Genomic DNA, 144,179 nt, shown 5'->3' with positions numbered 1-144,179 from the left:
GTACACAATAGTGAAAAAGAGATATTGAAGTATGCAGGGGGCACAGTGGGGTGTTTTTACATTCCAACGTGGGAGGTCACAGATATAGGATCCGCCTGTGTGTCAAATGTTCTAGGTACACCCCTGGACAGTGCACCTAGTATTAGTTCCATTTAGGGCTGTGTACCCCCAGAGATGAATGCTTGAAATGTATGTTTTACAGCCGGCCAGCAGTGGGGCTGGGTGGTTCACGTGTGCTTACCACCCACAGCTAAATGCTGGCACCTCATGCACCAGGACTAACTGTCCAGAGTGCATGAGGCCTTAGACAGAATTGTACACGAATGTCAAATGTAAATTCCAGGTATAGATACTTTATATGTAGCACCCCTCTGACCACAAAGGCAGAATAGCACTTCCAGAACCAGGGAAAAGTTTGCTTTTCACCCCCGGGCTGAGTCACTGCCTAAAATGGGGGGACCAAAAAACATTTTTTCAATTATTATATTGTAATATAAAATTAAATTTTTCAACTCACCATAAAGCAGAATCAGTGGGAGCCCTGAGCGTGTCACTTGCCACATCGCCTGCCACCAGATGCCATCAAGTGCCCCCAGCAGAGTCCGTCATTACATCAGGTGCCCCTAGCAGAGTCCATCGTTACATCAGGTGCCCCCGGCAGAGTCCGTCCTTACATCAGGTGCCCCAGCAGAGTCCATCGTTACATCAGGTGCCCCCGGCAGAGTCCGTCCTTACATCAGGTGCCCCAGCAGAGTCCGTCCTTACATCAGGTGCCCCCAGCAGAGGAGCACCTCCTTACATCAGGTGTCCCCAGCAGCGGAGCCCCTCCTTACATCAGGTGTCCCCAGCAGCAGAGCCCCTTCTTACATCTGGTGTCCCCAGCAGCAGAGCCCCTCCCATCAGTCAGGTGTCCCCAGCAGCAGAGCCCCTCCTTACATCAGGTGTCCCCAGGCAGCGGAGTCCCTCCTGACATGTCACTGCAGGCCCCCCCCCCCCCCCCGCTTCTCAACTTTACATGTCATTCTCGGCAGCCCCCCCCCTGCTTCTCAACTTTAAAGTGACATGTCATTATTTTGCTTAGGGCCCCAGGGAGGTCAGGATCGGCACTGTTTACATCTGTGTCCTCCGTGCAGCAGAGCCCTCCTCACATCAGCGTCCCCAGCAGCGGCGATCATCTCCTCCATGTGCAGCGGCAGCTACAGATTCCGGCTTTCACGTGTGTTCAATGGCGAGGGGAGGGCCCTCCGATCGATCTGCGCAGCCAATAGGTTCCAGTGTACAAGAGAAGCCAATTGCTGTCCCTCCCCTCTCCACTGAACACAAGGGGAAATGTACTCGCAGAGGCGGTAGCAGCCATTTTCTGGTTCCCCGCCGGCCGTTTTTTCCCTAAAACATTCCCGATTTTCCTAGGACAAAAGCAAAATCCCAGGAAACTAATCGGGACGAGCTTCGAACGGGACGAGGGTCCCAAAATCATCCTGGAAAAATCAGGACTGTTGACAAGTATGTATGGTCCATCCCAAATATGAATATACTCCCATAAACCTCCTACTGGATTGGCTGAAGAAAATATAATTATTTATAACTCAGTTTTGTTTGTGAAATCTCATACTATAACCATCTGCATGTACATTTATGTAATTTTGCCTGCTCGGGCAAGGGGGGCGGATACCAGGACTTGGGGCCTGGTGATCATGTGATTGCATAGCAATCAGCTGTGATGTATGCTGTGATTGGCCCACAGCTATCACATGGTACCTGGGTCAATCACAGCACCCTGTATTATGTGATTAGCTGTAGTGATCACAGTTAAAGTTCACGTTTAAAATAAAAAAATAAAACATGTGAATGTAGGACCCGTGGTATCTAAGTAACCAAAGAATGAGCATGCATTTCACCTTTTGACACTGTGGCCCAGATTCAAGAGGCTATTGCGCCCGCGCAACCATAGGTTGCGCGGCGCAATAGCTGTTTTGCTCCCGTGTAGCGAATGCCCCTGATTCAGGAACATCGCTACGCCGACTGCAGCCTAGGATATGACAGGCATAAGCCTCCTTATGCCTTCATATCTCAGGCTGCATTCTTGCGTTGTCCGCTAGGGGGCGCGGCCATTGTGATCGGCGTATAGTATGCAAATTGCATACTACCACCGATTCACAAAAGTTGCGCGGGCCCTGAGCACGCAAGGTACGGAGTTTCCATACGGCGACTTTAGCGCAAGGTTGCTCCTGCTAATAGCAGGGGCAGCCAATGCTAAAGTATAGCCGCCCTTCCCGCTCGTGAAATTTAAATTTCACGTCGTTTACGTAAGTGATTCGTGAATGGCGCTGGACGCCATTCACGTTCACTTAGAAGCAAATGACGTCCTTGCGACGTCATTTGCCGCAATGCACGTCGGGAAAGTTTCCCGACGGAGCATGCGCTGTTTGCTCGGCGCGGGAGCGCGCCTAATTTAAATGATTCCCGCCCCCGGCGGGATCATTTACATTAGACGCCCTTACGCCGGGCTAATTGGCATAGCGCCCGCGCAATTTACGGAGCTACTGCTCCGTGAATCGCGGGCAAATCAAAATATTTGCGTGGGCGCAGAGAAAAAATCGTTGCCCTTTGCCCACGCAAATATTGCGCGGATCTACCTGAATCTGGCCCTGTATTTTTATTGTCAAATGTGTTTGACCTGTCTTGTAATATGTGCTTTAAATAAATAAAGTCGGTTTTTCCAAATAAAAAAATAAAATAAAAAAATAACAAACATGTCATACTTACCTCCACTGTGCAGTTTGTTTTGCATAGAGTGGCCCCGATCGTCCTCTTCTGGGGTCCCACAGCGGCTCTTGCGGCTCCTCCCTGCAATAGATAACCCCCTCTGAGAAGCTCTCTCCCGAGGGGTTACCTCCCCGGCAGGCACGTCATTGGATTTGATTGACAGCAGCGGGAGCCAATGGCTGCGCTGCTATCAATCTATCCAATGAAGAGCTGAGAAGCCGTGGGGAGAATGACGTGGGATCACGCCCACGGAAGTTCGGGGCTCAGGTAAGTAAAACGGGGGCTCGGGGGGCCAGGACAGTGCAAGGCGTTTTTTCACCTTAATGCACAGGATGGATTAGGGTGAAAAAACATGAGGCTTTACAACCCCTTTACTCATTCATGACAGTTGAAAACAGTTAAAAACGTAATTGTAGCAGCAAACAAAGTGTAAAAAAATGTAATAAAAATATAAAAACATTAACAAAAATATGTATATATATATTTTAACATACTGTCACCAGTCAGTGTCCCTGATCACCGCCACATTAGGCTTATGATGATGCTGTACTGCACTGGTCACAGTATGTAAGAAAAACAAATTATTGATTGCTTCATTCTCTAAAAAATTGTGACAAAAATATTGCAACTTCAGAAAACTCGCAATGCCTCTTAATAAATGCCTCAGACTGTCTACTTTCCAAACAGGGGTCATTTGGTAGGTATTTGTGCCATTCTGCATTTTGAGGCCTCAAGAAATGAAATGCCAGTACATTAGGATTGATCAATTTTCAAATATATATCTCATAGTTTGTAGACGCTATTACTTTAATACAAACCAATTATTATGCACTTATTGTTTTTTTTTTTTTTTACCAAAAAGACATGTATATTTTATAGTTTAAATCGCAAAAAAAAAACAACGGTGACCAAAAGAAAGCTCTGTTTGTGCGGAAAAAAAAATTATAAAAATGTAATTTGTGTAAAGTATTGCATGACCACACAATTGCCAGGTAAAAAAAATGCCCTGGTCATAAAGGGAGTAAAACATTCGTGGATAACCAGTGATACCAGTGACATCTACTGGTGACAGTGAGAAATCACAAGCCAACTTAAAGTGGTTCTAATGGCAGAAGGTTTTTTTTTTATCTTAAAGCGGAGTTCCACCCAAAAGTGGAGCTTCCGCTCATCTTATTCCTCCCCGCCTCCAGTGCCACAATTGGCACCTTTCGGGGGAGGGGGGACAGGATACCTGGGAGAGGCCAATAGGAGAGAGGAGTGGGGCCTCGCGCATACGCAGTAGGGTTCCCGGCGTGAAGCTGAAAGGCTACACTGCCATGTTCCCCTACCCGCAATGGCGGCAGAGCCGTCATCACTGGACTCCAGGACAGGTAAGTGTCTACAGGTAAGTGTCCATTTATTAAAAGCCAGCAGCTGCAGTATGTGTAGCTGCTGGCTTTTAATTCTTTTTTTTTTCAAGGCCGGAACACCACTTTAATGCATTCTATGCACTAAGATGAAAAACCTTCAGTGTGCAGCAGCCCACCTAATACTTACCTAAGCCTCATCTCAATACAGCGATGTTGCACAGGAGACTCGGCTGTCCAGGACTCTCCCTCTTGATTGGCTGAGACAGACAGCTGGCGCTGCTGTCAATCAAAGTCAGTGAGCCAATGAGTAGGGGGAGGCGAGACACAGCTCGGTGTCTGAATGAACACACAGAGCAGCAGCTAGGCTCAGGTGCCCCATAACAAGCAGCTTGCTGTGGGGGCACTTGGCAAGAGGGAGGGGCCAGGAGTGCGGGCAAGGTACCCAAGAAGAGGAGGATCGGGGCTGCTCTGTGCAAAACCACTGCACAGTGCAAGCAGGTATAACATTTTTGTTATTTTTATAGAAGGAAAAAAAACAAGACATTAGTATCACCTGGTGGTGAGTTATGCTAACTTTTGATACTCCCCCACCCAGTGGATCCAGCGTTGTCCAGCTAAGAGACGCTTCTCTTCTAGCAGTGTTCTGTCCCGCACTGCCATGGTTCCTCGTGATGTCATCGCTAAGCTGGCACACTTCCCTATGGAGCATCTATCGCTGCAGGATGGGTTCGTTTTGGCAATACGAGAAGGAACCCAGTACCAACGGAGGAGCACCTTATAGGCTGCCTCTGGGGTAACTGTATTAATGGAACATTTTGCAGTATTAGACCAGGCTTTGCTCCAATCCGCTAGGTCGATGTGGGATAAGTCTCACTCCCAGTGGAGGACATAAGACAGCGAGGATGGAGTCCTGCTTGAGTTGAGGGAGGAGTATATCAAAGATATAGTACCCGGAGATCCCGGCGATTGTTGGCACGTAAGCTCAAAGGCCGTTTTCTGGAAGGGGAAAACATCATTATGTCTGAGAGAGGAGATCCAATGTCTTAATTGAAGATAGCGGAAAAATTCCACTGAGGGGGCATCATGAGCTTCTCGGATTGAAGCTCACAAGGGGAAGGTGCGAGTTCCAAGAAAATGTTGGACTTGAGAGAATCCATGGTCTGGCCACCAGGAAAAAACATGAGGTTGTTCTAGGCCAGGGGGAAATAGGGGGTTATTTAGGAGGGGAAGGAGCGGGAGGGACGGAGACATGAGCCCACCGGAGTACCGGACTGTGTTCCAAAGTTTTAAGCTATGGCCCATCAAAGAGCTGAGTGAGGGGGGACGAATTTTAGGAGGGAGCCATAAGAGAGCAAAGATAGGGACCAGTGCACAATTAGGGATCTCTAGGAGAACCCAGGAAGGAATATCGGAGGCAGCCTAGAGCATTGTAAGCTGAGAGATTTGTGCAGCTTGGTAGTATTTGGCGATGTTCGGCACTCCAAGCCCGCAATCTGTGGGCATACAGGGTAAAGCGGGAAACCCTGATACGCTTGTTGGCCCAGATAAAGGAAAGAAGCCTTTTCTGGAGGAGACGCAAGAAAAAAGAAGGGATCCGGACTGGTAGAGTACGGAAGAAGTATAAGATCTTTGGGAGGACCGTCATCTTGACGGCAGAGATACGACCAATCCAAGACAAGGTGGGGAACTTCTAGGATGCCATGAGCGCCGTGATGGTTTCGTAACAGGGGATAATAGTTCGCAGAGTAAGGCCCCATACACACGAGAGGATTTATCCGCAGATACGGTCCAGCGGACCGTTTCCACGGATAAATCCTCTCAAAGATATCCGCTGATTTCGATGGGATGGAGTGTACACACCATCCCATTGAAATCCGCGCGGAAATCCTCTGCCGATGACGTGTCGCGCCGTCGCCGCGATTATGACGCGGCGACGGGCGCGACGCTGTCATATAAGGAATTCCACGCATGCGTCAAATCATTACGACGCGTGCGGGGAATCCCTTTGGACGAATGGATCCGGTAAGTCTGTACAGACGAGCGGATCCATCCGTTGGAATGGATTCCAGCAGATGGATATGTTGTGCAGCACAACAAATATTCGATCTGCTGGAATCCATCCCAGAGGAGATTTCTCCGCGGAAACAGATCCGCTGGCGTGTACACACCATAGAATCTATCCGCAGAAACCCATTTGCTGGGATTTATCTGCGGATAGATTCTATTGTGTGTACGGGGCCTAAGAGGGGTCAACTTAATACCCAAGTATTCTAAAGTGGAGCCGGACCAGCGGTATGGGAAAGAGAAGGAGTATGGGAAAGAGGATTGGAGGTGTGCGACCAGGGGGCTCGGAAGGGAGATGTTCAGCGCCGTGGTTTTATGGGGGTTAATCTGGAGCCCTGAAATGGCAGCGAAGCGAGTCAGGAGGGATTGTAGTTTGGGTAGGGGGACAATTGGGTTCGTAAGGGTCAAAAGAACATCATCCGCAAACATATTTACCTTGTAACATTCACCTGCGTATGGGATCCTATTAATGTTTGGGTCAGCTCTAAGAGCCATGGCCAGGGGTTCAAGGGCGAGGATAAAAAGAACCGGAGACAGGGGACAACCCTGCCGTGTTCCTCTGGAGATAGGGAATGGGGGAGACAAGCAGCCCGCATAGCGCACGGTGGCCGAAGGGGAAGAGTAGAGTGCCGTCAGCCAGGTGAGAACTGAATCTCCAAAGCCCCGACATTGGAGTACGTAGTGCAAATAGTCCCATGAAAGGGGATCGAAATCTTTGTACATATCAAGCGAGAGAAGAAAACCCGGAATTTTGCGATGGTGCAGCAGAGAAATCAGGTGAACCACCTTCCGCACATTGTCCCCAGCCTGGCGACCGGGCACAAAGCCCACCTGGTCCCTATGGATCAAGGAGCGGAGGTATTTATTAATGCGTGAACACAGGATCTTGCCAAGTAGTTTCATGTACTCATTCAGCAAGGAGATGGGGCAAAAAGCTTGGAAAAGCGTTTTTTTTGGAATCATAGATCTGTGCGCTCGTAAGGAATCAGGGGACGGTAGAGCTCCCTGTTTCATGCTATTAAAGTATGCTGTCAAGTGGGGGAGCAAGAGGGAAGAACATTTCTGGTAATATAGGCCGGAGAAGCCATCTGGACCCGGGGGCCTTAGAGGGTCTAATACCTTTGATGGCATGGCTTACCTCCAGCTCAGAAATGTCTGCGTTAAGGGCGGTGTGAGCTGCAGATGAGAGAGGTGGAAGGTGTAGGTCACGGAAAAAGGCATCAGCTAAATCAAGGGGGAAAGGGGGGGGTTTCCTATACAAAGTGGTAAAAAAATCAGCAACGGCCGTTATAACTTTGGTTGGGTTAGAAATAAGGTCACCGCAGGCCGAGTAGAGGAGAACTGGTTTGTGGACATAGCACGAGGCATTGAGTTTTCTGGCCAGCATCACACCTGGTTTATTCGCACCGGAATAGAATTTATGCTTGGCCCACCGCAGGGCTTTTTCGGCTCTGTCGGTAGATAATAAATCCAATTCTGCGACAATAGCGTCGTAAGCCTTCTTGTTAGCGGGGGTAGGATTGGATTTTCATGTCTCATCAGTGGATGCCAGGCGGGCCGTGAGTTCTTGGATCTTTTTTTCCTTGTCCCGCCTGCGAGAGGAGGCAAGCTGAATGCAATGGCCCCGCATAGTAGCCTTGTGGGCTTCCCACAGGGAGATAGGCGACGCCACAGAGCCTATGTTGTCTGAAAAGAAGTGTTGGAGGCTGGAATGAAGTTCAAGAAGGGCGTCCTGGGATGTTAAAAGAGAGTCATTGAGCCACCATTGAAAAGGCGAATGAATTAGGCCAGTAAGTACAAGCGGGAATACTATGGGATCATGATCGGACCATGGAGAGGCAGGGATCGTTATCTTATGAATATTAGAAATGATTCGTAAAGGAATTAAGACATGATCGATCCTGCAGAAGCTATCATGCGGATTGGAGTAAAAAGAAAATTTGCGAGCACAGGGTGATGTTCCCGCCATGCATCCACCAAGCCATGTGATTGCAAGAGAGATCGCATTTGGGCTTCTACAGCCGGGTCATGAGAGGAGGACGCTCCACTGTTCACTGAGGAATCCAAAATCACCCATAAGAATAAGAGTCCCAGAACAGTGCTGGAAGATCACTTTAAGGAGGTGTGAGAAAAATCTGTGTTGAATGCGGTTGGGAGCATAGTAGGCTACCAAGGTTACATCATGACCATTAAGAGCACCTTGAATTAAAAGATATCTCCCTGTCGGAGATGCGATTTCCTTCGGAAAAAAAATAAATAAGAGGTTGCGCCGAAAAGCAATTAGGACTCCCCTGTGTTTCTCAGGCGCAGAAGCTACATGGAAGGTAGGGAAATGAGGAGAGGCATTTTGGGGCAGGGGAAGAGGAAAACCTGGTCTCTTGTAAGCATACCACATCAACATGGCTAGTTTTAAGATGGTGAAATACCTTTGTACGTTTCACTGGCGAGTTGAACCCATGGATATTATGCAAATAGAATTTCAACAGGGTCATAGCCATAGCGAGGAGATGAAGTTGAGCTGAACCGTGAGGATTCCATAGCGGCCTTCAGGGACTTGCGTTTTGGGCCAGAATCGGGCACCGACCTAGGGGTACAAGAGAGGGAAAAAACAGAGACAAAGAGAAAAAGGGAAAAGACCAGAAGAGGAGAAAGACAAAACAAAAACAGGACAGTAAAGGACGGAGGGTAGTACTAGGAACATCACGACAAACGTGAACCACATCTAAGCATAAGATGTGCAAGGCAGGGGGGACTCTGCATGGCTGCATTGGGCTTAAGTCGCCATTATTGTTTATATGAGAGAGAGTCTTGGCCAAGAAAAAAAAAAAAGAATAAAAAGGGGTTTATAAAAAAAATAAATAGAGAGAGGGGGGATGAATAAAAGATACAACGGGTGCCCCATGGGATCAGTGGGAACAATTAACATGCTGGGGGCCAGTAAAACAGGCCGCATCTAATAGAGAAAAAGGCAGCAAAACTAAATTTCAAGAACATTTTAACAAGCATGCAAAAGAACTTCAGCCCAAAAACACAGTAATGACGCCTCGTCATGGGTCCACGGGGAGGGAATGTGGGCGCGGAGCCCCAGATCAACTGGTTAAGGGAATACCACCGGGGAGACCCCTGGGGCCAGCCTACTCCCGCAAACCCATGAGGAAGCAGATTCCCCCTAGGGGGCACAAACAAGAGGCATGATGCCAAATATCAGACCATCTATAGGGCTCGCAGGCAGGGGCTTTACTGACAACATATTGGGGAACAGGGGAGGTCAGGGAGGGGGGACGACATATTTCTAGCGCCTACAGGTAAGTCTTAATCTAGACTTACCTGTAGGTAAAAGTGGTTGTATAACCACTTTAACTAGTTAATGTGTGTGGTTTCAAAGTGATGGGGTGCCCGAACGCACCTGTGTGTATGTGCCCTAATGCTGCCCACAGATGTTATGGAGTGCAGGTTGAAATATGCAAAGAAGCTAGCTTATTAAAAAAAAATACATTTAATTACCTGTAATAAATAAATAAATATACAACAGCTCATTATATATTAATCCCTATTGCACACCATCAGGTTAACCCACAAAATGTCCGCAATCAATTCAAGCAGGAACAGCGGTGACCTGTTCTCAGTCTCCAATTCGAGCGCCATTTTGTATGCTACTTCCCTACACAGCAGCGAGTCTCGGTCTACTTTAAAATGGAGGACGCTGTTGAATGCCGAGCTAGGAAGTGAGGACATGTTGATTTTAGAAATAAAAAGCCTAACTTAACCTTCTTATACAATGTCGCCCTAGGAAGCTGTCGGTTCCATAATAGTCGTCGTACATGCTGCATATGTAACGGCGCTGTGTGAGTAGAGTGGACTGACTGGTCGCCATGTCTACAGCGCGCCGTATAGCGCTGGGCTCCTTGTTAGTCATGGGCTGGACGGGACTGGGCTGTGTGCTCTGGGCGTTTATAGCACCGGGACATGAGCAATTGCTGGAGATGCGGAGGGTAAGGACCGTGCAGTGATGTTTATAAAGGACAGGACTGTTTGTTTTTATCAGGTTTATAGAATGAGGAGGATTATTACCCAGACAGTCTCCATAGTCCTGGGTGACAGGACAGTCACACCTCTATACAGGGCTGACTTGTATCCTTACCTCCCATCCTGAGGAGCAAACAGTGTTTGGAACAGTTGTGTATTTTTGTTTTTTTCTGCCCTAGGCAAGACTCAAATCGGGCAACGTCCCGCCCCAGTCGCGGTGTACCGTTTTCGTCTCGGGGTCTGATGAGGACGCTGCAGCCAATCACAGTGAACTTCCTCATCAGACCCTGAGACATGATTTGTCCATGTGCCACATATGTTGTCAGTGGGGTAGAGGATAGGGTCAGCAGGGCAGAGGATGAGGTGGCACTGATTGGTAATGGGCACTGTTGGGGCTGCACTGATAATCAGGACGCTGATGATAAATTCCCTGATTTATAAGGCTGCTTTCACATTGGAGCGGTCGGGCGTTAAACGCTGCTAGTTTTAGCGGCGCTATTTGGCTGCTATTGGGGCACTTTTAACCCCTGTAGCAGCCAATGAAGGGGTTAAATGTGCCCGTGTAGCACCGTTGCTGAAGCGCTTTGCAGGCGCTTTGGCAGCAGTACCCATTCATTTTAATACGCGGAAGCATTGTACACAACGCTCCAAAGATGCTGCTTGTAGGAGTTTTTTTTTTTTAACTGCAGGGGAGCCGCGTTACAGGCACTATTTTTTAGCCCAAAAGCGCCTGAAAAACACCTCAGTGTGAAAGCGGTCTAAGTGTAGGTATCCCCTTTCTCACTGGCCGGTTATCAGCTCTCTTCTCACCTCATTCTGTGACAGTGTAAGGAAAGGAAGGCCGATAACCGGCAAGTGTGTTCTCATCATGATCAGCTGTGATTGGACACAGCTGATCACGTATTAACCACTTAAGCCCCGGACAAAAAGGCAGGACCAGGCCCCTTTTTGCGATTTGGCACTGTGTCGCTTTAACTGTGACAATTGCGCGGTCATGAGACGTGGCTCCCAAACAAAATTGTCGTCCTTTTTTTCCCACAAATAGAGCTTTCTTTTGGTGGTATTTGATCACACCTTCGGTTTTTATTTTTTGCGCTATACGCAAAAATAGAGCGACAATTTTGAAAAAAATTCAATATTTTTTTACTTTTTGCTATAATAAATATTCGCCAAAAATATATAAAAAATTGTTATTTTTTTCCATAGAGCCGCTTTAATTGGCTCTTTCCCTCGAGCTGTGATCTGCTGTGTCTGAAGGACACAGCGATGACAGAGATCGGCGGGGGCGCATCCCAGCGTCAATAGACACCCTCCCTGAACTGGACGACCGCGCTGTAGCCATTTAGCTACAGTGCAGTCGTTTGGGGGGCGGCTCTGACCTCCTGAAAGATGCCACCCCAGGCAAACGCCTTGAGGTAGATACACCCCCTGACTTGGATTAGGTCCTATGGGATTCAAATTGACTCCTCCCTTCCTGCAACTAACCTAGGGTTCCCACTTTCTGAATCATCTAAAGCTGTCTATAGATTGTTGTTGTTTGTCCCCCCCCCCCCCCCCCTTTTTTTTGCAGATCGCCACCATTACTAGTAAAAAATAAAAATAAATGTCATAAATCTATCCCCTATCTTGTAGGCGCTATAACTTTTGCGCAAACCAATCAACGTTTATTGGTATTTTTTTTTTTTTTTTTTTTACCAAAAATATGTAGAAGAATACATATCGGCCTAAACTGAGAAAAAAATAGTTTTTTTAAAAAAATAATTGGGATATTTATTATAGCAAAAAGTAAAAAATATATTTTTTTATTTTTTTCAAAATTGTCCCTCTTTTTTTTGTTTATAGCGCAAAAAAAAAAAAAAACCGCAGAGGTGATCAAATGCCACCAAAAGAAAGCTCCATTTGTCATTCAAAGCGCGACAGGGCTGAAAATTGGCCTGGGCAGGATGGGGGGTGAAAATGCCTGGCATTGAAGTGGTTAAGAAAAAAAAAAAAAGATTTTCCATCCAGACATTTGAGGACATGGGTAAGCATGGGCACTTTGACCTGCCTGTGGCTATGCAGCCCCATATACACTCCGTACTGCAGAAAAGACTTGGGCAGGTGTGAAAAATGCTGTGAATTAAGAATGCTTTCAGAAATAGTTGCTGCATCTGTCCCCTGCAGGTTCTAAGGCTGACAACCGAGCGATCAAACGCCAGCGATCGCTTGGTTCTCAGAGCTTCTTGAGCAGAGAGCTGGTGACTGGGGGGGTCGGGAGGGGCAAACTCAGGTTTTCAGCGGATCGGTTGGGAGGAAGTTATGTTGCCCTCCTTGGCACCCATTTGACCCTGTAAAGCTGGATTCACACCTATGCATTCTTATTGCATTTTGCAGATTTGCACTACAGTCCATTTAACATGTTTTTCTTATTTCTTTTTCAATTCTAGCAAGAAACCAAACAGCATCCTGCTAAAATGGCTGAGATACGCCAACAAAATGAGCTGATCATGAAAGCTCTTAAGGCTGCTGCTGAAACGAATGAGAATTTGGCTGCTCGAAAATCTACATAGAGTTCAAGATGATAACCTGCGTCCAGAAATGAAGTTCCAGAGTACAGATGAGCAGCGGTCTAAAAACCTCTTTCTGTTCCAAGACTGCAAAGGACCAGCTTTAGCTTAAAGAGGAATCTCTACATGTGCCTATGGATTACGGAGAGAGGTTCCCCTTATGATATGTGATGTTCTGGTGAATGCTGGATTGACTTGTATGAACCTTGTTGGTACTGAGCTGCATTGGGCTACCAAGAATGTCATTTAAATCGCCTAATCTGGTTGACCCTTTAATGCCGCCTCCCCAGCTTTGCTTTTAATGGGCTTAATGCCGAGGAGAAAACTCTGCTTCTGTACTATGTGCCCACTCTAATTGGCTCTTACAATGCTTACATGATCGGAAACCTATCCCTCTGGCTCACGATCACAAGCCTTGACTAAAAACGGCCAGTGACAGCTTGGTCAGTGTTCTGGGAGCTTGCAAAATGGTTGGGTAGGGAAGCGGTAGTTTAACCCTAAGCTTTCTGGCTATAGCCACCTCTAACGACTATAGTGGTTCTTGCTGTGCAGTTTTTAACCCCCCCCACCCCCCCCCCCCCCCCCCCCCAAATCAGCTGAAGAGGAATAACACACAAGGCTGGATTCACACCTGTGCAGTTTTATTGCTTTTTGCATTTTGCAGATTTGCAGTACAGCCCATTTTACATGGTTTGCTATGGAACACGTTCGGTAGTGCAAATCTGCAAAATACACTAAGGCTGGGTTCACACCTATGCAGATTTGCACTACAGTCCATTTTACATGGGTTTTCTATGGAAAACGTTCGGTAGTGCAAATCTGCAAAATGGAAAAAGCACTAAAAATGCATAGGTGTGAATCCAGCCACCAAATGCATAGGTGTGAATCCAGCCTAAAGCTGGTTTTGCAGTCCAGGGTCTGGTGCGTTTGTTCACCCATTCAGGTGCAAATTTTTGCCTGAATTCACACCTGAACCAGACCCAAAAACACACAGGACCCCTTTTGAAACAGCACCGCGTGTACCCCAGATGTGTGAATCAGCTTACATTCACGTCAGGCAAATTGGATACGGTTTTGAAACACATCCAATTCACATCTATGTAAACACAGCCTAAGAGTTCAAATGAGAAGAAAAAATATTTTCCTAATTTTGGGAATTGGATGCTGAGAGCCCACTGTTATGGCATAATTTAATTGGGAACATATTCATTAAAAACTTCTTATAAAATATCTGTTTAAACTTTATTTTTTATTTAATTTTTGCATGTTTTTCTGATGTTCCAGATTTGGATGGATGCTTTTGGCCTACTCGCATACAGTTTTCTCACATCCATCTAGGTAGGGCATTTGGGCCACTATCATGCGTCAGATTCTCTTTTAATGACTGCATCAAGTGAGTAGATCAAGGAGTATAGACAGACAAAAAACTCTTCAGGTAGATAAGGCTACAGATTTACTAGTCAATCTTGAACACTTGTTAGCAAGAGAGTATATGATGAATAATGCAATGTGAACTAGTAGGTAATGTGCAGTATAGTATATGTAAGCACATACTTCGCTTGGAGGGTACACGCTCTGCCTCTCCCCATGGGTCCTGGCTCTTGATTAGATAGATTGATAACAGCACAGCCATTGCTGCTGTCAATCAAATCCAATGAAGCGGGGGGCAGGGCTGAGTCATACATTTGGCGACCATGGATGCCAAATGCTAGACCGCACCCCAGGGGGTTATCTGATGCGGGAAGGAGCCACCGGGGGACCCCAGAAGTCGGTGCAAAACTAACTGCACAGTGGAGGTAAGTATGACATGTTTGTTATTTCAAATAAATAAATAATAATAATTGACACTTTACAATCGTTTTGTAACACCTTAAAGTGATTGCAAAGTCTCGTTTTATAAAAACGGTTGGTTTTGCACAGAGCAGCCTGGATCCTTCTCTCCTTAGTCCCTCTTTGCTGCTCCTGGCCTCTCTGTCCTATCGAGTGTCCCAGCAGTCGGCAGCTTTCTCTGGGGGGCACTGGAGTTGAGTTACAGCTCTGTGTTCATTCAGACACGGAGCCTCAACCCAGCTTCACTCCCCTGATTGGCTGACTGACTTTGACAGCCATGGGAGCTAACAATGCTGCTGCAGCCTCTCGGCCAATCAGGAGGAGTGTCCCAGATGGCGTAGATGTTCCTAGACATCGCTAGGGAGAGATGGGACTAGGGTAAGTAATTAGGGGGGCTGCTACACACAAGAAGTTTCTGCATACAATGCATTCAAACAATGTGCCCCCACTTTATTCAAACTAAAAAAGGTTGGGGATTTAGATATACTTTAACCATGTCCGTCAAGTAACGAAGGGGCGGTTCGGCTCTCGTTCTGGGACGACATCATATGACACCATCCCAAAGCAGTGCCTGCGCCATGTCCTAGCAACATGGTGCTAGGACATGGCGTTTTGGGACATCGATCTATGCAAAGAGCCACGGCCCTTTAACCATGTGATCGACTGTGTCTAAACACTGAGATGCCGGTAATCAGCTTTCTTTTTTTTTTTTTTTAATTTTCCTTTTTATTTCGTTTCTTTTCCAAGAAAAAAAAGCAAGAAAGTGATACAGGAAACATAAGAAGAGGACTAAGCATAGTCCTATACATCAACATATGTATGGAAATTATATTTATTCTCTCTCTTCAACTCTATTTACTATTCATAATATCTGTATCACTACTAGTTTCAATCCATTCCTCTATAATAGACCAAATACTTTCTACTTCTAAACTAAATTTCAGACTACCCGAGTATTCCATCTCCCACTAAATATCCATTTATTCTTTATCTAAAGTACTAATTCCCTCCTTATTCCCGCAGCACTTCCTTCCTCATTTTATCCCCCCTTTCCTTCCCCCCTTATCCCTACCTCTAGACCCCCTTCTTCCCCCATTCCCCTCCTCCAGCCGTCTATCCTCAGGCCGGAGAGAAGAATTAGGAGAAGAGAAGAGAAAAAAAAAAATTCTTAATAAGACAATACAATACACCCCTCCTCCGCTGTCCTCCAACCGTGCGCAAAATGTTCTCTCTCCTATTTTCCTTCTTTCTTCCATCTACTACCCTTTATCTTATTCTCCTATTAGCTTTTTACCTTCCTCCGACTGTAAAGATAATTCCCAAGGTGCCCATATCATTTTAATTTGCTGTTTCTTATCTATTGTTTTTGGGAGGAGTTTCTCCATTATCCCTATTTTCCTTACTTTTTTCAGCCACATAGATATTGGAGGTGCCTCGGGGTCTTTCCATTTTGTTGCAATGCAACTTTTCGCCGCATTTATCAAATGACACATCATTGATCCCTTATATCTCACCGGATATATTTCAGCATGATGTAGTAGAAAAAACGATGGGTCATCTGGAATATGATATTCCGTAAATTCTTGTGTAATTCTCCGTACTGTTTCCCAGAATTGTTGTATTATTGGACATCCCCAAAATGTATGTAGCATTGTCCCTTTCTCCCCACAGCCTCTCCAACATCTATCTGACATTTCAGGAAAAAATGTGTTTAAACGCGCTGGCGTATAGTACCATCTTGTTAATATTTTATAATTTAATTCTTGTATTTTCGTGCATCTTGAAGAATTTAATGCTAAATTTATAATATTTTGGCTTTGTATTGGGGAAAAAACTTGGCCTAAATCTCTCTCCCATTTTACTAGGCTCGACATTCTAAAGTCTTCTGGTGGTGCAGTCAATAATATATACATTTTAGAGACCATATGGGCTAGTGGTTCCTTTCCTCCACAGTACTCCTCAAACTTTGTGAGTGCCCGTTTATACTTTTCTGCACCATCCAGAGTCTCCAGAAAGTGTCGTACCTGTCGCGCTTGCCATATCGGTATCTCACCGCTCCCTCCCCTTTGTGCTATTTCTCCTATTGTCATCCACCCCCTTTCACCCAGAAAGTGGGAGGCTTGAAATCTACCCTTTTCTTTTAATTTCTTGAGTATATGGGATTCCAAACCAGGCTGGAATTCTGGATTTCCTATTATTGGGTAGAGGGGGGAATTATTCGTTGAGAAATTCGGATTATGACATATTTTATTTCCAATCCATAAAGTTGGTCCTATCGTTGGGTGAGTTTTAACTGTAAGGGGTAACGCAGAATAGCACCATATTGCCCTATCTAACGGTACTGGGCACATTTGTTGCTCTATAGTGATCCACAATTTATAATCCCCATGTCTACTCCAATCTGCTATCCTTCCCAACTGGACTGCGTGATAGTACTTTAACATATCCGGTGCTGATATCCCTCCCACCTTCTTGGGTAGGATCAATAATTTCCTACCGATCCTGGGCCTTTTACTCCCCCATATAAATTTTGTAAATAATGCCCGAATTTGATTGAAGTACGACATGGGGATCTGAATTGGTAGAGCTTGAAAAAGATATAAAAACTTTGGCACGGTAATCAGCTTTCATTGCTTAACACTGAGTGTGTGGCGAGGAGAGTCGATCGGCTGCATTTTCCTCACAGGGGACATCCGGACATGTAATCAGTGCCCTGATTACAATACAGCGCCACCAGTGCCAGCAATCCGTGCAGACAAATGCCACCAATCAGAGCCCATTAGTGATGCCAGTCAGTGCTGGCTATCAGTTCCACCTATCAGTGCTTGTTATCAGTGCTGCCTATTAGTGCTCACCAGTGCCACCCATCAGTACCACCTATCAGTGTTTATAAGTGCCACCTCATCAGTGCCAATCAGTGAAGGAGAAAAATTACTTATTTACAAAATTTACTGCCAAAAAAGAATTTTGGCCTTTTTTTATTTATATATATATATATATATATATACACACCCAGCAGTGAATAAATACCACCAAAATCTCTATTTGTGTGAAGAAAATTATAAAAACTTCACATGGTTACAGTGTAGCATGACCGCACAAGTGTCATTTAAAGTGTGACAGCGCTGAAACATGGCCTGGGCAGGAAGGGGGTGAAAGTGCCCTATAGGTAAGTGGTTAAACTAAGTGCAATATTTTACTACAAAAATGATCTGTCATCTCCAGTTCCTTACAGAAGAACCACTACATCTCTAGGATACCTGCAGGTGTATTCCCTGTATGTCACCTAAGATGACTTGCTGCATTAAAGAGGTTGTAAAGGAATTTTTTTTTTTCCCTAAATAGCTTCCTTAGTGCAGTCCTCCTTCACTTACCTCATCCTTTTGCTTTTAAATGTCCTTATTTCTTCTGAGAAATCCTCACTTCCTGTTCTTCTGTCTGTAACTACACACAGTAATGCGAGGCTTTCTCCCTGGTGTGGAGAAAGCCTCTTGAGGGGGCGAGCAGGAGAGTCAGGACGCTCTCTACTTTGCAGATAGAGAAAGGAGCTGTGTGTTAGTGGGCGCCCTGACACTCCTATTTAGGGAAAACATTTTTTTCCTTTACAACCCCTTTAAGTGCAGGACAGCACATAGAACTCTTAAAATTGTACTGCAGGCTCCACCATGCAGGTGTCTGGAAATAGCAATGATCCAATCACATGAGAGGGGAGTGAGTTCTGTACACAGAGGACTGTTAGTTGACTGTACTAAATTAAACAACTAATTATTTTTCAGTTTTAGAGAATCGTAGCCTGCTTCAAGTTGATATGAGAAGGTAATCCCACATAATGAAAAATTACAGTGTAGTAGCAAGTTCGTTTTTTTTTTTTTTCTCTTATATTCTTTTTTTCTTGTAATGAAATTGAGATTCGTAGCTGTGTGAAGCTGAAATTAAACTGCACAGTAAGCTGCTTTTTCTGGTAAAGCTTGCCACCTACTGGCACTTGGTTAATATTAACATATTTTTACAAAAAATTGAATTAAAATCAAAAAGTTTTTTTTTTTTTTTTTACTATGCAATTACTTTAACCACTTAAGGACCCCTCCACGCCGATATAAGTCGGCGGAATGGCACGGCTGGGCACAATCACGTACCTTTACGTGGCCCTTTAAGCCCAGCTGTGGAGTCGTGAGTGTGCCGCCGGCGGCGCGCTCTTTTTTTTTTTTTCTTTTTAAAGTGTATTTTGTGCGTGTACTCGAGAGAGGAGCTGGACTGCAGGAGTTGGGAGTAGGCAGGCCTCCCCCAGAGGCAATCTGCCACCTTTCTCCATGCCCCGGGTGGCAATGGCGGGTGTGTGAGGGGGTCCTCCCACACAGCCCGCCCTACCTGCTCCGCTTTGAAGCCCAACGGGGCAGAGGGACTCCCTATAAGGGAGTGAGAGGATTAGCCCGCTCAACCAGTCCCATTAGTCCTTCGCCTCTCTTTAGAGACCGCGTGGTCAATGTGCGTGTGTTAACCCAATTTAGAGTGCGTGTGTAGGTGTGGTGGTTTTTGTGGGAGGGGGGTGGGCGTACTAAGCACAGGCTTACCTTGCATAGCACACCCACCGGGAGCCGGGCTGAGACCACCAAACTCAATTCACATGAAGCCGAGACCGGGATCCGAACCTCTAGCTGCAGAGGTGAATGGCTTGTCAGCGCAGTGCCAATCGCGTTGAGCCACCGCAGCTCCCGGCGGCGCGCTCTTGACCCGGTCCAAAGCTCCGTGACTGCGGACCCGATCGACGCCGGTGTCCCGCGATCGGTCACCGGAGCTGAAGAACTGGGAGAGGTGTGTGTAAACACACCTTCCCCGTTCTTCACACTGGAAATGTCTCACTGATCGTCTGTTCCCTGATATAGGGAAAGGCGATCAGTGACGTCACATGTCCAGCCCCGCCCCCCTACAGTTAGAAACACATATAAAGTCATACTTAACCCATACAGCGCCCCCTAGTGATTAACTCCTAAACTGCAATTGTCATTTTCACAGTAATTGCATTTTTATAGCATTTTTCGCTGTCCCAAATTTCAGCTTTCAGCGCTGTCACACTTTGAATGACAAATGCGCGGTCATGCAACACAGTACCCAAACATAATTTCTTCCCACAAACAGAGCTTTCTTTTGGTGGTATTTGATCAGCTCTGGGGTTTTTATTTTTTGCTAAACAAACTAAAAAAGACCCACATTGATAAAAAAAAATGTTTTTCTTAGTTTCTGTTATAAAAGTTTGTTTCCTGACGCCAAGACATGGCAGAATACATATGATATAGCTCCGCCCCTATATCCACCCACAGGACTCATTTAACTCTCTATAAAAGTCTGACTGAGAGCAACCTCCCCCATTCTCCTTTTTGTCCTCAAAAGATCAACACCTACAGACCGTTACACTCAGGATAAGCCCTTACCTGCCGACTATGTGGAAGTTCACCTGTGGTGCTTATATTGGTCCAGCAGTGCACCAACACCTTTGCAGCCATTGCGCTATATGCTGGGTGTTTGGTGTGCTCCTGTACCTTTAAGGATGGGTGGCTCCCCTTCAGTCCACCTGCCCCTATCTATCCATTAGCATGCATGTGCCTCCACTGTGGGGACCCTCACTGTTTAGTGTTAGGACCACAGATTACAGGGTGCCTTGGCGCGGCTCTGTGGCGTTTGCAAATGCGTTTGCAAATGCGTGCGGACAAAACCCCTGTTTTTAACGCATACTGTTAGATATGTTAATTTGGTTGTTCTGCAGGCTGGTCGGTAAGTAGGCTTGGTTTTTCCCTGGGCATTCTCCAGGTTTTGTTATATGTGGAAGTTCTCTCTGGGTTCAGTCTCTCCCAGTGCGAAGTCCCACATCTTAGGCGCGCTAAATGCACCAACAAGGTGGGGAACCCCTTCTGGTGGTCTTCTGGGGTTGAGGTGTTCTCTAATCAGAGACGACAATCCTCCTATGGCATGCCTGCGTTGGAGTCTGATTTAAGCAGCTGGGACTGCATGATGCCTTTTCTCCTATGGAACTCTTTCCAGGTCTGTCAATTTCTATAAAACTTTTTTTCTTTTTCTTGCTAAAGACCCCATACACACTGCAACTTTTGTTTTCTGATTTCCTTTAGATTTGCCGGGACCATGTGGTGCCTGCCTGATTGCATACAAATTACATACAAGTTGAGGCTCTTAAGGTTTAGCCTCATGTTGTGTGGTTTTGGTAAATCCGAGGGAAAAAAATCCTGCAGAGGATTGTATGGTGTGTAGCCAGTTTAAAAGTGTCCTTTTGTGTGGATGGGCGTTGGCCCTCCTAATTGTATTAGCTCTTTTTTTGATTAGAACAGAGGTGAGAGAGGGCTGAGTCTCTCTCAGGTGATCTAATTGCAGGGAACAAATGGCCAGGTAATGGATGCCTTTTTTTTATTCAAGCATCCAGAGAGGCAGCATCTCATTCTGAGGAACAGTCAATGACAGGTAAGTCTTGCTGTCCTAGTAATGGGGATAAATGCGGGAAGGAGTAAGGAGCAATGTATTACTAGGGGTTGGGGGGTTTTCCCAGATTTATTTTGTTTAAATTTGTTACTATTTGCTAAAAAAAAAAAAAAAAAAGGGATATATGTGTGTATATTTTTTTTTTTTCTCTCGCTTCCCTTATTTCTCTGTTGCCATGCAGTCCCCCTTGCACCTTTCGGTAGCTTCCATCAGCATGAGCCTACCGCCACATAATCAAGACCACTGCGCTATCGGGTAAAGGGCCAACCTTTGGTAAGTAAGAAGACGCAGGAGAAAAGAGTGCATCGAGCCCTGACGAGCATGCCTTCTTATTTATTGCAACCCTGGCCGGTAGGGTTGCCACCTCATCCCTTTAAAACAGAACACATATGAATTACACAGGTTCTGAGGCTAATTTAATTTAGATAAGGCTCCACTTGAGTTCAATTACCACCTTAATCAGCCACAGAACCTGTGTAATTCATTTGTTTTCTGTTTTAAAGGGATGAGGTGGCAACCCTACTGGCCGGTAACACCCGCTCAACGGTGTAATTTTGAACTGGTGTAGCTCCAGCCCAAATTTTTTTAAGCTTTTCTGAAAACATAGAGAAGGGTTATCACCCCTGTAACATTTGTTTTGCTGTCTGTGTGCATCTGTTCAGAAGATTGCAATTCACTTTCTGTCCCAATGACAAATGATTTTTTGAAAATGTGAAACAAGGATTGGTGATAAAGCATCAGTGGACAGGAGACACCTCTTACAGAAGAGAATTTCCCTTTCTTGGGGTATATTTCCTCTCATCCTCTCACTTCCTGTTGTCTCCTTCAGTTTGCAAGTAGGAGTCGTTCGTAAGTTGGATGTTTGAAAGTAGGGGCCTGCCGTATACACTCTGCATAAATTTGGGCCCTAGGTGTTGGTGTTGCCACAACACTGTAAGCCCTCACAGTTACTCTTGGTGGGCGCAGGAATGGGCCCTTCTGTGAAATATTAGATCAAGAATTGTAATTACATGCCCCTGTTGAAAAGGGGCAGAAAAATTGGGCCTTAGGCACTGGTGCCACAACACTGTAAGTCCTCACAGTTACTCTTGGTGGGTGCAGGAATAGGCCCTGCTGTGAAATATTAGATCAAGAATTGTAATTACATGCCCCTGTTGAAAAGGGGCAGAAAAATTGGGCCTTTCGTGGTGGTGGTGCCGCCACAACTCTGTAAGCCCTCACAGTTACTCTTGGTGGGCACAGGAATGGGCCCTGCTGTGAAATATTAGATCAAGAATTGTAATTACATGCCCCTGTTGAACAGGGGCAGAAAAATTGGGCCTTTGGTGGTGGTGCTGGTGCCACGACACTGCAACCCCTCACAGATACTCTAGTTGGAGCGCAGGAATGAGCCTGCTACAAAGTATTGCATCAAACATTTTAATTACACGCCCCTGTTAAACAGGGGCAGACAAATTGGGTCTTAACCACTGGTGGCGGTGCCCAGAACCAAAAATGTTCTTACAAGCTATTAGCATGATCATTGAGGAGGAAAAGGATAGTCACTCAGCATAACAGGATAATCAGCATAGGCAGTCTTGAAGGGATCTGACATTAAAAAAAAAAAAAATATTTAGTTACATCAGCATCAGGTGCTTGGTAGCTGGTGGTGATCCAAGCCTGATTCATTTTTATGAAGATCAGTCGATCGACCGAGTCGGTGGAGAGGCGCACCCTGTGATCGGTTACAAAGCCTCCAGCAGCACTGAATGTGCGATCTGAAAAGAACGCTGGATACAGGACAAGCCAGTAGCTCAATTGCGTACTGTGCAAGCTCCTTCTCCTCTGAACCAGTCTCTGGGAACGCGTTGCACAGACATTTCTGCAAGGCCTCCCGAATATGTTTCATCTTCTGCTCCCTCTGTGCCGGCAAGATAAGGTTTGCAACCTTACTCTTGTAACGTGGATCAAGGAGGGTTGCCAGCCAGTAATGATCCTTCTCCTTGATAGCACGAATACGAGGATCCTTCAGCAGGCTTTGCAGGATCAGGGAGGCCATACAACGTAGGTTTGCTGAGGCATTCGGTGCAGAGTCCTCTGGGTCACTGAGGACGACATGATCCGCAGCCACCTCGTCCCAGCCACGTACAAGTCCATGGGTTTCTTGGGACTGTATTTGATCTCTTGAAGACTGATGCTGAGTGCTAGGCTTCACCTCCATGCTGACACAATCCTCCTCCTCGTCCTCTTCCTGTGTGATAGGCGGGCAAGCAGGAACACAGTCTGGATAAAGGGGGCCTTGAGAGGTAAGGAAGTCCTCCTCTTCCTCCCTCTGTTCTGCCTCAAGGGCCCTGTCCATTATTCCACGCAGCGTGTGCTCCAACAGGTGAATAAGAGGGACAGTGTCACTGATGCATACACTGTCACCATCCTCGTGGCCTCCTCAAATGGTGACAGGACAGTGCATGCATCCCTGATCATGGCCCACTGGCGTGGGGAAAAAAAAACAAGCTCCCCTGATCCTGTCCTGCTGCCATATTGGCAAAGATACTCATTGATGGCCCTCTGCTGCGTGTGCAGCCGCTGCAGCATGGCCAACGTAGAGTTCCACCTGGTGGGCATGTCAGATTAGGCAGTTCTTGGGCAAGTTGTATTCCTTTTGGAGGTCTGCCAGCCGAGCACTGGCATTATATGACTGTCTGTGTGCATTTCAGACTTTCCTGGCTTGCTTCAGGACATGCTGTAACCCCGGGTACCTGCCCAAGAACTGCTGCACCACCAAATTAAGGACATGAGCAAAACAGGGCACATGGGTCAGTTGTCCCTGTCGCAGGGCGGAGAGGAGGTCGGTGCCATTGTTGCAAACCACCATTCCTGACTTAAGCTGGCGTTGCGTCAACCACCTCTGAGCCTGCCCCTGCAGAGCTGACAGAACCTCTGGCCCAGTGTGGCTCCTGTCCCCCAAGCACACCAGCTCAAGTACTGCATAGCATCTCTTTGCCTGTGTACCTGCGTAGCCCCTTGAACGCCTATGGAGCACCGCTGGTTCAGAGGACACATCAGCACAGGAGGAGGCCAAAGAGGAATAAGAAGAGGAGGGGGTGGAGGAGAGAGGTGTGTCACAACCAGTAGTAGTATTTTGGAGGCGTGGTGTCGGAACAACCTCCAACACTACTGTACCTTGTCCTGTGTCCTTTCCAGCTGCCAGCAGAGTCACCCAATGCGCCGTGAAAGATAGGTAACGCCCCTGTCCATGCCTGCTAGACCATGAGTCAGCGGTAATATGCACCTTACCACTGACCACCCTGTCCAGCGAGGCATGCAGGTACTGCACATTCCACAAACTCACGGAATGGGGGCAGAATCTACCAACTGAAAAGGCAGCAGTTGAAGTGCTAGCAATTTAGCTAAGCTAGCATTCAACCGCTGGGCATGTGGATGGCTGGGAGAGAACTTCTTTCGGCGCTGCAGCAGCTGGGGCAGGGAAATTTGCCTGGTACAATCTGTCATCGGTGTACAGATAGTAGATTGCCCGCAAGTACTAGGCTGTGACACACTTAATTCTACACCTTCGGTCCTATCAGTGCAGGCTTCAGAGAGGACTGAGGGTATAGTGGGGTTGGAGATCTCAGCTGATGAGGAGCAAGTAGAGGTCCCCTTTGTTTTTTGGTGTGGGTCTTTGAGGTACGCTTGCCAACGAACTGCATGGCAGGTCGACCTATGTCTGGGCAAGCATGTGGTGCCCAAGTGGGTGATGTTTTGGCCACGCGAGATACGCTTGAGACATACGTTGCAAATAGCAGCGGTGCAATCTGATGCACTAGTCTCAAAAAAGGCCCACACCAGAGAACTTTTGGAATAACGCTGCGAGACAGCAGCGCCCTGCACATGCGTAGCTCTGCGTTGTGATGCAGTCGGTGTGCTGCCCTTAATTGCCAGATTGCTGTCCTTCTTGGGCACCCCCTCTCTCTGGGCTCACGTTACTGCCTTCCTCTAGCTGTGTACCATCATTGGAGCCTTCAGAACGCTGCGCATTCTCCTGCAGCATGTACCCAACACTGTGGTCAAACAGTTCGGGGGACTCCTCAGGAGGACATGGTGGGGCTAGGGAAGAAGTGACTGATACCATTGAGTAGAAGGAAGAGGCCACGTTGGCAGCTGCTTTGCCAGACAAAGTACCCTGAGCCTGGGTGAGAGAAGATGAGGAGGCTTGGTCATCCACTCTACCAAGTCTTCGGCATGTTGCGGCTCAACACTGCCAGCTGCTGAAAAAAGGACGAGCGTGTCCCACGGCCATGTGCTGATGAGGATGCACCGTGTCCACAACCAGCACTGTTGCCTCTAGACGCAGAGCCTGCTTGCGCTCTTTTATCGGCTTGTGACTCTCTGCCTCTCAGACAGTACACCACGTGAAAGTAATTGCAGCAATTTACCCTGCCTGTAGTATTAATATGAGCAGATCCCTGCTTCTAGGAGTAAATATGAGTAACACCAGCTTTACGTTGGGTGCACAATGTGCAGATGACACGGACAGTACACACACTAAGTAGCTTTAGGTGCACACTGCAGAGGACACAGACAGTACACTGTCAGAATACTGCAGCTAGCACAATCACCTGCCTGCCTGTCAGTAAATTAGGAAGAGCGGATCTAGCTAAACTATACAGTGTATAAATATATATACAACACCTGGGATGCATATATATCCCCTACACACTGTAACTCTAACTGACTAGCCTGCCTGCACTATCTAACTTCAAAAAAATTACTCTCTCTGTCTCTCTCTGTCCACTCTTAACCACTGCAACACACTACACAAGGCTGACCTGCAGGCGGCCTTTTATAGTGTGGAGCGTTTACTAAACCCCCGTTTTTTGCAAGCTGTGATTGGCCTAATTTTGAGTAAGGATTAAAGCGGAGCTCCAGTCAAAAAAAAAGTAATTAAAAGTCAGCAGCTACTAAGGACACTCACCCGTCCTAGTCGCCGATCCTCGATCCTGGCAGCTCCAGGCGCAGCCATCCATAGTAAGGGAAACATGCAGTGAAGCCGTTGCGGCTTCACTGCCCGTTTCCTACTGCGCATGCTCGAGCAGCGCGGCGCTTTGTGAATGGGCCGGCTGCTTTCTGGGATACACACAGTTCCCAGAATGCAGCGCGCCCCATTCACAAGAAGAAACAGAGTGTAGGAGGAGGAAGATAATCGACCCCGGTGATGAAGAGGCAGATTCGGCACTTCCGCATAGCAACGGCTATTTAGGGTAAGTAAAATTTTGTATTTTATTTTTATTTTTTTTAGATTTTTGGTGGAAAGATTTTTTTCAGGGTGGAACTCCGCTTTAATTTAACATTTACTTCCTGGAATCTATCTGCCCTTAGCTCAACTAGCTGAGAAAACCCCTCCTCCCCTCCTCTGTAAAGGCTTGCGTTTTTTAACCTTAATGCATCCTAGGCATTAAGGTGAAAAAAATTCTGACACTGAGTAGCCCCCAAACACCGCCGTTTTACTCACCTAAGCCCATTCGTTCCCACGGCGGAGACACGCACTGCCTCTCTGCCTGGGGTTCTTGGCTCTTGATTGGATAGTTTGATAGCAGCGCAGCCATTGGCTCTCGCTGCTGTTAATCAAATCCAATGACCTGGGGGGCGGGGCCAAGTCCAGCATTCTGTGTTTATGGACACACTGCAAAATGAACTGCACAGTGGAGGTAAGTATGATATTTTTGTTATTTAAAAAAAACAACAACAAAAACAAGGGTTTACAACCCCTTTAGGACTCCTGGGATGTATGACATCATTTGCCTAGGCATGGAAAGCAGGAAATAACTGAAGAAATGTAAAAAAGTTTAATAGAAGTAAATATGATATACTACCTATTTTCTAATGCCAGCAGCATAAGGTTTAAAAAAAAAAATCTATTTTGATTGGGTGAAGTTCCACTTTAACCACTTCACCTTCGGACCATTTGACTGGCCAAAGACCAGAGCATTTTTTGCAATTCGGCACTGCGTCGCTTTAACTGACAATTGCGTGGTCATGCGACGTGGCTCCCAAACAAAATTGAGGTCCTTTTTTCCCCACAAATAGAGCTTTCTTTTGGTGGTATTTGATCAGCCCCCCCCCCCCTTAGCAACCAGCTATATACAATAAAAAAAAAAAGAAAAATGCAAATCGCTGCAAAAATGCGGTACTTTGGTACGTTTTGGATGCGGGTCCATTGAAGTCTAATACATGTAAAACGCTGCATTTTGCGGGAAAAAAGCCCCCGTCCCTTTCCAAAAACGCAGAGGAACAAAAATGCATTGACGTGAACCCATGTTAAAAAATGTCCCCCCTGCATTCCTAAAAGGATAGTTCCCCTTTAGAAAAAAAAAAACTGCCTATGCAGTTAAGGGATGTTCATATATGAAACAAACTGTGCAGCTCTGACTAAAGATGAATATACACCTTGATATAGGTGTAGGCCATTTACATACCTTATGAATAGGGATGAGCCGAACACCCCCCTGTTCGGTTCGCACCAGAACCTGCGAACACACCAAATGTTTGTGTGAACTTTAGAACCCTGTTTAAAGTCTATGGGACTCGAACATTTGAAATATAAAGTGCTAATTTTAAAGGCTAATATGCAAGTTCTTGTCCTAAAAAGTGTTTGGGGACCTGGGTCCTGCCCCAGGGGACATGTATCAATGCAAAAAAAAGTTTTCAAAACAGCCGTTTTTTTGGGAGCAGTGAATTTAATAATGCTTAGAGTGAAACAATAAAAGTGAAATATTCCTTTAAATTTCGTACCGGGGGGGGGGGGGGGGGGTGTGTGTGTGTGAGCATTTCCTTTGTGAAATGGTGGGGGTACAATGTACCCCATTACCAATTCACATGGGGGGGGGGCAGGATCTAGGGGTCCCCTTTGTTAAAGGGGTCTTCCAGATTCTGATAAGCCCCCCGCCCGCAGACCCCCACAACCACCGGCCAGGGTTGTGGGGATGAGGCCCTTGTCCTCATCAACATGGGGACATCCTCCCCATGTTGAGGGCATGTGGCCTGGTACGGTTCAGGAGAGGGGGGGCTGTACTCTGTCCCCCCCTCTTTTCTGCGGCCGGCCAGGTTAACGTGCTCGGATAAGGGGTTTGGTGTGGATTTTTGGGTGAACTCCACACCATTTTTAAAAAAAAATTGGGGTGAAGTTCCCCTTAAAATCCACACCAGACCTGAAGGGTCTGGAATGGATATTTGGGGGGAAATCCATTTGTTTTTTTAAATTGACGGCGGGGTCCCCCTTAATATCCATACCAGACCTGAAGGGCCTTGTAATTGAATTTGGGGGACCCCCCACGGTATTTTTTTTTTTTTTAATGAATTCTCTCTGAATTGCCGGGAGCCGACAATTCATTATAGCCGCGAGTCCGGTTTTAAATGACCTTTTTTCTTTCAGAAATGACACTTTGTGCAGGGACAGTTCTAAGTACGGGAAACATGCGCTATTTCACATGCTAACTTTACACCCTCCCTAGGTATGAAATTTAAAGGAATATTTCACTTTTATTGTTTCACTCTAAGCATTATTAACCACTTCCCGCCCGGCCTATGGCCGATTTACGTCCGGGAAGTGGTTATGAAATCCTGACAGGACGTTCCAGAACGTCCTGCAGGATTTCATGCCGCGCGCGCCCGTGGGGGCGCGCATCGCGGCGATCGGTGATGCGGGGTGTCAGTCTGACACCCTGCATCTCCGATCTCGGTAAAGAGCCTCCGGCGGAGACTCTTTACCACGTGATCAGCCGTGTCCAACCACGGCTGATCACGATGTAAACAGGAAGAGCCGTTGATGGCTCTTCCTCCTCGCGTCTGACAGACGCGAGTAGAGGATAGCCGATCGGCGGCTCTCCTGACAGGGGGGGTTCGCGCTGATTGGTTATCAGCGCAGCCCCCCCTCGGATCGCCACACTGGACCACCAGGGATGCCCACCCTGGACCACCAGGGTGGGCAAAAAAAAAAAAAGGAAAAAAAAAAAGTTTAAAAAAAAAAAAAAAAACCAAAAAAAAAAAAGATGCCAGTCAGTGCCCACAAATGGGCACTGACTGGCAACAATCAGTGCTGCCACCCCAGTGTCCATCAGCGCCACCCCAGTGTCCATCAGCGCCACCCCAGTGTCCATCAGCGCCACCCCACAGTGCCCATCCATGCCCAGTGCCCACCTAGCAGTGCCCATCTGTGCCACCCATGAGTGCCCATCTGTGCCGCCCATGAGTGCCCATCTGTGCCGCCCATGAGTGCCCATCAGTGCCGCCTATGTGTGCCCATCAGTGCCGCCTATGTGTGCCCATCAGTGCCGCCTATGTGTGCCCATCAGTGCCGCCTATGTGTGCCCATCAGTGCCGCCTATGTGTGCCCATCAGTGTCGCATACCAGCGCCGCCAATCAGTGCCACCTCATCTGTGCCCGTCAGTACTACCTCATCGATGTCCATCAGTGCCATCTCATCGGTGCCCATTAGTGCCGCCATATCAGTGCCCGTAATTGAAAGAGAAAACTTATTTACAAAAAAATTAACAGAAAAAAATAAAAACGTATTTTTTTTTTCCAAATTTTCAGCCTTTTTTTAGTTGTTGCGCAAAAAAAAAAAAATCACAGAGGTGATCAAATACCACCAAAAGAAAGCTCTATTTGTGGGGGAAAAAAGGACGCCAATTTTGTTTGGGTACAGTGTAGCATGACCGCGCAATTGCCATTCAAAGTGCGACAGTGCTGAAAGCTGAAAATTGGCTTGGGCGGGAAGCTGCGTAAGTACCTGGTATGGAAGTGGTTAAATTCACTGCTCCCGAAAAAACGTTAGTTTTTAAAACTTTTTTTTTGCATTGATACATGTCCCCTGGGGCAGGACCCAGGTCCCCAACACTTTTTAGGACAATAACTTGCATATTAGCCTTTAAAATTAGCACTTTAGATTTCTCCCATAAACTTTAACAGGGTGTTCCACGGCTTTTCGAATTTGCCGCGAACACCCCAAATTGTTCGCCGAACAGGCGATGTTCGAGTCGAACATGAGTTCGACTCGAACTCGAAGCTCATCCCTACTTATGAAGCCTGGGTGCAATACTCCCAGGGCATTGCTAAGTACTCCCAGGACATTGCTAAATGACCGGCGCAGTCACGTGACGTCCCCTGTGTGAGAGGGGAACGGCGGTGTGATGAGCGGCGATTGAGCCCTGGAAATGCAGAGGAAAGCTGCAAAGTCCGTTGGAGGAGTGCTGGTGCACTCAAGCACCTACCAAACGTGTGCTCTACTCGGTTATACACCCTTAGCCGCTGACCCTCCAATTCGGGTGAACTTTTGCATGATATTCTAATTTTTTCGAGTTTCACCCATAGGTAACACCATAGGCTTGTACTTTTCCGTCGATGAAGCCAACGGTTCCACACATTTGTATTTGTTTACCATGCAGTTCTATTATGCAACGGCAGATGGCGCTGTGTTGGAGTTTCGAATGTAAACGAACCGTCGTGCCCTGGCACAAGCAGCAGAGGGCGCTGTCTGCGCTGCCAGTAGGCGGGCCTTGGCTTCCCGCAGCAATAAGAAAAAGGATCGAGGTAAAGCGGCGCAGAGTGGGTGCTTGTAGCGGCCTTCTCTAGTCCGTCCTGCGGCCGATACCGCCTCATGAAGGGATATCCATGCTGACTGACCGCAGGACATGGGAGTCCTCGAAATCACTGACCAGGTGAGCCGCGCTACGTGCACAGCCGTTGAGCGCAGGTTTGCGGCCTAGTTGGTGCTGCAGGCCTCGGTGTGTGGAGACAGTTGTGCGATGTGGTGGGAGAGGGGAGGGCGAGTGTAGTCATGGTAACCGTTCCCTTGTACGGGCGTGTGTGGCGGCGGGGGAAACGGAGACCTACGTGTGTACATTGTCAGCTGCGTGATACTGCAGGGAGGGAGGCCTGGCCGGGCTCCATCGTCTGCGGGGCCCCAGGCTTGCCTGGCTCTGCCCGCTTCCTGCACTCACCTGTCACGAACAGGGGGTGGCGCTGCGCTCTGGTGACAGACTGCAACCTCATCGTCTTCCCTTCTCTATGTTTATCAGGATTTCCGGCCTCCACACTGGAGTGGCTGCAGGGCTTCTGGAGGATGAAGGGCTTTACACAGCAAGTCCAGCCCCTCCACAATTGGTTATGATTGATAGGAAGTCACTTCAGACCCTTGTTACGTTGTTACCACTTGACCTCCGCAAGGTTTTACCCCCCCCCCCCCCCTTTTATCAGAAGGACTCCCCCCCCCCCCCCCCTTTTTTTTTTTTTTTTCTTCCCGGGGGGCAGATACCTGTGTAAGACAGATATTTGCACTCACTTCCGGGAATACTCTCGTGCGTCACCCGCGCTGTCTTCTGGGAAAAACAGTACCCAGGAAAAAGCGGGGACCAGTGATGCAACGCTTCATTTGCCAATTCCCTCACTGAGGATGGTGGTGGGAACAGCCGAGGGACGAGCGATTGCGCGACCTCGGCTGCCGACACCGCGGGCTTGCTGCACAGGTAAGTGTCCATATTTTAAAAGTCAGCAGCTGCAATATTTGTAGCTGCTGGCTTCTAAAAAAAAAAAAAAAAAAAGAGCAGATACCTGTCTAATACAGGTATTTTGGTCCCACTTTTGGCCATAGATGGCCGCAGTATCCGTGGAATATCTGCGCAATGTGCAGCGTATCCTCCGCCCCCTCCCCCCCTGCTATCTTTGAGACACACGGGTCCCAGAAGACAGGGACCATTCAGATCGTGCAGCGCAACTTGTGCATGCGCAGTAGGGAACCAGGAAGTGAACCTGCAAGGCTTCACTTCCAGAGTCTTTTACCGAAGATGTCGGCAGCAGCACCTGAGAGCCTAGGGACAGATTGGCTTCGGGTGCCGAAATCATGGGTGCTTTGGACAGGTAAGAGTCCATATGTAAGTCGGCAGCTGCAGTATTTGTACCTGCCGACTTTTAAAAAATCTAATAAAAATTTTGGTGGAACTCAGTTTTAATCCACTTGACCTCTAGAAAATTTACCCCCCTCCCCTTCACGACCAGGCCATTTTTTGCAATACGGAACTGCGTTCCTTTAACTGAAACTGCGCAGTCGTGCAACGCTGTACCCCCCCCCCCCCCCCACAAATAGAGATTTCTGTTGGTTGTATTTGATCACCTCTATGGTTTTATTTTGTTTGCTCTATAAACAACAAAAGACTGACAGTTTCTGCTGTAAAACACATCCCAGTAAATTGTTATTTAACCACTTGCTTACTGGGCACATACCCCCTTCCTGCCCAGGCCGATACGTATTCTTCTACATATTTTTGGTAAAAAAAAGATTGCAATAAGCATATAGTGACTGGTTTGCGCAAACGTTTTGTAGTGCCTACAAAATAGGGGACATAATTATGTTTTTTTTTTTTATTGGGACTGCGACATTATGGGGGACACTTTTGACACCTTTTTGGCACCATTCACATTTATACAGCGATCAGTGCTATAAATATGCACTGATTACTGTATAAATGTGACTGGCAGGGAAGGGGTTAACACTAGGGTGCGAGGAAGGGGTTAAATGTGTACCCTGGGTTTGATTCTTACTGTGGGGGAAGGGGACTGACTGGGGGAGGTGACCGACCGATCTGTGTCCCTATGTACAAGGGACACAGCATCGTTCTCCTCTCCCTGACAGGATGTGGATTTCTGTGTTTGCACACAGAGATCCACGGTCCTGCTTAGTTACTGGGCAATCACGGTTGCCCGGCAGCCATCGCGGCCGCTGGGCCCGCGCTTCGTGTTCCCAGTAACGCGGCAGGTGCGCACGTGTGCCCCCTAGTGGCTGTGAAAGACGAGGACTTCCTGTCAGAACAATAGATCTATCCTGCCGCCGTATAGTATGACGGCGGCCGTAGTATAGTGGTTAAAAAATCGAATTTCTTCATAAATTTGGGCCAATATGTATTCTGCTACATATTTTTGGTAAAATCCCAATAAGCGTATATTGGTTGGTTTACGCGAACGTTGGTGTCTACAAGCTATGGTGTATAGCTGGGCTAGACGAAATCCGGGCTCCAGGTCGCAATTGCGACTAGAATTGGCGACCTGGGGAAGGAAGCATAGGCCTGCAGAAGGCCGCGCGTGTGTGCGAGACAATCTGTGCTGTAGCAGTAAAACTGCTATAGGGCTTTCGACAAGTGGTTACAGGGGTTGTAAACCCTCGTGGTTTTTCACCTTAATGCGTATTATGCATTAAGGTGAAAAACCTTCCGTAGTGCAGGAGCCCCCCTTTTACTTGCCTGAACCCGATGTTTCCATCAACTGCACAGCGCCAGCCGCTGTTTCGGGTTCTTATTGGATAGATTGATAGCATCGCAGCCATTGGCTCCCCTTGGAGTGCGGGTTTCTGAGGGGGCACTCAATGCGGGGAGGAGCCGGGAGCGCCGCTCTGTGCGAAACCCTTGCACAGACGAGGTAAGTATAACCGGTTTGTTGTTTTAAAAAGAAAACTTTTACAATCCCTTTTTAACTGGCAATTGCGCGGTCATGCAACACTGCACCCGGAATTTCTTTTACCCAAACAGCTTTTTTTTGGTGGTATTTGATCAACGCTTTTTTTCCCCCCTATTCTACACGAAAAAAGGCCAACAAAATTTGAAACAAACAAACACCGGATTGCCGCGGGAATCGGCCGCTAGCGGTGCGGTATTAACCCCTCCGCCAACGGCCGATAAAGGGTTAATACCGGGCGGTATTGCCGCGGTTTCCCATTGTTTTAAATGGGAAGGAGCGGAATACATGCCGCTCCTCTCACCGCGCCAAAGATGCTGCACAGAGATTTTTTTTTCTCCCGCCAGCGCATCGCCTCAGTGTGAAAGCCCTCGGGCTTTCACATTAAGTAGGCAGTGAGCGAGTTTTTCAGGCGGTATAGCAGCGCTATTTTTATCGCTGTACCGCCTGAAAAACTCCTCAGTGTGAAAGGGGTTTTACTTTCTGCTACAAAACATATCCAAAAAGATAAAAATGTATTCTGCTACGTGTCTTTGGTTAAAAAAAAAAAAAAGTGTACAGTATATTGATTGGTTTGTGTGAAAGTTGGTGTCTACAAACTATGGTGCATGTAACTGGAATTTTTTATTATATATTTTATTTTCATATTGGTAATGGTGACAAATGACACTGGATGGGAAGGGTGTGCGGTGTGTCTCTTTTAGCAAAGACGTGTAGCAGAATACATTTCGGACAAAATGTATAAAGACATCTAATTTTTGTTATAAAGCATATGCAATAAAGTAGTAAAATAAATAAAAGGTATACCATATATACTCGAGTATAAGCCAAGTTTTTTTTGGTGCTGAAAATGTCCCCTTCGGCTTATACCCAAATCACCTTTTTTGCGCCTGATCTCCCGGACTTTGGGGACCAGGTGCCGGCTGTAGGTCCACTGGACCCCAATCTTGGCACACATATAGCCCTTAATCTACAAGTGTACAAAGTTTGTTGTCCTGGGTCCCTACAACCTGGGAGCACCGTTTTTTTTCCAAAGCCGGGCACCCCTTCTATATACTCCCATGTTAAACGTAAGTCTAGTCATGTGCACAGTGAGGCATGCAGATGGACACCCTAGGCCAGGCATGTCCAAAGTCCGGCCCGGGGGCCAGTTGCGGCCCGCGTTCCGGTTTAATGCGGCCACACTGGTAATGTGGACATATATCTCTTTTGTAGCCCCCAACCAATCCCCGAGCATCGCACATTCATGTCAATGGTGAGGCTGCATTCATGTGGGTAACTTCTTTTTAGTGGGACTTTTTGCCCCACTTCCTCTTCTCGGCCACCTAGGCGGTCCCTCCCTGCCAGCAATCTTCTGGGACACGTCCCAGATTTCTTGGCCAATAGCAGAGTGCAGTGTGTCCCTGGCTGTGAAGCTGTCATGGCCGGGTGCCCACAGTTGCTATGAAGGCGGAGAGCAGGGAGGCTCCGGGCGGCCACATCACTGGACCGTGGGACAGGCAAGTGTCTGTTTATTAAAGAAGCAACACAAGGTGAGGGATGTGGTGGCAGCAGGTGAGTGGATGCCTGCTAACAGGCGCTGCCATGATGGACCTGAAATGACAGGTGCTCTTTAAATGTAAGGACTTATTCTTGCTAGTAGTTAGAATCTTTATGTGCAAACAAAATGAAGGTTTCCTATTTAGATTAACAAGCTGTCAGGTTAGTAAAACAGCGATTTCAGCACTGATTCAATCATACAGTTTGTAGTGTACATAGATTTGCAAAACAATGGGATAAGGAATATTCCTGAACTTTGTTTTCTCTCATGGTTACTGTGAAATTGTGTGAATGCATCAATGCAGTGCATGCTATCTCAGCTTGCAGAGATTGAATGAGTTTACCAAAAATGTAAATATTGCAGAATATCAGGGTGGATAAAAATCGAGGAGGAAGGACAAGCAGTAAAAATGAAAGTGAAACCTTCTTGGCAGCTTATAAACTTTCTTTCTGCACATAGCTTGAAGTGCTTTATTTCTCCCTTGAAGAGCAAAATGGCAGCAGGTCATAGGAGACCCAGTTTGGGACTATTTGCTAACCTGACAGCTTATTATTTTAAATTAAAGATTCTAACTACCAGCAAGAATGAGTCTTTACGTTTAAAGATCACCTGTCATTTCAGATCCATCATGGCAGTGCCTGTTAGCGGGCATCCACTCACCTGCTGCCGCCTGGAACCTCACCTTGTTGGGTCACTGCCGCATTACCAGCCGTCCCATTAAAGTGAATGGGACTGTCCGTGAGTCAACAGCGTGTCCAGAGAGGAGATGACAGTTGATCTTTAAAAATAATGATTTAAGTCCAATCCACCCTGCTAACAACCTTTCAGCTGTTTTCTTTCGTTTCATTCTAGTTGTGGCTAATGCAGAGACTGGAGTGTGTGGTGGGTGACTGTGCTCATGATGCTTGGATTTCACACTGTTTGCTGGCAAGCTTGAGACTTCTTTGGGGGAGGGGGTTGAGTGTGAAAAGCGCTGAAATTCTGTTTATCAGTCTTCTCTAGGCTGCATGAACTTGTTAAGGCTCCATTCATATGAGGAAATACACACGCAACTTCCAGCATTTTAGAATCTGGATTCCTGTGACTGGAATTGATTTGAGTGAAAAGCTGTGGTGACTGTGAGCACAACCAAGGGATTACCTGCGGTATTGTGGCTGGATGTACTTTGTCCAACTACATATGATCATCACAGATAATTCCGGGCTGCAGCAGCTATTCGCACAACTTTCAATTCCAACTACAGAAATCCACTGATTCTTACCGCTGGGAATCACACCGTTCACGTGAACGGTTCATGCCGCCTAGGGAACATTGGTAAACTGAGTTTCGGTGCTCTTTACATCCAACCCTTTTTATCTTCGCATTCAATTTTGTTTCTGCCAGTTCTTTCATATCTTTTTTTATCCTTTTACGGACTGCCATTTTTTCACAATTGCAGACTTTTTCAATTTGTACATTTTCCTGCTCGCTTTATGATTTCTCTTAATTTGCCTCTGTTGCTCTTTAACCACTTCAATACTGGGCACTTTAACCCTCCCTTCCTGCCCAGGCCAATTTTCAGTTTTTAGTGCTGTCACACGTTGAATGACAATTCTGTTTGTGGTATTTAATGACCACAGTTTTTTTTTTTTTTTTGCTAAAACTTAATTAAATACCACCAACAGAAAGCTGACTATAACCAGCAAGTCTATTTTACATGTGATCAGCTGTAATTTGACACACCGGTGCGCACACAAATTACAAACGTGTTATACATACCTGCTCTGTACAGTGGTTTTGCGCAGAGCAGCCCCGGATCCTCTTCTCTGGGTCCCCCGCCGGCATTCCTGGCCCCTCCCTCCAGTCGAGTCCCAGACGGCTGAGGCACTCATGCACATCGCTGGATTTAGAGGGGGCTCAGGTAAGTATTAGGGGGGCTGCTGTACACTGAAGGTTTTTCATCTTAAAGCGGAGTTCCACCCAAAAGTGGAACTTCCGCTTAATCCACTCCTCGCCCCCTTACATGCCACATGTAATTTTTTTTTGGGGGGGGGGGAGTGGGGCCTTCAGGAGGAGTGGGACTTCCTGTCCCACTTCCTCCTTCCGCCGAGGGGCTGCAAAGGCGAATAGTCTAATCGCCTTTTGGCAGCCCCTCCCTGTAGGCGATCGCCTGGGACATGTGACAGGTCCCAGACAATCGCCTGTCCAATCAAATGGCGCAGCGCCGCTCACACGTAGGCAGTGGGTGCCCGGCCGTGAAGCCGAAAGCTGTAACGGCCGGGTGCCCACACTTAGAATGAAGTGTATGTTTATTAAAAGCCAGCAGCTACACTTTTTGTAGCTGCTGACTTTTAATAAACATTAAAAATGAGTTGAACACCCCTTTAATGCATTAAGATAAAACCTTCAGCCTAAGAATCGCTTTAATATGTGAAGCTTATCTCATTAGCTGTCTTTATTGTTTTTAACATCTTTTTGATATTTTTCTAATTTAGTTTTTTCCTCTCCAGGTTTTTTTTGTACTTTTTAGAATTAAAATAAAAATAAAAAAATGAAGTCCACATTCTTACTTACTTTTGGGTTAGACAGCAAGTACCTGCTGGAGATTGAGGTGAGAAGCTCTCAACTAAGTAATGAGAGGCTGGTTCCACCTGCATTTTTTTTACATGTAGTTGTACATGCAGCAAGTACCTGTGGGATGGTCTCCCTCTGGGTGCAAACACTTTGCTGCCATGGGCAATTATTCCCCAGGCAATAACTGTATGTTTGATTTAAATGCCCAGGCATTGTCAGCCTCTCAAAGCAGCTGATCTCATACAGCCCACTGATTCTCCTGCAGTAACACGGTCAGCCTCTCATGGCAGCGGTTTTGCATATACACCACTGAGTCTCCTGCAGGAATTCAGTCTCTAATGCCAGGTGTGAGTGGGGCCTAAAGCATATATTGCACATATTGAGGGGAATTTACTAAAGCCCATTACACGCATACCAAAAGTAGGCTTAACCAACAGTTTCTTGGAAAACCAGCATTGATCAGTGTATTCTGATAGCTCAGCAGGAGAGCTCCCTGTATCGCACAACATTGGGGGTTATTTATGAAAGGCAAATCCACTTTGCACTACAAGTGCAGTCTGGGTAGATCTGAAATGAGGGGAAGCTCTGTGGATTTTATTATCCAATCATGTGCAAGCTAAAATCTGTATTTTCCTTTCATGTGCCCCTCGGATTTACGGCGACTGCACTTCTAAGTACAATGTCACGTGCACTTATAGTGCAAAGTGGATTTGCCTTTAGTAAATAACCCCCACTGTGTTGATGCGGTGGTCTGTCAGTTTGGGTTTGTTTTACATTCTGGAGCAGCTGTGCAAGGCTGCTTTTAGCTCTTTATTTTTTATTTTTTTTCCAAAGCTTAAAGTGGTTGTAAAGCCATTTGTTATGTCTCTACAATCCCCTCTGTTAGATAATAACATGTACACTGCTGTATGTCCTTTAATTTAAAAAGAAAAGCTGATTCTATACCTTTTTTATATCGGAACATTTCCTGGCGCTCACGTGACTGCTCAGCTCTCTCCTCGTCCCATCTGACACAACAGCAGGATGGGCCGAGAACTCTTGCTGACGTCAGCCAGGAGGAGAGAGCCATGTGAGCGCCGGAAAACACTCTGAAATAAGGTAGATATCGGCTTTGTCCTTTTTATATTAAAAAATAAATAAAATAAATGTAAACATCCCTTGTAATAGAACAAAACATGACAGGACCTCCTTAGATGTGAGATCTGGGGTCAAAAATATCTCATATTTACACTAAAATGCAATAAAAAAAAAATCCCTGTTGAGTCGCTAGATTTGTCAGAAAACCTTTCCTTTCAGAATCAACATTTTGCATGGGACACTATACTGCAAAATACTCCCACAAATGTGGGCTATTGATTGCAACCAAGATGTTTTTTAATTTTCTCACACACAGTATTTTTCCTAACAAATTCATTCAAGACCATGTTGCAAAAATTAACACACCCCAAAGCTAAATTTTAGGCAACAAAATTCTAATTACAAATTCAACTAGGGGAGTCAAATTATTCATTAACCACTTAAGCCCCGGACTATTTTGCTGGCCAAAGACCAGAGCACTTTTTTTGATTCGGCACTGCATCGCTTTAACTGACAATTGCGCGGTCGTGCGACGTAGCTCCCAAACAATATTGATTTTTTTTATTTAAATTTTTTTCCACAAATAGAGCTTTTTTTTGGTGCTATTTGATCACCTCTGTGGCTTTTATTTTTTGCACTATAAACAAAAATATAGCAACAATTTAGAAAAAAAGCAATATTTTTTACTTTTTGCTATAATAAATATCCTCAAAATATATAAAAAAAAAAAAATGTCCACAGTTTAGGCCGATACGCATTCTTCTACATATTTTTGGTAAAAAAAAAAATCTCAATAAGTGTATATTGATTGGTTTGCGTAAAAGTTGTAGCATCTACAAAATAGGGGTGGTTTTATGGCATTTTTATAAAAAAAAATTTTTACTTTTATTTTTTTTACTGATAATGGAGGTGATCTGCGATTTTTATCGTGACTACGGCGGACACTTGTGATACATTCTTGGGACCATTGTCATTTTTACAGTGATCAGTGCTATAAAAATTCACTTTTTACTGTGAAAAGGACACTGGCAGTGAAGGGGTTAACCACTAGTTGGAATTGAAGGGGTTAAACGTGTCCTAGGGAGTGGCTTCTAACTGTAGGGGGATGGGCTGTGTGTAAAACGACACTGATCACCACTTCCGATTACAGGAAGCGGTGATCATTGTCCTGTCACTAGGAAGACTGGAGAAATGCTTGTTTACATCAGCATTTCCCCGTTCTTCCTCTCCGTGAGACGATCGCAGGTATCTCCGTTGACATCGAGTCCGCAGGACCCGCGAAGCTCGCGGCGGGTGTGCGCATCCACAATGCCGATTCTTAAAGGCGACATGTGTGCAGACACTTGATTATAAAAGGGTCTTGTGTAACAACGAAAATCCATCCTATTTCTTTACCCAAGAAAGTTGAAGGCTACAAGATCAGCAAAGCTTTTAGGCTTCATGTACACGGGATGTTTTTTACAACCTCTGCTGAATGATTTAACTTGATGGATAGTAACCCACATTCAAAATGTCCGATTTGCCGTGTTTACATGCCACATTTAGCTGCGTTGTGTTTTAGAAGCATTTTTAAAATGTATATTTAAAACTTTTTTTTACAAAAATGGAACTGCAATCATCTCGCAGACATCCAGTTAGTCCACTGACGTTAATGCGGCTGGAGTGTCTTCTGATAAGGGCTGAAGAAAATTGCCATGCAAGTTCACTGCAGTTGGCTAAAGAAGTAGACAATCTGGGGTGATTTGTTTTCGGTGACACAATATGGAGTACACTGCAGAGGAATGGCATGCATTGGTGTCGACCACAAAGGAAGCCCCTCCTAAAGCCCATGCCCAAAAAAAAAAAAAAGACTGTCTAGAATTTGCCAGGGCCAATGCTGAAAAAAAGACTACTGGGACTCTGTAATCGAGTGATGAGACCACGATAAGTGGAACTGATGGCTTCAAAGGTGAGGAGTACAAAGACAAGGGCATGGTGCCTACAGTGGAACATGGTGTTGGCAGTGCCCTTCTGTGGGACTGAATGAGTGCTGCTGGTGTCAGGGAGCTGCATTTCATTGATGATATCATGAATTCACAGATGTACTGTTCTATATATTGACAGGGAACATGCTACCATCACTCTGTGCCCTTGTTCGTCGTGCACTCATCATGACATTGATCCAAAACACATCTTAAGGCTCGTGCACACGATCGGATATTCTGACAACAATTGTGTGATGGATGTGTTTTATCGGATAATCCGACCGTCTGTATGCTCCATCGGACAATTATTGTCTGACAACAAATGTGTTCCCTCGGATTATGCGATCATGTGTACACAAGTCTGTCTGACTTAAATCCAAAGTACAAACATGCATGCTCTGAACCAATTCTAACCATAAGAAAACATTAGCAGAAGTTGCCCAAAGGGTGGTGCTAAAGAGCAGAAAAAACATAGTTTCGTGAATGTTGGTTGAAAAAGTTTTGCAATGGAAGGTCGATTGTGTGTATGAGGCTTAAGGCCACAGTTTTTTTTTATTTCTGAAGAACAGGGTGAAAGTAATTCAGTGGACAAGTATGTTTCCTGATGTGAACCCAATCGAACACCTACGGGGAATTCTGAAGAGACATCACTCTCCCTCCAGCATTCAGCCTCTAAAGATTTTGTTCTTGAAGAATGGAAAAAGATGTTGCAACATATCACCAACTTGTTCATTCCATGCCTAGATTTGGTGCTGTCCTTACAAATCATGGAAGTCATACAAAATACTAGTTGTAGTAGTTTTTGTTGTGGTGTGTATTCATTTTTGCATCAACTAATTTTAGTTTACAAAATCTTCAGTTTTCCTTACCTTTCTTTCATGTAATGAGCTAAATAAATGTTCTATAAAACTTTTGTCAAAATTTGGAAAATTGTTCCTGTGTTCGTTGAGATATGGCTTACACTCTTACTTTTCAAAAGGGGTGTACTCACTTATGCTTGGCACTGTATATTTTTCTTGTTTATTTTTAACAATTTACAAAATACAATGTGAGGGAACAGAAAATCAAATCAATATTTGGTATGACTATCATTTTGGCTTCACACCAGCATCAATTTTTACACTTGCACAAAGTCAGGATTTTTTTAGGTTTAGTCGGGTGTATGATTAACCAATTAAACCAAGCAGGGACTAAAGATCATCAATTTCCTATGTGGGTCAGTCATTAACTGAAACAAACAGCTAGGTAGGCGGCTTAAAACTGGGTAAGGAATTGCCAAGCTTTGCTACTAAGGCGAGGTTGTGGAAAACCATTTCGTGTCACAGGTCATACACCATAGCAAGGCTGAGCACACAAGGTAGAGACCTGAAGTTGTTAAATCTCAAAGCACTGGAAGTTCAACAGCAGGAAGAAGACAGGACTGCCCTCCAGTAAAGACCTGAAGATTTTTACGGAATCCATCAGCCTGTACCTTGTGGGGCATACAGTTCTATGCAAAAGTTTTAGACAGTTGTGAAGACATGCTGTAAAGGAAGAATACTTTTTACCACTTGCTGTACATATACTGCGGCAGGTCAGCTCTATTGTGCGAAACGACATACCTGTACGTCATTTCGCGCAATAATCAGCGGGGGCGCACAAGCCAATTTAACCAGAGGGGGAGCCAATTAGTGGGTCCGGCAGACGTGATGTCTGCCGGCCATCTGCAATCGCTCCCCAGAGAGAACAAGTGTTCCTGCTAATCAGGAACATGGATCTCTGTGTTCATGAGTCCATCCTTCACACAGAAAAGATCCCCTAGAGCGGGGATATGCAATTAGCGGACCTCCAGCTGTTGCAGAACTACAATTCCCATGAGGCATAGCAAGACTCTGACAGCCACAAGCATGACACCAGAGGCATGATGGGACTTGTAGTTTTGCAACAGCTGGAGGTCCGCTAATTGCATATCCCTGCGCCTAGTGCAGTGGTCATCAACCCTGTCCTCAGGGCCCACTGACAGGCCAGGTTTGCAAGATAACTTCAATACATCATTGGAGATATCATTTGCTGCTCAGTGATTGCAATATTTTAGTCTGCATCTCCCTAAGGCAGGGATATTCAATTAGCGGACCTCCAGCTGTTGCAAAACTACAAGTCCCATCATGCCTCTGCCTCTGGGTGTCATGCTTGTGGCTGTCAGAGTCTTGCTATGCCTCATGGGAGTTGTAGTTCTGCAACAGCTGGAGGTCCGCTAACTGCATATCCCTGCCCTAAGATAATACATAAAAACTGGCCTGTTAGTGGGCCCCGAGGACAAGGTTGATGACCACTGCCCTAGAGACCAACTCCCTGCCAGTGTCATTAGTAACAGTTCATATTTTTAGCGCTGGTTCCTAAAAAAGTGTCAGGCATCCGATTTGAATGTCGCAGTCCCATTAAATATCGCTGATTGCCGCCATTACTAGTAAAACAAATATGCCATAAATCTATCCCCTAGTTTGAAGATGCTATAACTTTTGTGGAAAGCAATCAATATACGCTTATTGTGATTTCCTTTTTTTTTTGGGTAAAAAAAAAAATTAAAAATATAGCAGAATACAGAATTTGCCTAAATTGATGAAGAGACATTTTAGAATTGTTTTTATTTTTTATTGTCCTTTTTTGCGCTAGAATAAAAAATAAAAACTACAGAGGTGATCAAATACCGCCAAAAGGAAAAAAGCTACGGTATATTTTTTTGTGGGGGAAAAGGGACATCCGCTTTATTCGGGTACAGTGTCGCATTACCGCGCAATTGTCAGTTAAAGTAAAGCAGTGCCATATCTCAAGAAATAGCCTGGTCATTAGGGGGTAAAACCTTCCGGGGCTGAAGTGGTTAAACATATACGCTGATTTATTTTGGTTAATCAATTGCGAACAGAAGAAAAATCTAAATTAAATCAATTTTTCGTGTGACCACCCTTTGGCTTCTCAAACGGAATCAAGTCTTCTAGGTACACTTGCGCACATCTTTTGAAGAAGCTTGACAGGTTGTTTCAAACATCTTGGGCAACTAACCACATATCTTCTGTGGATGTATGTAGGTTGCCTCAAATCTCTGTCTCTTCATGCAATCACAGACAGACTCTGACTTTGAGATCAGGACTCTCTGGGGGCCAAACCATTGCTTCCAGGACTCCTTGTTCTTTACACTGAAGATAATTTTTAATGACCTTGGCTGTATGTTTGGGGCGGTCTATGTTATGAATTGTTGTTCCACATTATTGGCATGTTTTTATATTTATCTGCAATAAATTCTATTATATAATGGTTGTGCCTCAAAAATTCCATCCTTCACATTACAATACAGAACCTTACTTTGCATTTTATTAATAGATACAAAAATAAACTATTAACACTTCTGTTTCTGAAAGCATTTTTTTCCACACCAGTCTAAAACTTTTACATGGTACTATACTTCATTACAGGTGAGTATTGTAATAAAGCTGTAGTGAGAGAAAAAAATGTGTGTATGGTGGGGTGCTTAAAGTAATGAAATATATATACATTTAAGCTAAACTTCTGCTTTCTAGTGAATCTAAAGTCTTAATTAAAAAAAATCTGAGAGCAGACTGTTGCAGAAGAGACATGCTATGCTGCAATAAAATAAACGTACCTGTCTGTTTACAGTCATCTGTAAAATGTGTACTCTAAGCTTCACATGCACACCTCAGTTTACATTCTGGTACAGTTCCTGTGTTCCCGGGTGACTGTACTCCTGTGCACAATCCAGAATGGCCGAAGTTTGGTACGCAGAAGAAGTCAAGGGGATTCAAGATTCAGACTTGCATTGTATTGCAGACTTTAGTCTGCTCCTTCAATAAAAAAAATGAATAGCAATAATTTGCCCTCTGATTTAGACGCCATTTCGATCAAACTGAGTCGATACAATCGGCCAGGGCGTGATACTATTGGATTATTTTCATCGGCAGTACTGAGATGCTCTGTTCATGAATACAATTTATCTTTCGATCAATATAAATTACGAAGTGGTGAAACAGAACCGATTGTTGAGTTACAATTGTATCCTAACCACTTCAATACCGGCCACTTTTATGCCCCTTCCTACCCAGGCCAATTTTCAGCTTTCAAAACTGTTGCACTTTGAAAATTTCACGGTCATGCAGCACTGTACTCAAACTAAATTCTTATTTTGTTCACTCAAATAGAGCTTTCTTTTTGATAGTATTTAATCACCACTGGGTTTCGTTCTAAAATTTTGCAAATAATATTTCATTGGTGAAAAGACAGTCCAAGGTATTTAGTAGGAGGCATGGTAAGGTGTGTGTGTGTGTGTTTTCTTCTTCTTTTTTTTTTTTTCTTTTCTTTTTTTCAATACTGTCACCAGTGCAGTACAGCATCGTCGCATAACGAGTGGGGCAGTGGACACTGGTGACAGTACCAGGGTTTTGTGTTTTTATTTTTTCTCCACATTGGGTTTGCATATAGCAGTGTATAACATTGCTATATGCATGCATTTTACTGAATGAAATCGATTTTATTTTGTTGTGATTAGTCAGAGCTCATCACATGGTACAGATGGGCTGTGATTGGCCCAGTCTGTACCATGTGATCACATTGACTAATCGCAGCTAGCAACACAATTGTATGCAATGGATGATTTAAAAGGAAACTATTCATTGTATACAACTGTCATATGACCTGCTGTCAATGTGGCTTCCAGCAGTCACATGGTGCTGGTACAGTTATCAGTCATTGGCTGTGTCCGGCGGACAGAGCCACTGACAGATCGCGCTGCCCTGCGATCCGGAAAGACGTCATATGACGGTTCCCAGTTCGATGAGAGGTTCCCCCGGCATCATCATGCCATTCGTCGGGCGGAAAGTGGTTAACTATTCACTTCCTGTGTGTGGCTTATAGGCTTTCAATTGAAGATCACTTATTCCTATTGGAAGAGCTTCAACTAAAATAAATTTGATTATTTATCAAAGCTAGTATGGCCATCATTGTCTGCTTGCTCTTCAATCTTTGTAAGGGTTCTGGGACTTCAAGTTATTACATACACAGGGTAGAAACATTTTGTTCCATGTCATAATTTTTTTTTTTTTTTAATGAATGTTCTATTTGCTTTCCTCCCATAGCATCCACTGGTCCAAGCAATATTTAATCGCAACGTAGAAGAAGTACAACTACTTTTGAGCCAGAAGGAAAATGTCAACGTTTTGGTGAGCTTTTTGCTTTTTCAGATCATGTTGCCTCTGTTTGTAGTTGTTTTCAGGCTCCATGAACACTGGGCTTAAAAAAAGTCTGTTCTTTTTGGAGTAAAACACTTTCATATAGAGCATTTTTTGTACAAAGTTTAGGAGAGTTTTTTACATTTTTTTTTTTTTTTTTTTTTTTTTTCTGCCAGTGAGCTCCAATCAAAAACGCAAATGAGTTTTTTTTTCTTGCCTCTAAACGTTTTTCTAAAAAATATGCCTGTAAACGTTCTAATGTGTGTGGACACAAAGGATAACATTGAGCTGCTTCTACAGGCAACGTTTTTTATTCCAGTGTGCATGGAGCCTAAAAGGGGGGGAAAAAAGTATGCATGCTTTCTTTATCAGACTTGATTTTAAAGTGGTTGTAAACTATAATATATATATATATATATATATACACACCCACTCACTGGAGTGATTAGCCTCAGGTGATGCATCGAGATGAAACAAATCTTTGCACATATGTTGTACCTGTTTTATTTTCAGCCATCTTTCCTCTACAGCCTCCTAAGGCACATATTTTACACAGCACTTCTCAGCATCAGAAGTCATGGGGCAAGGATCTGATGTCACACAAAGCACAGCATAGAGCAGGGAGTGTAATCTCAGACCTAAATGGAGGGAATAGACGCACATCACCATAGATGGTCTCATAGGGGAACATGCACCACTGAGACTGTCAATCGCCTGCTGTGTGCTGGAGGGGGGGGGCCCTTTGAATCAAGGCAAGTTGGCACTATCGAATGATATGCTTTGTTCTTGTTTTAATATTAGAGGTTTACAACCTCAGCGTTATGGGCTCACTGACTGGACACTGATCCTTGCTCCTGATTAGCAGGAACAATAGATCAGCGTGTCAATGCCTGACAGCACGGTGGTTTGCTTGTTTGCATCGGCAGACTGCTGTTCTGTCCCTGCGGGGGGAGTGATCGTGGGTGGCCAGAGGACATTGCGTCTGCTGATTGGTTCCCCCTGTGGCCAATTGGCGTGCGATTGCGGCACATGTGCACCCTCTAGTGGCCATTGACAATCTCATGTACAAGGATAAGTTCACCTATGGGAACATATTACATACTCCACCCTTTTTTTAGGGTGTAACATGTTCCCAATGCTGCAGCTGCTGCCCACTACCGTCTCTCCCTGTGGCAGCATTATGGGAAGAGCTTTGCTGTACTAGCTGTCACTCTTTAAATCAGCACGACCGCTTGAGGCTCCGCCCATGTGGCCACGTCATGCCTTCACACAGCTCTATGTGTGAATGAACTACAAGCCCTGTCATCCTTTGCGGTGGTCAGCTTGCACATCTCAATGAACTACCCACGGCACTGTGGAGCGCCGTGGTAGTTCATTGATTTATTCCTGTCAGATTGCATCTGCCTGCCCATGCGGGATGTATGACACACTGATATACTGTCAGATCTGAAGGATGCCTGCATGGCACCAGCGATTTGATCACTGGTGCAATACTTTACAAGCTCCAAAAGAAAACATAAATGCACATATATTTTTTTATTTTTATTTTTGTTCCTGCAAAAAAAATGTAATTTATTTATCTTTTTTTTTTTTTCTAAAAGGTGAACTTTTAAGTTTTATTGTACAAAGTTGGTACAGTTGTGTGCTCATAAGTCTACATAAACTGGCAGAATTTATGATTTCTTGGCCATTTTTCAGAGACACAAAAACTTTTCTTTCACTCATGGTTGGTGTTTGGCTAAAGCCAATTATTCTTGAGCAACTGCGTTTACTCTTATTAAATCATAATGACAACAAACTACCCAAATTACCCTGATCAAAAGTTTACATACCCTAGTGATTTTGGCCTGATAACATGCACACAAGTTGACACAAAGGGGTTTGAATGGCTAACCATACTCACCTGTGATCTGTTTATAATTTGTGTGTGTGTGTATAAAAGTTTCTGGACTCCTGACAGACCCTTGCATCTTTCATCCAGTGCTGCACTGACGTTTCTGGATTCTGAGTCATAGGGAAAGCAAAAGAATTGTCAGGATCTGTGGGAAAAGGTAGTTGAACTGTATAAAACAGGAAAGTTTTAAAATTTCATACACAACTGCCAGGAAAATAGTTGCAAAGAAAAACCCACAAATAACTTCAGGTGAAATGCAGGACTCTGAAAATATGCGGTGTGGCTGTTTCCAGATGCACAATAAGGAGGCACTTGAAGAAAGATGGGCTGCGTGGCTGAGTTGCCAGAAGAAAGCCATTGCTATGCAATTGCCATAAATTATCCCATTTACACTACTCCAAACAGCACAGAGACGAGCCTCAAACCTTCTGGCACAAAGTCATTTGAAGTGATGAGACCAAAATGTAGCTTTTTGGCCACAACCATAGTCAACAAGGCCTATGATCAAAGGTGCACCATTCCTACTGTGAAACACAGAGGTGGATCACTGATGTTTTGGGTATCTGTGAGCTAGAAAGGCACAGGAAATTTGGTCAAAATTGATGGCAAGATGTTCTCAAAAAATACTGGAGGAACTTTTGCATTCATCAGCCAGGAAGCTGCGCATAGGACGTACTTGGACATTCCAACATGACAATCATCCAAAACACAAGGCCAAGTCGACGTTTCATTGGCTACAGCAGAATAAAGCGAAGGTTCTGGAGTCTCCATCTCAGTCTCCTGACCTCAATATCATTGATCCACTCTGGGGAGATCTCAAATGTGCAGTTTGTGCAGGACAGCCCAAGAATGCACAGGGACTGGAGGCTTTTTGGCAAGAGGAATGGGTAGCTTTACCACCTGAGAAGATAAAGAGCCTCATCCACAAATACCACAAAAGACTTCAAGCTGACATTGATGTTAAAGGGGGCAATACATGGTATTAAGACCTGGGTATGTAAACTTTTGATCAGGGTCATTTGTGTAGTTTTTGCTGCCGTTATGATTTTAAAACAAGTAAACACAGTTGATTGATAATAAATAAATTACTTCACCCAAACACTAACCATGAGCAAAAAAAGTTTTTTTTTTTTTTTGTGTTAATTATATTCTCAGAAAAATTAATTCTACCAGGGTATGTAAACTTATGAGCACAATCGTATGGTGATTCTAATATGTGTAACTCTGCCCTCAAGGATATAAGGAATAACCTAGAATGAGAAACGTTTTAAAGTAGTTGCAAAACCCTCACATGTACCCAGTGAAAAGACTAGCATTAAGTGATACACACAGATGAAAACAAATTCTCCATCTTTTGCAACCAATTTCGTTGAAGCCCATTGGTCTAGTGAACAGTTTGACGTGACTGGAAAACAGGTTTCTTATCCAAATGTAACTTTGTAACACTGAAAGTGTTTTTTAAAGCAGTAGTAAACCCGCACAAAAAAAAAAAAACCCTGCAAGGCAAAGGCATAATGAGAATAGTATACAGCGCATACTAGCTCATTATGAAATACTTACCTCAGAACGAAGCCCCCGTATCTCAGCCTGGTCCACGCCAAGGGAGCCAACGTCTTGACCTCGTTGTGTCTTACGGGTTCGTGGCTCCGGCACTGTGAGTGGCCGAAAACCGCGATGCCGTCACTCCCACGCCTGAACGTGGGAGTTTTCTTGCCGGCAAGGTCAGGCAAAGCTGCCGGACCTTAAGCTGGGGGAATTCGGAGCGCATGCACCTCTGACGTCAGAGGCTGCATGCATAGGGAATATCTCCTAAACCATACAGGTTTAGGAGATATTCATTTTACCTACAGGTAAGCCTTATTATAGGCTTACCTGTAGCTAAACGTGTAAAATTTGGGTATACAACCGCTTTAAAGAGCAGATAAAAAGTCTTGGTTCCTCCCTGTAGCACCTATTTACAGTTAGTGGCTGATCTGCTGTAAACACCTCCAATTACTGTTGGTAGGCACTGTGCTGCCTAAAACAACCATGACCCCATGGCAGACCTGCTTAATATAGCAGGAGGCTAGGTAAAAACTCTTGTAACTAAAACTTGATTAGGCGTTACTGGGAGGTAATCAGGAAAATGGTTTATTCAGCATCTTATAAAACTGAGAATTTTTTATATATATATATATATATATATATATATATATATATATATATATATATATATATATATATAATGTTAAAGCAGAACTTAACTGTATCCTAATGCCACAGACTGAAAATGTGTTTTAATTGAATTCATTTTTCTCTTATTGTCCATGGACGGACACAGCCTTCTCAAGTCTTGACAAGTGGGTTTACAGGAGAGGACTAGGCAGAACATGTTAGATAATTAAATACATGTTACTTTAACAGAGTTAAACAGCCCCGCCCAGGGGGCGGTCCCTTCCTGCAGCATGCAGCCTGTTTTTTTCTGCCTAGCAAAGAAGGACGTATGGCTCCCTTTTGGGCCCAGCACCTTGAGATTTTTCGTTTTATTTTATTTTCTTTATTTGAGAATCTTCTATCAACTGCTGGCTTAGTGACAGGCTGGATATATAAATCCTTGTAGTCTTCTCAGTCCAGCCAACGAGCGTGAGCACACCATTGCTAAGATCTGGGTCTGCCACGACATACCCCATGACTCCTGGAGTGGCTGGTGGGCTTTTTTGCTCCAGGGTCCACACATGACTGGGCTGTGGTGCTGTTCGACTCGCAGTGGACCGGGCCGACAGCTACTCCAATGCGGTTGTATGCCTGTCAGGAATGCGCCAGTGGGTCCTCGCTTGGACGGGTAAGTACAGTCCTTCCTGCCTCGGCAGGTTGGTTTGGCTGGGTATTCCTGGGGTCAAGGGTCCTCCTATCCTCCCTTCCCTATTCTGTCATATTGCCCTCTGCTGCTCTACTGCTGCTACCGGGTTGGACCTGTGTGGGGGCTCCTTTTCCCACCGGTGGACTGTCTGGGTCCATATTTTTCTGTAGGGGTGTGCTTGCCTCATGGAGGCCCTATTGGGCCTTCTCATCCACATTGCGGTGTTTCACCGCCATTTTCTTGTAGTCTGCTGTTTGAATTGGAATTTCCCATTGGCGTCCATTTTGTTGTGGTCACGCTATGGCGCAACTTGCTATTGAGGTCGACCATTTTACTGTGGCCGTGCCCTGTCATCTCTGTGGCATCCGGCAGCCATTTTGTGAGTGGTTTTGGACTCTAGTGCTGGCTTCTACACAGCGCGCAGGACATATCTTCTCACAGATTTTTACCTCACAGCTTTTTCCTCACAGCACATGTGGTGTACAGAGGGCGGGCAGCGGCGCCTCTTGCTGGGTTGGTGAGTCCCCTGGGTAACCCCCCCGGTCAGCGTAGCAAGGAGGGTGGACCTTTTCAGGTCTTGAATAGGTCCCTGAGAACTGTCTGTGTTATGGAGTCAGTATCTGGTTCTCCTTCCCCCAAAGATGCCAGAGGTGGCAGCTGGTGCTCCTGCACCTGCGGTTTCCATGGACACTTTGTCAGCAGTCCTGGAATCATTTGTTGCCAGGGTGGAGGCAGCTTGCGGGCGTAAGGGGGGTAAAAAGCACCCCCCCCACCACCATCTCCTGGGGAATGCTCTGACTCAGACCTGGGCCTGGCTGCGGCACAAGACTCCGGTTCTGTGTTATCAAAGGATGTGGACCAGGACCTTCCTTGTGAGGAAGACTCCTCGCTTGGGTCAGTACAGGACATGGCACTCAGTGTGCTTATCAGTGCTGTAAGGGACTCCCTTCAGCTGGATAGTGCAGCTGAGGCATCCACTGAGGGCTCAGTGTTTTTTGGGGTCCCACAAGTCGGACCGCTCTGTGAAGGTTTTTCCTTATGTGTCCTTTTTTTGACAAGTTCATTGATATGGAATGGGAAAAGCCGTAGAAGTCCTTTTGTAGTTACTCAGCGCGAAGTGGTCCGTTACCCTTTTTGAGGACAGCCGTTTGAAAAAATGGGCTTCTTTTCTGGTAGTTGACCCCCTGGTTGCCCAGTTAAACAAGGTGACCACTCTCCCTATAGAAGGGACCCCTGCCTTCAAGGACCATACCGATAGGAGGTCCGAGGCGCTGACCCGCTCCACGTTTACAATGCTGGGGTCTGCATTGCGGCCTATTGTCCCTGCAGCCTTGGTGTCTCAGACGCTCACTGAATGGGCAAAGGTTTTGCACCAGGCTGTGGAGGAGCACCAACTCCCTCCCGAATTTATTAAACTGGCTGACCAGTTGGTCCAGGGCCTTGTATATGTCTGTGATGCTACACTGGATGCAGCCCCCTTGATATCCAGAGCTTCTGTTTTGGCGGTGATTTTGCGCCGCCTGATTTGGCTAAAATGCTGGTCGGCTGCCCAAGCATCCAAAAAGGCCCTGGCAGATTTACCCTTCAAGGGTGGGAGGCTTTTTGGTACCTCGCTGGACGACATTATTAAGGATGTCACTGGGGGTAAGAGCACTCTCCTCCCTCAGTCCACCAAGGGGAAGAAGCCGCTCCGTAAGCCGGGTCCTTCGTTTCCCACTCAGAAGCGGTATTTTCGTCAGTCAGGGTCCGCGGGTAAACCCTCCCAGGCCGACACAGGCTCAGCTGGGGGACAGAAACGTCCCTGGGTGCGTAAGCCGAACAAGCCAGCATCCAAACCCGCCACTGCATGAAGTCTTGCCCCCGCCCGACTCTGGGCTGGGGGGGCGGCTTTGCAGGTTCACAGCTCAGTGGACCTCCCTGCTCTCCGACCAGTGGGTCTCTTCGGGGTACAAGATAGTTTCTTTTCTATCCACCAAACGGATTCTTCCCCTCAAGTCTCCCTCTCCTTCCGGCTCATCGGTCTGCCCTACTAGGGGCAGTGCAGGACTTGCTGAGTTGCGGGGTAATTTTACCCGTTCCGTAGGACGAGAGGTTTCAGGGATTTTATTCTAATCTGTTTGTGGTCCCGAAGAAGGACGGGGTCCATCCAATTTTTGACCTCAACGTCCTAAATGCCTTCGTGAGAGTGAGGAAGTTCCGCATGGAATCCATTCGCTCGGTGGTGGCTGCGCTCCATCCGGGGGACTTTCTGGCGTCCTTGGACATTAAGGACGCTTACTTGCATGTCCCAATTTGCGCATGTAACCAGAGGTTTCTGCGCTTTGCGATAGGGGAGGACCACTATCAGTTTGTGGCCCTTCCTTTTGGACTAGCGTCGGAGTCTTTCTCCCCCCCTGGAAAAATTGCAGGCTCTTTAGTCTGCAGTGAAGCTGTTGGCATCTCTCCGTTTTTGCATGCGAGTCCTGGGTCTGATGGTAGTCTCCTTCGAGGCAGTACTGTATGCCCAGTTCCACACTCGTGTGTTGCAGAGGGAGATCCTGTCCAAATGGAACAAATCTCCATTGTCTCTGGATCGTCGGATTCAGGTAAGCCACCTAGTGAGGGTCTCTCTGAATTGGTGGCTGAGATCCCCGGCTCTTCGGTCCAGGAAGTTGTTTCTTCCCTTCCAGTGGATGGCGATTACGGGTTGGGGGTGGGGAGGGGCGTCTGGGGGTTCCAGTCGGCCCTGGGTCGCTAGACTGTAGAAGAATCCAGTCTGCCGATCAATGTCCTGGAACTTCGGGCGATCAGGCTATGCCTCTTCTCGTGGTCGAAAAGGTTGCAAGGTCGCCCAATCAGGATTCAGTCGGACAACGCCACGGCGGTGGCTTATGTCAACCATCAGGGGGGAACACTTAGCTCGGCTGCTGCATCCAAGGTCGCTCACATCCTAAGGTGGGCAGAAAGAAGCGTGTCGGCCGTCTACATTCCGGGCGTAGAAAACTGGCAGGCAGACTACCTAAATCGCCAGATGCTGGACCAGGGGGAATGGTCATTGCATCCGGAGTTGTTTCAACTCCTTTGCAGTAGGTGGGGCACACCGGACGTGGATCTTCTGGCCTCTCGCCTCAACCTTGGGCAGACGCGTTGGTGGCCCCGTGGGGTCAGTATCGGCTAATTTATGCCTTTTCCCCCATTGAAGTTGCTTCCTCGGCTACTCTGCAGAGTGGAGGCCGAAGGGATCCCGATGATTCTAATCACTCCGGATTGGCCCCGGCGTCCTTGGTACGCCGATCTTGTGCGCCTGGTGGCGGATGCACCCTGGCGGCTGCCAATGCAGGAGGACTTTGTCTCAAGGTCCCATACTTCATCCTGCTTTAGTTGCTGGCTTTAACGGCATGGCTATTGAAGCCAGGTTTTAAGGGACCGGGGTCTTTCCGACTCGGTCATCTCAACCATGCTGAGGACACGGAAGTCTTCTTCCAGGAAGATCTACCATTGCACCTGGAAGGCCTACATCTCTTTGTGCGAAGAGATGGGGTGGCGTCCACGGACGTATTCGGTTTCCAGGGTCCTGCTGTTTTTACATCAGAATCAGAAACTTGCCTTAAGCACCATTAAGGAACAGATTTCAGCCTTGGCTGTGTTCTTTCAGTGGCTTTTGGCGACCCATTCTCTGGTGGGTACCTTTGTGCTTCCCCTTCTTAAACCACTTCTTCCTCCATGGGATTTGAATCTGGTGCTCTCGGTTCTTCAGGAACCTCCCTTTGAAAACATCAGAGAGATTCCTCTCTTGACGCTATCTCAGAAGGTGGCCTTTTTGGTGGCCATTACTTCTGTCAGAAGGGTTTCTGAGTTGGCAGCCTTGTCTTGCAAGTTGCAATACTTGATGCTCCATAAGGATAATGCAGTGTTGCGCCCGCAACCTTCCTTTCTTCCGAAGGTGGTTTCGGCTTTTCACCTTAACGAGGACGTTGTACTTCCATCCTTGTATCCTCGGCCGGCGCATCCTAAGGAGGTTGCGCTTCATACTTTGGACGTGGTACGCGCCCTTTGCGGGTGTAGCTGTCTGCTACGGCTCCGTTTCAGAGATCTGACTCACTTTTTTTGTGTCGGTGTCTGGTCCACAAGAGGGCCTGGCCGTCTCGTCAGCCACCATTTCTCGGTGGATCAGGCAGACCGTCATACAGGCCTATGCTCTTAAGGGGTGGGCGCCCCCCTTTCTGGTCACGGCACATTCGACCAGGGCAATTGGTGCTTCCTGGGCTTTCCGACATCAAGCGTCTGTCTCACAGGTGTGTAAGGCGGCGACTTGCTTGTCCGTTCATACTTTTTCCAAGTTTTACAAGGTTGATGTGAGTGCATCTTCGGATGCTTCTTTCGGCTGCAAGGTTTTGCAGGCGACTGTTTAAAGTTGCACCTCCTCCGTTGAGGAGCTCTGCTTGTTTGGGGTAAAGTTGTTTGTTTTTACTGATACTGTTCCCACCCCTCGTTTTTTTTTTTACACTGCTTGGGGACGTCCCACTTGTCAAGACTTGAGAAGGCTGTGTCCGTTCATGGACGATAAGAGAAAATTTGGATTTTTTGTACTCACCGTAAAATCCTTTTCTCTGTCGACCATGGACGGACACAGCACCCACCTCTCCCTTTTTAGGTTTGTACTGCTTGTTACGAACTGAGGCTGCATGCTGCAGGGAGGAGGGTTATGTCCGGGGGGACTGCCCCCTGGACGGCGCTGTTCAACTCTGTTAAAGTAACATGTATTTAATTATCTAACATGTTCCGCCTAGTCCTCTCCTGTGAACAGGAACATAACCCACTTGTCAAGACTTGAGAAGGCTGTGTCTGTCCATGGACGACAGAGAAAAGGATTTTATGGTGAGTACAAAAAATCCTATTTTTTGCACGCAAACTCCGCCATCTATTCAAACACTACAGAAAGCAACTGAAGAAAGAAGGAACAAAAATGTTTAAAACCAATATAATATACCTTCCTATCTATTTACTAATGCTAGCAGCGTAAGTATTAAAAATGGTTAATGTTAATTGAGTATAAAGTTCTGATTTAATTTTATTGACTGGCAGAGAATCTTTTTAGTATGGGAATCATGGAAACTTTGTTTTCATGTGTGCATATGATCAGGGCAGTCTAAAATAAGTTTTCCTGACCTCCAAAGAGGTCTAGCCCTATGCTTGTAGCTGTGAAACAAGAATATTTATACAGTGTATAATATTGCCTGTAGTTTTTTGGTGGGGTGTGTGTGTGTGTGTTTGTTTTTATTTAAAGCGGAGCGCCACCCTAAAGTGGAACTCCCGCTGATTGGAACCCTCCCCCCCTCCGGTGTCACATTTGACACCTTTCAGGGGGGAGGGGGTGCAGATACCTGCACCCCCCTCCGTTGTGTTCTGGGAACACTCGGCTCCCAGAGCACAGCGGGAGCCAATCAGCAGGGGCAGCGCAACTCGCGCATGCGTTGTAGGGAACTGGGCAGTGAAGCCCCGGACCGCTTCACTTCCTGGGTCCCTCACTGAGGATGGCGGGGGGGGGGGGGCAGCAGAGTGACGAGCAATCGCTCGTCCTCTGCTGCGGACGGCGCTGGACTCCAGGACAGGTAAGTGTGCCGATTATTAAAAGTCAGCAGCTGCAGTATTTGTAGCTGCTGACTTTTTAAATATTTTTTTTTCAGCGGACATCCGCTTTAATTGATTTTTATTTAATTTTTTGTTTTGGTTTACAGGACCAAGAGAGGCGCACTCCTCTGCATGCTGCTGCCTACTTAGGAGACACCCCAGTGATGGAACTATTAATACAGTCAGGTAAATTGTGGTCTTGTTAGTTTGGAAAGACTTGTCACATAATAGAAACCTATCATCTATTAGGACTAGTGCAAATCTGACCTAAAATGTATTTTGTTTTTCTTTCTATATTTTCTAGGTGCTAATGTTAATGCAAAGGATTCCATTTGGCTAACTCCCCTGCACCGAGCTGCAGCAGCACGAAATGAGGCAAGTTTTATTTATAACAAGACCTTCTCGTAATTAATGTCCCTAAACCTGTTATTGGTAGGAAGTATTGCTCTACCTCCTTTTTGAGCATGTTTACATTTGCTTAACATGAACCCAGTGTAACTGTGAATGTAGACACCCTCCAGTGCTCACTCCCAACATATAGACTACAGATATAAGCATCCAGCACTGACATTCAAAAACGCACGCTTTTACATGAACACATACTGTATGTAGATTTATTTTGTAGGACAGACTGGATTGAACAAATTTGCATGGCAGTGCATGCACAGTAGACTGGTGGCGCATTGGTTTCTGGTGTTTGAAATGTAATTATTGTAGTGCACATTACCACAAGGAACATGCACTGGTCCTTTTTACAGAGCTCTAGGTAAGGGGAGGGACACGGTTGGTGCACAGGTAGATCTGGTTACATTGTAAAATGGTGTCTCCAAACTTTTCACTTCAAGGGCCACATTCTATATTTTTACACAGTTGTGGGTCGAAAGCAGCGGAATAGTTGACATTCACCAGCCTGCCAGCAGAGGGGGCTGGATGGTGCACTTGTAACCTCTGTCAATGCAGCGGGTTAAGCTTCCAGTGTGCATTGGGGCCTTAACATCTGTGTCCCCATGAGAGCCCTCTGCACATTTTTATACTTTTTCAGAGATTCTCCCCCACGCAAATTTGAGTCTCCTTCAGAGGCCTGGGGAGGGATGATCTCTATTTTGACGTTTTTCACCACAACGTACGTCGCTCTCAGAGCCATCACCCCCCCACACACATACATACATACATACATACATACACACACTTGTGTCTGACCATTGGGGGAGAGCACACTGAGTTCCCAGCATATGACGGGCACTGTATCATATCTGCAGTCTCTGACCATCTCCTGTACTATGTCTGCTAGAGGTGCACCAAATGAAATGTTGCTAATGTTGCTAATACTATTAGCAGTGTGTTTAAGTTTTGGCAAGAGGATTGCAGACATTATACAAGAGATGGTCAGAGACTGCAGACTGCATTTTTCTTGACCTTTCTTGCACTAAAGGTGTCAAAAAAGGCCAACAATATATTCATATTAATTTAAATTGATGATATTGATAAAAAAGTTGAATATAATACAAATATATAAAATATATATATATATATATATATATATATATATATATTTTTTTTTAAACTGTCATTTTCAGTATCGGTTTTGGTTTTTGGCCTACTGCGAAATGCTGTAAATTTTAAGAATGCTTTAGGATAATAATTTTATTTTGAAATCTTTGTCTGGTAGAGACCTTTCTGATGCAGTATACCTAACTTGTGTCTTGTTGCTGTGCTGTGTCTTGGATGGTGTATGACCTGTGATATGAGACTGTCTGTCTTCCAAAACCTCACCTTTTTAGTAGCAGAGTTTGGCTGTTCCTCATCCAGTTTTAAGCCTCCTACACAGCTGTTTGTTTCAGTTAATGACTGAACCATATATGAAACTGATGACCATTGGCACCTGCTTTGTTTAATTGGTTAATCATACACGTGACTCTAAGGCTGCTTTAACACTGAGCAGCACTGGGCGTTGGTGGTAAAGTGCTGCTATTTTTAGCGGCGCTTTACCGTCTTTTTTGCAGCGTTATCGGCAGGGGCGCTTTTAGGAGCGGTGTATAACACCGCTCATACAGTGCTGCAAAGATGTGGCTAGCAGGACTTTTTTTAGCGCCCTGCCAGCGCATGCTCCTGTGTTAAAGCCCTCGGGCTTTCACATTGGAGTGAGAGGAGATGCGTTTTACAGGTGCTATGCAGGCACTATTTTTAGTGCTATTTTTAGCACGATAGCACCTCAGTGTGAAAGCAGCCTAATTCTACAAAATCCCTGACTTTGGATTCAAACCAGCATCAATTCTTACACTTGCACAAATGGTAGTCACACCAAATATTTATTTGATTTAGATTAGTCTGCTCCTTCACTTTTGTTTTTTGTAAATTATTAAAAATACATTAAAACACTTCTGAAAGTCTTTCTTCCTTCTTCTTCCTAATACTATATATCAATTATTTTACCTTTTGACAGGAAAGCCAAGTATTGTTTAAAATGTTTTTGTTCTACTATTTAAGTTGTTGTTTTTTTTTTTTTTCCTCTTACAGAGGGCTATCTCTTTGCTCGTAAAGCATTCTGCTGATGTCAATGCGCGAGACAAGAACTGGCAAACTCCACTACATGCTGCTGCTGCGAACAGAGCAACTAAATGTGCAGAGACCTTAATGGCTCTGGTTAAAAATGTTAACATAGCAGATCGCACAGGGCGTACTGTACTTCATCATGCTGTACTTGGTGGCAGTGTAGAGGTGTGTATTTTATTACTCAAGCTTGTCAATGATATTAACTTATTACATTGTACAAGCAGTGCAGAAAAATCACAGTACTACGTTTTTGTAATTTTGGACTTTTGCAGATCGTCTTGATGTTGTTGAACAGAAGGGCACACCACAGCATATGTGACAAAAAGGAGCGGCACCCCATAATGTATGCATCTTACCTGGGTAAGTGTAAAATCGTACATTCTAAAATTGTGCCAGCAGAAGTTGGGCAATTTTATATAGATTATACCATATATAATATATATTTATTCTAAGACCACTCCAGCAGTATTTGCAATTAATAAATCCTCCCCACAAAGGGAAAAATAAATTTTCCAGCTGACCATACACTTCACACTTGGATGGTAGATCCAGAGAAGATTGTACTTTTTTTTAACTATGTTGATACAAATGTAATCGGTTGTGTTGATGTGCCTGTATGTTAGTTACATGGTTTTGGTAAAGCTAGATGCCATTGTACAATCCAGATTTTGTGTGTGTGTGTGTGTGTGTCCCTGCACTTTAAAGCTCCTGTCGTGACTTGAAAGTTTTTATTTCCCTGAAACATATGTACTATCTTGCTCTGCCATTGTCAGATCTTCCATTTCACATATGTAGTGCATTTCATGTATCCAATCTTGAACCGTAGGTGCAGTACCCTGTTACCAGCATGATCATATGTGCTGCATTCAATAGTATGTTCAATAGTTATATTATGTAAAAAAAAAGAGCAACACTATAAACTGTGATGATCACAAATACATAAATCAAAAAAATAAAATATGGTGTTACAGTAACATAAATGCCATTATAATCAATTGTGCAACACCTGTATATAACAAAATCCAAGTGCAAATACACTAACCTAGTGAAAAAGTACTCAAAGTTCATGAAAATTTGAGACCATCCTCTTAAGTGTTCATATGAGAATAGTGAACACCCAAGTCTCCAAATCATGACACCACGACCTTCGTAAAGATGCAGTGGACCATCTAGTCAGAGAGGTCAGATGAACATATGGCCAAACACCCTAGTTGGGGTATTTGCAAAACTCTCCCACAAAACCCACTCAGAGGTAAGGATATGGGCTGCACTTCTCATTACAATGGCATCCAAGTGAGGCTGCAATTCACAAGGAGAAGCTCCACATACAGGTTGTGTAAAACCTTTCTTTACATTGTCCTGCTGGATATAGTGCTGACGGCAATATGGAAGAGCGGAGATCGGCATTTGTCTTCGCCCTGAAAGAGCCACTGTTTCTCGGGTCCCCTGTTCCTTTGCCCCCATGCTTCTGCAAATGGCACCATGCACTCTGACACACCTGAGCGTTTCCTGGCTGAGGAGAATTTGGTAAGTCTGCATCTTTACGAAGATGTGGTCATGACGTGGAGACTTAAATGGTGATTGAATGTTCACTATTCTCTTCTGAAGAGGTTTGTCTCAAATTTTAATGAACTTTTTCAGTACATATTTGACATATTAGGACTTGGTCTGTGGAAAATATCTTGCAGCAGAGCTGCTGCTTCTCATTGTTTGTACTATTTTTACAATTTTTTACTGTGTGTGTGTGTGTACACAATTTATTATTAATTTTTTTTTCGAAGCACAGTTTTTGAGTTGGTACAGTATATATTTTTGAGATGCGGGCCCATATATGCTGGATCATGGGGAACTGGGTTTCCACTGATGTCTGTTTAACAGTGGCAGTCTAATAATAGTGGTATTTTTAGGACAAGCCAAAATGTGTAAAGATAAAGATTGTTTTAGTTCAGTTGTCTGAAACCATATCATATACAAATGTCTGCTCAATTGTGGTACAAATATAGTTTTTCACAAACTTGGCTACCATTCTGTTTGAATTTGTTTGTTTGTAGGCTAACTTCATCCAAATATGTTTGTTTTAGGTAGAAGCTTTCAATCCAAATCATATATTCTGGATTCATGAATGTCTTAGTAACTGGTCTGCACCATTGGATGCCATTTACAAATCTCCACTTTCAGTATGTTTTCTGAAGAAGGGGTGAACTTTGAGGCACTGATGATATCTGCTGGGTGGAGTGTTTTGCATGCATACTCTCTACTCTTGACTGCCATTTACTGTAGATGAAGCACCCTTGTTCTGCTGCTGCTCCAGACTGCTAGTGACACATGAACTTATTCTTGGTTTGTCTCTGCTGCCCACCTACAGGGACCTGGACACCTTCCTCTGTCACTGACAACCTGGAATATTAGCCCTCAGCTTGAGTTATGCCATCTTTTGGAGTCGTCTTTGGCACCGTTGGGTGTGGCTCCCTCAGCTTTATTAGGAATGATTTTATGGACCAAATTGCAGCATTAATTTCTGACTGCAAAGGTCATCGGTGTGTTTCTGCAACTTCCCCTGCAGAATCCTTTACCTGATCTGTCTGCAGCATTAGTGGCCCCGAGTCTTAAGCATTCCACGACTCTATCAGATCTTTTAAGTTCTTTTTGGATGGTGCTACTCCTGAGGAGTTGTAGGCTTACAGTGACTTGGGTTCCACCACTTTATTGGAAAATAGGCCTGCATTTTTCCAGCATTGGCTCGTTCAAGCTCCCCAATACCTTTTTGGTTTTGTTTTTCGAGTCTCTGTAAAAAACACAAAAACAAGATAATCATCCCTTTCAATTGACTATCTGTCCTGTACCAGTTTGAACAAGACTTGTTAAAAAAAAAAAAGAGTTGCCTCTGCTGTGAATCTGGCAATTTTCCATCTTAACAGAGCTAACCATCCCTGTGAAAGGTGAGCTTGTTTTCTAAGGATCCCATTTGAAAAGCAACAACTTTTTTTCTCTGGTATTGGTTCTGCCTTGCAACTTTAGTCTGTCAAACTCTAGCTGATTGGGCCAACGCCATCATAAGTGATCTGATTGCTAGTCAAAGCTGATCCTTCTCTCATTTCCTATATAAGCCTCCTGCTTTGAGCAGAATTTTACATTCCAGCCTTGTCTGTTTTTCGCAACACAGTGTGAACAGTATATAGGCATACTACAGCTGGCACAGTCTGGCCCCAGACAAATGGTCGCTAACGCTTAAAGGTGTTCTAGGACCTGTCTTGGGTGGGGGCACCATATTTGGCCCCCAGGTCCAACAGCAAACTGGACAGGTTTAACCTTCAGATTTAAAGATCCTCTGGTGGATGCTTTGGTGGCTTTGTGGGATTAGGATCCTCTAAACCCCCTCCATGTCTGCTCCACAGGATCAGGATGGAGGGCATTTAGGTGATCCTTGAAGCTCTGCAATGGTTCAAGCTTATGTGGTACTTTTGGACTTTCAGACTCCTGGCAGATGCGATGTGGGCTCTTAAGATTGGATCCTCTGTCTCATGGACTGGTTTACTATCCTGCTTCACGTTCTCTAGCTTTAACTCCATGGATTGGGGGGTGTGGGGGGGAGACTCGTCCCAAAGTATTCTCTGTGGGATATATCTTGGCCTTTCTGGCTGCTATTGGGCCTAGGTCATCATTTGGCCTCGAGTATCAAGGGGCCGATTCCAACACGTGCGATTTTGTTCCTAGAAAAAAAAAAGTTTATACTTGCTGCGTGAAACGGTATTGCTCTGCGGCCCCTTGCCTCCTCTTCTGTATTTCTCCAACAGCGCTCTAGCCCACTCCTGCGTGTGCCCCCATAGCAAGCTGTCTGCCATGGGGGAAGATGTACGAGCATGCTCCTAAGTCAAACTGTGTGCATCTATAGATACACAGCATGACTTGGTGCCCCCTGCTTCCTCCTCACAGGATTTGACTGAGAGCAGCATGAGACAATGGCTCCCGCTACTGCCTGAGGCTCCTGTGAGACTAGAAGGAGGGGAGAGAAGAGATGCACCCGAGTACAGCACTGAGTTGAACAGGAAATGCATCAAGATAAAAACCTGTTTTGACTTCAGAACGTCTTTAAGACCTTTTTGTACAGTTTTATCTCTCAGGCCCCGTACACACGTCCGAGGACCTCGACGTGCCAAACACATCGAGTTCCTCGTCGAGTTCAGTGTGGAAGCCGCCGAGATCTCGGCGGGCCGACTTTCCTCATTGAACAACGAGGAAATAGAGAACATGGCTTCCTCGGTGAAAACTGTACACACGACCGAGTTTCTCGGCAGAATCCAGCTCCGACCGAGTTTCTGGCTGAATTCTGCCGAGAAACTCGGTCGTGTGTATGGGGCCTCAGGCGACTCACCATGTGCACTCTCTTGTGACTCCGTGGGATGTGAATTTTTGAATCCTCAAACCCAGTAGGATATTCAACTTTCCACGCTCAATAACAAGATTGCTGTACTTTTTGGTGGGTGTCTGAGCTGGCAGTTTTGTCCTGTGGAAAAAGCTTTCTGGTTTTTACACAGGGATAAGGTGGCGCTTCGTCCTTTTACCAAATACTTGTTCTCCAACATTTATCGGTAGCACAGACAGATCTTCGTTCAAGCTTATGGTCTGTAAATCTACTAGATCTGCGAGTGCTTTTTGACCTGAAGCTAATATTTCACAGAATTTCAAGGTTGCCATCTGTTTTTTTTTTTACCAGGTGGATGTTCGGGCCTCTTGATGTTTACTTTTGGGTGTAAAGTCCTTTTTGAAGGCCCTTTTGAATTGTTGGCAGTCACTAATTCAGTGTCTTGTAGGCCTGTTGGTTATGTTGGCCATCCCTCAGTTAGGCTGGTTTTGGACATCCCAACATGCATGTGTCCATCAATGATTGAAAAAGAAAGTGTGTGTGTTTGTACCTGCCAAAATTTTTTTTTCTTGGGCTTCATTGAGGTTGCACCCCTCTGTCAATGATCATATTTTCTTCTTCTTCTTCTTCTTCTTTTTCTTTTTCTTTTTCTTTTTCTTTTTCTTTTTCTTTTTCTTTTTCTTTTTCTTTTTCTTTTTCTTCTTCTTTTTCTTCTTCAAAATTGGTAAGAGGGAATTATAACATGCTTGTCACCTTTTTTCTTTTTCTTTCTATATATTTTTATTTTTTTTATGTTATTATTTTGAGAACTGCTTCAGGAAGGATAGTGCCAAGTAAATTCAGACCACTTAAGAAGGGGCAATTCATGGAGGATGCTTCTGCTTAGTCTCTTCAAAGACTGCACCTATTCTCTGTTGCCCTTTGATTATTGGCTATTTATCAGATGCAATTTCTTTACAGGACACCTGGAGATTACAAAGCTGCTGATTTCTCGGGGAGCTGATGCTATGTCAAAGGATAAAAACGGTTACACACCCCTCCACACAGCTGCTTCAACTGGGAGGATTGACATTGTGAAGTATTTACTGAAATTAGGTGTTGAGGTAAGTTGATAGATTTTGTACATTTTTGCTTCTGTTAATAGCGTTTTAGATCTTGGGTTGGGGGGGGGGGGGGGGGGGGATTTTTTGTTTATTTGTCATTTTAAAGGATAAGTTCACCTTTTGGGAAAAATAAATGCACAAATTTTGCAGGAGGAAAAAAATTTGCATTTATTAATTGTTTCCCATAAGGAGCCTGGAAGGCATTGCACCCAAGACCAGTGGGTCAGGGGCAGGGCTGTGGAGTCGGTAGATAAATGTTCCGACTCCTCAGTTTTCTGTACCTCCGACTCCGACTCCTCTGTATTAATATGCGAATGTATTTTATACATTCCTTGAGGGAAAGAAACGCAACCTACCACAGGACTACTGGATGGGAAGCCAACAGTCTACTGTATTGCACAGTTTAAGCAAAAGACAATATAGTGAAGCACATGAAAAGCATGCTTCTTCTTGGTCACTTAACGTGTTCGTTTTCCGGTTACGTGAGGCACTGCATGCATTGGTCTTTATTCTTACAGTAGAGAAGTCATTAATTATAACTTTTTGTGAATTGGGACATTTAAACTTGCTTTTTTTTTTTTTAATTCCAATCTAAATTTAGTAGGAGTAGGAGTCGGAGTCGGTGCATTGTTTGCCGACTCCGACTCCAGGTACCCAAAATTTCCCCCGACTCCTCGACTCCGACTCCACAGCCCTGGTCAGGGGTGCAATTTCAAATTCGGACTCCTGCAGACAAGCCGTGCAGCTTTCAACCCGTACCTTCATATGGGCTGATTGTTTACAAGCTACAGGGCTTGTGAATCAACTATGAGACCGCTCATCCGCGACCTCGAAGTTCATGCAGATCTACAAACTATCGGCTGCATTGTCTGACAGATGCTGTAGTTCGTGCATTCACAAGAGTCTGCAATTTAATGATGCTGCAATGTGGGTGGAGTCTTGCACAGCCACACTGCTTTTGACTTGTGACAGTCGGCGCTGTCAGGGATGAAGGCATCATTTTGTAGTATTGATACACCCCAGCACTTTAATACATTTTGGTGCTGCCAGGGTGATCAAGGGAACTGGCTGTCACAGCTGGAACGTGTTACATGTTCCACCCTAAATGCTGGTGGGACATGTAATGTGTTCCAGAAGGTGAACTTAAGACTGACATTTACAAACCAATCCAATAAAGTGAGATTAAAGCCATTTTGTTATGCGTTGCATATAGTATGACTTGCATGTTCTTGCTCTCTTTAAAAAGGTCTCTTCTCGCACTGCTATCTGGGCTCCATTCCCAAGAGGCAACACTGTTGTGGGAACTGCTGACCGTCACTGCTGAGGAGGAAAGGTTTAGTTTTTGGCTCCGTGTCCTTTTCGCTCTGCCTGTGTGTGTGCAGTGCTGAAAACAGCTGCACAAAAGATTATAGCTCTAAACAGGAGTGCATACAAACTTGAGACTTCAGTGGAACTCCATAGGTCCCATCAAGCACAGGGAGAATATGCATAACTAAAGTTGACCAGTGCAGCCAGGACATTTTTAGTGGAGCAAGAAAAGAGAGGATACTTCCTTTTTAAAAAAAAAAAATTGAGCGTGCTAGTAATACTTTAAGCATCTCATAAGCAATAAAAAAAAAAACTGGCTTCATTGTCTCTTTTTAAGTGCACTGATATTTGAGATGAAAATCATCTTAAAGAATAACCGGTAATATGTTTAATAATTAGCACACTTTACCTGAAAGTTTGGAAAACCTAGCACGTAAAGCTTGTACTTTGCAATTGCCTATAGATTTACATACCACTTTAGGCAGAGCTTTAAACTAAATTCAATGCTGCGGTTTAGGTAGGATTTTTTTTTTGCATAGTTGAATTGCTCCAGCTTGGACCTATGTACGTATGCATATCTAATACATGATTGAGCCCTGTGTAAGCTGCAAGTCACCAGTAATTGCTGCTACTACATTCATAGCGGTTTTCTGGGTCCAGTGCTGTGTGGCTGCCCTTCTGCATACTGTAATAGCCACAAGGGGTTGCTCACTCTGTAATGCCACCATTCAGAGATGGCCAGAGGAGGACATGAAATGTAACTTCCCTCTTAAGGTGAAGTTTCACTTTAAGCCTGTGTTGGTCTAGCTCAGTGGTTCTCAACCTTTTAGTGCTGTGACCCCTTGATACAATTTCCCAAGTTGTGGGGACCCCCAAAAGTAAAATTTTCGTAGAGTGCGTTGTCCGAAGCAAGAAAAGTAATTTGCACCCCTGACCCACCGAAATTTTGCACTCCCTGAGTCCCCTCTACTCGTACAGTATTTAAACCTCATATGGTACATTTTAGGATGTACCACGCTTTCTCTTTGTTCTGCTTTCTTTACCTTTTATCTCTCGCCATTCTAATTTCTTGCTTTTTTCCCCCATCCCTCTCTCTAGCTGTCTTTCTTGTTTTTTCTCTTATTCTTTCTCTCCCTTTTTTTTCTTCCACCCCCTCTTTTCCTCTCCCTTACATGTACTCTCTGTTTTTATTCCTTCTCTTACTCCTTGGTGGGGGGGGGGGGGTTGATGGAATGAGGGGTTGTGCTTGGGGGGGGGGGGGGGAGTTCTGATCAGCCAACTTAGGTGCTCTTGATTAAGGTCATCTGCTGATCTGAGAACTGTAGTGGGGACTTTTAATGGCAACCATAATCACTTTGTGGTGTCTCGTAGCAGTGACACCTATGCTGAAATCAGGAGATAGGGTCTCCTCCAGTTCCACCCACCTGACAATCCTCACCAGTCAGCGGACCTCTAGTCATTGCCCCCCAGCCATGCCGTGAACTGAATGGGCGGCTGGGAAAAGGCTGAGTGGGCGGCTGTGGGCTCCAGGAACAGCCCAGCTGGGTGGCCACAGGCTCCAGAGACAGCCCTGCTGGGCAGCTGCAGAAAGGCTGGGAGAGTGGTGCGCGCTTCAGGAACAGCCCAGGATTTGGTGACCCCTGGCAAATCATCATTTGACCCCCGAGGGGGTCCCGACCCCCAGGTTGAGAACCACTGGTCTAGCTGATCATTATACCTGGTCATAGCTGTGAGCCATTTGGGCTCCTCTGGAAGCTTGGCTGAAAAAACTCCCAGTTGACAATACCCACATCCTATCTTGTTAGAATGTAAAAACAGTTGGTTTCTTACTCCTTGTGAACCTACAAAACTTTTCGGGTAGGCTACCAGGGAAGCCCAAATAGCCTACAGGTATGACGATAACATTGATGAACGTTTTACATAGCTGTACATTTTAAAACAAACTGGAGTTTCTTGACTGCATAGGCTATTTTCTAGAAAAGGTGAAAACATTTAAAAAAGTGGTGAAATACTGAATAAGCAAGATTTTTATTAATGTATTTATTTTACAATAACCACCTTTTTTTTTTTCTTCAGATTGATGAGCCCAATTGCCACGGGAACACTGCCCTACACATTGCCTGTTACATGGGTCAGGATGCTGTGGCCAATGAACTAGTCAACTATGGCTCCAATGTCAACCAGCCCAATGAGAAAGGTTTTACCCCTTTGCATTTTGCTGCTGTTTCCACGAATGGGGCGCTGTGTCTGGAGCTGTTAGTAAACAATGGAGCTGATGTCAATTATCAGGTTGGTTTTGCTTACCCCCCACCCCATAGATTATTGCTTTTACCCATCTGAGGATCAGTTTTAGTTTATACTGTACAAAGAATGTTCCACGTATTTGTGTTGGCATCCATCATTAGATTTTCACAATAAAACTGACCTAGCTTTCAATATATCTTCTTCTAGCCTAGGCCATCTTTATGTAGAACAACAATCTTTTTTTTTTTTTCCCAGATCCTTGTAACAGTTGAGTCACATGACACCAGCAAGGGAAAATGGCTAATTGGGCCCAATTTGGACATTTTCATTTAGGGGTATACTCACTTTTGTTGCCAGCAGTTTAGACATTAATGGCGGTGTGTTGAGTTATTTTGAGGGGACAGCAAATTTACACTGTTATACAAGCTGTAAACTAACTACTTTACATTGAAGCAAAGTGTAATTTCTTCAATGTTGCCACATGAAAAGATGTATAATAAAATATTTACAAAAATTTGAGGTTTTTTTATTCTTGCCTAGGTGGATGCTGCATCGGCCCCCCGCTGCCTCTAAGGGCAAGAACTGAGTGATCCAACACCACTGATCACTCAGTTCTCCCCTCTGCGCACACACTCACTGGAGCGATGGGCTGAAGAGGGGGCGGGAACGGCTGGCCCATGCTCTCAGCGACTTGCAGAGAGGCTGAGCCAGGTGGCGGTCAAGGCTCCTGGGTGGATCCTGACCATATGGTCGGGATCCTTCCCCAGCCCGGACCGCTGTCGAGTGGAAACGAGTCACAGTAGTGCAGGATGAGAAAGCCACTGGTGTGTGAGGTTACTGGTGTGTGATTCATTTGAACTGTTTTATTCAATTACAAACTACCATTAAGGCCCTGTTCACATTGGGCTGTCTGTTTTGACGGACTCCGCTTGCTCAGCAGGGATCGCTCCACTGAGCTGGCAGATGAAAGCCCCATCTCTGCTCGCTGTGCAGGAACAGCGGACCTGTCAGAGCTCCACTCTCCTCTATGGGGGATCGGATGAAAATTGACCCCTTGCTGACATCCGTCGCTCCATAGACCTGCATGGAGCATCCGTTCAGGTCTGCTTAAAAAAACGATAGACGGACCTCAATGTGAAGGGGGCCTAAGTGATGGTTTTGCTGTCTTGGTTTTCTTAGAAAACCTAGTATAAACTATAATTTTACCTTTTTAACTTTATCCCTTGTGTTTGCAGAGTAAAGAAGGAAAGAGCCCTTTGCACATGGCTGCCATACATGGAAGGTTTACACGTTCCCAGATTCTAATTCAGAATGGTACGTTTCTTTTCCTTTACCCAGCCATCTGTTCTAATGTGACCATGCTTTTTTTTTTTTTAACAACGTTCTTACATGTTCTCTGCAGGTGGTGAAATTGACTGTGCTGATAAATATGGCAATACTCCTCTGCATGTTGCTGCTAGATATGGGCATGAGCTGCTAATTAGTACTTTGATGACAAATGGTGCTGACACTGCAAGGTGAGGTTTCACAAAGTATACAGACCATTTACTTTTTACAGTTGCAGGGTTGAGACAAACCATTTAACACTGAATGGGGGTGCTTAAAATGATCTGCTTCCGATTTTATGTAAAAATTGCAAAAGGAAAAAACGGATGTAGCTGTTTATAAAGTGTCAGCTGGGTTTCAACTTCAATGTGTTGGTGTATATGTAAATTTGCTAGTACATCTAACACCCCCTCCCCCCAGACTGACAATGCTGCTATCCAAAGGTATCCCTGTGCTCCTTTAGCCAGAGTGGGTGCACTTCAATACAGGAGGTGTGTTACTGGCTGGATTCACCAGGTGAAAACCGAGGTGGAAAAGCCTAAAACGAATGCAGCTGCCACATCTGATTGGCAAGCTGAAATATATTACATTTTGGGATTAATATCGCTGTAATATCAGCTTTCTAATCTGGCGTTGTTATTTTCTGAGGTGGACATTGATTACCTAAAAAGTCATCTGTCCACCTTCATGTGCACATTTTCTGTGTTTACCAAAGTGGGAATTTTTTTTTCTCTTTTAACGATGAATTGCACAACTTTTTTTTTTTTTTTTTACATTTTAACTGCTTGTTAAGAATATGTAAATAGTTGACTGTCCATAGCCTCGTCATAGTGGTATTTTTAAGAGTCTGGGTAGCTGCCGTCTGAGCAACATGTCACGTTAGCAGTTTGTAAAAAGGAATCTTTAGAAGAAAACAAACTGAACAGAGCTGGACATGTAATCAGGGTGCCTAATGAGATGGTCTTTTTTTTTTAACCAGATATTCACTATGTGGGGAGCCATGGTGCAAATAATATTCTGTCATTTATTCATTGGAGGGCACAGCATTCTCTTTTGGCTGTATGCCAAAAGGCTATAGGTAGTGGGGCAGTAATAAAAGTTGTCACTCGGAAGCTGTGCTAATTTTCTAGGCATTGTCTTGGTTTTCTGCATAGTGTCTGTAGGACGCTATTTTGGATAGCTTGCTTTTTTAAGTTTATTTTGTTTTTCTATGGTAATTTGTCATGTCTTATGGTCCGAACAGTGTTGTAGATAAAGGCAACACGTACTGAGGGAGTACAGAGGCACCCATTGTTCTCTCCTCGTGAAAAATGTTTTTTTCTGGCTTCATGATCTTGGAATGTGACCTTTTTTTGAATACTGGGTTCTACAATATGATGCTTTCCACACATTTGTGTATTGTTGGTTGTGGAGCACTTTCCAGGTCCAGAACTGTGGCACAGCCCCAGGTGTGACCCTGCCTCTGAAGACTTGGAGACCAAAGCTAGTCAGACTGAAATTCTCTGCCACTGCTTGTTTTCAATGCAATAAGTGTTAAGGCTGGAGGACCTAAGATGAATTGCATCCACTGGGTAGAGTGCCACCCTTTTCCATCATTCAGCTTGGAGAGGGCACCATCCTGCTGCGGTTCCTGCTTGTGAAACTGCATATGGATCTTTGGTCAGTTTCCATTACCCATGAACAGGGGTCTAGTCTTCTCCAACTGCTCGGGTTTGTGACTACTTGAGGCCTTGCTTAACATTGGGCCTTGTGTTCCCAGCTGAGCAGATGCAACATGTCTTCACTAGGACAACACAGAGAAGTCTCACTGCCCAAGGTGATCTAATCCCATACTCCCCTAGTGGATTATATGGGCTTTAACTTGGCATCTCTAGAAGAAACTGACACCTATAATCTTAACCCTGGGACATCTGTTATAGGGTTGTCATTGTTTTCCCTACCTCTGTGGAGTGAGGAATAAGGTCTTGCTCATTTACGTGTGTGTGTGTGTGTGTGTGTGTGTGTGTGTGAGCCGCCAGCCTTGATTGAGATCAGGCTCAGATAAGTGTAAGTGGGGCTGACAGGGGGATCTGCACACAGATATATATTTTTATCTTATAGGGGTTGAAAAACTCCCATTTTACTTACCTGAGCCCTTTCATCTCCTCCGCAGGGATGAGCTGTCTCTCCACGGGGTCCCGGCTCTTGACTGGCTATATTGATAGCAGCGCAGCCTTTGGCTCCTGTTGCTGTCAATCAAATCCAATGACACGGGGGGAGTCTGGCATTCCTGCCTGTGAACGCAAATGCTGGACTCCGGAGCGCGCCCCTGAAAGGTAACACTCTCGGGAGAGCGCTTCTCCTAGGGGGGTTATCTGAAGTGGGGAGGAGCCGCGAGAGCCGTCGAGGGACCCTAGAACAGGTGGATTGGGGCCACTCTGTGCAAAACGAGCTGCACTGTGGAGGTTAGTATGACATTTTTGTTATTACAAAAAAAAAGGTTCTTTACAATCACTTTAATGCATTCTCTGCATAAGGGTGAAAAAAACCTTCTGCCTTTTAACACCCAAGGGGGGGTGGCCTTTCCCTCCAATTACACTCTGCAGAGATCTGTGAGGAAAGCTAACTTCAGCTCCCTGCCCCCTGCATTTTGAATGGATGTATAAAAGAGAGGATTGCAGATAAAGACACTTATGTAGGTGCATTTGTTTTATCTCAGTGTATCGCCTGAGGCCAATCACTTCACTGGGTTTAGGTTATTTGAATATTAATTAAAGGTTAAACACTTGTTAGCCCTGCCAATATATATATATACGTGTGTGTGTGTGTATGTATGTGTAATATATAATATAAATCATAGTGTTGCATGCATCCTGTTCAAGTAGTCATTTTTAGGCTTTCTGACTTTTACAGACGTGGAGTTCATGGCATGTTCCCCCTGCACTTAGCTGTTCTTTATGGGTTCTCAGACTGTTGCCGTAAGCTACTTTCCTCAGGTAAGTGACTGTAAAGAAAAAAAAATGCAGTTTGTCACTGTTATGATTGATTTTTGCTTTTCTGAAATTAGTGTTGTCTTTTTAAACATGTAACCCTTTCTATGTGCCTATGTAGGGAAATGCAAAGGTTCCACTAATGCCCTCCTTCTGCACAGCATTTACTTAACTTTTATTGCTCTCACACAGCTTCTTTCAACCAGTACTATTAAGGAAGGCCTTCTGTGAGCTCTTAATGAAGCTCACACAGAGCGAGAAAGTTATGGATTCCTATTTTGCTTCTGTGTGAGCGTGCTTGGCTAATAACTAGGGGTGGTTGTTTGTGTTTTTTCTTCTTTCTTCTTCGACTAGCCATAATTTAAGTATTTATGGAGTGTTTTTTTTTTACATTCTATAACAGTTACACTTCCTTTTTTCAGGTCAGTTGTACAGTATAGTGGCCTCACTGAGCAATGAACATGTGCTTTCTGCCGGCTTTGATATCAACACACCTGACAACCTCGGGAGGACTTGTCTCCATGCTGCTGCTTCAGGAGGGTGAGCCACTCTTGGAATGTTACCCCAGCAACTTTATTAACTTTTATTGATATATGATATATTATGAATTCCTTAGTAATTGTTTACATAAACAGTACAGTTCTGTATGCCAGTGTTTCCCACACTTTTTAAATTATCTTAAAGGCACCATATTCTAAAATGTAAAAAAACAAAACGAATAGTGTTGCATAGTGCAGGCTCCACACGTAAAATTAATTTAAGTGTATTTTTTCTTGAAAATGTGGTTCTTGATAAGCTGCTGCGCAAATATTGTGCAATAAAAAAATTGCAACAGCCATTTTATGAACTTTTTATATTTTTCTAATAAAAAAAAGTTTTTGAGATTTTAAGTGATTTTGTAGCAAAAAATGAAAATTTTTCACATACATGAGAGAAATATCAGATTTTTTTGTGCAATTTTTGCACTACATCGATGGGAATGCTGATATATGCTGACTTATATAGGACTTCTTGTCCGTTAGCGGCCTGCTTGATCTGTGTCTCCCACTCTTCATTGAGCATTGCTTTGGGATGTCCCACCATGTAATAAGAAGGGGGGGACCTCTGTGTCCCGTGGTGTACGATAAGGAAAATAGGATTTTTTAATAACGGCTTACGTGTAAAAACCTTTTCTTGGAGTACACCATGGGACACAGAGGTCCCCCCCTTCTTATGGGAACCTTACTGCTTTTCTACAAAACTGCTACTGCTACTTCCCTTAGGGGAGGGGTTATATGGAGGGGAACTTGTCTTCATTGGTTGTACCAGTGTCCAATCACCTCTGGTGACCATACAACCCACTATGTAATGAATAGAGACTCTGTGTCCTGTGGTGTACTCCAAGAAAAGGATTTTACAGGTATTTTTTTTATCTTTTTTTTTTCTTTCTGACATTTTGGTGTTCTATCTTTCACTTGGATGGTATAGTTTGCAGCTGGAAAAAAAACGAAAGTTGTGTCTGTTTTCATTTCAGGCTGCAAAGCAACAAAAGGGGATATTTTTTATTTTAGTTCTTTGTTTTAAAAGGGAGTTATTCTTTTTTTTATACTTACTGTATCGACCTTCCTGTATTGAGGAGTTTATGTGCATAACATCACAGCTATACTTATTTTTTTTATCACCATCTCTTTTTTTCAGAAACGTTGAATGTCTTAATTTGTTGACTAGCAGTGGCGCAGATCTAACGAGACAAGATAAATTTGGAAGGTGAGCTTAATTTAACACATGGTTCTCATAAGTTAATGTAGATTTTCTTTATTATTAGGTAAACATTTTACGGTCCAACCAAACTGTTTGTAATTGCAGTTTTAAGGAAGCTACTGTTGTTGCTGGCCTCTTCTGAAATGGGGGGATAGTTAAAATATGTCATGATGGGAAAGTCAATATGTTGGTCCTGAATAAACACTGATTTGAGGGAAGATCTTCCATTGAAGGCACCTGTTCTAGTAACAGCTGTTTATGGGAAGATTTCTGTCAAACCCTCATTCTTTGGGTGAGGAATGGAAATTCCCCAATTGCACCTCTTCTGGCCCTTCTCAGAACTCTAGGCATCCGGGTCACAGTTTATCTATAAAAAACCTGGTTCTGGAGGACTCCTCTCTCTCCTTTCCAGCTCTCGGCAAACATCCCCAAGATAATTCAGATGCTCCAGGTGATTGGTTGGGCTATCAACTTCTAAAAAAATGTGTTTCTCTTTCGTTCATAGACGGACACAGCCTTCATTGACCTTAGGGTTATGCTTCTTCCTACCAGGAGATTTAGGCAGAATTCTACAGCACTTAAGGTGTTAAAAACTTTCCTTCATGCCGCTCCTCCCAGGGGGCGTGGCTCCCCCAGGCATAACCCACACCCTGCTTTAGCAGCCTCAGTTTGTTTTCTGCCTAACGGCAGGAGGTCAGGCTCTCTCTGGAGTTCCTGTACTCTGGAGTTTTTTTCTTGCGATTTTTTTTTCTCGCTTTTATTATTTTGTTCCTGCATTTTTGAATCCTGCGATTCTTCTATCAACAGCCGACTGGGTGACAGGCTGGGTCCTCGACCCTTGTAGTCCCCCCATGTTCGGCCTTCGAGCGTGTGCCGGCCCTCAGCTCAGCTTTGGGACGTCCACGACAGGCCCTGTTGCTCCAGGGGCGGCCGGGGAACTTCGGTTCTAGGGCACACATATGACCGGTCTCTATGGCTGTGTCACAGCGTGTCTGGCCGACAGCCATGCCGTTTACGGACGTTGGTTCTGTCTGGGATACCTCCAGCCAGGTAGTCGCAGGACGGGTAAGTAGTGGCCCCTTACTCAGGTAAGTGGTCTGGCTGGTGTTTTCCCTGGGGAGGTCGACTGAGGGTCCGCCCTGCTTTCCTCTCTCCCCTTCCTCTCCCTCCTTCCTTCCCCTGACTGGGTAGTGGCTGTGAAGGGGGGCCTCCTGGGTTTTATTTATTACCACCGGGGCCCGTGTGTTGTTGGGGGACTGTGTTGTTACTCTGGGGGGTGCTGCTGTGTGCTGCTGTGTTCTATGAGTTGTTTTTTACCTCAGATGGTGGCCATCTTGGAAATCTCCTTGGTAACGCTGTGATTCTTCCCTGAGGTAACAAAGCACAGCCAGTGCTGCTGTGTTCTATGAGGTAATTTTTACCTCAGACAGTGGCCATCTTGGAGATCTCCTTGGTAACGCTGTGATTCTTCCCTGAGGTAACAAAGCACAGCCAGTGCTGCTGTGTTCTATGAGGTAATTTTTACCTCAGACAGTGGCCATCTTGGAGATCTCCTTGGTAACGCTGACAGACACAGCACAGCCTCTGGTATCTTGTACAGTTTTAGTGCTGTAACAGTTTTTAGTGCTGTGAAACGCTGTGAATCTTCTTTGAGGATGACACAAATCACAGCCAGCACATCAGAGCACACCTCAGGTTTTCAGCTCCCTCTGCAGCTGGGTGGGGTGGTGAATACCAGGGGCCCCCATGCTCTGCAATAGCAGCAAGGAGGTGACCAGTGGTTTTTTTTTGTCCTGCCTTGCAGGGTGGGTGACTCAGCGCTGACACTATGGAACCTGAGCCAGGTCTCCCTCTCAAGCTTTGCCTGAGTTAACCCTTAATGCCCCTTCCCCTGCCACATCTGTTATGTTGGCTGTCCTGGGTTTCTTGCCAGGTTTGAAGCAGCTGGTGCCCGGATGGGGGGTAAAAAAGCGCCCCCTCCTCGAGCCTGCTTCTGGGGATGACACAGAATCGCTGTTTTTTTCTGGTTCTGTTATGTCAGAGGCTGCGGGTTTAACCCTTATGGATAGTGAGGATGACTCTGCTGCAGTCAGTTGCTGGCAAGAATTTGTTGGAGCTCTTGTTTCTGCGGTGCGTGAGACTCTAAAAATTGAGGATGTGGCGGAGACACCTCCGTGTCAGTACCAGCAGACTACCACGCACCGCTGAAGTGTTTCCTTGTGTTCCTTATTTGGACAATATGTTATACAAGGAATGGGATGCACCGCAAAAAGTTTGTCAAAAAACTTTGCAACCTGTTACCCCCTTGAGGGGGGCTTTAAAAATAAATAAATAAATAAATAAATAAAGTAAGTCTCTCCTCCGCCAGTGGATCCCCCCTGTGTCCAGACTGCGCATGGCCACCACGTTGCCTGTGGAAGGGGCTCCTGCATTTCAGGATCCCGCTGATAGGAGAGTGGAGGCCGTGGCCCGCTCCCTATACACGGTGGTGGGTTCGGCGGTGAGGCCGGCTCTGGCCGGGGCCCTGGTCAGGCCCCGACTTAAAGGCGAAGCTCCTGCTGCAGGAGCTGGAAGAAGGACCTCTAAGGTGGCCTTGGTGATGGCCGTTAAGGGTGAACGGTCCTTTTGGGTCTTCCCTGACTGGCATCATTGAGGATGCCACGGGTGGTAAGCGCATGCTGTTTGCCACAGTCTGGGAAGGGCTAGGGACCTCGCCCTGTACAAGGACCCTCCTTGCCTACCTCCGAGCGTTTTTTCGCTCGCCCTGTGCGGTGGGGGTAGGTCTACATGGTGCTTGAATCCCCGCTGCGGGGTAGCAGCGCGCCTGATACCGCATGCCTAACAAGTCTGCGGACATACCTGCTTCCGCCTGAAGGTCTGCTCCCGCCCGTGTCTCGGGTGGGAGACTGGCTTCGCATTGCGAAGTGTTTTCCTTGGGGTACAAGATTGAGTTTCTCTCTTGTCTGCCAAACAGGTTTTTTCCCTCCGGCTTCTGGCCTCCTCCGGTTCGCCGGTTGACTCCGTCAGGGGCTGTCCAGGATCTTCTGGTCAGGGGAGTGATTGTGCCAGTTCCCTCGTTGGAACGGTCTCTGGGTTTTACTCCATTCTGTTTGTGTCCCCACGGAGGATGGGGCCCGGTCGATCCTGGGCCTCAAGTCCCTCGTTTTGTTTTGTCAAGGTGGTGTCGATTCGCTTGGTAATAGCGGCACTTCATCAGGGGGATTTTCTGGCATCCTTGGATGTCATGAACATGTACCTGCATATCCTCAAACCACCGGAGATTCTGTGCTTTGCGGTTGGGGGGGGGCCATTTTCAATGGTGTCCTTCCCATTCAGCGGGTTTTCGCCAAGGTGCTCGTCCCGATACTGGCCCGGCTGTGACAGCGGGGGTTTGTTATCATGGGATGTCTGGACGACATTCTCCTACGAGCTTCTTCGAGCTCTGCATTGGTGGAGCCGTGTCTATCACGTGTCAGGCTCTCCGAGTGTTCGGCTGGTTTCTGGATTGTCCTGAAATCGGGGTTGATTCCGTCTCAGGGACTGGAATACCTGGGACTAGTCCTGGATTCCGCCGGGGCGGGAGTGTTTTTCTCCTAGCGGAAAAACTTCAGACTCTGATATTTGCTGTGCAGTAGTTGCAGACCCAGCAGCGGTCATCTCTGCGATTCTGCAGGAAGGTTCTGGGTCAGTTGGTAGCCTCTTTCGAGGCGGTTCCGTATGCCCAATTCCACGCCAGGGTACTACGGAGGGAACTGCTGTCACGATGGGACTAGCTTCCGTCATCTCTGGATTACCAGATTCAGTTGAGTCATCTGATCATGTCTCCCCTGGTGTGGTGGCTGGCGTTTCCGGTGCTTCGGGCCGGAAAGTCATTTTTCTGCAGGCCACTAGACAGTGGTCACGACGGATGCCAGCCTCTCCGGTTGGGGAGGGGCGCTTGGGGCACCCAGTCAGCCCAGGGGCACTGGACTCAGGTGGAGTCCTGCCTACTGATCAACGTTCTGGAGCTCCGAGCAATCAAGCTTTGCCTGGACAGGTGGTCCCTGGATCTTCAGGGCCGACCGGTCAGGATCCTGTCCGATAACACCACGTCCGTGGCGTAGGTTGATCATCAGGGAGGCACACGGAGTTCTGTTGCAGCGACGGGGGTCGCGAGCATCCTTTCGGTGGGCCGAAGGGTCCGTTCCGGCTCTATCGGCTGGGTACATTCCGGGAATACGGAATTGGCTAGCCGACTACCTAAGTCGCACTGCACTGGGCCAAGGAGAGTGGTCTCTCCACCCGCAGGTGTTTTTCGGGGTCTGTGCCGAAAGTGGGGCACTCCGGACGTGGACCTTCTAGCGTCCCGTCTCTATCGGTAGGTGCCACGGTTCGTGGCCAGGTTTAAGGACCCGTGGGCGGACGCGTCAGGCGCGTTGGTGGCTCCTTGGGGTCGCTGTCGCCTACTTTACACCTTCCCTCCTCGGAAGCTTCTTCCTCGCCTGCTGCGCAGAGTAGAAGCTGTAGGGATTTTATCGGTCCTGATTGCCCCAGATTGGCCGCGTCGCTTCTGGTACACGGACCAGGTGCGTCTGCTGGCAGACGCCCCCTAGCGTCTTCCCCTGGGAATTGATTTTCTGTTACAGGGTCCGATCTTCCACCCTGTTAAAAGCCAGGGGCTTAAGGACCAAGGCCTATTGGGCTTGGTGGTCTCTACCGTGCTGCCTGCACGGAAGGCTACCTCACGTAGGTTTTTTCCTCATACATGGAAGGCCTACTTCTCTGTGTGTGGGGAGATGAACTGGCACTCTCGTACATGCGTTGTGTACAGGATTCTGCTGTCTTTGCAGCAGGGAGTGGTTCAGGCTCTCGCCTTACGTACGGTTAGGAGCCAGATTTCTGCTCTGGCTGTTTTTACTTGCAGCGACCCTTGGCATCGCACTCCTGGGTGCGTGCGTTGGGTCAGGGGGTCTGGTCTGGCAGGTGGCCCCTCCGGTGCGCCCTCCATTACCCCCATGGGACTTGAATTTAGTCCTTTCAGTGCTTCGGGATGCTCCCTTTGAGGACATTCGGGAGGTTTTTTGTTTATTGTCACAAAAGGTGATTTTATTTCTGGTAGCAATTACCTCGATCAGACGGGTGTCTGTCTGTTCTGGCGGCCTTGTCTTGCAAGGCTCCCTGCTTGGTCATCCGTAAGGATGAGGTGGTGCTGCGGCCGCAGCCGTTTTTTCTCCCTAAGGTCGTTTCGGCTTTTCACTTGGATGTGGACATTGTTCTTCCATCCTTATGTCCTCAGCCGAAGAACCCGAAGGAGGCCACTTTACTTTTTTTGGATGTGGTTCGGGCCCTTAGAGTTTACTTGTCGGCGACAGCTCCGTTCCGAAAATCGGACTCGCTGTTCGTGTCTGTGTCCGGTCCCAGTAAGGGCCTGGCAGTCTCGTCGGCCACCATTTCCAGGTGGATCCGACAGGTTGTGCTTCAGGCCTATGCCCTGAAGGGCGGGCGCCCCCCTTTCGGGTCATGGCGCATTCGACCAGGGCGATCGGGGCCTCTTGGGCTTTCCGACACCAAGCCTCTGTGTTACAGGTGTGTAAGGCTGCGACCTGGTCGTCGGTCCACGCTTTTTCAAAGTTTTACATGGTGGATGTGAGTGCATCTTCTGATGCCTCCTTCGGCCGCAGGGTGTTGCAGGCGGCAGTTTACGGTTGGAGTTCCTCCGTTGAGTAACTCCAGTTTTTGTTTGGGGTGTAACCTGTTTTTGCTGTGTTATTTTTCCCACCCCTCGAATTTTTTGACACTGCTTGGGGACGTCCCTAAGGTCAATGAAGGCTGTGTCCGTCTATGAACGAAAGAGAAAAAAGGATTTTTGTACTCACCGTAAAATCCATTTCTCTGAGTTCATAGACGGACACAGCACCCACCCCTCCTTTGTTTGTACTGCTTGTTACGAACTGAGGCTGCTAAAGCAGGGTGTGGGTTATGCCTGGGGGAAGCCACGCCCCCTGGGAGGAGCGGCATGAAGGAAAGTTTTTAACACCTTAAGTGCTGTAGAATTCTGCCTAAATCTCCTGGTAGGAAGAAGCATAACCCTAAGGTCAATGAAGGCTGTGTCCGTCTATGAACTCAGAGAAATGGATTTTACGGTGAGTACAAAAATCCTTTTTTTACAACTTTCTCATTATCTGGGCCTGATTCTTGATAACAGCGCAAGCAAAAAGTCTTCCTACCAGTGAACAAACTACTTTCTCCGAATTCACGCAGCGTGGTGATCGGTGGTGTGTCAATCTGGAGGAGGATGCTCACCCAGGACCAACAAGTATACCAATCAATTACCAATAGGGATGACACTCGGTGCCTCCTGATCAGTGCCACCTATCAGTGCCCATCAGTGAAGGAGAAAACTTCCTTATTTACAAAGTTTTTGAACAGAAACAAATAAACTTTTTTTTTTTTTTTCAAAAAATGTTGGCATTTTTATTTATTTTTAGTTGTAGCGCAAAAAATAAAATCCCAGTGGCGATCAAATGCCCCCAAAGGAAAGCTCTATTTGAAAATTGGTCTGGGCAGGAAAATGCCCATTATTGAAGTAGTTAGTTTAAGGTGAAGGAATTTTGACTCTTCTAATCCTGTGTTACTCTGCATTTTTAGTGGAATATATGCTGATCTGGTTGTTGGTTCTACCTGTCTTACTAAATTGATTTCTATAACATAATGGGCTAAAGTTGGAGGTACTTTGGAGAACCTGGCTGTTTTTAAGGCCTAGTACACACTGGGTTTGCCCAGCTATCCTGAACCTAGCTTTGATAGGTTCCCACTCCGTTTGGATCGAGCAGAAGTTGCAAGCCCCTCCACCACCCCCTTTGCCTGAGCGTTCTGAGACAGATTACAGGTCCCAATAGGCTGGGTGACCATTCACAGGGCACAGTGTGGCTCACTCATGTTCATTGGGAGACCAGCTGTCATGTCGCAAGGAGCCAGGCAGCTTCCCACAGTAAACCTACTGGTGACGGAAAACCTGAAGACTAGCAAAGAATCTGCCTGGGTTAGGACTGTGCTGGATCCCTGGACAAGAAAGTGTGCTTTTTGTTAAGTCAGTCGTTACAGTATTTGTATTTCTGGGGAGCTGCATCATCATTTATTGCACAAAGTTTGTGTTTTTTTTTTTTTTTTTTTTGTCTTGTGCTCGATCTCCCTGATCATCAGGAGCTGCAGGGCCAATTACATTTCTTATCCTCATTTCACCTCTGGATTTATTTGGGGACTTGATGAACTTACCTATTGATACATTGATCACCTGTTTGGCTTGGCACACAAAGTACTGTGCGTTGCTTTTGTTATAGTGTGTTTCTTCACACTGCACCCTATAATGTAGTAGTACTGGAGTGTCAGGTACTCATCATCTTTGTTGGTAGCGATGAATAGAGAATTGAGAAATATTTTCCAATTCTCTCAATCTATTTTTTTGACCTTCTAGTGCCAACATTGCCTGCACCATCATTCCCTCAGTTTAGAACCAGAATAGGTTTATATTATGTTGCTATTTTGTAGGGTCACTTTTTTTTATATACCTGTTCAATTTGTGTTTAAAGCGGTAGTTCACCCTCACTGACATGATTTTACCATCGAGACAGGCATTGTAGCGCGAGCTACAGTATGCCTGTCCCGATTTTTTTAACCCCGGACTCACAGTGTAATCGTACATTATAGATTTCGGCTCCCGCGGGGAATGGGCGTGCCTATGGAGAGGGAGGATGATTGACGGCCGGCCCTGGCACGTCACTCTCCCCGAAGACAGCCGGAGTAGGTCTCGGCTCTTCACGGCGCCTGCGCGCAGGCGCCGTGAAGAGCCAAGCCTATTTCGGCTATTTCCGGAGAAGCGTGACGCGCCAGAGCCGGCCGTCAATCATCCTCTGTCTCCATAGGCACGCCCATTCCCCGAGGGGAGTCGGTATCTTCGATGTACGAGTAAACGGTGAGTACGGGGAAAAAAAAATCGGGACAGGCATACTGTAGCTCGCGCTACAATGCCTGATTTTATGGTAGAACAAAACATTTTTTTTTTTTTTGGGTGTATAGGGTGAACCCCCGCTTTAAGCACTGTTAAAGCTGAACTAAAGTCTCCATTCTTGCCTGTCCAGTGGACTGGTACCAGCATTTTCTGAGTGTTGTCTGCAGGCCTCTTCATTGGCCGGCATGACATCATTCCTGCACATGTGCAGAAGGCTGTCATCCTGGTATTTGGAGCCTGGCACTATAAGTTGAGATACGCATGTGCAGCTTAGTTTACAGTGCCTGAGGAGACGACAAACAGGCAATTTGGAGGCATTTTATTGCAGAAGAGACCAGTCTCCTCTGCAATAACAGCCTACCCAATGGCGTGTTTTTTTTTGTTTTTTTTTTAACAGCAATTAATATTTACTGTAGCGATTTGCTTTTTTGTACTATAAAGGACTAATTTTAGTTTTTTCGTTTTTTTTAACCCCATTATGTTACTGGCCGATTAATCGATTATGAAAATTGTAATCGATTAATTTCATAATCGATTAGTTGTCGATTAATCAATTAGTTATTACTGCCCTACTTTAAATACATACAAAAATGAAAACCAAATATATTCCTGCAGGAATAACATTTGGCTGGCTCTAAAACATTATCCCTTCATAGGGCATTTGTGGGCAGGGCATCCACTCCACGTACTCAAATTATCCCAGAGAAGTATCTGTCCTGTATCCAAATCTCTATACAGTACACTACCAAGACAGTCAAATTGGACTCTTTGGTAGGTTTGTAGTTCTGGTCCTTGTCATTAATAATCAACCATGCTTTGTGGCGGTGTGTGTATATACCACCTCTGTTTTACTGTGGGGGTGTGGGAAATGTTGATGGTAGGGATGCTCCAGGTGGCGGAGGGACGTATAATTCTGGCAGGGGCCATGAACGCTGTGCCATCACCTGAAATAGATGGGTACCGGACGGCAACCAGAGGCATCTCCCCATTGGAGACCTGTGTGAAACCATATCATTTAGTGGAAGCATGGAGGTGGAAAAACAAATACCAAGGCATACTCCTGTTGTTCTGCCACATTTAACACCCTTTCTAGATTAGATATGTGCTTTGATTCCAAGGGTTTTTGGTATCCAATACATTCCGCTGGCTATCTCGGACCACGCCCCCCTGCTTCTCACCATTGATATGGAGAAATCGGAGGGGTTTGTTTTATGGCGGCTGAGCCCCCTGTGGCACTAGGAGTGTTTCGAGAGGTCCACGGCTGCCTCCATAAATAATTTTTGGCTGGAACATAGAGGTGAATCTCTGATAGGGGTTACTTGGGATGCCACACTCAAAAGCTCTATATCTGGAGTTATTAAACAGTTCCAAAGAAAAAGATCCGCTGCTCCAGGTGTATGATAACCTGAGGTGGAATGTCTCGTAGAGTGCCAGCCCCGGCCCGCCTCGGTGGGAAACTTGTAAGAAAAGAAATGGCTGCACATCCAAGAATTCCGATTTGCCCTTTATTGTTCAAAGTGATAACACCAAAGACACCAACACGAGGTCACAGTTCCACTCATACAGGAAATGGAAGGTCCAGGAGTTGGAACAAATTGTCACGGAAGCTGAAGTTGAATACATTAAAAACCCTAATTCAGGGGCGTGGCCTGACGCAGCATGGAGTAGGACGTGTGGTCTCTAAGCTCCATCCAGTGCTCCTGTAAACAATCCTGTGCTGAATATTCTGCAAATCAAGAAGACTACCTATATAGGGTCCCCCTGCATACCCTACCTAATCTTCCTAGCTACTCAGAAAAGCGGCGGCCCGAGCGGAGCCGCGATTCACCTCCGCGGCGGCCGCATCTAGGAAATTTTGCAGCTTCGGCCTGCACACGGAGGTCCGCGGCCATCTTGGTCCCCCCGATCCTGGAGCCTGCGCTGGGCCCTGTTCTTCCCTCGGGACCGAAGTCCTGCCTCACACCTTGCCTGATCTCCTCAGACTCCCAGCTCCGGATCCAGTGCTGGGCTCCGTCCTTGTATCGGGCCTGGAGTCCTTCCTCACGCCCTGCCTGGCTTCCTTGGACATCCGGCTATCCAGAGCGGCGACCCTCTGCAACGGCAGCGACACACGGCCTTTCTGGTGCTCCTGATCCCCGAACCAGCCTGAAGACCCTCTTCCCGCCCTGTCTAACCCACTCTGGTTGGCTCCGACTTCTGCTCCTCACACCCGCTACCATGCCCCCCCCCCCCCCCCAAAAAGAGTCAAAAATCCACTGCGGCGAAGCTCGCACAGTACCGCCGGAATGATGGCGAGGAGGCTAAAGACGATGGCGGCGGTGAGAAATCGGGAGGAGAACGCGGGCAGGGGACACAGACAAACTGTTGGGGCACTCGGCAGGGGGTACCCACTGTCTTCCCTGTTATTTGCCCTCGCTATAGAACCTGAGGGCAGATAAGGACGTCAAGGGATGCAGGATCAATGCACTGGAGGAAAAAACATCCCTCTGCTAGATAAAAGGGGCATTTCATTAGCATAGAAGCAGAGGGGTCCCTGATTATTGCTCTAAGTAGGATCTCTAGGTTGAGGGGGTATTCAGGATTTTAAGTGAACTGGGATAAATCCATTTTCCCCTTTAGCTCAGAGTATACTCATAGGATGCACCCGGATGTCACCACTGCAGGATGGACTGATGTCCCACTATCGCTTTTGGTATTTGGGGGTTGAGATTCAGATACCACTGACCACCTTACATATCTAATGATCTGTCTCCCTTGCTGTTGCGCCTAAGGGAGAGTTTACAGACATGGAATAAGCTGTCTCTCAGCCTCCTGGGATTAATTAACATGTTTAAATTGATTCATCTCCCAAGATTTCTCTACCTGTTTTGGCATGACCCAATTTATTATCCCTAAGAAAATGTTCACAGAAATGAATAAGATACTCCTCTTCTTTGGGCCCTAAACCAGCAAGCGTGTTCTTGGATACATTTAGCCAGATTCAGATAGAGCCGCCTATCTTTAGGTCGGAGTAGCGCATCCCATTTACACTACTCCGACGTAAGATAGTGAGGCAAGTACTGTATTCACAAAGCACTTGCCTCCTAAGTTACGTCGGCGTAGCGCAAATGGCCCGGCGTAACCCCGCCTAATTCAAAATAGGCAGGTAGGGGGCGTGTTGTATGGTAATGAATTCACAATTCATTACCATACATGTCAATGAAGCGCCGATCGTACGGCGCATGCTCAGTATCACGTCGCAAATACTCCTTGCTTTCGATGTGAACGTAACCTACGCCCAGCCCTATTCTGAATCTGCTTACGTTAACGACGTGAAATTCGACGGCTGTCCTGACGTCCATACTTAACATTGGCTGTGCCATCTTTTTGGTGGTTTATCTTAACGCCTGAAAACGCCTTATGTAAACGGCGTATCTTACTGCGACGGGCGTGCGTACGTTCGTGAATAGACGTGGCGTATATTGCTCATTTGCATATTCTCACCGTACATGCCCCTAGCGGCCAGCGTAAATATGAAGCTAAGATACGACGGCGTAGGAGACTTACGCCGGTCGTATCTTAGCAACAGGGAAGCGTATCTCAATTTGAGCATACGCTTAAAGATACGATGGCAGGGATTCGGACTTACGACGGCGTATCTACTGATACGCCGTCGGAAGTCTTTGTGAATCTAGCTAATTGTTTTTACCGGTACGAGTGCGTGGTCTGGCATTACCAAACGTGCAATGTTATTTAGCGTCCCAGTTAACGCATGTCCATTGGTGGGGTTTTCCAAATTGGACATGGCTCGGTAGCCACTCGGCAGCCCAGGTCCACTCATATGAGGCTCTGATTAATGTATTATATAGAAATGGTCCATATCCTGATCAAGGAGCAGGCATCTTGAAACTTTCCTATAGAATATTCCGTATGTGTAACGCTAGAGTAGGGGGCACCAGTCTAACAACCTCCCCGAATGCCCCTTTATGGCACAACCCTCAGCTCAGCGAAATCTACAAGATCCCAGATGGAGCTTGTTGGGCAAACTATGGAGTCAAATATGCCCATAAACTGTTTAGGGACAGGCCCTTTAGATCTTTCACAGACTTAAAGCGGTTGTATACCCGCGATAATTTTTTATTTTTTTTTCCCACCTGAAAGGCAAAAGCCATAATGAGCTATTATGCACCGCATATTAGCTCATTATGAAATATTTACCTCGGAACGAGGTGAAGAGCACTTACCTGGTCCACGCCGAGCGAGATGTCATCTTACTTCGGCGTGTCTTCCGGGTATCGCTGCTCCATCGCTGTGATTGGCTGAAGAGGCGATGTCGTCACTCCCGCGCATGCGCGCAGAAGACTTCAATCCAGCAAGGTCCGGCGGCTGCCGGCCCTTTAGCCGAGGATCCCTGATGCGCATGCGCCGCTGCAATCAGCAGCGCATTGCGAGCGGAATATCTCCTAAACCGTACAGGTTTAGGAGATATTCTTTATACCTACAGGTAAGCCTTATTATAGGCTTACCTGTAGGTAAAAGTTTAAAAAACGCCCATACAACCACTTTAATGACCGAATAAAAGATCCCAAATGCGTTCTTCTACCAATACCTTCATGCAGCAACTGCACAGTTTGGTAGGGGGGAGGTGGCGCTGCTAGAGGATGCCCTAAGAAGTTTGAGAAAGTTTGGGTGGGTTGGATAAAATATGTATCAAGAGACAGAGGTGTAATAGCAGACGAATAGTTCTAGCGGGAATGAGATGGCTATGCACATACCGCAGATGAGACTTCGCAGACATACGTTTTGATGTTTCATTGAACATATGGTGTGACACGTAAGGAACACAAACTACAGGGTTATGACTGATTGTTGTTAATGTTCCATGTGAATAAGCACTGAGTAATGTAATTGTACACCATTTTGTGAAAATCTGAATAAAAGTTACTCTTTAAAAAAAAAAAAAGTGTTCTCATGCAAGAAAGACCCTTTACACTTTATACCTTATATTCTAGGACTCCGCTGCACTATGCCGCTGCTAATGGCAGCTACCAGTGCACAATGACTCTGGTGAATGCTGGCGCTAGTATTAATGTGGCAGACTATAGAGGCTGCACTCCCCTACATTATGCTGCTGCTTCAGATACCTACAGGAGGTGAGTACCTGTTTTCTATAACTTGTTTAATAGCTTGTTTACCTGAATGGTTAAAGTGTGTCTCAGACTGTTGGGACCTTTACTTTGTATTTTGCTGGGCACCACACTTTTGCATGATTGCTGCACAGCTGGTCTTTTTGAAAAAAAGTGTCTGTCTCTGCTCATACCTATGAAAAGACAAGCCACTATTCATCTGCTGCTTAAGAATTCTTAGTAACAACGTAGTAGAAGGGCATGTCTGAACAGCCCGTTTAGGTTTGTATTGATTCAGGCAGACCCTCACACTTCGCCTAGGCGGCGACTCCTCTCTCACTAGACGGCCTCTCCCTGCCAGCGATCGTCGCTTTATTAGAAGTTAGCAGCTATGCTTTTTGTAGCTGCTGACTTTTAAATAACCTAAAAAACGGGTGGAACTCTTCTTTTAATACTAGTGACAGACTAGGTCTGCAGCAACTGATATGTGCGCCCACGCATGCTTCAGGTCACACCCTCGATCTCATCTTCAAACAGGAGATGGATATCAACATAACGGAGAATAGGCCCTTACCTTGGACAGATCATCATGCAATCGAATTCAAAATAACTACTAACATCATCTTAAAAAAAAACGCCAAACCCGTTAACAACACACTGGACAAGATCCCAGAAGAAACTCCATTCGGAACTCTTCAAAACTACACTATTAAACAAAATAAAATCAATAGAACAACATCAAACAGCAGTAGAAAGACTTAAAGGGGTTGTAAAGGAAAACATTTTTCATAATAAGCATCCTTTACCTGCAGACATTTCTCTTTTCACTTCCTCATTGTTCGTTTTTGCTCAGAAGTTGCTCTATTTCTTCTCTGTTCTGTTCACTTCCTGCTTGTCTGATTTTACTGACCACTGTGATGGGAGGCGTTACTGTGGTGGTCAGTAACGTGCTCGCCCCCTCCTGGGAACTAAATCTGTGCGGCAGGACGCTCTCTACGTGTTAGAGACTTCAAGGAGGTGTGAATTACTGGGCGTGCCGCAATTCATACTGGGAAATGTAGTTCTTACAAACCAGGAAGTAAATGAGAGAACAGAAACTAGAACGCCGGAGGTGATATAGATGAAGGAATTTAATAGGTAATTACTAGTTTTTTAACAGAATCATTACACTATTCTGTCTGTCTACCTTGCAGACATTAATTTTAGGCAAATTTTTTTTTCCTTTAGTGACCCTTTAATTCCATCAACAAAGCACTACTGCAATAAACAAATCGTGAAAAAAGGAAATTATATGCACCCTTCTTCCACCCACTGCGCCAATCTATATGAAAACCCCCAAAAAAGCAGCTACTTAAAAAATGTGAATAGTATGTAAAAAATTCTGAATGATCAATTTAGTAGCGCTATGTGCAAAAATTATTTTGAACAATCCTAAATAAATGTGAAAATAAATCTGTGGCAAAATATACACATACTAAACCATAATAGTATATGTGAGAAGTGAAAAATAACAGCATATAAATAATAAAATGTTCCAAGGAAAAAAACGTTCAGTGAAAAAAAGGATGAATTAACAAGCCAAGTCCATAAGTGATTAAATTCCAAAGTGATTAAACTTAGTGTCCAAAAAAAAAATCTTCTTAAACAATCAAGCAACACTGCTCTGCAAAATCCCCAACTGCAGTGCGGACATGACCAGGAGGGGGAGACAGGACAGCAGGATCAACCGTTTTTGTTTTTTTTCAGAATACAGAAAACCAGTCCAGTAGTGACTGAGTATGAACCGCATGTAATACAGAATTTACTGAGCGTTTTTTTATTGATTTTTGTTTAACCACTTAAGGACCCCTTCACGCCGATATACATTGGCAGAATGGCACGGCTGGGCACATGAACGTATATGTACGTTGTCCTTTAAGCCCGGTCACGAGCGCACGCCCGCGACCCGGTCCGAAGCTCCGTGATCGCGGGACTCGCGGACCCGATCGCCGATGGAGTCCCGCGATCGTTCCCCGGAGCTGAAGAACGGGGAGAGCCGTGTGTAAACACGGCTTCCCCGTTCTTTACTGTTGCGGCGTCATCGGTCGTGTGATCCCTTTTATAGGGGGTCACAATCGATGACTTTACACCTACAGCCACACCCCCCTACAGTTGTAAACACACTTGAGGTCACGCATAACCCCACCAGCGCCCCCTTGTGGTTAACTCCCAAACTGCAATTGTCATTTTCACAATAAACAATGCATTTTTTGCTGTGAAAATGACAGTGGTCCCAAAAATGTGTCAAAATTGTCCGAAGTGTCTGCCATAATGGCGCAGTGATGAAAAAAATCGCTGATCGCAGCCATTAGTAGTAAAAAAACAAAAAAATTATTAAAATGCAATAAAACTATCCCCTATTTTGTAAACGCTATAAATTTTGCGCAAACCAACCGATAAACGCTTATTGCGATTTTTTTTTTTTAACAAAAATAGGTAGAATATGTTTCGGCCTAAACTGAGGAAAAAAAATGTTTTTTATATATTTTTGGGGGATATTTATTATAGCAAAAAGAAAAAAAATATTGCATTTTTTTCAAAATTGTCGCTCTATTTTTGTTTATAGCGCAAAAAATAAAAACCGCAGAGGTGATCAAATACCACCAAAAGAAAGCTCTATTTGTGGGAAAAAAAGAACACCAGTTTTGTTTGGGAGCCACGACGCACGACCGCGCAATTGTCAGTTAAAGCGACACACTGCCGAATCGCAAAAAGGGCCAAGGTCCTTTAGCTGCATTTTGGTCCGGGTCTTAAGTGGTTAATGACACTAGCAGTGTTTATTTTTCTGAGTCCCCTGTTAACCATTTACCTAGTGATCTGGCCAGTAAGTCTATTTTTCAGACCAAGCTGTCCAGCAATTGTGACAGTTAAACCACCATTTTCACATGCTCTGTTTTACTTCATCTTTGTAAAACCTTTATCCCAAAAAGAAAAAAATATTGCTGTAATGGCTTAACCACTTGACAACTGCCCCATGGTAAAAATACCTTTATTTGCCTGACATTAAATCCCAGGGTTATGGCCGCATTTAAAGGTAAATTAAAAACTTGGAGTCTTTTTGACCCTAGATCTCTCAATAAAGAGGACCTGTCATCCTCCTTTCTATTACAAGGGATGTTTCCTTGTAATTGGAATACAAGTGATCAAAAAATAAAATTAAGAAAAAAAAAAGTAAAGCGCCCCATCCCTCCGTGGTTGCGCAGAGAGCATAAACACAGGCATATGTAAGCTCTGTTCAAACCACACAACTGAAGTATTGCCACGAGCGTTGGAGCAAGAGCAATAATTCTAGCACCAGACCTCTGAAACTAAAGAACTAACCAGTAGAAAAAAGTGCCGCCTATGGAGATTTTTAAAGCGGAGCTCCACCCAAAAGTGGAACTTCCGCTTAATCCACTTCTTGCCCCCTTACATGCCATGTAATTTTGGGGGGGGCTTCAGGAGGAGTGGGACATCCTGTCCCACTTCCTCCTTCAGCCCAGGGGCCGCTAAGGCGATACGTTCATATCGCCTTTTGGCGGCCCCTCCCTGTAGGCGATCGCCTGGGACACGTGACAGGTCCCAGGCGATCGCCTGTCCAATCGGAATAGTGCATAGCCACTCGCGCATGCGCAGTGAGTGTCCGGCCGTTTAGCCGAAAGCTGTCACGGCCGGGTGCCCACAGTAACGATCAGGACGCCGGCTGGAGGGGGGGGGGAGGGGAGAGGAGCGGGGGTTCCGGCCGGCTCGTCGCTGAACCGTGGAGCAGGTGAGTGCATGTTTATTAAAAGCCAGCAGCTACACTTTTTGTAGCTGCTGACTTTTAATAAACATTAAAAGTGCCTGGAACTCCCCTTTTTAAGTACCGTAGTTTGTCACCATTCCACAAGCTTGTGCAACTTTAAAGCATGACATCATGATGGGTATCTATTTACTCGGCGTTACATTATCTTTCACAATTATACAAAAAAATTGGTTAAATATTGTGTTTTTTGTTTTAAATTAATTTAAAGTGTGTTTTTTCGAGAAAAATTGCATTTGAAAGACCGCTGCACAAATACTGTGTGACATACAATATTGCAACAATTGCCATTTTATTTTCTATGGTCTTTGCTAAAAAAAATCAATCTATAATATTTGGGGGTTCATTTTTCTATCAAATACGGATTTAAACTTTTAAACGAAAAGTTCCAGAAAAGGCCTGGTTTTGAAGTGGTTAATAAAGGTTAGTTGCAGTGGCTTCAGGTTATGTTGCCTGTTAGATTTAGATGGACTTTACCCAGGTGGCTAACACTACTCTGTCCACTGATTGACATTGCTGCTGTCCAATGGTGGCTACGTTGCTTCTCCACAAATACAGTGGAGTGAATGTAGCCACCCTAATACAAGACGTGCGTTATTGGCCAGTTACCAAATGAAAATAAAGAAATTAAAGGTTTCCTCATTGCTGAAAAGCTTTTTCCTACCCTGTATTTTTTTTTGGTGTTTACTGTGTGTGTGTGTGTGTGTGTTTGTTTTTCATCTTGGAACTCTCTAGCTTGTCACTTTTTTGTTTTTGTAGGGTTTCCAATACGGGTTCTAAGGCTTCAACCCAGACAGAACAGTCCAGGTAACATTTATCTCTTTTACACTATATTTAGCATTACATTGTTTAGAGGGGCGAGTCCAGGAGAGTGGAGAATATTTGTGTGCTGTATCATTTATGGTCTGAAGCACTTGTGTTCTCTAGCAAACTCTAATGCCTAGGCATCACAGGTCATTCTTGAATCGGCAACATCCCTTGCAAAAGATTAGGGTTGTCTATACCCTTGCCCATTCACTCTCTGCTCAACCCCATCTTTTCCCTTCTATTTTCCACTTAGGGCCCTTTCACACGGGCGGATCAGTAATGAGCTGACAGGGCGGTCCCCGCACACTGTGCAGGGACCGCCCTGTCTTTCCTCCGCTCTCCCCTATGGGGGATTGGATGAACACGGACCGTATGTCCGTGTTCATCCGATCCGATCTGGCAGACGGAAGAAAAATAGGATTTTCTTCCGTCCGCAAATGCTGATCTTTGCGGAGGCAGACAATTACGGGTGTCAGCGGATGGTCATCCGCTGACACCTGTAATCACATAGGGACCAATGTATGTCCCATTTTCATCCGCAACGGACGGATGAAAATACGGACATACGGTCCGCACGTGTTAAAGGGCCCTTACAGTATTGTTCTTCTTGCACATTGCTGCCTGAAAATGCTCCATTTTCAGGAACACTGATCTAAATGGTGCCCATTGTTTTTTTGCAATCAGTCTGTACAAGCAAACGTGTAAACAAGTGCTGCATAATGATAAGTCAAAAACCCCAACAAAAAACAGAAATCCGAGGTGCCATCTTCTGCTGCCTCCACATATAGGGCGGGAAGGCATTCCTTTCTATCTAGATTGGCCATGCAGGGCTTGGTTCACTGATCAAGTTCAGCTGGTCGCAGACACAACTTGACATCTTCCAATCTGCCTGGATCCTATATCTTTATATTTTCCACTCTGCTTAGTCATTTGCTTTAATCGGTTCCCAACCGTCTCACATCTATTTACGTGGGCAGAATGGCTCCCCTGCGCGATACCCCGTACAAGGTTTCCTTTAAGAGCCGCCAGAGGGCGCACGAACGTCGGCATGGGGATTTGTGTGTGTAAATACACAAATCCCTGTGCTGTCAAAGGAGAGGAAACATGACATTTTTTCCTAGTAAGTAGGAACAGCCATATGTCGTCTCTCCTACTCAGTCCAATCCCCATACAGTTGGAACACACATTTAACCCCTTGATCACCCCCTAGTGCAGGGATATGCAATTAGCGGACCTCCAGCTGTTGCTATGCCTCATGGGACTTGTAGTTATGCAAGACTCTGACAGCCACAAGCATGACACCCAAAGGTAGAGGCATGATGGGAATTGTAGTTTAGCAACATCTGGAGGTCCGCTAATTGCATATCCATGCCCTAGTGTTAACCCCTGCCCTACCAGTGACATTAACATAGTAAGCAGTGCATTTTTATAGCACTGATCGCTGTATAAATGTCAATGGTCCCAAAAATGTGTCAAGTGTCTGATCTGTTCGTCGCAATACTGCTAAAAATCGCAGATCACCGCCATTACTAGTAAAAAAAATAAAAATGCCATAAATCTTTCCCATTTATAGATGCTATAACTTTTGCACAAACCAATCAATCGCTTATTGCGTTTTTATTTATTTTTTATACAAAAAATATGTAGAATATATATTGGCCTAAACTGATGAAATTTCGTTTTTTTTTTTAATAACATTTTTGGGGATATTTATTTTATTATAGTAAAAGTTAAAAAAAAAAAAAATTCCCCCAAAAATGTACGCTTTTTTTGTTTTATAGCCCAAAAAATAAAAACCACAGAGGTGATAAATTGGCACCAAAAGAAAGCTCTATTTGTGGGGGGGATGCAAATTTAGTTTGGGTACAGCATTGCATGACCACGCAATTACCAGTTAAAGCGACACAGTGCCAAATTGTAAAAAGTGCTTTGGTCAGGAAGGGGTTAAAACCTTCCAGGGCTGAAGTGGTCAATAAGTTGACTGAGAGCCATAGTGCTGAAGGGCTAGGCCTTGCCTTGTTCACAGCTGTTATTTTAATGCTTACTGTGTGTGTGTACTTTGCTTATTGTAAGTCTCTTGGGGTTCCTCCCCACAAGTTTTCACTTGCCCACAATCTGGCCTTCCTTCAAAGGAGCATGGATCGTCGACTGGCCCTTAGTATGGTTAAGGGCTGGGTCTCTGGCATGGCCCATCTTTTTCAGCATCCTTTGGGCTCCCTTTGGCATTGTCCGGTATACCTCTTTCGACTTTAGTGCAGGTGGCCCCTTTTTGGTAAATATCTCTATAGTCCGTTGAGTGTCTGGGCTTGTGGCTCTTTCCTGTAGCCAACCCTTCTGGTATAGTATTAGGACAAATGTGGTTCTTCATCCTGGGCTGTATTTTTGCCAACATAGTGTTGGCCTTTAATCTCAATAATGATATATTGTCTTACCTTCTTTTTGTCCACATCCCCCCTCAGCCAAGTGCTGTGACTCTCCATTTCTCTCATGGTCAGAGCCGTTGGTTACTCTATCAGCCAACTGCATTATTCAAGGGGTCTCAATCGATGTTCATCGGAGAGTCTGCCTTGTCTTCTACTATTTCCTGTTGGATTTCTGGAATGGTGATCCAGACCTACGCTCTTTCGAGCCACTGGCTTGGTTCCCAATTACTGCACATTCTACTGCAATTACTGCACATTCCTCCAGAGCGCCTAGTATATCCCGGGCTATTCATCATTCTGCTTTTGTTCAGGTTTGCCAGGCAGCTGCTTGATCACCAGTCCACACCTGTCTCAGATTGTTTTTAAAGTGAACGTAGCTGCCTCAGCAGATGGCAGCTTTGGCTAAAAGGTTTTGAAGGCAGCAGCTTGTGTTCCGCCTGGGGTAGGTAACCCCTTTGTAGGTAACCCCTTTGTTCCTGTCTTTCTGTAACTGCTTTGGAATGTACTGCAGAAGGTGGGTTTTGTCACCACCAGAGCATCGCCCCTTAGGCGTGCTTTTAGTTTTAAGTTGCACCTAGCATGCTGATTTTAGAAGGCGGCAGCATCAAACCCATCCACCAACTCATTAGGCCTCATGCACACTGGATGTTATTAAAAGCTGTATGAGGTTTTTTTCAGCGCTTTTACAGTAGCATTTTTTAGGTTTTGTTTTTTGTAAATTCTTTATTTAAGAAGGAAGAACATGCGGAAATACAGAGACTCCTCTGAAGTACATTACAGTGATTTAGGCGTTCCCCACAATTCCATACATATATCACGCTGCATATAATAGAAATCTGCTAACCAGGGGGACTCGCCGTGCTTTTCCAGGGAGCAGGAATCCTCCGCATCCCTCGTGGCCATTTTTGCGGCCTACAACCCTTGCATTCTTTCTGAGTTTTGGTAGGCCCTCTATTCCTGTATTATGATCAGGCCTCATAAGGCTACCTGTTTTATGAGCTGAAAGGCTCCTCTGCTCTCGTTTCTTCCTCCAAAGGGTAAGTTCACCTTTTACAAAAAAATCTGGAGGTGAACTCACACAAGACCCCCCCTCCATTTCGCTGACTTGGAGCACAGCAATCTTCCGTTCTGAGCCCTGCTATACCCGTGTCATGGGTCTGGGGCTCATAAAATCCCTGCAGCTAAATCTCCAAAGAGTACCCCGTCAGTTGCGTTTAGGAGCATTCTAACTGAACGGCACCGTCAAATGGCCCTCGCTGACCAATCGAAACCCACATACTGCGTCTTGTCAGCGGGGAAGAAGTGTGAAAGCTGAGGGGGATTTCTAAGCCCTGGACTGGATGACACGATTATAGCAGGGCTCAGAACGGGAGATCGCCGCACTCCAGGTCAGCAGGACTGGGGGCGGGGGAGTTGGGTGTCCTGTGTAAGTTCACTGTACAGATTCTGTAAAGGTGAACTTACACTTTTTAAACTGGCCTTGACATTGGGCGACATCTTTTACTCGCCTACTACTGGAAAAAGATTGTTTTGCCCCAGTTTCTAGTTGTAGCCCCTCTTAATGTGTTTCCCTTTCACATGCTGTCTGTAGGTACTTGCCTGCCCATCTTGCAATACATTTTTATTTTAATTATATGACTACTCTACTGACTCGCCCAGAAAATTTCAACATATCTTAATTCTCTGATATTCACCAGTTGGGCATTTTCCAGCCTCTGGGTTGGTTTCCCCTTTTCTCATGGAATACAAAGATCACTCCTCCATCAATCCTTCATAAAAGGAGGTAGTTCTCACCTAGTGTGGTGATGGGGGAACTCCATCCTAGAACTTGTTCTCATTTCTCATGCTGCAACTGCTTCTGTTTGGGATCGCAAAACACTCAACCCTGGTAACCCGGTAGCTCTTGGTTAAGCCGTGTATCTTTTGAAAACCTTGGCTTTGTACTACTTGTGCAATCCATTTTGCAAGAAGTTGCACTTATTGTGATTTGCAATTTTCTGTGCCTTCTCAGGTGCCCATGCCCACACAGAGCCCTCCTTTGTGTTCAAAGAGGTTATTGCCCCAAAAGGAACCTTCTTGTCTGTTATCACTAACACCCATAGGTCTGCCTTGGCTTCCCCTGTATTTTCTGGTTTACTCCTCCTTTTCTTATGCTTCATGGTGATAAAGCATCCGGAAGCCAAACATTGCTTCCCTGGGGCTCTTTATCATCTTCTGAAAATTGGGTTCTTGGGTTCCTTACGGCATCTTGCATCAGTTCTTCTTCTGCCTATTTTTCTGTTCATGTTTTCTAAATAGTTTTTTAATAGTTGGCTTTGCTGATCCGTGCTGCTGTTAACTGTTTAATTGGGTCTGTTGATGCTTCTTGTTCTTCTTGCGGACCTGGTTCTGCATTTTTGTTTGGCTGTTTTTGTTTCCCATCCCTCGATTTGTTGTTTTAAAGACATCCAACGGTCTAAGCATTAGTTCTTGCATCCTGTACGATTAGACCCCTTTCACACTGGGTTGCTTTGCAGGCGCTGCAAAGCGACCTGAAACAGCTGCTGCTGTCTCTCCAGTGTGAAAGTCCAGAGGGCTTTCACACTGAAGCGGTGCACTAGCAGGACGGTAAAAAAAATAGGCACCGCGGCTATCAGGGCTGTGGAGTCGGAGTCGAGGAGTCGGGGGAAATTTTGGGTACCTGGAGTCTGGGTCGGCAAACAATGCACCGACTCCGACTCCTACTAAATTTAGATTGGAATAAAAAAAAAAAAAGGCAAGTTTAAATGTCCCAATTCACAAAAAGTTATAATTAATGACTTCTCTACTGTAAGATTAAAGACCAATGCATGCAGTGCCTCACGTAACCGCAAAACGAACACGTTAAGTGACCGTGAAGAAGCATGCTTTTCATGTGCTTCACTATATGGCACGCAACGCACAATTAGGAGCTGCAATACTTTTACTTTCCATAGTGTTGTGTTCTGCTTTTACAGGGAACGCAGCGTCCATGTGTAACCTAGCCTCTCACTGATAAGGGATTAAATAAATATGTTTTTTGCAGGACTAGAGAGTGAGACACTTGTATAAGTGAAGGGAATGGAGGGACAATAGTTCAAGACTGAAGCTGTAAACCATTGGAAAAACTGCTGTCATTTAGCTAAGGCTATAAAAACTTGTAAACTCCGATTGTTAGCTTAAACTTTAAACATGACTATGGGATTCTCCTAGGAAAATCATGTTTTAGAATAAAAAAAACTTTGTTTTCATTGTGTTTGTCTTTTGCTTAAACTGTGCAATACAGTAGACTATTGGCTTCCCAGCCAGTAGTCCTGTGGTAGGTTGCGTTTCTTTCCCTCAAGGAATGTATAAAATACATTCGCATATTAATACAGAGGAGTCGGAGTCGGGGAGTCTGAGTCGGAAGTACATAAAACCGAGGAGTCGGAATCGGAACATTTATCTACCGACTCCACAGCCCTGGCGGCTATACTGTCGGCAAAGCGCCTCTGCAGAGGCGCTTTGCAGAGGCGCTTTGCAGTGGTTTTGACTCTTTCTCGGCCGCTAGCGGGGGGTAAAAGCGATCCGCTAGCGGCCAAATAGAGCAGCGAAATTTATCGCAAAGCGCTGCTAAAAAGAGCGGCGCTTTACTGCCTCCCCCGCCCCAGTGTGAAAGGGGCCTTTAAGATGACAGGAATTTTAATGTACCTGTAAATTTCATACTTTGGTATACAGATGTCTCCCCCTCTTCCTCTGATATCCTCTTTACTGCTGGGTGGCAGACGGTTACCTGCAAAACTTTTGCTAGCGTCCAGTCACCTGGTAACTCATGGTTACGTTAAAATTTCATTTTAACTGGCGTGACAAAACATTTTAACTGGCGTGTGTTGTGGATCTTTTGCGTAAGCTTGGATTTCTGCATTACTGGATGAGGTTGGAAATATCATATCTACTCGAATTAGGAATTGATTGTGTATCTGGAATGAACAAAAGTATAAGCCATGTGTTATGTTCTGAACGATTTGTGCTTTTTTTTTTTTCCTCCTTCAGATCAATGGAATCTAAGTCTGTCACAAGAAAGGAGTCGGAGGAAGAAGATGAAAAAGCTTCACTGGAAAAGGAGGCTTTCATGTAGGTGTTTGCTTAATTAAAGTGGTTCTAAATTGTAAACATTTTGTTTAGGTACCAGTATGCCCCCCTCCCCCCCCCCCCCATTCTTATATTTAGCTCTCTCTTGATACAGCATTGTGCGCCCGTCTGTAGTGGCTCTTTCTTCTCCCTGTTCTTACAGGCTTGGCTGAGAGCAGTGGGAGGCATTAGCAGAGGGGCTGAGCTGCACTTTCTGTAGGTGCAGGAGCCAGCATGGTTTGGGATCAAGCTTGTAGGTGTGTGTGTCACTATAGGAAGCCACTCTATGGTGGCACACCGAGAAGAGTAGGAGCATCAGCGGGGGACCCGATTTTATACATGCCTGCTCTGTGAAATGGAATTGTACAGAGCAGCCCCGATATACTCTTGTTTATTAAAATATAGAGTTTGCGATCCCTTTAACTCCTTCCCGTCTGCTCTATAGCCGAATGAAGGCTAAAGCGTTGACCTACATTGCCAGGAGGCCGTCATATGACATCCTCGCATGCCCCCTGTGTGGCGCGCGGTGCGCTTTGTGTGATTAGAGTCGATGAGACTCGGGTGATCGGAGAAAGGGGACGATCCTGGCACCTAACCACGTGATCAGCTGTCAGCCAATGTCAGCTGGTCACGTGATTTAAACCGAAGATCGGTAATCGTTTGTTTTCTTCTCGCGCTGACCTCGTGAGGAGAAAAAAAAGCCCATCACCGGCTTCTGTGAAAGGCACTTTGGTCCCGAAGAGGAAGGTGTCACCTGCCAGTGCCCTTCAGTGCCACCTGTCAGTGCAGCCTATTGGTGCCCATCAATGCAGCCTCATTAGCATACATCAAAGAAGGAAAAAAATTACCTGTTTGCAAAATGTTATAACAAAATATAAAAGATTTTTTTTTTTTTTAAGTTCTGCCAGGAGTGTAAATAACAGATGAAAGGATATATAGATAATTTGATACATGAACCAAGTATCTAATAGACAAACTGTACACGATCTAGAAGTGTGATCAGGTATTGACTCTAGATGAAGGGGGAAGGGTAGTGGAGGTGGATAGGGTTGGTGACAATACAAGGAATTTGAGGAGTACCAGCGTAACAATCAATCGTATAAATAAGTTTGGTCAGCAGTACTAACAGAGAAGGGGGGGGGGGGGGAAGCACATCATATTGGCACTGTACATTTTGGATGCGTTAACCAAGTTGATCACCTAGACGTTTTTTTATACATGCATTTTTTTTTTTCTAGCTACCAATCTCTCCATCTTGCACTAAAGATTAAGGTCTGCTATTGTGCTGAAGATGAAGGGGGTGCTGATGTTTTCCATAGTCTAGTGATAATTTTGCTGTAAGCAGGTGTATTGTTGTGGGGACTTGTGTAATTGCAGAGCTCAAGTAGAATATTTGTCTCCATAGTGGATGCACAATGGTACCTACCTACACTTCCACAATTTGTCCAACAAGTAGTGGAGTTCCCCAGATAGATTTTTGAGAGGCGGTAGGGTGTTGGGTACTACTGTGTAGGGTTTTTAGGTGAGATTCCCAATGGTTGGAGCAGTGTGAAGCTACATAAGTAAGTCTAAAGGCGCTTTTCCACATTTCAGGAGTGACAATAATATTTAGTTCTTCTACCCATTTCTTGAAGGAAGTCACTTGGGAGTAAGGAAGATTATCACTTAGAGCTGTATATATTGTGGAAATGCCATGCTTGGGGTAGTTGGGATGAGTGTAGAATTGATGTAGCGGTTCAGGGATTGTAACCACTGAGGAAAGTTTAGCAGCTTTAATGAAGTGGGTGATCCTCAAATATGTGTAGGTATCTGATTCTGGAAGGCAAAATTTGTCTTAAAGATCTTTTGAAGGTTTTCAAAGATTGGTTGGAAGTGAGGTCTAATAGGGTATGGATCCCGTGTGTCTTCCAGTGTTGGATTCTACGGTTTGTCAATAGACCAGATGGCGCTTTAAGAGGGATCAGGAGAGTATGGGGAGGGTGGACTAATGATGTATCATAAGTAACCCTTTTCCAGGCTAGTAGTGATATCTTAATAGATGGTGAGGTAGTCATCATAGGAAGGGGGGAGCCAGCAGAGGTGAGCAAGAGAGTATCTATGAGGTTGATATGTAGGTAGGATGAGAACTCCATAGCTGGCCAAATGTTTTTAGGGGTTGGGTGCCACCAGTAGTAAATCTGGTCCAAGATCGAGGCATAATACTAAGTGCGAATGTGGTTCAGAAATATTTTAACATATGTGTACTTGTTTATGGTTGGTAAGTGTTCTGAAGCCACATTATTGGTTGTAATGGTATTGACCATAACCTTTTTCCTGATAAGCTCTCTAGCTAGCTAAATCCTGGTTGAACACAATTGACTATAGTAATTACTGTTTGATAGTATTTCTGTAATGAATTTTCAATTTCTTCCAGTGCCTTAGAATACCTGCTGGACAACAATGCCGACCCTTCGCTTCGTGATAAACAGGGATATGCTGCTGTTCATTATGCAGCTGCTTTTGGCAACAGACAAAACTTGGAACTAGTGAGTGTCTACTATTTCTGTTGATCGCCCAATGCTAGTCATCCTTGTATTTATGGTATACAACTCCACTTTGTATTCCTAATGGAAAATGTCTGTCTGTGTACTTTAGCTCCTAGAGATGTCATTTAACTGCCTGGATGATGTGGAAAGCACTGTACCAGTTAGCCCTTTGCACTTAGCTGTAAGTATGATATTTCTCTTTTGACTATTATTACCCGTTGACGGTTCCTAATAATACTGATCAGCTGAGTTACATTTTTAGGGCATGCAGTGTATTTTGCACAGTAGCTCATGTAAAATAGTTCATTGCTAAAGAATGGCTTGTGTTTTTATTTTTTATTTATTTTTAATACTGCTATGCTCTGATGGTAAGGAATGGTATTATTTATTTTTTCTAAACAAGTGTTTTTGTGTGCTGAAGTGTAATGAGTTCTATAAAGAGCTGCACCTATATATCACCCAAATACCATTTGCATTTCTGGTTACTAGGCAAGAAATGAAATGCTGAAAATGTATCAATATACAATCAGACAGTGAATTGAATAGTCTATAAGGTTCACTATGGAAATAATTCCATGTGCCAATAGCAATAAAAATGCATATTGAAATAAAGGTGCTGTCATTGGGGAGTGGAATTGGGCTGCAGCATTGGGAACACCCCTAAAAATGTGTGGAATATGTTCCCAAAGGTGAACATCTCCATAAAAAAAAAAAAATAACTTTTGAGTACAACAGCACATGCCGGCGTAGGTACGCTCACTTTTGCGGTGCACAAAATTGCTGCCATTGTCACACTTGATTCTCCTTCGTCTCAATTAAAACTTTTTTTTTTAACCTTAGATTGATGCTCATTTTGTCAAGGGGAATCGGGTAGTTTTTTTAAAAACGAAGCAGTACTTAACGTTTTAGAGAGCGATCTTCTCCGCAGCTTCCGGGTATGGTCTTCGGGACTGGCCGTTCCTATTTGATTGACAGTCTTCCGACAGTCGCATACATCGCGTCACGAGTAGCCAAAAGAAGCCGAACGTTGGTGCGGCTCTATACGGCGCCTGCGCACCGACGTTCGGCTACTTTCGGAAAATCGTGACGTGATAGATGCGACCTGTCGGAAGACTGTCAATCAAGTAGGAACGCCCAGTCCCGCAGCCCATACCAGGAAGCGGCGGAGAAGATCGCTCTCTAAAACGGTAAGTACTGCTTCGTTTTTAAAAAAACTACCCGATTCCCCTTGACAAAATGAGCATGAATCTAATGTTAAAAATTTACATTTCCGGGTGAACCTCCACTTTAAGTTTTTTTGGGTACTAAGAGGCCAGCTAAAAGACATTTCCCATTCGCAAATCAGTTGGGTCAACCCTAAAAAGATTTTTGCCAAGCTCTATCCAATGGGAAACAGTTTTTTTTTAAAAAGTGATCTGTTCGGTAGTAAACTCTGCCATCTCAGTCTTAAACCTTTTACTGTACCCATTGAAGATGGTAATTCATTCAACCATTCATTTAAAGATTCTGCTGACAGTTATACTGACAGGATACTCTTAGGCCCTGTACACATGATCAGTCCAAACTGATGAAAACGGACTGAAGTTGTTTCATCAGTCCAAATCTACCGTGTGTATGGCCCATCAGACTTTTGTCCTTCAGACCAAAGTTTTCAAACTTGCTTTAAAATCGGATTGATGACCGATCGGTCAAAACCGATGGTTAGTACGCAAAAGCATCGGTTCAAAACCTGCGCATGCTCAGAATCAAGTCGACACATGCTTGGAAGCATTGAACGTTTTTTTTAGCACGTCGTTGTGTTTTATGTCATTGCGTTGGACTCGATCGGATTTTGAACTGATGGTGTGTAGGCACATCAGACTTCAGCCTTCAGTCAGTTTTCATCAGTTTGGACTGATCGTGTGTACAAGGCCTTAAAGGCTCTGTTTACTGTCACAGGCTCAGCTATTTCACACTCAAGCCTTCGTGGTTCTAAAGGCTGAAGGTTTTTTTAACCTTCATGCATTCTATGCTTTGAGGTAAAAAAAAAACACACCTGTGTGCAGATCCCCTTCTCCCAACCCCACTAATACTTGCCTAAACCCAATCTCTATCCAGCGATGTGCAGCAGCTGCTCTCCCGACTCTTTCCCTCCTCATTGGCTCTGACACCGCAGCGGGAGCCATTGACAAAAAACGCCCTTTTTCATGGACCATGGCATCTCCCTTGTATGATTTCTTCTTCCGCTGATGGCTAGCGTGTCAGTTAGACATGTCTCTTGAGATGGTGACTCTTATAAGGAAGCCGTGCCTTGTTTGTCACAAGGACAATGTAGTTGCATCCAAGACCCTCCTTTCTTCCTAAGGTGGTTTCAGACTTCCACATCAACAGAAACTGTTGGCCCTACGACTAACCATTTTGAAATTATTTCAGAGAGACATTGAGAAGTGTTCTCTGGCTACCATATGTAATGGGTACCTTGAGCTCTTTACTTTATAGGCAGGACTGTTTGAATTGTTTTGTTTTGACAATATTACATTTTTTTTTTTTGTTTTGTAGTATAATTTTAAAGTGTCTGTAAACCTAGTTATACCACTTTTACCTACAGGTAAGCCTATAATAAGGCTTACTTGTAGGTACCGGGAATATCTCTTAAACTTGCACAGTTTAGGAGCTATCACATAGGTTAAAAAAAGTCCATCTAGTTCAACCAAGAAAAAAAAACAAAAGAAAATACAATCCCATGTACACAATCCTTCACCCACAGTTGATCTAGAAGAAGGCGAAAATGTTCACTGAAAATTATCGCTGTATACGCTTGCACCAATGTCATCTGTGCATGCGCACTGAAGAAACGGCCCGCTCAAGCCGTTTCTTCAGGGCCTGTGCCATCATTGCGGCTCCAGCAAATAACTCCTGGAGACATGTCGCCAGTCACAGCAGTGTACCCGCGACAGCCTCAATCTAAGGTAAGTAGCTTATTATGCCTTTCTCTTGCAGTTTGTTTTTTTTTTTTGTTCACAACCACATTATTTCTTCCATGTATTCATGTTAACTATTACACTTTGACTTATGCAGTTGTTGCACTTGAAATCTTTTTAACTTCATTAATTTCATATCTACAGGCCTACTATGGTCACTATGATGCCCTGAAAACTCTAGCAGAAACGCTGGTGAACCTGGATGTACGTGACCACAAAGGCCGCACTGCTCTTTACCTCGCCACAGAAAGGGGATTCACAGAGTGTGTGGAGGTTCTGATGAGCCATGGGGCCTCTCCACTCATCAAGGACCGCAAAAAAAAGTGGACACCATTGCATGTAGCAGGTTAGGGCCTCAAATTGTTTTATATCCTGTAATGTAAAAATGAAAGTAGTGATTATCTTCCTTAGTCTGGAAGTCAGAACATGTTCAAGTTTATTGGTAAATTTATATTTTCTTTTCCCCCCTGAATGATTAGCTGCCTCTGGAAACACTGATGTTCTGCACCTGCTGATTGATAGCAGTGAGAGACTGGACATTACTGATGTAACAGATGCACATGGCCAGTAAGTTTTTTTTTCTCTAGTAGACTGCCTGGTCTGGCCACAGAAGGGGGGTGGGGAAGCTCTTGGCTAATGATTCTGATTAAAAAATGTCACCCATTACCATTTGCTGTAAACCAGTACATCTGCAACCTGGTCCTCTGTTAGATGGCCCTTAGTGACCTTCGTGGCCCTTTGGTTTATCCCACTAGTTTACATTTTTGGAAGGGCAGATTTTGACTTCCAAGCATTAGCTGATGTAAACTATGATAGGCGATCTGAGGAGAAGTTTGAGCTGGTACCTATCAAAACTAGGTACCACCCCCCCATTAAAAAATTGAGAGAGCGAGAGAGACCTTTTTTTTTTTTTCTGGGGACAATCAATCAGTGATTTGGATCTACGTTTATATGTAAGAAGCCATTCTGCTCTATTTTTTTTAAACATTAACAAACTTTTGAAAGTTTATTTATGCATCTGAGCCCTTGATTCAATATTTGTGGAAATAATTTTATGCAGAAGGCATTTCAGGTAGAGGTTGTATTTTTTGTTTGGACTAGGGAGATCTTTGGGGTATGTGTTGGATGTTGTGGGGATGCAGGAAAGCTATATACCCTACATGTTGTCCAAAAAATAAATAACTTCTCTCATTTTGGAAGGTGGTAAATACACTTCACCTTTAATGTAGTTGTGTGTTAGTGGTATGTTGACCATTCCAATTTGACTGATCTTTACTTTTTATTAGATCTTTGCTTTGTTTTCCTCGGATTAGAATAGTGTATATTCTGCTTAATTTTCTTGTACAATCGATTTTATTTTTTTAACATAGAGCTGATGTTTTATTCCCCCAACTGTCCTAATTTTAGACCTTCAGGGCCACAAGGTTTTTGTTAAATCAAGTTTTAGATTTGCCTGATGGTGGGAAAATTGACGTTTGAAAAGATGGAAAAGGAGTTGTGTAATTGTTTGTGATTGCAAGCTTTTGGCTAGAATGGGGGTCTACTTATGACCGCAAACAATAGGAACATAATATACAGGTAAATCTCGAAAAATTTGAATATCGTTCAAAAGTTCATTTATTTCACTAATGCAACTTAAAAGGTGAAACTAATAAATGAGATCGACTCATTACGTGCAAAGCAAGGATAGTTCAAGCTGTGATTTGTCATTATTGTGCTGATTATGGCTTACAGCTCATGAAAACCCCAAATCCACAATCTCATAAAATTTGAATATTGTGAAAAGGTGTATTATTCTAGGCTCAAAGTGTCCCACTCTAATCAGTTAATTAAGCCATAACACTTGCAAAGGGTTCCTGAGCCTTTAAATGGTCTCTCAGTCTGGTTCAGTATGAATCACAATCATGGGAAAGACTGACCTGACACTTGTGCAGAAAACCATCATTGACACCCTCCATAAGGAGTGAACGCCTCAAATGGTAATTGCAAAAGAAGTTGGATGTTCCTAAAGTGCTGTATCAGGTGCACAAGCCGCAGAGATGACTGCAGCCTGGAGAGGATTGTCAGGAAAAGGCCATTCAAAAGTGTTGGGGACTTTCACAAGGAGTGGACTGAGGCTGGAGTCAGTGTATCAAGAGCCACCACTCACAGACGGATCCTATACACAGGCTTCAAATGTCGTATTCCTCTTGTCAAGCCACTCCTGACCAACAAACATTGTCAGAAGCGTCTTACCTGGGCTAAAGAAAAACAGACCTGGTCTGTTGCTCGGTGGTCCAAAGTCCTCTTTTCTGATGAGAGGACATTTTGCATCTCCTTTTGGAAACCAAGGACCCAGAGTATTGAGGAAGAATGGGGAGGCACGTGTGCAAGATGCTTGAAGTCCAGTGTGAAGTTTCCACAGTCTGTGTTGATTTGGGGAGCCATGTCATCTGCTGGTGTTGGTCCACTGTGCTTCATTAAGTCCAGGTTCACCGCAGCCGTCTACCAGGAGATTTTGGAGCACTTCATGCTTCCTTCCGCAGATGAGCTCTATGGGGATGCTGACTTCATTTTCCAGCAGGACTTGGCACCTGCCCACACTGCCAAAAGCACCAAAACCTGGTTCAATGATTGTGGGATTACTGTGCTTGATTGGCCAGCAAAATCGCCTGACCTGAACCCCATAGAGAATCCATGGGGCATTGACAAGAGAAAGATGAGAGACATGAGACCGAACAATGCAGAAGAGCTGAAGGCCGCTATTGAAGCATCCTGGTCTTCCATAACACCTCAGCAGTGCCACAGGCTGATAGCTTCCATGCCACACCGCATTGAGGCAGTAATTGCTGCAAAAGGGGTCCAAACCAAGTACTGAGTACATATGCATGCTTCTACTTTTCAGAGGTCTGATATTGTTCTATGTACAATCCTTGTTTTCTCGCTTGCATGTAATATTCTAATTTATGGAGATTGTGGATTCTGGGTTTTCATGAGCTGTAAGCCATAATCAGCACAAGTATGACAAATCACGGCTTTAACTATCTTGCTTTGCATGTAATGAGTCTATCTTGTATATTCGTTTCGCCTTTTAAGTTGGATTAGTGAAATAAATTAACTTTTTGCACGATATTCAAATTTTTCGAGTTTTACCTGTAATTGCCACCCACAGTGATTTTTCAGTGTTGGTGTGTCTAAGAACAAAAATGCAATGTATTGCAGCTTACCAATCTATAGATGTGTGGTGGCTGCATTAGTGTTTACACTTCTTTTTCTTTTTTATCTAAAGGAAAACTTCCTTTTCTAGGGTGACAATACTCACTTGCTGTACACTATTAAGGAGCAGGGTTGTCACTTAGGAAATGCCTTCTGTTCCCACATAACATAGCCTGGAGTTCTAAAATGTATTTAACTGTGAACATTGTAACTGACAGAGAGGAAGGTAAGAGCTCTCAAGGTTCCGATGAAATCAACAAGTATTTTTGCACAGATATACCAAAGTACGTTTAATTGTATAATTTAAAAGACCAAAGGGTAACGGCAGCAACCTAACTTTCATTCTCATTTTTCTTCTTAAGTGTTAAAAGATACTGAGTGTATTTCTGATTCTACTTACTATTCTTTTAAGAACTCCCTTAATGCTTGCTGTGATGAATGGACATGTTGACTGTGTTCACCTGCTGCTGGAGAAAGGAGCCACTGTAGATGCTGGAGATAAAAGAGGAAGAACCACACTTCACAGAGCAGTAAGCAGCATTTATAAACTCAAAGAGGAAACTTCTTTTATTTTTATAACCGCCTTTGATTTTGGGTACTAACATGGTGTGTTTTGCCTCTTTTGTAGTCTGTAACCGGTTGTGAAGACTGTGTGGGTGCTCTGCTGGACCATGATGCCTTTGTGCTGTGTCGGGACTACAAGGGACGCACTCCTATTCACTTTGCTGCAGCTTGTGGCCATGCAACACTGGTGCATGTGTACTTGCAGGCTGCACTCTCTACAGACCCACTGGATGCAGTGGTGGATTACAACGGATACACTCCCATGCACTGGGCTGCTTACAATGGTATAGTATACCCTGTTCTCTTATTCAGCCTTGCACATAATGGTAATCTTAATCATTTTAAGGGTAGCATTTTGGTGTAGCTTAACAATTTCAGGTATTGTGTGTTGAAAGTGGCATTCTCATCAGGATCATCAGCAATGCCTTAACATTTTTCTCCCCAGTACCCTATAGAAGAGGCATCATGTAAGAAATGGGTCTCTGGCTGTTGATCCAGCTTTTTCTTAAAGCATTTGTAAAAGCTCAGGTTTAAAAAAAATAAAAATAATAATAAATATTTTATACTTACCTGCTCTGTGCAGTGGTATTGCAGAGTGACTTAAAACCATATTTCTTGGGGTTCTCGTCACTTCAGAGGGGGGACAGTGCTGGATCGGGATAGGACACAGGTTCTAAAAGGGAGGGAATGATGAGGGGGCAATACTTCCACTGGGGGTAAAGCATTAAAGAGGTTGTAAAGGTTCATGTTTTTTCACCTTAATGCATTCTATGCATTAAGGTGAAAAAACATCTGACAGTTAACGCCCCCCGTTTTACTTACTTGAGCCCGTTCACCTGCTGCGCTCGCCCTCGACGTCCTCTTCTCCGCTCATTCTGGCCATTGATTGGCTAGAATGGATGGATTGATGACAGTGCATTCATTGGCTCGCACCGCTGTCAATCACATCCAATGACGCGGGGGGCCGGGCCAAGTGATATCACGGGAGCGCGCCTGCAAGAACTAACCCCCATGGGAGAGAGCTCCCATGAAGGGCATTAGCTCTTGCGGGGAGGAGCAGAGGCAGCTGCCAAGGGACCCCAGAAGACCAGGTTTGGGGCCACTCAAAACGAGCTGCACGGTGGAGGCAAGTAAAACATGTTTGTTGTTAAAAAAAAAACAAAAAAAAAATTATCCTTTACAACCTCTTTATGGTAAAAAAAAATCTGCCTTTACAACCACTTTAAATAAGACCCCGGTAGTCCTAGTTGATGAGATCCTTGTTCTTTAACCATTTAAGACCTGGACCATTATGCAGGTTAAGATGAGCCTTCGTCCAGTGGCAGCCGCTCATGCAGTGCGCAGGGGCCTCACCCCCTAATCTATGCGCCTGGCCCCTATTCTATATACAGGGTGCCGGATGCATGAATTCCAATGTTTTTTTTTTTTGTAGCACATGATTAGAGCCTGAGGCTCTAATTTACTTAAAAAGGGTGGGCTTGGGGCGCAGAGTACAGCGCCCTGTGCCCACCCAGGCGGGAGTGTCGGTCGAGTGGGTGGTGGCTGCGGGCATGTCTCTGTACATTGCTGCATTTATCTTTTCCTCAATCCCAACTAGTCTCCCAGTTCCTGCCGCTGGAAAATATTCCCCATCGCATGATGCTTCACTGTAGGGATGGTATTGGCCAGGTGATGAGTGGTGCCTGGTTTCCTCCAGACATGACGCTTGCTATTCAGGCCAAAGAGTTCAAACCTTGTTTCATCAGAACATTTTGTTTCCCATGGTGTGAGTCCTTCAGGAGCTTTTTGGCAAACTCCAGGTGGGCTGCCATGTGCCTTTTTACTGGGGAGTGGCTTCTGTCTTCCGCTCTACCATACAGGCCTGATTGGTTAAGTGCTACAGAGATGGTTGTTTTTCTGAAAGGTTCTCCTCTTTCCTCAAAAAAAAAAAAGCTGAAGCTCTGTCAGAGTTTTTGGTCACCTCCCTGACTAAGGCCCTTCTCCCCCGATCGCTCAGTTTGGCTGGGGGGACCGCTCTGGTAAGAGTCTTGGTGGTTTCAAACTTCTTCCATTTACTGATGATGGAGGCCACTGTGCTCATTGGGATCTTCAATGCTGCAGATTTTTTTCTGTACTCTTCCCCAGATCTGTGCCTCAATACAATCCTGTCTCGGAAGTCTACAGACCATTCCTTAGACTTCCCAGTTAAGGCCTATTGAACCAAGAGTGTCAGTGCTTATTTAGCAGCTCCTGCTGTTCAGTTTGTATGGTTGCTGCTTGGTCGACTTTTAACCAGAGGTTGATGCCTCTGTGGACACCAGTTTTGGGTGAAAGGTCAAGCAGGCAGAAGTCCCCCCAGAAGTCCCTTTATAGGAAGTCTATTGTTAGATTGACTTCACAAGAACAGGAACTGCCATAGATAGATCAAAATTTGGCTTTTCGGTGCTTGCTTAACTCTGACAAAAGGAACAAGGCCAGAAAGTATGAACGAGTTGTTTCGGCAGAGACAACTTGAGGGGCTCTTATGTAGTCTTTCCACCAATTATCTGAAACTAGAATAAAGGTTTCTGTTGTCTACACAGCTTTTTGTCTGTATTCTACAGAAGACATGTTTGGAAGGGGGAAAAAAAAGCACACATTCTCTTAATGCATTTACAGATATCTGACGAGTCCTCCCTGCTAGCACTGGAAAATCTTGTTGGCAGCCTTGCCAATTTCTCCCTCTACATTATAGAGGGAGAAATTACTGGAGGTTTGTTTATTAGCAATTCTTCTGTGGCCAGGAAGTAAAATCTACTTGCATGTCTTCGGGATATCTAATTCTTTGGAAAGAAGATGCCATCACTTCATACATTACATAAAGTAGAATGGGTTGGATTGTGTATGTGGAAGAATGGATTCATTTATGTACACTGTTTAAATACTTTAATGTTAGACTTTAACAATTTCATTGTCACACCATTTAATCTCTCCCACGTTACTTTTGCTTGAATGTAAAAACATCCAGCATATGGACTAGATTCATGCTCGTTCAGTGTTTGTGTACATTAGCTTTGCTTTATGGCAAGGATTCTTTTTCTTGAGGGTTAAAAAACTAATATTAGTCTTGTGTTCATCAGGGCACGAAGATTGTTTGGAATTGTTACTTGAACACAACCCATTTGCTTACCTCGAAGGAAACCCTTTCACCCCTTTGCACTGTGCAGTGTAAGTACTCAGCAATTGAAATTCATTTTTTTTTTACTTTTTGAAACATGAAAGATCAGTTTATACTTTTAATTTGTATTTTTCTTACAGAATAAACAGCCAAGACGGTACGGCTGAGATACTTATAGAAGCTATGGGTGCCAAGATTGTTAATAGCAGAGATGCCAAAGGGAGGTTTGTATAAATCTTGTGATGAACTTGGTTGAATAATTATAGTAGGTATAAAATAGATGCAAATTGTTGTTCTTAATTGAACCTTTGTTTCACTCATATAGGGGCAAATTAACTGGTTCACTTTAATTCCTTGTTCCCCCCCCAACACCACATATTGTCTTATTTATTCCTTGTCTATTTGTTGGGAACAGGGCAAGCCACCCAAAGTAAGCAATGATTGCTCACGTCATAGCCAACTAAGGACTATTTCCATACCCATTGCGTTGCTTTGGTATGAGCATAGAATTTCAACAATTAACTTGGTTTGTGATAGAAATTGGATGGATCTAAGAGTCTAATAAAATGGGGTTGATGCAAACCTAAATTGAATACAGTTGCGAATGGGTTTAGGAGGCTAAGCGCTGTCCCCTTCTTTATGGCTTAAAGAAGCCCTTTTCTACTGCAGAAAGGGTTCAATTGAAACTCAAAGTGCCTTTGTTAAATGTGCTGTCGGGTAGCTTTTTTATGAGCGTGGGGCTGCGTATGTCTCTTCTGTCCATAGATGTTTTCTCCTTGCCTGTGAGCACTTTTTTTTTTAAGTCTTCACTGAGCCTCATAAGCACAGCTCAATGTGCCTTTGCACAATTCTGTGCTGGACGACACAGCTTATATGTGCATGCCTGTATTTTAAGCACCTAACTGATGAGTGGTTTAAATCCCTTTCTAGTACTGTTCTCTGTGTTGAGTCCTGCTCTCCACCAGACCTTGACTGTGACTTAACTTTTTTAAACAATGCCTGGCCAAAATCCCTCAAAGGATATCTAACTACTAATGCAGTTGATCCCTTGCCTATTGAACAGAGCAGATTGCTGTAGCTCTACTTTTTCCTTTGTGACAGTCTTTACCTTTTTGTACAAGAAGCGTTTGATTAGCATGGCCAAAAGCTCTTCAGACAGGCTCTTGATATCCAGAATGCTATCTGTGCTAAGAGCATCCAAGGTGCCCTTGCTCCAATTTTTGTGGCAGAACGTTTTCAGGTGTTTTCACTCCAATCAAAAGAAAAGCCAGCTCTTCCCAAACTGCAAGAATAGCAACTACTCTATAACCCTATTCACATTCGAATATGGCCTCAGTAAAACCTTTCTTCTCATTGGATTATTCTCTAAATATTGCAGTAGTCTTTCACTCTCTGCTACAGTACCAGAGCACAGATGTGTATTTGAATAGAAATAACATAACTTCAAGGTGTAGTCCCAAAACAACTGTCCTCTTAATGTATATGCGCTATGTGACACCAAAAACATAACTGATTTGCATCCAGTTGAATAAATGCCCCGAAGTAGCTCACATACAACAGTCCTCTCAATCCTATAAGATTTATTTATTATAGTGGGAAGAGAGGGTACGACAGTTTGGGAAGCACTTTTCTTTTGGTTTTTGCGTGAAAGTAATCTTTGGGATAGTGCATGCGCTGGCTGCATCCCTTAGGGAGCGAGTTATCCAACCATTTTACTGTTCATAAACCCAAAAATGGCATCCATCCCATCTTGGATCTAAAACCGTTGAATATCTTTGACTCCAAAAATTTGAATTTACCAAATTGGTAATTGCCTCCCTTTACCAGGAGACTTTGGGATACTTGGATTACTTCCTGTTGAGTGAATAGCTGCAGCTAGGACTGGGCCAGCATTTTGGCTCTTAGCACTACCAAGGACCTGGTTTCCGCACTTTCTATTCGATTTCAGAGACTGTTGGACTTTTACTCCTTGAAAATAGTTTTTGTACAGGGAGTCTCTATGTAGCTTCGCCTTTGACTTTGTGGGATCTGAATCTGGTTCTCTCTGCGCCTAAGAAATCTCCATTTGAACCTATTGGGGGGATTCCTCTTTCTACACTCGCCCATCACCTCTGCAAATGAAGTATCTAAACTGTTGGCTTTATCCTGCAATGAACCCCTTCTGGTTTTGAATAAGGGCACTAGCAAAATATGAAACCCATAGTCAAAAGTGGGTGTACACAGGCCAAATGTTGGGAGACATTGCAGTAAAAAAAAAAAAACAACCCACGTTTGACCCATGTGTATGTCGATCGGACATGCATGCTGGAAAACCATCAGCCATCTGCCTCCCGGTCAGCGCTCTCACCCAATGGCAGACAGCGATGATTGGAGTGTTCTGGAGAGGGGGCCATCCCTCAGCTCAGAGAGGGAGATTGCTGTACCAATGTTGCATGGTTATACAGCGATCGGAGCTGACAGGGTTTTTTTTTTTTTTCCATTCAACCTGCTGGGTTGTACACAAAATAAATAAATTGTAGTGTGTACCCGGCTTAAGAATCCGTTCCTGTGGAATTTGCAGGTATGTCAAAACTTAGTTATTGTACTCACTGTAAAATAATATTTTTTCGGAGTCCTTTGAGAGACATATACTATTCCACCCCTTTGTGTTTTAATCATACATTCCGTACTGCTTTGCTGCAAAATCCAAGTATCGGAGGTGGTATTCTGGGCTAGCATACAGTTTGCATCGGTCCTCCTGTAGGCGGCAGTATAACCTGAACATGAAGACTTTTGTGTTCCTCAATGGGCACAAAGTAAAAAAAAGTCAATTTTTTTTTGCTCCTGGGTATTTGAATTTGCATATAATGGCAGTTATAATTTACCAGTGCGTTTAATTTCTAGGATTCCTCTTCATGCTGCAGCTTTTGCTGACAACGTCAATGGTTTACAGCTGCTGCTGCGACACCAGGCTGAAGCTAATGCCGCTGACCAGTCGGGTCGAACACCTCTGATGATGGCAGCAGAAAATGGAAGAACTGCAGCAGTGGGTAAGGTGCCTTTTATTAGACATGCAACAAAGTGTTTTGTTTTTTTTGAGAAAGACAAGGGTTTACAAACTGCATTCACAGACGTCGTAGCAAGAATAAGGCAGCTCAAACGCAGCTGAGGATTCACAGTACAACAAAATTTCAGCAAAAAGCCTCCGAATGTCAAGGGCCCACAGTAATAGTTACATATTTAAAATTCATAGAGACTTCTGAATAACGTTAAAGACACTCCTTACAGCCAAGGGTGTGATTCCCGCACTTGCTGCCTGCCAGAGACATGTGTCGTATGCCTTTTGGCAACGTTTTTATATGATAAACAGGAGAGGATGAACAAAAAAGTAAAGCGGGAGAAATTTAAAAAAGGGGAGGGGGGTAAGGGGTGATGGGAGAGAGGGATGGGATGGGGATTGAAGGGAAAGGGGAGGGGGCGTATGCCAGGAAACCCAGGTCAGTGTAAATTATTTGGATCAGTAGATGTTGGCCGTGCTATAGCGCTCTTGGCCAAGTACAGTATTTATTATTGTTGATTGTTCATTATCTTTTATTTTGCAGAGTTCCTGCTGTTTCACATGAAGGCTGATTTAACTGTGATGGATATAAACAAGAACACTGCTCTTCACCTAGCCTGCAGCAAGGTATTTTCTACAACATTGTATTCCACATTCTCCATTTCAAGCTCTGAATCTACATACAATGAATGTGTTTGACTAGATAAAGAAATAAACGTCAAGAATTCAAAATGTCATCATCTAGTTTAGCTTATTATGTAACATTGTAAATATGAGTAGTTATTTCTAACTTTAACCACTTCCAAACCGCTGTACGACTTTATACGGCCTAACTTTAAAGATGGATATCTCGGTAACGGCAGCAGCTGCTGCCACAACCGAGGTATCCATCTTTAGTGTCAGCGGTTCTGTTAACGATAACGGTGGTCTCCGTGGCGGATTCGCTGCGAGATCGCAGTTATCGGCAGCGGGAGAGGGGCCGCTCTCCCGCACCCTCCGCCGCTTACCGGAGCCGTCGGTAGCGGCGGAGGCGATCGGGACTGTTCGGCTGTTCACTGGGGTTGCGAGTGAAGGAAAAATCTCCTTCACTCGTCCCCATAGCTCTGCTGGGCGGAAGTGACGTCAAAACGTCAGTCCCGCCCAGCGTCTTAAAGAAACTTTTTTTTTTTTTTTTGTCATTTAAACAAATGACAGTTTCATTTTTTTTTTTTTTTTTTTTTTTGCATTTTAGTCTAAATATGAGATCTGAGGTCTTTTTGACCCCAGATCTCATATTTAAGAGGACCTGTCATGCTTTTTTCTATTACAAGGGATGTTTACATTCCTTGTAATAGGAATAAAAGTGATCATTTTTTTTTCCCCCAGTGTAAAAAATAAGAAAAAATAAATAAGAAAAAAAAATAAAAAATTTAAAGCGCCCCATCCCGACGAGCTTGTGCGCAGAAGCAATCGCATACGCGAGTAGCGCCCGCATATGAAAACGGTGTTCAAACCACACAAGTGAGGTATCGCCGCGATCGTTAGAGCAAGAGCAATAATTATAGCCCTAGACCTACTTTGTAATTAAAAAAATGCAACCTATAGAATTTTTTAAACGTCGCCTATCGAGATTTTTAAGGGTAAAAGTTTGACGCCATGCCACGAGCGGGCGCAATTTGTAAGCGTGACATGTTGGGTACCATTTTACTCGGCGTAACATTATCTTTCACAATATATAAAAAAATTGGGCCAAATTTATTGCTTTTAATTCAAAAAAGTGATTTTTTTCCCAAAAAAAGTGCGCTTGTAGGACCGCTGCGCAAATACACTGTGACAAAAAGTATTGCAATGATCGCCATTTTATTCTCTAGGGTATTAGAAAAAATAAATATATAATGTTTGTGGGTTTTAAGTAATTTTCTAGCAAAAAAAAACTGTTTTAGTCTTGTAAACACCAAATCTGAAAAACACCCAAAGTAGAGAAGTGGTTAAGGCTACATTCACACTGGTGGTTTTAGGCTGGTGCAAATTGTAAAGGCTGAGGTGCGGCTGCCGACCCTGTTCACTATGACGGGTCGCTGGCAGCTTGCATGTGTTTGCGGCTTTGCAGAGAACTGCATATAGCTGCTGCCACTGGTGACCTGTCAATATAGGAACTAGGCCAGTGGCCGCATCTATCAGCTCAGAGCCACAACATGGAACAGATTCCTGCTGCTTCAATTTTCACTGATCTGAATGTAGCTTAATATTTTAGTCTGTGTGTATGGAGCAGTTCTTGATAGGAGTTTAAGATATGTATAGTTGTAAAGGTGTAATATTTCTCTTTCGTTCATTATGGACACATCACTTTAAATCTTGACCTTAGGGTTCTATCGCCACCTTCAGGAGAGGACTAGACAGAAACTGCACAGTACCGCCCAGGGGGCGGCCCTACTGGCTATAACCCCTCACACTACATCCTGCAGCTTAGTTTTTTGTCTTTTTGATTCCTGTGATCTACTATCAACAGCCGGGCTGGGTGACAGGCTGGATAATATAGATCCTGGTAGTCTCCCCAGCCCGGCCATCGAGCGTTAGCAGGCCCTAGCTACGCACTGGGTCTGCCACGACATGCCCCTTTGATCCTGGGGTGGCCGACGAGCTAATGCTCCGGGGCACACATATGACCGGGCTACTGCTGTCACAGTGTGCCGTGGTCGACAGCCACCCAGTACCGCTCGAGTGATGGGTCTGTCCGGAATGCGTCCATCAGTCCCTACAGGAGGGGTAAGTATGGTTCCACCTGTCTCGGCAGGATGGAGCAGCCGGGCATTCCCTGAGAGGTCGAATAGGGGGTTTTTCACTCTCCCCTTCTTCTCTCCCTGTCTTTTCCCTTCCTGTCTTTTCCCTTCTACCCATGCTTGGGTCCGCTGTTTGACTGTCCGGGGTCCTCCGAGTCCGGACAGGGGGCTGTGCTGTGTATGGGGTCCGCTTGTTTCTTCCCTATTTTTGGGGTGTTTGAGGTACATTTTGAGGGAGACCGCCACAGGGCCGTGGCCATTTTTTTTGTAGCCTCAGGCTGGGTTCACACTACTACACTACTTTCATCCTACTTTGCTCTGCTACATTGGTCCTACATTTATCCTACATTGGTCCTACATCCATCCTACTTTCATGAACAGGATACTACTTTGGTCCGACTTCAATGATATTCAATGGGCCTGAAGTAGGATCAATGTAGGACCAAAAGTAGTAAAGGGAGCATTTTCAAAGTCGGACCGACTTGTGTAGGACGCTACAAGACGCTCTCATAGGGAAACATTGAACACAGAGCAAAGTAGGATGAAAGTAGTGTAGTAGTGTGAACCCAGCCTCAGTCAGGGAAGTCTGGTGGCCATTTTGCCGGAGCCCTCATGTGTGCTGAGGCGGCCATTTTCTAGTAGTCTTGTTTTTGCCTCTAGCGCTGGGGGATTTTCTTCCGGAACGGCGCGAATCACACAGAGCACCTCGTGAGGGAGAGCGGACGGCAGTACAGCGCAGTACCTGGGTGGTGAGTCCTACGGGGGGCCCCTCAGTCTGTGGCAGCCTAGGAGGGTGGACTTTTTAGTGTGGCTTGCCTTCGGTCCCTAACGGGTGTCAGGCAAGTGTCAGTCAGCATGGCGTCAGAAGCTGACGCTTCTTCTCCAGACATACCTGTGGTGGCAACCGGTTCCCCTGCACTTGCGCTGCCTATGGCTGCTTTGTCGGCGGTCCTGGAGTCTTTTGTTGCCGGGGTGGAAGCGGCATGCAGGCACAAGGGGGGTAAAAAATGCCCCTCGTCCCAACGTCTTCTGGGGAAAACTCAGATTCAGACTCCGGCCTTGCTGTGGCTTCCGGCCCCTGTTCTAAAGTTTCAGGATGCGGACCAGGACTGTTTGAACAGTGAGGATGATTCCGGATCAGCGCAGGAAAGGGCACTTGTAGGAGTGCTTATCACAGCAGTGCGTCATACCCTAAAAATGGAGTATACGGCGGGGGCATCTACTTGGAAAATTTCATGAAAAATTGACATCTCCCCCCAATTGTGGACCCCCCGGTATCCAGGTTAAATAAGGTAACCACGATTCCGGTGAAGGGGAACCCTGCCTTTAAAGACCCTGCCGAGGCGGTTGCCCGGTCCATGTTTACGGTGGTGGGGTCAGCATTGCAGCCAGTGTTGGCTACAGCCCTGGTGTCCCAGACGCTTACTGAATGGGCAAAATTGTTGCACCGTGAGTTGGAAAAGCAATAGGCATCGCCGGTTTGTGTAAAACTGGCCTTAAGTATGTCTGCGATGTGGCCTTAGATACGGCTCTCTTGCTTTCTAGAGCCTCAGTATCTGCTGTGGTGCTACGTCACCTGATTTGGCTAAAATGCTGGTCTGCAGACCAGGCATCTAAGAAGTCTCTGGCGAATTTGCCTTTCCAGGTAGAGAGGCTTTTTGGAGCCTCGCTGGATGACGATATTCAAAATGTTACTGGGGGTAAGACTACGTTGCTCCCACAATCCAGGTAAGGAGCCATGGCGTAGGCCAAGGGCCCTCCTTTTACGCTCGGAAGTGTTTTTCGCCCGCCTGGGTCGGCAGGTAAGCGCTCCCAGACCGACGTGGTGTCCGCTGAGGGACAGAATCGTCTCTGGTTTCCCAAGCCAAACAAGCCTGCGAACAAATCCACGACAGCATGAAGGTTTGCCCCATCCCAACTCTTGGGTGGGGTGTCGCCTTTGCAGCTCGGTGGTCCTCCCTGCTTTCAGACCAGTGGGTCTGCAAAGTGGTTTCATCAGGATACAAGATGGCTTCTTTCTTGTCCACCAAACCGTTTTTTTTTTCCCCCTCCAACCTTTATCATCTTCCGGCTCTAGTCGGGAAGCCTTGTTTGGGGCAGTGTAGGACCTGCTGCTGCGCGGAGTGATAGTACCGGTCCCATCACAGGAACAGTTTCAGGGCTTCTTCTCCAGTTTGTTTGTAGTCCCAAAGAAGGAAGGGGTCCGTCCGATCCTGGACCTCAAGGCCCTCAACAGCTTTGTGAAGGTGCAAAGGTTCCAGAGGTGATTCAGTTTTCATGTGTTGCGCTATATAAGTTTCTCACTCACTCAGGATGGAATCAGTTTGGTCTGTGGTAGCTGCACTCCATCCGGGGGGTTTATCAAGGATGCATACCTTTTTTTTTTTAACAGGGAAAAAAGGACGCATACTTACATATCCCCATATGCGTCGGGCATCTGCGGTTTGCGGTCGGGGATGAGCTCTACCAATTTGTAGCTCTCCCTTTTGGCCTGCCCTGGCATCGGCACCAAGGTGCTCGCCCCGATTCTAGCCTTGCTGAGACAGCAAGGAATCGCAATCGCGGGCTACCTGGACGACCTTCTGAGAGCAGCTTCCGCCTCAGAATTAGACGAGGATGTGGCGATCAGCAGTTAGACTCTTCGGGCGTTTGGTTGGGTTCTGAACCTCCAGAAGTCGGTGTTGGTACCGACTCAACGCCTGGAGTACCTGGGCATGATTCTGAACTCCCTTCGGACAAACGGCAGACTCTTCAGCCTGCGGTGAAGCCGTTTTGCGTCCTGCAAGTGGTTCATTGCTGCGTTTCTGCATGCGAGTCCTGGGTCTCATGGTAGCCACTTTCGAGGCTGTACCGTATGCTCAATTCCACACTCGAAGTCTTGCAAAAGGAAATCCTGTCCAAATGGGACAAATCTCTGTTGTCTCTGGATTGTCAAATTCTGGTGAGCCAGCTAGTCAGGGATTCCCTGGTCTGCTGGCGGAGGTCTCCGGCCCTTCCTTTTTATTGGACGGTAGTCACGATGGATGCCAGCCTGACCAGTTGGGGGGTAGTTTGAAGCGTACAGTCGGCACAGGAAGAATCCCGCCTGCCGATCAATGGCGCTGGAACTTCGGGCGATCAGGTGGTGCCTCTCCACATGGTCGCGGAGGATTCAGGGATGCCCAGTCAGGCTCCAGTCAGACAGCGCCATGATGGTGGCGTATGTCAACCATCAAGGAGCTCGGCTGCAGCATTGGAGGTCGCTCATATTCTGAGGTGGGCAGTCGTCAGATGCTGGACCAAGGGCAATGGTCGCTACATCCGGAGGTTTTTCCACTCCTTTGCCTGAGATGGGGCACGCCGGATGTGGATCTCTTGGCTTCTCTACTCAATCGGAGGGTATCTAGGTTTGTGGCCAGGTCCAAAGATCCCTGGGCGGACGCGTTGGTGGCTCCATGGGAGCATTATCGGCTTATTTATGCCTTGCCCCCGATAAAACTTCTCCCTCTGCTGCTTTGCAGAGTGGAGACCAAGGGGATTCCAGTGATTCTGATTGCCCCAGATTGGCCTCGGCGCCCCTGGTACGCCGACATAGTACGAATGGTGGCGGATGTTCCTTGGCGACTGCCAATGCAAGAGGACCTTCTGTCGCAAGGCCTTATACTTCATCCTTCTTTACAGTCGCTGGCTTTAACGGCGTGGCTGTTGAAAGTCAGGTACTAAGGGACTGAGGTCTGTCAGAGTCGGTAATATCCACTATGATGAGGGCGAGGAAGTCATCTTCTCGGAAGATTTATCATCTCACATGGAAGGCCTACATCTCTACGTGTGAGGAGATGGGGTGGCATCCGCATACGTATTTGGTTTCCAGGGTTCTGCTGTTTTTGCAGCGGGGAGTGGATCAGAAACTTGCCCTAAGCACTATTAAGGGGCAGATATCGGCCTTGGCTGTCTTTTTTATTTTATTTTTTTTTCAGCGTCCCTTGGCGGCTCATTCATTGGTGAGTACGTTTGTGCAGGGGGTTCTCTCTCGGTACTTCAGAAACCGCTGTTTAAAAACATTAGGGAGATCCCCCTATTGTGTGTCTCTCTGAAAAAGTAGCCTTTCTGGTGGCTATTGCATCTGCCATCCTTGTGTCCTCGGCCGTCGCATCCAAAAGAGGTTACTTTGCATTCCTTGGACGTGGTCCGGCTCTGCGGGTGTATCTGTTGGCTACGGCTCAGTTTCGGAGGTCGGCTTCACTATTTGTGTTGGTAACTGGTCCAAAGAAGGGCCTGGCGGTCTCGTTGGCCACCGTTTCTCGGTGGATTAGACAGATCGTGATTCAGGCTTATGCCTTAAATTGGCGGGCGCCTCCCTTTCCTGTCGCGGTACATTCGACCAGGGCAATTAGTGCCTCCTGGACTTTCCGACATCAAGTGTCCATTTCTCCGGTGTGTAAGGCGGCGACCTGGTTGTCCGTTCACACTTTCATTAAATTTTACAAGGTTGATGTGAGTGCATCTGCGGATGCTTTCTTTCGGCCGCAAGGTTTTTCAAGCGGCTGTTTAACCACTTAAGCCCCGGACCAATATGCAGCCTAAAGACCCAAGGTGTTTTTACAGTTCGGGACTGCGTCGCTTTAACAGACAATTGCGCGGTCGTGCGACGTGGCTCCCAAACAAAATTGGCGTCCTTTTTTCCCCACAAATAGAGCTTTCTTTTGGTGGTATTTGATCACATCTGCGGTTTTTAGTTTTTGCGCTATAAACAAAAATAGAGCGACAATTTTGAAAAAAAAGCAATATTTTTTACTTTTTGCTGTAATAAATATCCCCCAAAAACATATATAAAAACATTTTTTTTCCTCAGTTTAGGCCGATACGTATTCTTCTACCTATTTTTAGTAAAAAAAATCGCAATAAGCGTTTATCGATTGGTTTGCGCAAAATTTATAGTGTTTACAAAATAGGGGATAGTTTTATTGCATTTTTATTTTTTATTTTTTTTTTACTACTAATGGCGGCGATCAGCAATTTTTTTCGTGACTGCGACATTATGGCGGACACTTCGGACAATTTTGACACATTTTTGGGACCATTGTCATTTTCACAGCAAAAAATGCATTTAAATTGCATTCTTTATTGTGAAAATGACAGTTGCAGTTTGGGAGTTAACCACAGGTGGCGCTGTAGGAGTTAGGGTGCACCTAGTATGTGTTTACAACTGTTTGGGGGTGTGGCTGTAGGAATGACGTCATCGATCGTGTCTTCCCTATAAAGGGAATGACGCGATCGATGCGCCGCCATAGTGAAGGACGGGGAAGCCGTGTTTACACACGGCTCTCCTCGTTCTTCAGCTCCGGGGAGCGATCGCGACGGAGCGGCTATAAACAAATAGCCGCGCCGTGGTCCCGGATCGCTCCCCGAGCGGACCCGACCTCCGCATGTAGCGGGGGGGGGTCCCGATCGGACCCCCCACCCGCTAATAGGCGAGGACGTACCTATACGCCCATGTGCCTGTACGTGCCATATTGTGGACGTATATGTACATGGGGTGGTCCTTAAGTGGTTAAGGTTGCAACTCGTTTGTTGAGGAGCTCTGGTTGTTTGGTTGGAGTTTTTTTTGCTTGTTCCCACCCCTCTTTTTTTGACACTGCTTGGGGACGTCCCTAAGGTCAAGATTTAAAGTGCTGTGTCTGTCAATGAACAAAAGAGAAAATAGGATTTTTTGTACTGGCCGTAAAATCCCTTTCTCTGAAGTTCATTGACGGACACAGCACCCACCCCTCTTCTGTTTTGTACTGCTTTTTGACAAACTGAGCTGCTGGATGCAGTGTGAGGGGTTATAGCCAGTAGGACTGCCCCCTTGGCGGTACTGTGCAGTTTCGCTGTTTTCGCTGTTTTCACATGTTCTGCCTAGTCCTCTCCTGGAGGTGGGGATATAACCCTAAGGTCAAGATTTAAAGTGCTGTATCCGTCAATGAACCTCAGAGAAAAATATTTTACGGTGAGTAAATGTACATGTGAATTGTTAAATCTGGTGGTGTTTTTTTCCAGGGTCATGAAAAGTGTGCCTTGCTGCTTCTAGGGGAGACTAGGGACCTTGGCCTTATCAATGCAACAAACAGCATGCTGCAAATGTAAGTGATGTTGGCTGTGCAGTTATACAACTCATCTTTTCTGTAGTTTTACTATACTTTATTTACTTTACTGTAGTTGGTCAATAAATCCTACACATTTAGCATAATTTCACAATTGCCTAACCCGCATAATTTGTAGATCATTAATGATGCCAATGTGTGTTTACATAAAACAGAGCTGAGCTTTAACCACTTGACATCCATGGACGTCCTCGGCTTTTTGCGTTGATATCTGAATGATGCCTGCAGCTGTTAAGAAAGTCGTTGGCCAATTAATTTTAAACAAAACATCAAGCACGTAAACATAGACTTATATCGTATGTTTCTCTAAACTGTATCTGTAATTTCCTGTTAGGCCGCTCCACATTGCTGCTCGAAATGGACTTGCATCTGTTGTCCAAGCTTTGCTTACAAGAGGAGCTACTGTTTTGGCTGTGGATGAGGAAGGTGAGGATTGCACCGATGTAGCTCTTGAACAAATACTATTAGGTATTTACAACATGTTTGTGCAGTGTTCGTATTTATTTTTTTTTTCTTTTCTCTAAGCTGTCCAAGTATAGATTTTTATTTTATTGTTGCTCCCAATTTCATGTGAAAAGGCCACATTAACAACTTTGTTCATCTTAAACATGTACAGCTGGCATTATGTCAAACAAATTTGAAAAAAACACAAAATGCAGCGCTCTGAAAGAATGATCAAATAAATTGCAACGTAGTACTGTATGCATAAACAATACTATTAATTCCATTAAGTAAAAAAAATGGTTGAACAGTCAAAGTTTAAAATAAATGGTAGTGAACGTTACCAGTGACCTCAGATTGGATAAGGGGGAAACCATCATCCAGGAGGCTTGCCTAAAGATGGTTTGAACATCAATCACCATGCAAGGAAATGGATTGGAGAAAATTCAGTTCCCAGAGGGGAAGCATAGTGGATGACTTGGACAAAACACATGTGTGCGAAACATGTAAGTCATGGCAACAGAACAGTGGATGCGTACACAACCATCTTCAGGACACCTTTCCCCCCTCTATGCCAAGCAGCAATGTCACAGAAGGCGCATAGGTGCGCTAAGAATAGCGACCCTGCTCGGCTTGGTTGTCTTTATATCCATCCCGATGACCACCATCTAGCTGTGGCATCCACCTGGAGCTGGCAGGTACGCTCCCCTCTGGGAACTGAATTTTCTCCCCTCCATTTCCTTGGATGGTGATTGATGTTCAAACCATCTCCAGGCCAGCCTCCCGGATGATTGTGTCCTCCTTTATTCACTCTGAGGTCACTGGTAACGTTCACTACCATTTATTTTAAACCTTGACTGTTCAACCATATTTTAACTTTATGGAATACATATCATGGTTTATGCATACAGTACTACGTTGGAATTTATTTGATCATTCTTTCAGAGCGCTGCATTTTTTCTTTTCTTTGACTGTCACATCTTTCCATGCCGTGCTGGCTGCACTGGGTCTGATCCACTTATCTGATTTCTCCTCATCAGAGCACTCTATTTGGGCCCCTAGTCTCGAAGCACTCCAGGTGTTCTGTGTGTTTAAACAAATTTGAGATTCCTGGTCACCATGAAAAAGGAGAGGGTGGATACAGCAGTAAAATCTGTCTGTCCATACGAGAGGGGGGGGGGGGGGTACAAACTAGTGATGCACTTTAACATCCTGGCACAGCAGTGTTTCCACTCTTTGCTATGGAGTTTATAAATAGGATATTTTCTTGCTTCATGGTGAGAGAATGCATTTAAAATATTAAGACGGCAGCCTAGGCAATCCGTGCAAAATAGGAAAGGAAACCTGTCAAAACCAGGTACCCCCCTTCAAAAAAAAAAAAAATATCCAAAACTTCTGATGAAGCTGTCAAACATATTTTTAAGGCAAACCTTTACTAAGAGAAATATAGTGCTGCTGTTGTTCAAGTATAAGGCCCCATACACACGATAGAATTTATCCGCAGATACGGTTCAGCGGACCGTATCCGCGGATAAATCCTCTCTAAGATTTCAGAGGATTTCAATGCGATGGCGTGTACACACCATCGCATTGAAATCCGCGCTGAAATCCTCTGCCGATGACGTGTCGCGCCGTCGCCGCTATTATGACGCGGCGACGGGCGCGACGCTGTCATATAAGGAATTCCACGCATGCGTCTATTCATTACGGCGCGTGCGGGGAATCCCTTTGGACGGATGGATCCGGTAAGTCTGTACAGACGAGCGGATCCATCCGTTGGAATGGATTCCAGCAGATAGATATTCTGTGCATGTCGACAAATATTTATCTGCTGGAAATCCATTCCAGGGGAGATTTATCTGCGGATAGATATCCGACGGAGTGTACACACCATAGGATCTATCCGCAGAAACCCATTTGATGGGATTTATCTGCGGATAGATTCTATGGTGTGTATGGGGCCTTAGAGTTATATCTGTTGGGCTGTTTCTGGCTTTGGGTCACTGTCTCAGAACAAGCTTGCAGATTAAAGTTTGTGCTCTTGCTCTACATACTTCTTTCAGGTTTGTCCCTTGGAAAGTATTGACTCGGCATGAGCGCTAGGAAAATAACATTTCCTGTCTCTGTATGCTTTTCCTTTTGTCAGATGTGTACAAAATGGGGTAAGTTGACCTTTAAGAGTTCTAAGCTGGGAGGGGGCATTCGGGTCATGTGAACGCCAATCACATGATCAGAAAGCTCGCAATTGCAAGTATGCATCAGGAGCTTACTGATCCTGCCGCCTACTGTGTAGCAAGCTCTTTCAACAGGGCCGTATATATGCGGCAGCTGGGCGTTAAGGCCCACTCGCATATATGCGTGCAACTGGTGCCAAGAGGTTAAAGGAAAAACCCAGCCCCTAGAAAATCCTGATTGCTGACCATTCCTTCTGAAAATGCTAGTTACCTGCCTATCATACACTTTTTGAGACACTCGCCTGTAAAATGTATAGAAATTAGGGATTCTGTGTCACTTTTTTTGGCACTCGTTTTTAGCATTCGTATTTCAGCAACAAGCATATTCGAGGAGCCCAGTGTTTAAGTCAGGATCACTTTAAATGAAACCTCTTCAGGCTGGAAATAACAAAGCTGTCATTTTTGCCTTGGCTTGAAGGTACATATTATATTGCAATGTTTTTCATTGTTATGCCATTTAGTGGTACAGGCAATTAACTTGTCCATGTAGTGAAGAAAAGATGAGAATATCCCAGGAGCATGTGCATTTAAACACGTTATTTGAAACTGTGTAAGCTGGGAGTGAACTTTAGTATGGTAAATACTTGTGATGGAAGAAAACATTGACTATGGAGTGGTTTTTTATCATTAAGAGCCTGTAATTTTTGCATGACGTTTCTTTCTTTCATTTTTGACAGCAGGTCACACCCCGGCCTTGGCCTGTGCTCCCAACAAAGACGTAGCGGATTGCTTGGCACTTATCCTATCCACCATGAAGCCTTTCCCACCAAAAGATGCCATCCTCCCCTTCAGCTTCAACCTCCTGAAGAACTGCGGCATCGCTGCCAAGACTGCCATCCCCAATGGTGGCAGTTGCCCCTACACAAAGGATCGGCACAGTTCCATTGCCATGGATGGCTGCTACACTGAGTAGCTCTCCCCGCCCTGCGGGTTACCCAAAACCTTACTTTTATTTATTTAGGATAAAGTATAGGGCACTTTTAAAGGAGAACAAGACACAGCATGTATGAAGTGAGCTGTGCCTGGGTCTTTTTTATTTTTAGTTGCTCTTTTGAGCTGTCCTGGCCTGCACTGAAGCTTACGTAGTATTGTACCTTCCTGTATTTAGGAGGGAGGCCCAGGTTGGGTGGAACAGAGTTTTACTGCTGGGTACTTTTTATTCTGTGGTTCTTGAATCAGTTGCCGAAGATTTCACAATCTTGTGTTGTTGAAGGTGATAGAGGCCTCCATTGCTGTATTTTGGAGGTTTCCCCTGTGCAATTCATGTCTTTGCTGCTGTAAGATCATGAAAGCCATTATACTGTTAAAGGGTCACCAGGCCTTAATATTTATTTCAGGGGCAGCTCAATAATTCTGTTTAGGGTTACGGGACTACATGGGCAAGCGGCACCTTAACTTCATTCTAAATCTATTGTTCTTTCTTTCCACTTTTTACAATCCTTTAGAAGCTGTTCCTTAACAGTCCTTCTGTCTCATGCCTAATATAAATACTAGGCACTGCAAAATCTCATGCTTTTCTCTTTATGCAAATGTGGTGCTGCGTTTTAGCCAATTGATGGATCCCTGGTTGACATTCCCACTATGCACTGCTGCAAAATCCCCCTGCCAGCTAGGCACTTTAGTGATTCTAGTGCTTTATTCTTTCTCTGGTCTTCCCATCATCTGTCACCATTAGTTGTGATGTCTGCCATGCCATCAGTATTTGAAATATTTCTAGTACTACATCAATCCTCTGGGGAACCATAACTTCCATGGCTTAGACAGGTACAAATCATCTGTCTCTCTCACCTATCCTCACTAGGATGCTAATAGCTGCAGTCTCCTTTTCAGAGCATAATTTGCACTTAGTCCTAATAGGTGTGCGAGTATGTGTGTAATGTTTTAGTATTAGATGTTTACTTGCGTTTATGTGATGTGACATGTTTTGCATATGGGTATTCTCAGAATGTAAGAATGGTGCTTTTTTTTTTTTCTCCCCCCAATGAAATTGTACTGTTGATTTAAGCAAGTAGTAAAATTCATGAATCCAAACCATTGTTCTGTACAACGCAATAAGACGCAGCAGATTGGGCAACTTTAGTTAACGTTTCCGTGACTGTTACAAAGTTTTATGGAATCTTTGGCATTAGTTCATCCACAGTGGGTTATCAAAGTGTCCTCCAAATCTATTCATTTATGACTTGGTATGGATTTTTGTTCCTTTTAACTACCAAAAAGACTTTAGTCAGTTGCTAAAAGATATAGATGGCTAAAGGGATCAATTGTTTTAAATAAGAAAGATGATGGTGCTATACACTTTTAGTTTTAAAGTCCTTTATTCCCCTGCCCATTTCAAACCATTTCCACTTTTAACTTAGTGTAATGTTTTAATAGGTTAAATCTTCTATGTGTCCTACTGCATTTCACCAGCAAAATGATCAAGCGAAACTATTCCACTTTTCACTTTATACATCCTATATTTTAGCTGATATTCAAGTTCAAAGTCCAGGATGAGCTTAAAATACTCCATATTCAAAAACAGTTTTAAGTAGTCTTCAGTTAAACCCAATTGTTTACGGTCTATTTTTCAAAATAAAAGGCTGATGAGAAGGTGTCGGATTGTGTTTCTGTCCTTCCTTGGGTACATTGTTTTTAGTGTGCCAGTAATCAGCCAAAAAAAAAAAAGTGAAAAGGCTGTCATTTGTGTAATGTCTAAAAATCAGTGTCTCTTGATTCTCTTATCACAGAAAATATTTGACACTTGAGGTGGTGCCTTGTAACTGCTTCAGGAAAATCCAAAAGATTGTTTTAATAAATTAAGCAACATGCTTCAGATGTCTTTACCTGAAGCTCACATTCCATTCGCCAAAATTCCAATTTTGGTTAATTGTAAACGCATAAAAGAGAAAATGACATGGACAACCAGCCTTGCTGTTACCATAAACCAAGCCAAGGGGAAGTGCCCTAGCTACTGTAGTCGGGTAAACATCAGACCTAGGGCAAATTGTCCTTGATCTACTTCAGCAGAGTGCAGAGAGACATTATCTCCCTGATTATCCCCTTAAAGAGAACCAAACACTGGCATTATGCTATCACATTGAGAATATTCTCAGACCCCTTGTTTTAGCAATACAATTTGGTAAAAATGGTTTAAATCTAATTTAAATACAATAAAAGCCAACCCCAAAAAAATGCAAAAAGGCCCCCTTCCCTCACATACATGATACGCAAATGTAAATGCAGACATGTACATAAACGCTTGTGCAGCACACATTTGGATTCACGGTGCACACTAGAGAGGGATAGTTCAAGGACCATCATTTACAGTTAATTTAAATGGCTTTAAAAAATGATGCTTGACATATTTGGTGTCTCTTTACTCAACAATGTCATGTTTTATATTTAAGAGGACACTTCCGTATATAGGGCCAGATTCACAGTACAAGTACGCCGGCGTATCTACTGATACACCGGCGTACTTTCAAATTTGCCGCGTCATATCTTTAGTTTGAATCCTCAAACCAAGATACGACGGCTTTTGGCTTCGATCCGACAGGCGTACAGCTTCGTACGCCTTCGGATCGTAGGTGCAATACTTCGGCGCCCGCTGGGTGGAGTTTGCGTTGTTTTCCGCGTCGGGTATGCTAATTAGACGTCATTTCGCGCAAAACACGGCGGGAAATTTCAAAACGGAGCATGCGCAGTACGTTCAGCGCGGGAACGCGCCTAATTTAAATGATCCACGCCCCCTACCCGGATCATTTAAATTAGGCGGGCTTGCGCCAGAGGGATTTACGATACGCCGCCGCAACTTTACAGGCAAGTGCTTTGTGAATCAAGCACTTGCCCGTGCAACTTGCGGCGGCGTAACGTAAATGCGATACGTTACGCCGCCGCAGATGTACCTGAATCTGGCCCATAGTGTTTTGTGCACACTAAAATTTATTTTTAATGTGTGTTTCACCGAAAATACCTATTTAATAAACAGTACTGCAAGTATCATGCAACAAAAAAAGCAGCTACTGTCATTTTATTCTACGGACCCTCTTCTTTTTAGAAACATGTATTTTGGGGGAAGAGGGACTAAGTGCGTTTTTCGTGTAAATGAAAGCACATTTTAGTAAGTGATGCAAACCTTTTGTATCGGCACCAAAAGGGAGGCTACACTTGTCCAGAAAATTTAAGTCCAACTGAAGGCCCTCTCTAGAATTAACTAGCTTTTGTCTGTAGGTCAGACATCAAGCTTGGTGGGACAGGACAAGAACTGCTTTTTATAAATCTTTGGTTTTCTCAAAATTTTACTGACTAAACTTAGATGTTCTTTTTTTGGATATTAAATGTGCACTTTTAGAATTAAAGGTACACAATCTAGCTGCTCTCTTTGCCAGGGTATATGTCATTTATTCCACTGTGTAAAACCTGTGTTTATCTGACTCTCATGTAGAAATCTTGTTCTTTTACCTGAGTGTGTCAGGGACTTGCAGAGGCAAGAGTGTTCCCAGCAGGCTTTGCCTCAACCTTTTTTCTCCCAAAAGCTAAATGTGAAAATTACAGGTTCTTAGTCTTTTTTAACATGAATTGAATTGACACCTTTGTGTCCAGAACTGCCCAGCATAGACAGATTTTGTCTAACTATTACTTTTTTATTTTTTTTCATGATGTGGTCTTTTAGTGGCATTAACCATAATAATTGCACTTTAACTGTATTTCCCCTTCTATTTCTTCAATGTGATGTGTTCATTCTAGACCCTTACATTGGACCCCTTGTTACATAGGGATAGTTATCCCTATTCCATAACTAAATGATCAGTTTTCCCCTGAATATTTTTATATTGGTGTTTTTTACAGTCAGTTCTATGGATTGAGAAAACTTGACCATATGCTACAGTTTTTTTAAATGAAGTGAAAAACTGGATTACAATTTTTAGATTTAATATAACTCTAAACTTTTAAATATGAGATAAAATGAATTGGATTTTGCAAAATAGCAGCTTACATTGAGGCAGAACTCCTATCAAATATAAAAGTCCTGTGAGAGGACCTCACCAGTGAGCTAGTGATTCAGTGCAGTGAGATACCTGATTGGTCAAAATTGCAAATATGGCAAGCAAAGGGGTTCAAAAAATGGGTTGGGAGCGTAGTTTGCTGGTGTTTCAACATATGTAGTTATGTTTGACATTACAGCATTAAGTGTATATGATGGAAGAGAACAGTATTTTCTGTTGATTTTCCAGTCATCACCACTTAAAAAAAAAAATGAATGCAGGTAAAAAAAATATATATTGGGCAGAGGAATTGCACTGTTTAGGACTATAATAGTCCTTTAAAAGTATGCATCCCCTGTAAGAAGTATATTCCCTCTTCACTGTTAGAAATAACAAGTTTAAATAGCCTTGTAATCTGTGCAGCAGACCCAAAACTTGTGTACGGAATATTTATCACTGAAAAGGAGTTCTGTCTTTCACAAACCATTTAATTGTAAAAAAGAAAAAAAACAAAAAAACGCTGTAGTAATCTTTTCACGCACCCCATTATTTATTAATTGTTAAAGTGTTACTTTTTTTTTTAGTCAACACAAATTACCTCAGTTTACTGTTGGTGGTAAAACTTGAATGGCTTACCCTACTCAGTACTGACTGCGGGGTAGAGTCACGCAGGCCAGTTTCATTATGTGTTTGCATTTAGTAATCTGCACTATTTTTTCTTGCATATAATTTCTATTGTGTGCCTTCTTAAAATGTAGCATAAATCGGTAGATTTTTTTTTTTTCTCTTCTTCTTTTGTGCAGAGTGAAAGGACTAGGAATGTATGTCTGTAAAGGGAATTAAAAGTGTTTTTTTTTCTCTCTCACTGTGGAGAGCAGGAGACAGTATTATAGGACTGCCTCTGGCAATATCATATCATACATTTCAAGCTTTCGTCTCTGGTAAAATGGGTCCAAAGATGCAAAGTGATCATGTTAAGGGCTACATTGTTGGTTTTGTGCAGTTTTTGTTTGAGGATACTAGTTTGAATTCTTGCCCCTCATAAGGTTTTTTTTGCCGTACTTAAAATGGTGGACTAGCTCTCTAGGTTGTTGACCACTGCCCCATATTGTGGGAGTGATATTATTCATTTTATAGTTTTGCACAAGATGATGGGAGATAAGACCTATATTGTCTCTCTCTGTTCTCTTGCACTCTGATCCTGCCTTTTTATAGAACCTGCTAGTCACATGTTTGAGAGGAGCCAACCTTTCTAACTGCTGTATTCAATCATTTCACCTCTGTTCTCCTTGCCATTCCTTTTTGTGGCTGCTTTGATGAATGGCGTGTTAAATTTTTATGTTTTTTTTTTCCCCCTCCCCTGAAAATTTGTTATTTATTTTTTCCTTTCTTGCCTTCATTCTGCATGTTGAGAAATGACAATCAAAGTTCTGTAAAAGGGCTTTTAGCAGATTATTTTCTCTGGCCTGGTTGTGCTAATTTCTCTCTTGCCCCTTTTCTGGTGGGGGCATGTTGCAGCAGTCTCGCCCTTCCTCATTATTCTCTTCCACCTTGGAAACAGTTCTACCTGGTCTTGTTCTCCTTTAATAACATATAAAATGTGCATTGGCAGCACAGCTTGACAATTCTAAGTAATAATTTTTGAGTGTGTTTTTTTCTCTTTTTTTTTTTTTTGGGGGTGCCGGGCATGGGTTAAGCAAAGGAATATGCATTATTTTGCTATCAGAGATGTCATGTCTGGTTACCTGAGTGCATTGTTTACAGGGCTGTCGTGAAACTTCCATTCCAAATTTCCCTGGTCCCATCCTACCTCCCAAGCTGCAGCCATTTTCCTTGGATACTCTTTGTGTGGAAATGGTTACTAAAGTATGTTTATGCTTTTGGAATATTGAATTTCACACAACAATTTACTATGCCAAAGTACTTTAATTTCCCTGTTCTTACTGGCCTGGTGTGTTTCTTCTTTGCTTAACTGGAGGTTGGTGACATTAGGATCCAGTGTTGGGTCTTCCCAGTTGTGCCACTCTCACAATGGAAGTTTCTTTCAGCTCCTAATGCAAAGCACTTGCTTCATTATTAAGCACTTTCTCATGACTCTTTTGCTGCTGCTGGTACCTTTTTAGTGCATTGTTGCTGCTTTGCCGCTAAGGTCCATGCAGCAGTGTTGAGTTAAGGTAATGGTAAGGGTCTGATTTCCCTTGGGAACACAAGTAAAGGCTGACGGGAAGGAATGAAGGCATAAATGAGATCAATTCTCTACTGCTGTGCTCCATCATAAGGGGAGAAGTCAATGTTATTTGAAAGAAAAGTTTGAAATGTATTAAAGCTATTGAGAAGGAAAATGAAAAGGAAAAAAAAAAACAGCACAAATGCATTTCACAAACAGGTTTACTTGCACTGCCACTGTATAAACGAAGGAGCTACATCCATTTGGATAGCTGTTGTGAGCCATATTACTGAATGTATCCTCTGACATGCTCTACAAAGATATACAATTTAAACTTAAATATGGTTGCCACTAGTTTTTTTTTTTCCTTTTTTTTTTTTTTTTTTTTTTTTCCTTTTTTTTTTTTTTTTTTTTAAATACATTTTTATTTCACCTTGTTCTCCATGGTAGTCTAGAAATATCTTGATGCACAGACACCTGCGTTCGCAACTTTGGAAGCAAATTGTTATTTGTAAAGGTACTGTGTTCATTTTCCTGACTTCTCTTGTACAGCAGCCTATTAAGCTTTACAATGTACTGTACACCTATCGAGAAGCCAAAACCTTGATGTACAGGGATGAGGCTGCAGATGTTTCCCCCACATTGCATTATACTGGACCAAAGCAAAACTACTATGGTTTTCTCAAATTCAAAAAAGTTACTTGTCTAAAATCTCTAAGATAGGACTAAGTTAATGTCTGAGATTGGTTTAGAAGTCTGCAAAGATTGATGGTAGTTATTGTGAAATAGGCTACATGCATTTGAATAGTGGGGTCACATACATAATTGCGCTGCTGGGTATATATTGTCTAAAATTAATTCAAATGTCTTGTAGCCCAGTGAGTGATGTAAATCTAACCTGCCCTAGCAATATTTCTAATTAGCCAAGAAATGAATATGTTAAGGCAAAGCTTGTTCTTTTTGTTGTGCATGTAATTGCAATAAGACTTTGCATATAATTTTTTTTTTTTAAACTAACCAAAATTAAAGACTGGATTAGTGGTGTTCTCATCCCCTTTTGCCATTTGTTTGACATAACTTATTCCCAAACTGTTAGCCAAAATCAGGAACTAAACTTAGACCAGATAAAGCTTATTCCTTTTATGATCTGTACTTACCACAGTGTGGAGAGATCTGGTGTCAACCACTACATTTGTGCTTTAGAATTTCCACAATTTACACATATATACATCCCAAAGCACAAATGGCCACCAGACCTCAGCAGTTATCTTAAAGTCCAAAGTTGACAGTATTGGGTGTATTATGCACCAGTATGATAAATTCAACTGCTGTTTAAGCCTTTTCATTTCTTTTGTAACATTTTTGTCTTGCAACAACTTGTAACTTGTTGATGCCATACAAAATTAACTTGTAGAGTTGCAGTGCAGCTAATTCTATCTCCAAATACTTTGCTTAACTTCCCAAATGTGGTATGTTTCCTCTATATTACTAAGTAAATGCATGGCTCACCCAGAAATTGAACAGGGATGCCTTTTTTTGTAGATACCAAAGCAAAACACTGAGCTGTTCTATAATGCATAGAGTGAATGTCACCTACATATTTATCCATGAGCTGCTGGAAGGGCCAGTGATGATATTGTTTTTTTTTTCTTGTGTGTCATTGTGTTTTTAACTACTTTATCACTAGTACCCCACTGTGGCTTTGGTGTGAATGATCAATTTGGTGGTGGTCAAGTGCTTTTAATTGTTTTAAAAACTAAAACTAGAAGCCTCAAAGAATAGTTTTTATTTAATGAGTACTATATTTGGAAGCACAAAAACTTGGCCTGTTTGGATGTTTTATTCAGAAAACTCTTTAAAAACAAGACCTATTTGTCTCTTGTCTCCAGCAGTAAGACGTTCCTAGCCTCCGCACTACCTCCATGTTCCCATTGCCACTTTTTCTTACTTTGCACATGCACTCTGGTGACACGTCCAGAGTCTGGAACTCTATGCGGCAATAAAGTCATGAATAAAGCTGCATTGCAATCATGATATATTTCTCTTTTCAGCTGAGATTATCTAAGGAAGCCTACAGGGAGGAATCCTGCCTTTCTTAACTGTGTGTGTGTGTGTGTGTGTGTGTATATATCATTACCCTGTTTGTAAATGCTGCACCCCCTATAAGAGTTTAAACTCCACCTCAAGCCCCCCTAGTCGGGCCTGAGATTAATGTAACGGACCTCGTTCTTACAAGTCAGGTAAACACTGAACTCGTCCTATGAGTCTTGATGGAGACTATTCCTTTTTACATCTGATAGGATATGTGCACAACATATGAACACTAACTGGAGTCTAGTGCTTCCAACATTTCCCATAGTGTATGGTGGTGGTGACTCTGCCATAAACCCCAGTTTACCAAGTTGTCTTTGCAGTTTAACATTTTTTTTATTTTTACTGCCTCAGCGTGCTACTGGTCTTGAAACATGTACACTTGTGTTTTTCTCATTAACCTCTTCCAATACACAAGGAAACAAAGCCTTATTTTATACCAGTTCTACTTCAACTGTTAAAAGTGAACCAGTGTTGATGAGGAAAAATAGAGGGCCACTTAACAATGTATTGCTGCTTTATGTATATATTCTTTATTGCAAAGACAGTTTGTGCTTTATGTCGATTACATTTTGTGTCCCACATCAGCTTTAGGACTGGAAAAAAAAATCCCCTTACACAAAAAGAATTAGAAATCTAGTTGCACAGATCTTAATCAGGAGAGTGCTTCCTCTTTGATCAGTTTTCTGTTATTTTTCCATTAGTTTCCAGTTTTGGAGGGTGGGAAAGACAGCTTAGTGTAAATTTTCTTGTGTATTATCCCTGTGTCTGAATAGTGCCATAGATGAACAACTCAGGGACATGTAATGGCAAAGCATATATTTGTAAATTCCTAACCTATTATTCAGAACTGTGATCAGATGTCCTGTGATCCTAGAAAACCGAGTCTAGTGCTCAATCTGGAAAGAAAATGTCCTACTTTTTTTTGCTACTAAATGTGGGAGTGCCCTTGAGCTATGCATCATATTTTAAAGCTAAAACAGAGGTGTTAACTGAATCTTGCTTACAGTAGCTCATTCTTGATGACATGTTAAGTTGTGTAGACTGGTGGTTGCCAAACCTTGCTCAACTGTGAACTAACATTATGGCGTTTGGGGTGTCTACCTGCCACCTGTACAATTTCATGCAATCGCCAACTAAATTCAGTCATTACATTTGTCTTCTCCAAAGTTCCTATCAGAACACATAGAAGCTCTTACAGATTTTCACTTGCAGACTAAACTTGAAGTTTAGCTTAAGATTATTTTAAGCCCTTAAACTTTAATGACCTAGCTTGCCTCTTATGAAGTTTGTCCTACCTTGTGTCGGCAATTGAATCCAGGAGAAATCTTCATTGCAAGAATGCCCCTGAACTTCTGCCACACAGGGTTAATAGTGTTGGGTCTCCAACCCTAATTCAAGTGGTGGTGAATTTCTCCAAGAACATGTGGTGTTACAGATAAGTTGGGTCAATGCAGCTGTAGGGCTAAAATGAATTGTTTAGCTAAACTTCAGCTTTAAGGTTGTGTGTTTTCTCTACAAGACCGTTTTACACAAAAATCCAGAGCCTTTTGTATCGTCGGTGGCACATATTCTTCAGTTTGGGGAGGCATGGGTCCTAGACGCACCTGAATCTGAAAAACACTTTTGTGGTTGAAATTAAGTTAATTCTGTGGCTTTTGTGTAGTACAGCTCAACTCTGACATCTTTTGAATTCCGATGTTGATCTCAGTTACCTTCATAGACCATGGCCACAAAGGCAGAACAAGGTAAAAACCAAAGCAAGTCTGGACACAATAAAACCTAGTTCACTCTTCCCCTGCCTTTCCCTCATGTGGCTATGTTAAGTTTCTATGGGGGTTTGTTACCTTTCACTTTTTTCTTATGCCTGACTTGCTAAGAAGCCTGTGAGCACAGCCTGTTAAAAAGCATATTTTAGAGTATAGTTTGGATTGATTCGATTACAAAAATATTCAGTGGCAATTTAAGTGATGAATGAGAACCAGTTTAATATATTCATACAAAAAAAACCTGCTCTTCTGTTAGAGAAGGCCCTGAAATGTGTGAAGCCATAAGTAGATACCTCTGAATCCTATTCCTCCTGTCCAGGAAGATGACACAGTATAATATGCTTGTCATATACCATAATAATTAGCATTTTGATTTTCAGTAACGGTGTCTTTTGATAATACAATAGTTTGTTGTGGGTCAACACTAATGAGAAAAATATTCAGATCCAACAAAGGTGGTTTAGAGTGGGTCACAGTTTGCCCAGAATGCTGGAACAATTCTGTTGGTTGTCATCTCACTGCTCATACTTTGTGTGTGAAAGAAAATCACATTGGAAGTGTGAAATCTGACCAGGCAAAACATTTCAGTAACATCCATGTTATTCTCTAACTTGATTAGGCAAAAATAGTGTTGAATTTATTGTATTTAACAAATACCAATTACCATTCATTTTGTCTGGATTCTGTTTTTACTGAACATCCTACCCCCAAGTGAATGTATTCACCTTTTCTTTGCACCCAGTTGCTTAACCGAGCAGCGGAATGGCAAGGAGAAAGCCCAGTACTTCTAGGTATGTGGAGAATTGGGACTTTTTCCCCCTTCTCCAACAAGACAACATTATTGATTGCCCACTTCTGACTTGGCACTTAAAGCTAAACCGCAAGCAAATCGTTAAATGGATGAAATACAGGAGCTCTTTAGGATTACTATTTGTTCATTGTTGAGAGTTGCACGTTCCTGTCGCACAATACAGCCAACCTGGAGACCTGGCTTTGGGTACTACACTGGCCTTGTCCCTGCCCGCAATCAGTTATTGGACAGTGAAGGAGAAGCATTAGACTGATGAGCTTATCTGCTATTCTGCTTCCCACTCCAGTAAGCTTATTCCTGGTTAGCACCTGGGCACCACAGCACAACTAAATAGTTTATTGTCCTTTTACCAGTTGGAGTGCCCCTGTGCAGAGAATTGCTTAATACTAGGTTCAATGCAGGTACTTACACCAGTTGCTTTAGAAACTTTTTTTTTTCTACACACACATTGTTTTTTGCCTGGAGTGCAGCTTTAAACATATCTTTTCTGCTTCCAGTGGTCAAACAGAACAGTGGGGGGTGTGAAATGAAGACGTTTGTACAGCAAAAGAGTGGGTAGAATTTAAGTGAACCTGTTGCTTTGTCCTACTTGAGCAAAGCACTGGTTTACTTTTCAGCGTGAGCTGTTATTGGTAAAGGCAAACTTTTACTTGCCAACCACAGCATCCAGCCCAGCTCTTGCCCTTAGTTCTCCCAACTCCTCCTTTTAGATTCTGTTTACTGCTGTGAAGCAATATAAAAAAAAGTATATGATTGGTCCCAGTCAGGAAGCATAACACTTCAGACATTTTGATTGATAGAGCCCTGAGTTTGTACCTCTTCATTTTCCCATGTGAATGATAATTGTGCATTCTTCCAGTACTGTTGTTAAGGGGTTTTATTTAATTTCTATTTGATATTTAAGAGAATTTAGTCTTGAATGCCCAATTCTGTTTTTATCTTTCAAGATATTGCAGCCATTGTTGACCAAGTAGCATCCCTTAGTAACTCATGCTTCACCTTGAACTGTGGCATTTTCAAACTCAACACCAGCATGGCATTACTTTAAATATGCCAGCCTCGTTTAGTAGACCCCAGTGCATGTTTGTGGGACAGTTGTTGGAGTTGTATAATTACACCCCTCGAGCTGGTGTTATGAATGTTGCTGTCTTTACTCATGCATTGTGGTGGCACCGATTGTGTTTTCCATAGTTTTGTAGCAGAAATGTTTACCCAGCACAATTGCTGTTTAACTTTTTGTACTGATTATCATTTATTAATAATGTGGTGGGGATTACTTGGTTTTTCAAGATTGGCAATAGCACTAACATTTTTCAAAAGAAAATAATCAAATAACCACATTGGCTCCAATTTCCTCATAAGCTTGAGAAACGGGCAGCTATTACTGTCACATCTTGACAAAGTCCATAAAAAGAGGGAACCATAATTTCTAGCATGGGAGCCTGGGAACAGTTAACATTTTGGATTTTTTTTTTTGTAAAATTCATTATTTCAAGGTTAGAAATAACAGATTATACTGGACCATGCAGATCAAGAACGGAGATTCTTTGCACAACACCTAGACCTCTTCAGACCTTTACATTTTATGTGTGTGCGTGTGTATTAGGTTTTTTGGGGGCATTAGTGGCTGTAAGTATTCAACATGTATGTGTTGATGTCTACTGAGTGGGAATAATTGTATTCCTCACTAAAGTGGCAGGATGGGTTTTATTGCACTTTCATGGCAGAAAACAGGATTCTGCTGGATGTAAAGCTTTCTTTCTAATGTGTTTTTTTTTTTTTTTTTTGTTACTCATGATGGTGAGATCTTATTCCACTTGTGTGAGTTATAATGTTTGTAGACCTTTCTCTAGTGTACGGCATTTATAGTATTCTGGCAATTTTCTGCCTAGCTTGCATCAGTCAACATATTGTGAATAGTCTTTATTGTTCAGAAGTGCATATATCAGTTTTTTTGTGGGGTCATTTTCTGACTTAAGTCAAAATCACAGTATCGTGTTAAGTGCCTAGGAGGGGAGTCTGTTGTGCAGCTGTCAAAGTTTAAAGTGGACCTGACTTGTCCCTCTACACAATGGAAACAGCCATTTGGGCAGTACCAATACAGCTTATCAATAGGGTGATCACAACCAAACCAAATAATGTTGGATATCTGTGAATTATTGGTACATTAAATTAACCTGTGCATTAGGAAAAGCAGATTAAGGCCACTTTCACACTGGGGCGTTTTTCGGGTGTTATTCAAGCGTTTTTTTCAGTTGAAGCCTTATCTGCAATCCCAATGTGAAAGCCTGAGTGCTTTCAGAGCCCTTTCACACTGCCAGCGCCCGAAAAACTCTGGTAAAGCACCGCTAAGACCCTAATGTTTTAGGGCGTTTTTGCAGTGCCTCAGTGTGAAAGGGCAAGGTGTTTTTACAGCGCTTTCAATTAATTTCAATGGAGAGAGGCGTTTTTTTCAGCGCCCAAAAGCTGCTGCTTAGAGGGCTTTTCTCAACACCCCGCCAGTGCAACGCCTCAGTGTGAAAGGGCAAGGCGTTTTTACACGCTTTCAATTAATTTCAATGGAGAGGGGCGTTTTTGGAGCATTTTTTTCAACGCCCAAAAGCTGCTCCAAAGATGCTGCTTATAGGACGCGGTGTGAAAGGGTCCATTGAGATGCATGGAGAGCATTTTAATAGCGCTATATTTAACGCTAAAACGCTGTAAAAACGCTTCAGTGTGAAAGGGGTCTTAAGGTTTTGGTGCCAGCATATACGGTCCATACATTGTTGAAAAGGTTGCTCTTTCTGCCAGGGAATGATTATCAAAAACATTCAGTCTGTGACCGATTCCCAAATAGAATGTTAAATATTTTTGTGGTCTACCTTTCCTAATATTGGATTCATCCTGAAATAACCGTTGGGTACAGTCATAGGTGCGTAACAAAGTTTGCCTATTCCCACAATTTGATATAATTAACTTTTTAATTTTACCTATGCTCTTTTTCCTTTTTATATCACCTTATGGCTGGGTTCACATAGAGCGGCTCACAGCAGGGGGTCCGGTGCGTCTCCATTCACCGGTTCAGGTATAATTTCAGCCCAAATTTTTGGCTAATTAGGGACCTGAATTGGACCAAAAGATGCACCGGACTCCTGTGCAATTCGCTCCAGAGATTTGTGAACCGGCTCCATAGAGAGATTGTCAAAATCTCCTGCTATGATTATTTTCTGCATCCAATTTGCAATAGTGTGAACTGAATGCTGTATGTGTAAGTTATTAGAAGTACAAGCTTACAAGTTCCTATTGCATTGATTCAACAACATTCTCTAAATTATTGATCCAGCCCACAAAATAGCTGTTTCCTTGGTATATGTGGGCCACAGCTCCACTTAAACTTTGCAAAGCTGACTTTCATCATGGCAGTAAAACAGCAGATGTTAACTTTTTAGTCTTGAAAAGAAACCAGTTGTGGAAAAAATGTGCACACTGTCATGCTGACCTTTTGAAAATGCTAGGTGCCTGACTATGTCTAGCCTAATAATTTATTTCTACCTAACTCATGCAGCACACGTTTCTACTGTAGGTCAGTGGCTAAAAGTTATGAAGCCTGAGATGGCCTCTCAACTAACCTTTTCAGAGGGTCAGCTGTGGCAGCCTACATTTTTATCTCGCCACAGCGTTCCTCTCATTAAACCTCTTCATGGGTTTTGTCAGCTGTCTTTGTCAGTAGGAACAATTTTCAAGAATTAATTTCTTCCCTTATCAAGCAGTGTTTGGTTATGAAGGCGTTTCTGATATGTTCACCTACAAAGACTTTAAAATATTAGATTACGAATGCACTAATTTCTGAAGTGATAATTTCACTTCACAAATCAATCAAAGCAATCTGATGTAAATAACCATGTCATTATATCGAAGGTTGATGTCCAGATGACTTAACCATTATGTAACAATTCCCATCCCTTGTAGACATTGTCCAGATAAACCTGTATTATACGGCAACAATATTTTATCTTTATTATGGGCTAAATTAGGAATCTTGTTTGACACTTCAAATGGGATTTCATAATAACCATTTAGAAGTCCCTTTTATGTAACGGTAGATTTTCCTTATTTTGGGTTGTAGAGAATGAGCCTTCTATTTTGCCTCAAGCAGAACGTTGTAATATTTGTCTTAGTAATATTGTACAGTATTAGTAGTAGTTGTTAGTACTGTTGAAGCCACCCCAAAATACTCTCTAGCTACAATACAAGACATTGCCAGACACCTTTTTGCCTTTTGACTCCCACAAACAGGATAACCCTGGACCTGGGATTGCAAAACATGTTTTTTTTTTATTATTATTATTATGTTTCCTACCCCCTCCCCCACCCCCTCCTTTTTTTTTTTTTTTTTTAGGTTGGTTCTTGGTGATTTCCTTGCTAATAGTTGCTTTTTAAGAGGGGTTTTATAATACCTCTTTGGTTTTTGTCTTATTCCCCTGTATTGCAAATAAGAGTCCTCTCTAACCCTACAGGTTATTTGTGTTTTGTTACAGCTGGGTAATGTTGCTGTGATGGCTGTTCACTGCCTCATAGTTATGATATATCATAGTAACGCAACTACTGAGTGCCTATGTGGCCTCCCTTGCTGTGGCTGTGCCTTTTCTACCCCACTTGCAAATGTTCAGTCTTCTAACAATGTTACTCTGACAGGGCCAGGGTGGGGGGAACAAGGGAGAATGTGTGCAAATTATTTTTGTGTTTTAAGTTGTGGGAGTTCAAACTTGGGGATCATTTAATAGGAGAGTTCATTAACACTTGATCTCTTTTCTATAAAAGTTCCCTGCAACCAAGTCCTGCTGCTCATATTGTGGCTTTGAATCAATTCTGTTTATTAAAAAGCTTTAGCATCTAATATGTGTCATGTGGTGTTTTTGTTTTTCTTGTTTATGTTCGCATATCTCAAATGGCCAGCTCAGCTCCATGGAAGAACAGAAAAGTCAAGGATGAGATGATTGGTCACTCAGATGTCATGTATTATAGCACATGTCAGCTTAGAATGTTTCCTGTATGTAAAATTGTTTCACATAATGCAGCCAGTGCATGGGGTTATTTAGGAAGTTCAAAGTACTTGCTCCACCTCTTAGTCTTACTATAATGCTTATGGTAGGGGAAAGAAAATTAAGTTGTAAAGTGCAATTCCAGCCCGCAATGCAACAGGTTTTTGCCATTGGTTTCTCTTATGGAAAGATTTCTTACTTCCCAGCCTGAAAGTAAAGGGAAAACACCCTAATGGGGGCACATACAATTTGTAGTAGACTGGGAAAAGGGTTAGAATAATGTTTTGATTGAAGTTGGTGCCTTCCTTTCCTGGTCACAGTTGCACCTCACCTCCCCCTCTTCATTCTGGACAAATCGGCAGCCATGACCAGGTACTGGGTAGGAAGAGAAGCAAGTGAGATTGTGGGGGTTATTTATGAAAGGCAAATCCACTTTGCACTACAAGTGCAAAGTGCACTTGGAAGTGCAGTCGCTGTAGATCTGAGGGGGACATGCAAGGAAAATAAACAGCATTTTAGCTTGCACATGATTGGATAATAAAATCAGTAGAGCTTCCCCTCATTTCAGATCTACCTCTCAGATTTACAGCGACTGCACTTCCAAGTGCACTTTTTCAGTGCAGTTTTCATACATAACCCCCAATGAGACTCCATATAGCCAGGTATGTTTTTGGACAATTTCTATTCATATGGGTTAGTGTGTTACTAAACACAACAACAGTAAAATCAGTCTATATGCAGTAAATTATGCTTGTTTTACTCACTGTGGAACCTGAGGGGTTATCTTCCGCCTTGTGTAAAAAGGCGGTTTGATTCAGTCTTCCCTGATCCTCCCCTTTCACTGTTCCCAGTCCATCTGGGGAAAAAAAGCCATTGGAGGCACTGCACATTCTCAGTTTGGTGTCTATTGCTAGAGTCGTTTAATGTATTTTTTCTTGAAAGGGTGCATGTGATCGGCAGAGTGTCAGGAGTCCTGCACAACTATATGACAGTTGGAGTAGAATGATAGAAATCATAACACTGTTATATACCGCTGATGAGAAAAGGTATTTAGCAGTTTATATTTACTAAAATGTTTGCATTTCCATGATCTCTGGACTATGGGAGACTAGATATAGTAAATTCAGGTTCCTAAGTTTAGTGACACTTTAACTTATACGTAGGTAAAGCAGCATTAACAGACATTTTCACCTCAGCCAAATCTTAATATGATCAACAAAAATGAGGCAGGTTGCTACCTGATAAGTCCAAAACATATTGTGAGGTGTAATTTTATTCTATGTAGAAACTTTAATCTGGATACATGTTTTTTTTCATACGTCATGGGACTAATATTCTCTACCTGCTGGATGATACTTCATCACTGGTAGATCAAAGATCTTTAGACATGAAGTGCCCCTCCCTATTGAACAGTAAAAAAAAAAATGACGAAACGCGTCGGATTTACACGGCAGACCTAGCTGCCCATACCACACTTTTTTTTTTTGTCATATTCAGATTTTTAATACTTATTCAGGTTAACTTTTAAGATTTTTAATAAAACTCCAACTTTTTGGATTTACACAATGTGGAGGATTTCCTTTTCTTTTTTTTTTATACATCATGCCTGGTGAAATCCTGGCTTGGATATTTGATCTTATCACATTGGGTCCCTGCTTTGGAGTTGCTGATCCAGTAAGAAGTGCTGCCAGTGGAGAGAGGGAGGTCTTTCATAGATCCAGTTCCCTCGAGTACTTGCTGTGAACATAAGCGCAAGTGATCCAACACCGTACGGGGAGCTGGGTCCATATTGGAGGGTAAGAGTATTAATTTCTCTCCCCTGCCCAAAGGTGAAGCACTCCCGGGTGATATTTCCAACAGCATACTACTTATGTCTACACAGACTATTTGAAGTTATTTATCATAGTGTGTTGACCTGGGACGTTTTTTCCCAATTTGAACGTCCATTGATGAACTCTATAGTGACAGTTGTCACAGAAACTTGGGGTTCACTTCTAATCCAGCGATTATTTGATCACGTCTTCAATCTTATCCACTGCAGTGTGAATTTCCATATCCCATTTCTTGCATACATTTTTTGGTCACATATATATATATATATATATATATATATATATATGTGATGTTTATATTCATAAGATATAAACTTATTACTCCAAGCACTACATCACCTAGTGCATCAAAGAGTAATTGTAGAGGTTCTGATACTCGAAAGGGGCACAGGGTTTTACTCAAACCAGTTTACGGTTCAGAAACCAAACTGGGACACCAGGCCCACTTTGGACCTGCG

General features: G+C 44.3%; 1 protein-coding gene and 1 long non-coding RNA gene across 5 annotated transcripts; both read left to right on the top strand.

Moving 5' to 3' along the window:
• The first annotated feature begins 9,887 nt into the window (after positions 1–9,887).
• LOC120929547 lies at positions 9,888–12,676 on the top strand. The gene is made up of 2 exons (XR_005747405.1): positions 9,888–10,171; positions 12,632–12,676. It is a non-coding gene; the product is annotated as an uncharacterized LOC120929547 (long non-coding RNA).
• Positions 12,677–30,555: 17,879 nt separating this feature from the next.
• Positions 30,556–127,730, top strand: ANKRD52 (ankyrin repeat domain 52). 4 transcript variants are annotated; one of them, XM_040341123.1, is made up of 29 exons: positions 30,556–30,760; positions 45,803–45,886; positions 56,346–56,424; positions 56,543–56,613; positions 58,756–58,956; positions 59,064–59,151; positions 64,115–64,257; positions 67,642–67,854; positions 69,045–69,123; positions 69,212–69,326; positions 72,028–72,110; positions 72,527–72,644; positions 73,782–73,850; positions 86,823–86,963; positions 91,516–91,563; positions 98,016–98,096; positions 100,507–100,618; positions 100,728–100,799; positions 103,723–103,924; positions 104,058–104,145; positions 107,186–107,303; positions 107,402–107,621; positions 110,436–110,523; positions 110,614–110,697; positions 113,357–113,502; positions 114,055–114,137; positions 122,288–122,370; positions 122,726–122,817; positions 125,747–127,730. In XM_040341123.1, the coding sequence occupies exons 1-29, from the start codon at positions 30,734–30,736 to the stop codon at positions 125,977–125,979; spliced, it is 3,261 nt and encodes a 1,086-aa protein (XP_040197057.1). In that variant the 5' UTR covers positions 30,556–30,733; the 3' UTR covers positions 125,980–127,730. The 4 variants fall into 4 exon arrangements, with proteins under 4 accessions (XP_040197057.1, XP_040197056.1, XP_040197055.1 ...); XM_040341122.1 differs by having other exon boundaries at positions 125,744–127,730; XM_040341121.1 differs by having other exon boundaries at positions 122,726–122,859.
• The last annotated feature ends 16,449 nt before the right edge of the window (positions 127,731–144,179 follow it).

This window comes from Rana temporaria, chromosome 2, assembly GCF_905171775.1.
Source record: "Rana temporaria chromosome 2, aRanTem1.1, whole genome shotgun sequence".
Taxonomy (NCBI): domain Eukaryota; kingdom Metazoa; phylum Chordata; class Amphibia; order Anura; family Ranidae; genus Rana; species Rana temporaria.
The sequence above is the reverse complement of the archived record's forward strand: the minus strand, read 5'-3'. Positions and strand labels throughout refer to the sequence as shown.

Excerpts from the sequence above, each read along its gene's own strand:
- ANKRD52 (XM_040341120.1), top strand. The coding sequence starts at position 30,734 with ATGGGAGTCCTCGAAATCACTGACCAG. Across the intron at positions 113,503-114,054 it reads TGGAAGAACTGCAGCAGTGG|AGTTCCTGCTGTTTCACATG; the intron begins GTAAGGTGCCTT and ends TTTATTTTGCAG. Across the intron at positions 114,138-122,287 it reads TTCACCTAGCCTGCAGCAAG|GGTCATGAAAAGTGTGCCTT; the intron begins GTATTTTCTACA and ends GTTTTTTTCCAG.